The 144,179-nt window shown below is 27.6% G+C and overlaps 13 protein-coding genes and 1 pseudogene across 20 annotated transcripts; 7 read left to right on the top strand and 7 right to left on the bottom strand.

Annotated features, from left to right (window-relative positions):
* Positions 1-38,452: 38,452 nt before the first annotated feature.
* Positions 38,453-40,682, bottom strand: LOC107172010 (MORN repeat-containing protein 4 homolog). The gene is made up of 4 exons (XM_015522278.2): positions 40,529-40,682; positions 39,135-39,321; positions 38,884-38,993; positions 38,453-38,668 (listed from the first exon to the last, which is right to left on the bottom strand). The coding sequence occupies exons 1-4, from the start codon at positions 40,539-40,541 to the stop codon at positions 38,514-38,516; spliced, it is 465 nt and encodes a 154-aa protein (XP_015377764.1). The 5' UTR covers positions 40,542-40,682; the 3' UTR covers positions 38,453-38,513.
* A 17,280-nt stretch (positions 40,683-57,962) lies between these two features.
* px (MAP7 domain-containing protein plexus) lies at positions 57,963-77,613 on the top strand. Of its 2 annotated transcripts, XR_001506051.2 has the most exons (20): positions 57,964-58,202; positions 58,542-58,782; positions 61,941-62,134; positions 62,331-62,491; positions 62,570-62,847; positions 62,953-63,083; positions 63,198-63,306; positions 63,384-63,581; positions 63,668-63,843; positions 64,877-64,999; positions 65,067-65,208; positions 65,273-65,524; positions 65,596-65,838; positions 66,769-66,892; positions 73,953-74,114; positions 74,202-74,296; positions 75,036-75,223; positions 75,286-75,557; positions 75,631-76,022; positions 76,405-77,613. XR_001506051.2 is itself a non-coding variant. In XM_015511930.2 (19 exons), the coding sequence occupies exons 2-19, from the start codon at positions 58,549-58,551 to the stop codon at positions 76,410-76,412; spliced, it is 3,090 nt and encodes a 1,029-aa protein (XP_015367416.1). In that variant the 5' UTR covers positions 57,963-58,202; positions 58,542-58,548; the 3' UTR covers positions 76,413-77,613. The 2 variants fall into 2 exon arrangements, 1 of the variants encoding a protein (XP_015367416.1); XM_015511930.2 differs by lacking the exon at positions 75,631-76,022 and having other exon boundaries at positions 57,963-58,202.
* Positions 77,611-81,353, bottom strand: GAA1 (glycosylphosphatidylinositol anchor attachment 1). The gene is made up of 13 exons (XM_015511911.2): positions 81,106-81,353; positions 80,867-81,040; positions 80,572-80,795; positions 80,291-80,450; positions 80,105-80,212; positions 79,824-80,032; positions 79,642-79,754; positions 79,489-79,569; positions 79,301-79,404; positions 79,056-79,171; positions 78,789-78,988; positions 77,996-78,163; positions 77,611-77,918 (listed from the first exon to the last, which is right to left on the bottom strand). The coding sequence occupies exons 2-13, from the start codon at positions 81,006-81,008 to the stop codon at positions 77,633-77,635; spliced, it is 1,911 nt and encodes a 636-aa protein (XP_015367397.1). The 5' UTR covers positions 81,009-81,040; positions 81,106-81,353; the 3' UTR covers positions 77,611-77,632.
* Positions 81,354-82,943: 1,590 nt separating this feature from the next.
* On the bottom strand, positions 82,944-85,998 carry RpL26 (ribosomal protein L26). Of its 2 annotated transcripts, none has more exons than XM_015511912.2 (4): positions 85,838-85,998; positions 85,467-85,648; positions 83,195-83,335; positions 82,944-83,132 (listed from the first exon to the last, which is right to left on the bottom strand). In XM_015511912.2, exons 2-4 carry the CDS (start codon positions 85,632-85,634, stop codon positions 82,980-82,982), a joined length of 462 nt encoding a protein of 153 aa, XP_015367398.1. In that variant the 5' UTR covers positions 85,635-85,648; positions 85,838-85,998; the 3' UTR covers positions 82,944-82,979. The 2 variants fall into 2 exon arrangements, with proteins under 2 accessions (XP_015367398.1, XP_015367399.1); XM_015511913.2 differs by having other exon boundaries at positions 85,762-85,883.
* Positions 85,999-86,849: 851 nt separating this feature from the next.
* On the bottom strand, positions 86,850-99,433 carry LOC107164189 (heat shock 70 kDa protein 12A-like). Its single transcript, XM_015511920.2, has 13 exons — positions 99,252-99,433; positions 94,239-94,385; positions 93,870-94,011; positions 93,074-93,405; positions 90,965-91,143; positions 90,674-90,895; positions 90,382-90,553; positions 90,102-90,233; positions 89,313-89,524; positions 89,078-89,203; positions 88,671-88,938; positions 87,775-87,950; positions 86,850-87,624 (listed from the first exon to the last, which is right to left on the bottom strand). Exons 1-13 carry the CDS (start codon positions 99,331-99,333, stop codon positions 87,439-87,441), a joined length of 2,376 nt encoding a protein of 791 aa, XP_015367406.2. The 5' UTR covers positions 99,334-99,433; the 3' UTR covers positions 86,850-87,438.
* Positions 99,434-104,777: 5,344 nt separating this feature from the next.
* Positions 104,778-107,072, top strand: LOC149058325 (uncharacterized). The gene has a single exon (XM_089220450.1). The coding sequence runs from the start codon at positions 104,868-104,870 to the stop codon at positions 106,497-106,499; it is 1,632 nt and encodes a 543-aa protein (XP_089076576.1). The 5' UTR covers positions 104,778-104,867; the 3' UTR covers positions 106,500-107,072.
* A 2,845-nt stretch (positions 107,073-109,917) lies between these two features.
* On the top strand, positions 109,918-111,796 carry LOC149058324 (uncharacterized; annotated as a pseudogene).
* A 3,024-nt stretch (positions 111,797-114,820) lies between these two features.
* On the bottom strand, positions 114,821-126,462 carry IntS10 (integrator complex subunit 10). 3 transcript variants are annotated; one of them, XR_016190422.1, is made up of 16 exons: positions 126,030-126,462; positions 125,897-125,964; positions 125,707-125,840; positions 124,701-124,816; positions 123,854-123,935; positions 123,590-123,714; positions 123,417-123,529; positions 123,185-123,336; positions 122,789-123,001; positions 122,548-122,723; positions 122,291-122,464; positions 121,909-122,165; positions 121,644-121,824; positions 116,305-116,602; positions 116,000-116,214; positions 114,821-115,052 (listed from the first exon to the last, which is right to left on the bottom strand). XR_016190422.1 is itself a non-coding variant. In XM_015509180.2 (14 exons), exons 1-13 carry the CDS (start codon positions 126,168-126,170, stop codon positions 121,644-121,646), a joined length of 1,932 nt encoding a protein of 643 aa, XP_015364666.1. In that variant the 5' UTR covers positions 126,171-126,460; the 3' UTR covers positions 114,821-115,052. The 3 variants fall into 3 exon arrangements, 1 of the variants encoding a protein (XP_015364666.1); XR_016190421.1 differs by having other exon boundaries at positions 116,000-116,602; XM_015509180.2 differs by lacking the exons at positions 116,000-116,214; positions 116,305-116,602 and having other exon boundaries at positions 126,030-126,460.
* LOC107162334 (uncharacterized) lies at positions 116,115-116,784 on the top strand. Its single transcript, XM_015509181.2, has 2 exons — positions 116,115-116,479; positions 116,542-116,784. The coding sequence occupies exons 1-2, from the start codon at positions 116,115-116,117 to the stop codon at positions 116,675-116,677; spliced, it is 501 nt and encodes a 166-aa protein (XP_015364667.2). The 3' UTR covers positions 116,678-116,784.
* LOC107162335 (uncharacterized) lies at positions 119,367-120,823 on the top strand. The gene is made up of 3 exons (XM_015509182.2): positions 119,367-119,616; positions 119,698-119,851; positions 119,926-120,823. Exons 1-3 carry the CDS (start codon positions 119,421-119,423, stop codon positions 120,032-120,034), a joined length of 459 nt encoding a protein of 152 aa, XP_015364668.2. The 5' UTR covers positions 119,367-119,420; the 3' UTR covers positions 120,035-120,823.
* A 135-nt stretch (positions 126,463-126,597) lies between the features above and the next one.
* On the top strand, positions 126,598-128,238 carry LOC107162319 (coiled-coil-helix-coiled-coil-helix domain-containing protein 7). The gene is made up of 3 exons (XM_015509157.2): positions 126,598-126,891; positions 127,764-127,862; positions 128,017-128,238. Exons 1-3 carry the CDS (start codon positions 126,850-126,852, stop codon positions 128,116-128,118), a joined length of 243 nt encoding a protein of 80 aa, XP_015364643.1. The 5' UTR covers positions 126,598-126,849; the 3' UTR covers positions 128,119-128,238.
* Positions 128,129-135,837, bottom strand: AP-1-2beta (adaptor protein complex 1/2, beta subunit). 4 transcript variants are annotated; one of them, XM_015509187.2, is made up of 15 exons: positions 135,677-135,837; positions 135,389-135,467; positions 135,176-135,301; positions 134,384-134,554; positions 134,073-134,318; positions 133,806-133,999; positions 133,131-133,305; positions 132,856-133,043; positions 132,089-132,793; positions 131,666-131,998; positions 131,503-131,589; positions 129,378-129,507; positions 129,134-129,305; positions 128,795-128,949; positions 128,129-128,708 (listed from the first exon to the last, which is right to left on the bottom strand). In XM_015509187.2, exons 3-15 carry the CDS (start codon positions 135,281-135,283, stop codon positions 128,634-128,636), a joined length of 2,739 nt encoding a protein of 912 aa, XP_015364673.2. In that variant the 5' UTR covers positions 135,284-135,301; positions 135,389-135,467; positions 135,677-135,837; the 3' UTR covers positions 128,129-128,633. The 4 variants fall into 4 exon arrangements, with proteins under 4 accessions (XP_015364673.2, XP_015364675.2, XP_015364677.2 ...); XM_015509189.2 differs by having other exon boundaries at positions 135,682-135,837; XM_015509191.2 differs by having other exon boundaries at positions 135,700-135,833.
* Positions 135,838-138,884: 3,047 nt separating this feature from the next.
* Positions 138,885-139,909, top strand: p24-1 (transmembrane emp24 domain-containing protein). Its single transcript, XM_015509155.2, has 3 exons — positions 138,885-139,201; positions 139,278-139,523; positions 139,604-139,909. Exons 1-3 carry the CDS (start codon positions 139,040-139,042, stop codon positions 139,844-139,846), a joined length of 651 nt encoding a protein of 216 aa, XP_015364641.2. The 5' UTR covers positions 138,885-139,039; the 3' UTR covers positions 139,847-139,909.
* Positions 139,910-141,785: 1,876 nt separating this feature from the next.
* LOC149058323 (SCAN domain-containing protein 3-like) lies at positions 141,786-142,912 on the bottom strand. Its single transcript, XM_089218358.1, has 3 exons — positions 142,673-142,912; positions 142,486-142,630; positions 141,786-142,423 (listed from the first exon to the last, which is right to left on the bottom strand). The coding sequence occupies exons 1-3, from the start codon at positions 142,910-142,912 to the stop codon at positions 142,149-142,151; spliced, it is 660 nt and encodes a 219-aa protein (XP_089074484.1). The 3' UTR covers positions 141,786-142,148.
* Positions 142,913-144,179: the final 1,267 nt, after the last annotated feature.

Here is a 144,179-nt window from a genome sequence, read left to right as displayed (position 1 = left end):
CTTTCCGTGTATTTGAAGTATTGAAATATAATTCTTGAGGTACTCTGAATAAATATTAATAATAGGTACATACACATATACTGCAGTTAATAATGTTCAAAAAAGTAAATTATTTATAAATTTACGAATGCAAACATACAATCTATTTTTTTTTTTATTAATGATTAAGAGGTAGAGTTCAAGATTATTTTTAGTTATATTGAAAATAATATAATGTTAGTGTTAACACTGAATCATTTATAGATTTCATGATAATAAATAAATAATAAATATAAAAATGGTATCGAAATTTAAACTTAAATATAATTGCATGGATTATTAATATCCTTAGAAATTTTCTTAAGAAATAAGAAAATATTAACAAAAATTACTTTTCTAGTGTATTATATGTATTTCACTTTCCAATAGATAAAAAGGGCTTATACAGTTATCAGTTGTACACTATTTTTGAATTACTTTCACTCCTTTAAAAATCGTGTTTTCCATGAGTAAAAAAAAAACATTTTATTGCTTCGCTCAGAATCTAAAATATATGACTAAATATTTCTTAAGTGACTAAGTATCTGAGAAGAGTCTTTTATATAAATGTATTGGTCATAAATAAATTAAGTATTTTAATTTTTACATAATCATTGCTGGTATATAATAGTAGTACATACTTCACATTTGGTTATAAAGAACTAAAGAAGGTATTAATTAGTTTTTATTAGACACATTATTCATTATTAAACGTTAAACGTATAAAATAAATTAAAATCATAATACTATATAGTTTTATAATTTTTATTTTTAAATAACCTTATTATTTTTTAAGTAATACAAAATTACACAAATTCATAATTTAAATAAACAAAATCAACCGTTGGTTACCTGTGTTAGTTTTAACAATTCAGTATAACAAGATAATATGCTTATATGGCCATTATATTAATGCTTATATAGCAAGATATGCTTATAAAACTTATAAAAATATAATCACACATCAATCATAGAGCAGTAAAATAAAAAAAATAGTTATTTACTTATAACTCTAATATGCATACATTTAAACTTCGACAACAAAGATAAATCTATTGTTTACATAAAGAATATTATGTTTCGTTTTTATAGTAATTTAAATTTGACAAGTACCTGTATGAATGCATTTATTGACGATCTTTTATGTATAGCAACTATTACTAATTCTTTAATATTTATCGTGTTTATTAATCTATTGTTCATTAACATTTTCCATTAACTCTAGTGCGTCACCTAATTATGTCGAATATAGTTTTTACCTATAAAAAACAGTTGTTTAATTATTAAATTTTCAGATTTTTATAGTGTATATACATTATTTTTAATTTCTATTTTTCCATATTATGATTGTGTGTAAAAACCTTTTATCCTAATAAAAGCCCATCTGTAATCCGTAAAAGAAACATGTGGTTGACCTTCGAAAAATACTAGTTCCAGGATTCCAGGAGTAAAAAAATCGACACAGCTCGTTCGCTTGTTCTCGACTAGACCGACTAGGAGTAAATAAGCTGTATAGATTATAGCTCCCCCTCCCTAAAATAAACGGATGAGTTATATGTATTCCAGTACGTTATATTCAGTTTTATTTTCTCTGCCTATATAAGTATATACATATACAATATACGTGTACTTTAAGGATTTAGATTAATGGCGGCCACCGCGCCTGTTTACCTATGTATACGTATCTACCTGTTGTGCTCGGGTTGACGTCCTCCAACACACGTGGCCCCGGGTCGGCCTGCGGACGCACGTGTGCTTACTGGACACGTGAACGCGTGCGCATAAGGGGGATAATTGATGATTCAATAGAAATTTGTCAACGTTATCAAAATATTCAAAATTATTAATATAAAATATTAACTATTAACTTTTCTGATAACGATATTATATTCTGAATTAAGTTTAATAACATTGTCATTATGTAAAGAAAAATATAATAAACCTAGACACCTAGTATATAGTATTATAGTAAACTATGACGTCAGACTCATAAATAACTACCTATTATAATTTATATTTCTTAAATGATATAATAACATAATTAATTAAACTTATAAAATAATACTAATAACTTGTATAAAAAACGCGTAAAATATGATTTTCATCAATTTTTTTGTAATAATTTTTATTAAATTTAAATCACAATTTATTAATTTGTTTAGTGTTATCTATTTTTTTTCATATTACCTATAAAGTTTAATATTGATAAATTTAGGTACTTAAATATTTTATAAAATACTTAATTTTGATCTAAATAATAAATAATTTTTAAATTACGGTACTTTCTTTTCTTTGCCGGAGTATGCAGCTTTAATTCGTAGACAGATTGTGGTTCAGAGATTTAGTGCATCTTTAAGTTTTAAAAATTCTAATTGATTTTTAGACATTAAAACCATAATTATTGAAGTTAATTGAGTCAATTTATAAAATGTATACAGTATACATTCGTACACTATGCAATAAACAGATATTAAAATATAATCCTATCATCGTTTTAATAGACGCCGTTAGTTTAAATTTTAAACGTTTTAATGGCATCATAAAAATAAAAAAAGTTAAACTAGATCATTGCTTGTTTAATTTTATCAAATTTTTAGAACTGTTAGGATTATAATATACATTATATTAAAGTTCTCAACCATATATTATGATCACTAAATATATTATTTTCTGCATTGATAAATGCATAAGAATTTTGTTATGTTTATATTTTATATAAAATTAAAAAAATCGTTTCAAAATTATAACCAAAATTGTTGTCAAAAAACAGCTTATAGTCAAATAAATACCTCCTAATCAACCCAATACTTTATTAATTTCCTAAAATATTGATGGTTTTCAATATGTATTATATTTATCAAAATTAAAAAATATTATGATTATTTTAATTATCATAGTAAACTAGACAATTATTGCTAAATTCTTATTACAACCATTGAAATAAATGTGCCTATAAATTAGGTACTTACATAGGTTCTATATTGTATAAAAATAAAATACTAAATATATTTCATGTTTTTATTCCTACATGGCTACATTAAACATGATATTTAATTATATTTAAATGGTTTATTTAACAATGCAAACTGATTTTTTTTCTACACAGAAAATGTTTACAACAGAAATTCAACTGTATTATTACAGGAATTTTATAAACATTCGTGTTTGACGCTTTTAAATACATTTTTAAATAAATATATTGTCATAATATAATTTTTTAGTTGCGTTTTACTGGTTAATCTTATGAGCGTTGCCTGTTGACTGTTAGTTTCAATAATATTTTAGTTAAATTAATTATAAAATTTGTATCTAAAGATTAAATCGTCGTAAGTAATGTCACAGAATTACATTATAAATAAAACATATCTCTATACATTTTTACCCACATACATAATATTATTATGTATACCTACTATTAAAAATCTTTATATTTTATCATATGTTTAAATCAAGATTATGTAAGAAACATGGCTTCTTATCAAAATGTATTTTTTAATTTAAAACGTTGCCTACTTTTTTTGAATAATATTATTAATAATATTGAATTTTAGGAAATCAAATGCACTACGAGTTTTTCTACGAGTTGCGAGAAAATAAGAGTAAAAGTAATTTTTAGATAATATCATGACAGGTATTCTTTGAGTATAAAATATTACTATATTCACTAGCTAGGTTTAGGTATTTTGTTATCTCTTATTTGCATTTTATATTTTATTAGTTGTCCGTAACAATTAACAATTTTAAAATACTCCAGAGTAGATACAAAAACTTAGTGGTGGATAGGTACTTCGTTGACTCTGTTCGTTGACCTCTGCGGAGTTTATTTCGTATTATACATTTGAAAGCATTATAATATTATATCATCTTATCTAAGAGACGATTTTGAACAAAACTACAAATTAAAATTATACTTACTTACATAACTTCTTTAATATCTCTGGGTAGGTATTTTCCTTAAGCTTGAAAAAATACTAAGTGAATAAAAACCTTAATTCAAAAGTTATACTATTTTAAAATTAAATACTATTATTTACAATTCAGATTTAATGATATATTATTTGAACACTTTGTGTAGGTAATGTATATTCAATATCAGTTATACTAATATGCCTATCCTTAGATATTATGTATAAATATAAGTGTATATTATAACATTTTTAGAAACTTGTCATTTTTTTTTTTCATTATATGAGTAATAAATAATATTATTCTCAATTATAGAAACAAGTAATATTATATTACCAACTAATTTTTAAGGGGAAATAAATTATGTGATTGTGAATAAAATATTATCTTTTTGTGTTTTAAATAATTTATGTATCTACATTATTCTAATTGAAACATTTATTGTACCTATACCACACGGAATTTTAAAAATAAATGTTTCATAACAAAACTGATGCTAACTCTCAAAATTCTAAGTTATCAAGTATTTAAAACATCTTATATACCAACCTCAATATATTAAGGTAGATACATTTTCTCAATTAAATCATATCAATAGCCATACATTTAATAATTTACTGATCGATGTAGATATAGGTGTATAGTCTAAACATACCAAATAAATTGATCATATTTAAGTTAACATACAGATTTATTAATTTTATCAAAACTTGTAAGCATCTAAAATTTATATTACTTTTGAATTTAACTATCTTTTACATTCTAAGTAGAGTGTAATTATATTATGTGTTTGAAATTCAAATTTTTGCAGAATCCGTCAAAATCACAAAAATGTGTAAATTATTGTATGGGTAATTACCTAATGTTTAAAAATTGAATACATGGTTTCCGCTAAAAATGATTTATCATTGAATTTAAAAGTAACTACACATCCATTGAGATATATTCGACAACGATAGATTCACTCAAAACAATAGTATCAGCGAAGTGACTTCCACGGTTTATTATTATTATTATTTTAATGTAAAATACATATAACAACCTGTATAAATATGTGGTACAATAAATAATTATATGATGATAAATTGTAAGAGATGTGAGTGAGTGGCGTGAAGAGGAAGTTACCCATTGGTAATTTTTCATTTAATTGTTTATTTATTATAGTATAATGAATCGCAATTATAATTGATTTTGCCTTTAAGTGTGAGGAATTTTATCAGAAATAGTGTGATAGAGTTGTAGATTAATTTGAAATGAAAACTTTCATTTTTGATAATTTATATATTCTTCTTTACATTTACCTATATCTTATGACTTATGGTAATTGTTGAGATATAATAATTTTAAGATAAAATCTCAATAAAAAAAATAAAACTAAGTACCTATACTCCTATCATTACCTATGTGATTAATGAATAGTGTTTAGAGCCTTCCATATGGATTTATGTAACATTATTTTGATAAAAAAAAAAGTAAACTATAAACGTCATAAGAAAAACATTTAAAATTGTAAAATTTATAATTTATAACTTGAAAATTTGTTTAATATATTAAATATGTTTAATAAACATTTATCCTTTTTTTTTTTTACTGTTTACAAATTACAATACATTAGGTACAATACGCATCATTGTATCATGGATAATAAATAATAAACACATATTTTAATGTTTATTAAATGTATTACCTATACAATATGAACAGTTAAAGCCAAAATTTAAAATCGTAATTATAGAATAATAAATATGGTTATCAAATAATCAACATTCTCGGATTCGCTAGAATTATTGTTTTTATTTTTATATAGTCCTTACATATACCTACTGGCATATGCGTTTTGGCAGTAGTTCAGTAAATATTTTTTAAATAATATAAATATAAATTCAGTAAATAATATAAAATTAAGAATGAATAATAAACGTTTGAAAAGTTAGATCAGAAGTTAAAGGTGAACTCGTTCGAGAGTTAAATTTTAGTGATTTAAGCTTCATACTGATATGCGATAACAATAAATACTTAGAAGCTATATAAACCAACTAGTAAAATAACATTTAAATTATTATTCTAGATAAATTAATTAATTTACCCTAATCTCAATGTATAAAATAATTTTATTTTTGTTGTGTAATTAAAAAATCTTTATGATTAATACAATATTGCTAATTACGTGAATATAATTTAAAGTTTGATTTCTTTATATGATATTCTTATATGAGTAAACTGCAAACAAAATTATAAGTTGTTTCCTTGTTTCATACTTATTTTATAAGTAACCAACCAAAAATGTCATTGTAGTTTTACACAGAAAATCTTTTGAACATACATTTTTGGTTCACTGCAGACGTTTATCGTACAGTATATATTATATATGGTTAATGATGCATAATATAGTGCATACTAGATATTATAATCATATTAAATCACAATCACAAGGCTATAAATATATTATAGTTATGATGTCTTATATTCGTTTCAAACTTATATAATAACGCATAAGACATAGGTATAGGTGTATAAATTGTAAATAGGTATACTATAGATATATCATAACATACGGACAATAATTTTCTGTCTATTGTTGTTGCCAACGGATAACATTGTTAAATAATATTATAATGTTTTATCGTGTATTGAAATCGTTAAAAACAATATCGGTGATTTAAATCTGACAATACGTATAGGTAGGTACCTACTATTTTATACCACAATAGCATTACGCATTATGTTGTCCGTCGCGTCATGTTTGTATGACTTCGCGTCGATATCGCTGGATTGGATGCGTTATTTTTAAGACGAATTGACCGTGAAAATGTGCCGCAAAAAACAAAAAAAAAAACCGAACCGATGGACGTGTATCCTCCGTGGGGGTCTGCAATGAAATAACGTTATATAACCACCGTGTTTAAACCAGCGTGGTCAACCGTTAACGTAACAGCTAGGTATGAGCTGGGGCAGCGCAAATTCGGGAGCGGGTACATAATACGCGCTTCTTAGTGTCGTTCACGCACGATCACACGCTCTCAGGCGACAGGAATGTGGGTCATGCTCGATGAAAGTGAAATCTAGGTTAGCCGCGTGCGTGCAAGACGAAAGACTCACTTTCACTTTTATTCCGCCAAGTCGGTCCGTGTTCGCACCGCGAAGGTACGCCTACGACTGGGTGGGCGCGCGTTTCCTTAACAAAACCTCCTGTTTGACGATCCTGTGAATCGGATTTCTGCTGTATGCACGCTATTATCGTTTGCAACGAGTCCGTCCCGCGTGTATACGTAACACGTAATTCTTATACACATCATTATCGTATATAATATAATAATATATAATATGAACATTAAGTATGGGCTGTGACCTGCAGTCGCTACGACCAATGCCGCCGTTTTTATAATATATTTTTTTTAATATTATATCATTAAGATTTTATACGAGTGTCTATACCACAGTGCAGGGAACGAGCGCTGCGGCTTCCGCAAATATAACGCTGGTAATACCTATACGAAAAATTCGTCGCCCGAAGCTATCGTCTCCCCCCATGATAGATCATCGACAAGACATGAGTAAATAGCATACACAATAATTATAAGCACCCAAATTCTCGTCCAGTTTCTTCGGGATACCGCATATAAATATCATATCCCACTTACTATAACGCCAGATCAAAAGCAAACATAAACACCTCCTCACTCAAAGACGCACTCGGACCAGGACAAGAAAAAAACATTGTAAACTTCATCAAGATGGCCGACCTTACAACCAACATATAAGACAAGAATCAAAGACAGCACATCACAACTATCAAATCTCCATTATATTATAAATTAAACATGTAAACCATTGTAGGCTAATAAACATTTGTATTTGAAGTATTTGAGTTATAACTCATTATCCTATCACTATATTATGGTATTATATTGTTATTGAATGCTTTGATCTGGAACCCGTCCAAAAGTCTAATACACTCGTCATATGGAATATTTTTTTTTAATTTTGCAATTTGAAGAGGGACTCTCACAGAGATTTGTTGGTTCACAAAAATCGAATAATTTTTCCATTAGTCATATAAAATAAAATAGTTATTATAATAAATTGTTGAATTACTTGAATCATGTTCAGGTGGTTCAGTAGAATTTTTCTTTGCTTGTTTGTCTTCTATCTACTCAAAAACTAACTACCTACTGGACTGTTTTCAATAAAAGTTCAGATTAATGAATATATTCCTTGAGACTCGGAGAGTGTTAAATGTTAATAGTTTATAGCTATGATAAATTCAGTACTATAAAAGTTAGTAGTGTTACAACAGGATGGACCATAAAATAATTTAGTCTTGATTCACGAAATTCGAAATTTTGTTTTTCGATACCTATAGGAATACTATTGGTTAGGTACAGAAAATAAATGGTTATTATTACTTATTATTATAATCGCAGTAATAATATTTCAGACCTGCGTTATATGCTTGGTCAAAACCACCCAAATCGCTGTATTAAAAACATGTGTTGGTACTTTATCTAAATTTAACGGAGTTTTAGACGGGATAAATCCATTGGCATTTTTTAATTTGTCACGGGCAGCAATAACGCCGTGCAGGATCAGCTATATTATTATAGGTATAGTGTGTATTATGTAGCATATTATACTTATATTGTGGTGATATTGTACGGTCATTTCATATTAATATACTGTACGGTAGTTCTCGGGCTCCGGTGCGAATTATTGTTATTATGTATACGTGTTGGTCATGGTACGGCGAATCTCGTGTATATATAATATGTACTCGCGCGCGTGTATGTCGTAATACTCGGGGCCACTGGAGCAAAGCGACAGCAGCTATCGCGCGTTCCAATATTTTGTTATTCCGCCAATTACCGGTGAACCGAATAATAAATGTTAAGTATATATAATAATAATATAATAAACACACTGCTGCAGTCTTCCAGTCCGTGGCTCGTGGCCTGGAAAACAAAAAAATCTGTGAACACGAATCGGTAATACACTATATATTAATAAAAAAAGAGCACCTAACTGCCTATTTGTGTATATACCTATACAGACTGATAGAGTGATTCACCAAAAATACTTACTCCCTATTTTTATCTTTTATTCAGCAATGCAGTTATTTAAAATCATACTTTTGGAATTTTTAAATATACCTACTCAAAGACCATATTTTCAAGTTCTTGAGATTTTTGTACTAGTTTTGGAGTGCTCTGTGAATATACACCTCAAGAAAGAAACCCTCCCTTTTCTACAGAAAATTATTTAGCAGATAATTTTTCTGAAAATGCTTACGTATCAGAATCAAAATTCAAACAAGTAGTTTTTGAGTTATTTAGCATATTGGATTTTATGGGAAAATAAATCTAAAATAATGGGTTTGGATTTTTGAAAATATGAGGTCTAAAGTGATGCGAAAATTTTAGTGATTAATATTATATATATCATATTATTATAAATTATATTAATCTACCAATAATAATTATGATAATAAAAATGGTCTAATAATAATAAATATACTACACTACTGCTTTCTTATGCTTTAATGAAACCATTTTTAAGGACCACCCTCCTTAGAACAAACATTTTTGTAATTAACTACTAATTCAAGTTTTAAATTAGGTACATCAACATTTTCAAAAAATTACCCACTGAATATTTTACAGTAAAAAAGGGCGGCTCTCAAGTGAAAAAAATTTTTTTTGCATCACGCTTTAAGTAGGTAAGTATAACATGTAAATTCAATAATTTCGATTTTATCATTCTCAAGGAGGAACCATCCTGTATCTTGCAAGTGTAACATATAAAAATTTAAAAAATCATAATTTATTGTAATATTAATATTATTATTTAATAAATTATTATTAAAGGAATAATTGAGGTGTGCATGATAATAATGATTCTGTATAATATGTGCATAGTTATGCATGAAATATTTTATAGTCTAAGTATAAAGTATAATAAATAAATATATATATATATATGATATATCTGAGCAAAATTTTTTATTTACTGATTGGTGTTTTTTTTTTTTTTGGCTCTTTTGAAACAATATATTAAACGTTTTGTATTAACCACGAAATGATCAGATGCAACGGTTAGTTGTAACATCATACCGCATACCTATATAATATAGAATTATAGTTCATCGATAAATTTTTTATCGTTTTGAAATAAGTATAAAATAATCGATTCTAAAAATTAGTTGTAATTTGTTCACGTCTTTGAAGACTTTTTGAGAAATTATTATTTATTTACTTTTTTTTTTTTTGAAACTGGTAAATGTTCATATAATTGTAAATATAGTAAATACATGAAAGTTAATTATGTATATAGGTAGGAGAAAATGTTTACGTAAAAGAATATTTCATTATATAATTTTAGTCTTTAAATATTTTATAGTATACCTATTATATTTTATTCACTTGACAAAGTGTTATTTTTTAATGATTCTTACAATATGTCGTCTTAAAAAGATGAATACCCACGGAAATATTTATTGCTGCATGTAATTTTTTTTTAAAGCCTAATAGGTAGGGACAATAGGGTTTATATGAAAAATGAATAACGATAGTAGAATAATCATAGTACTAAGGCCGTATAAAATAACGAATTCATTTGGATTGTATAACAGATAATTTGAATTTCGCATAAATAAATAGATCAACATTACCAAACGCGTAATTTTTTACTCTTACCGAATATATTTGATACAGTTGCAGACATATAAAAAGATACTTCGAGTTTTGCTGTCAAATAAATTTCAAAGTTCAGTTTAGTACTTATATTATATTCGTTTAACAATAACCTACCTACCTACTTCATACCTGCAGTGTCGTATTTATGTATTATGTATTAGAATATAATGAAGGAATCGATTTTGTTATAACCTCTGCTCAAGTCGCACCTAAAAAATGTCTAGTGCCCCATGGTCGTCAGCACACAGTGTAATTTATCTAGTGCGATAGGTGTATGCAAATCTTCAGTGATCTGGATCAGTCAAGTAGCGTCAGAATTTAAATAAGCCGAAGAGCGCGGCAGCTGTTTGATTGTTCCTTTATAAAAAAGGGCAGTACACTGTTAAATCTCTTTATACGATTATTATATATTTCTCATTGTGATGCAGAAAGGGAATCGCGGGACTTCTCCACGACTTTCCTTCTTCCGTTCGTCGTGGCCAGGCTAAGGGGGGCACCGCCTCTTTCGACCCACCGTATCCTTGAGTCTTTTGTCATACGCACACACGAGCACATATACACCGGAAGGGTCCAGATGTTTCTCTCCTAAAAAGAGGCCCCAATGTTTGCCGTCAAACCAGAAGGGAAGTGTAGATTATGTACAGAGCAGGTTTTCCACCAACACCGATAAAACATCTACAACAAAATGTTTTGTTACGCAACAATAATAATTTGTACGGAGAAAACCAAGTGTTTATTGATGCATATTTATTTATTTTTGATTTTAAAACTTTTTATGTTCCATTACAGTGTACTTTGAACTATTTTAAAATAGCAGAGGTTTTATAAATTCAAAAATTCAGCACTATACCCCATTATTGTCTGCATGGTTTCAAACTTACGGTTCGATTACATAAGCCACAAACTATTTTTATATTCAATACCACTACTGTATTGTTTATGATAAATAACTACTATATTTTTTATTTTTTCAAAATGTTAATTATTTAAGTTTATAGAAACTAATAGATATAGACATGTATAATAGAAAGAATGTTGTGTACATATTGTTTCTGTTTCTATAGGGCTTTTCTTATTTCTACGAACAAGGTACGTATTTATTTTGGAACATTCACGCCATTCACGGTTATTTAAAATTATTTAATTGTTTAATCAATGTCGTACAACTTATACGGTATTGACAATATTGGTTTTTCTAATCGGTTAATAAATATTAAAAAATTTAAATATAGTATATAAGTACTATTTATTGTACCATATGTAAGTACAATAGGTACACATAAAAATTTTTTTTTTAAATTAACACATTATTTATTTTGGCAATTTTTAGTACCTATATTATGTTAAACGATGCTATACTACATACCTACTTGAAATAACACTATATAATATATATATATATCAGAAGTACACAATGAAAAGTTATGCAATATGTAATTAAAATTAGTACTTATCTTCTTTACATAACTTCTATCTACAAGTGATACAACGTAAATATTATATATTAATTCAAAGGCAGGTCTTAAATTTATAATGGGTTTAAATAACTTGGGACTTAACACCCCTTTTTGTTATTAAACGAGCATTAGGCTATACCAGAGAAAGTGTAATTGTGTGCACCCCATAAACTCGCACTGCTGGTAGCCACGACTTACAAATATCATGGATCAATGACCTCAATTAAAGTATTAATTTCGATAATGTTGTTTATGATAAAATATGTCATAAAAATAAAATAATTAATTGCTTTGATTTTATTATTAAGATAATATGTATTCATTATATTTATAAACGATTTGTGTAAGGTTCTAACTATAATTTTTAGCTCTATTTTATTTACTATGCATTATGTGTTTATAACAATTATTGTTATGTTATTTAAAATTAATAAATTTCATTCTTAAAAAACACGTGTGGTGAACAAAAATTTTACTGAATTAACAAACAAATATTATTATTAACAATTTAAATAATTATGATTTAAATTACGAGTCCAGCTGAATTGAAAACAAACAATAGACTTAAACTTTAATTTATTTATCGTACTTTATATTGTTAAATGGAATACGTCTTCATTTATAGGTAGAAGCGCCCTACATCACCTGCCTATATGTTTTTTTTTTCATATTATAAAACGTAAAAGTATTATGTAGTAAAGAGAGTACTTAAAAACTTTAATTTAATTAAGTTTGTCCTTCAATAAAATAGAAATTACAAATTTTACTATTTTTACTTGTCGTTATTAAAATATTATTATTACAGTAAGAAAAAATAATTCTTATTCATTCATTTACTTACATATAATTACATAGACCTATTTGTATTTATTAATAATAAAAAAATATTTTATAAAATTTAACTGAAAATGTACTATTTCATATAAGGATGTATTTTTAATCCCACTTAAAAATTCTAAGAATTCAATAAAATGTACTATTGTATTACGTTTGAAACAAAGTATACAACATATATATATATATATATATTGAATTCTTAGAATTATATATGTATGTAATTATGTAATTATATATGTATATATTTACATTATACCTATTACCTATATGAGTATGTTTTCCTTATGTGAATACTGAATATCAAGACTAAAAATTTCGCATATTATGATAAAAACATATTTTATAATGTACTTGTATCTTTTTCACAGACAGTAAGTAATTCTTAGTTAGATTCCGTACTTATAGTAATTATATGGTTTTAAATTTGAAAAGCTTCACTTAAAATTTTTCACTGAAATTGTGAAACATTTATTTATTTTAATATATTATAGTCTAGTATTTATATGATTAGTTATTACAACTAGCAATCATTGATATTAAATTATTAATTTATATTTATATACGAATCGCTTCATTCATATTTCATCTAAATATTTCAAGCAAATAAATTTCATGAAGTTCAAAACACTATATACAATAGCAATAAAAGTCTAAAATTCTGCTTTACAATAAATCTTTTCTAAATAATGTTAACCAGTAACCACTAATATTCAAATAAAAATTAATTCATATTAATTTAATAACAGATAGTTAATCATATTGATATTATTCATGGACACATGGTCAATGATGGTCATTCAACTTTTAACTTCGACGATATTTTAAGATTGTATTATGTGCTTATTGATTTATATATTATCACTGTAACAATTTAAATTTTAGTACCCAAATCAAATACATCCAGAAATTATTCACGTGATATGTCTTGTATGCTTTCATAGTTTCAATAGGTTTGATGAAATTAAAATCAAATATTGATTGATAATTTAATTGGCCGAGGAAATTAGAATTATTAATTAGAACATATTAGTACAGCGGTTTTAAGTAACTTCAATAAGTTTTATATCGATGTATATGTTTTATTTTTAAATGTTAAATTATTGTATTGTTTAAAAGTTTTTTGAACTTAGTAGTTTATTTTTTTATTTATTACGGAGTTCGATAAACTGTATTGGAGACCTGATACACGAATCAATTACCTATATTATAGTATTACACAATAAGAAGGTCAATCTTTACGTTTCCCTTTAACACTATTAAATCGGGTTTATTTGATTAAAAAACCTGTTCTTCACTGACCTCATTACTCGTGTTATACCAAATAGTTAATCTTATTCAATGAATTCAATTAAAAATTTCATTTCACTTGTATTTCCCAAATATAACATTAAGTAGAATCATAGTCCATAGATATAAATACAATTCACATAATACTTACAATACAATTTAAAGAAAATCAAATCGAAAATGGTGAATATTAAGTCCTAATTCTCGATAATAATTGAAAAAGTTATTTCTTGATGACCTTTCGGGATTATTAAGATGAGTAGATGGCATAATATGATATTAAGCCAAAGTAAGATTCCATTCAAAAATTTTAATATGGTGGTTATCAATACTTTTGTTAACATTATTATACTACCAATAATTATATCTCAAAAATTACTATTTTGTTGACAAAATCTAAATATTTTAAAATATTAAAAATATCCAATACATTATTACCTATTACTCGTAAATAATCAAAATTAACTTTAAAAAATACAAGACAACTTTTAAAGCAGATTTATTTTCTAAAACAGGGATTTCTATTATGAAAACTTTTATTTATTTTAATTTAAAATTAAATTTCTGTGTACTTATACGTTTTAAAAAAATCTAACATGAAATTAACATGATGTAATATTTTTATATTCAATACTCAATGAAATAAATGATTCAATTCTTTAAATTTCATTAAATGCATTTTACTTATTTAATCATATTACTGAAAGTAAATAAATAATATACAGTAAGTTCTGCTTAATGTAATCATTGATGTACAGAATCAACAGCTGTTTATTATAGAACAAAACAATCTAAAAAAATGCATATGTTAGTAGGTAATGTCAGATTTAACTTATATTCAAATCACTGTCTTCATACACCACTACATCAGATACTTATTTAATAGTATTTATGGCTTCAAAGTTTAAATGGTCAAAATTAATATTTAACAATTATGTTGAGTCAAATAAATGTTTCTCCGAAAGTTTTCAGTTATCTTCTGTCCCATATACTTACAATATTACAATCTACAGCCCTATGTGCCTACACTGTTATTCAATTCCACCATAAAATAAAAACTTCTAGATAATTAATTATTTATTTTTAAGCTAATATGAAAAATAAATAATGCAATGCTCAAGTTCGATCAACGATTATAATTATACCTATGCCCTATAGAGTCAATTCAGTAAAAAATAAACTGATCTATACCAATATCCGACTATCAGAACTGCAGCGGAATTCACTGTATGTATGTACCTATATTATATTGCATCTACTTCCACAAAGACGAGGCATTACTCATTTTTACTTTTATAATAATCGTATCCAATATAAATAAACATGCATCACACACACAACAAAAACTTTTTCAAAGTTGAATCTATTACAGTTTCTAAGAAATATATAATCTGCGGTAGTGGCTATAAATATTCCTCTACCATATTTGTTTCAATAGTTTTCCTCGAATTCCCTTAGTAGCCATTGAAGATACATATACAAGTGCGTAGGATAATATTACTGAAACAAGTTTGTATTGTTTTGAAATGTTATAATTATGACTAAAAACAGCAGAGATGTCAAACAGTATTTTTACCTATACCTACTCATTATGTTTCAATCAGTGATAAAAGTACCACGTGAGCTGTTAAACAGTGGGCAATAATTATGAATCATTTATACTTACATAATACATTTTTCTTTTGTAAAATAATTCCCATACACTATGATACTCATGTAGATTTAATCTATAAAATGCATTTTTTTATTCAAGAAATAACATAAATTGTTAATTCAATCATAATTAGTATAAATATAAACTATTTAGTTATTAAATTTTAATTTTAGTAGAACAATAAATGAATCATTTATTATCTACATGATATAATATATAATATATACCTATACATGACAATTTACTTTCAAAAATTTACGAGGTTTTTGGAAATATGTTTTTACATGATTGTAAGTCATTTTAAAATTTAGTTGTTATTCATCAAAATACTATGAAAAATATGTTGCGAAGTATTAAATAAAAATTGTATGCTGTCTTCCAATAAAAACAAAGAAATTCTTCAATTTTCTTTCAAAAACGTTGCTTGATATAAATTAAATTTATGTGAATAAAATATTTTTTAAAACGTCAATGTGTATTTGTTATAATTAGTGCAGTGCAGTTACTGTTGTAAAAGAATCAATTATGTCATCTTACAAATATATTACAATATACCTACATATAACAGTGACATAATCAAGGGGTAATAAAAAATTTGCCAAGGATGCATTTATTTTATTAAGATAAACGCTAAGAATGACTCAAATACAGAATGATCGGTAGACATATAAAATAATATAACATTACATAATGCAATTTCATTTCATATAGATTTAATCTATAATATAATATAGATAAGTTGTCAACTAATAAAAATGTTGAGGTAGTTTCACATGATAATAACTGATAAGTGATAACACAGCTATGAAGAACATTTCGTAATTTTCGGCACATCAAACAAACTATATGTAGGTACCTACCCCACTTGAAAAATTCTTGAGAAACTATATGGCTTTCAGTATGGAAACAAAATAATAGATTTATAGTGAAATTACAACTTGAATAAAACGTGCACCTAATTCATATAGATACTTTGTGTTTTTTTTGCTTGTATTGTTATCATTATCTTCGTTAAATAATTTAAATTTTTTAATAACACATTTGTGTATTGTTTTAGTATAACATATATTGTATATAGGTAGTCTTAATTACCTACCTTAAATAATTTGATATAGCTAGGTACCTTATACCTGTTCTAATAATACCTATATGCATAGATATTATATTATACAGTGGACGAAGCTAATAAGACTCATTTTGGGACCTGCACAAAGTGATTCTTATAACCGAATGATACTTAAAGGCAAATTGGAAAAAAACACAAAATACTTATACATTTTATTTTATTACATATCTAGCTTTTATTTTAAGCTACTTTAATGCATACATATTACACATTTTACTTATTAGTGAATAAATGAAAAAATTATAACTAAAAAAAAAATACATACACACATTAAAAACCAATAATAATCAACAAAAATATAATATTTTTATAAATAAATTTAGTTCTAAATTTTTACCAAAAATGTTTATTTTCTGCCATTTTTTTTTTACGAAATTCAAGTCTTATTAACGGATTTCTTATGGTGGTTTTGGATACGTTCAGACCGTGTCAGACGCATTTGAGTCTATTAAGCGATTGAACCTTATATCAATGAGTCTTTAAGCGGTGTCCACTGTATTTATTAGTTGTGTCGAAATCGGATGTTTCAAACATAGAAAGGTGATAATATTAGTTATTCCCTCACATATGAATTTAACATAAAGTTGCTTGAATTTAGCTTATTTATAGAGCTATAAATAAAATGCAGGTTAAAGATCAATGTTTTTATTTTTAAACACTAAAACATATTGTATATACATATTATATATTTTATGATAAATAGATTTTTGGTATCCATTATTTATCCAATAGCCTATATACAGAAAACCAAATTTTACTTAGTTAACAATAACATTGTTATCTATTATTAGTTTTTACTGTTTTTAGAAATTTATTTATTCAAAACATCAAACGCATGACATATACATAACACATTTTTTCTACTTGACAGGTGGTGTGACAGAAACGCATAGAATCAACCTTGAACAAACTGCACCTGGACAATTGCATGAATACCAATACGCTACTTGATCATAATATACATATAAGTTATAACAAATAATATATATTAGTTTACTTAATACGTGTAATATTAACTGATGCATACAGCGTGATCTCAGGGTTAATTTAATGAAATATCTGAATATTTAAAAATATGAATATCATATAGACAGGTAGGTAGTATTATATTATTATCCTACAGAAATTTAGACGAGTACAAATAATGTATTTGTGTTTCATGACACGTTTACATAATAAATAATAATAACAGCTATAATATAATATTTTTGAGTATATCACGTTGGCCACCAGACTTGATTTTAAAAATATTATTTTTATTTACGATGAGTATCACCCATGACTCTCAAAAAATATAAGTTTTCTTGGTTATTGAATTCTACATAACTTTAAGAAAACGAAATACCTGAGAGTCACCAGCAACTCACACGATACACACATAATGACGATTTGTGACTTGTGAGTCCCCCGTGACTCTCATGGTACATAACCAGAGACCGTCAAAATTATGTCTATTGTATCATGGTGTGAGACAACCGTGATACTCATGGTAGCCAACGTGATATAATTCAAATCTAAATTTTATCAATTTACCATATTTTACAAAAAACAACCAATCAATAATATAACATAAGTCACAATTTAGTGTTAAGGAAATTATAGAACAAATAAAATTCATTAGGTAGGTATGTACAAATTGAAGGAGTTCAAAAAATGTTAAATTGCTCAGAGACTCCAAAACTTTACTAATTGCTTCAAAATAACTTAAAATATTATGGGATATCATCAATAAATAAAATTAAGCGTCTAAATTCATAATCTTTTTTAATTTTATAAAATTGTGGATTTTCTGAGGGGCGAAAATACATAGGTATAGGAACCCAAATAAGGGCTACCTAAGGTAATTCATTACTTTAGTAGTTCTATAGGTAAAGTCCTTCATAATACATAGACATAATATATAAAAAATACCTTTAAAAATTTAAATTGATTTCCTGTTGATGGAAAAAAAATTTAAATTTAATAATTATTCCTGGTTGAACATTATAATATTGGATATATTATTATATATTATTATTTTTTGTACACATCACTTAATAACAGGGGTGTCATTTCAGGTTTTTTTTCGGGTGTGCGAAGTTTCAAGCAGGCCATTTAAAATTTTACCAGGCCATATAAAAATAGATATACATACGTATATTATGTATAGTATCCTGCATTCAATTATTTCGATACTACATTATAGACCGGTTATTACAATTTGATTTTAATCGTATAAATAATTGTACATTTCGTGGCTCGTGCATTATTTTAGGCTTCAGCAAGGCGCAGGTCAATTGTAACATTCTAAAAGTAAGGGGTGCAACCACACACCCTGACCCCTCCCCCCAATTTACGCCCCTGCTTAATATTATTACCACTGATGAGAAAAAATATCAAAATATATTTAACTAGTCATAGTATGCAATTTTAATCAATATTATCATAAAAATTAAGTTAATACAAATAAAATATATATCTACTTTTTTTAAATAATGTATCTACTTCTTACATAGAACATTATTACTATATTATTAGTATTATGACACATTGACACAGAAAATAACTATAGGTAAATAAACAATATACATATTTTTATAAAATACTATCAATATGGTAATACTATATTATAATTAAATAGCATTATAAAATTAAAAAATTAAAATGTTCATAAAAAATTTGATTTAAGTCAACATTATTAAATTTTGACATTTTTATCAAATGATTATTGAATTAAAAAGTAGAAAAAATTCAAAATTACTTTTTAATAAATATATAAAATGTTCTATCTGTTACCATAAAATATTTTTAAAATAAATTAACTCTTACTTTAATAAAAAATTACAAAAAGTACGAATTTATAAGTCTCTCGTTTAATAATTTTGTTTAAGTGACCTAAATGATATCAATGATTAAAAAAATCGATACCACAATTATATTTTTGGTCGTCGTTGACACTCGTCATCTTCTGGAAAAACAGTTTGTTCTATAATAGTCAAAAATACAGTAATTATAAAAACAATTATAATATAGTATAACATTTTAATATTAGGTACATATTTCCACTTAATATAATTTTAATCTGACAACAACCCTTTATTTTATGCTTGTGCCTCGGGTCATCGAGACCCTCAATTCGGAAATGACTGTTCATACCCCCAAAACTGGGTAATATAAGATTTATTAAAAAATATTTATTAAATTGCCTTTGTATCTAAATCCAAATATTAAAATTGAGAGGCGGGCTATGGACACCAAAATAATTCTGGTACTGGTCGCTAAAAGAATTAAGCCGACCCCATACATCCAAACACAGACCACAGTATATTATTATTATTAACATTAATTTAAGATTTATCATATAATTGATCTAAAAGTTTAAAATATTAAAAAACTAGGATTTCCCGTGTTCAATCATAACGATACAGTACGTATACAACTAATAATTGTATACCTTTTTTAATAACTTAAGTAGGTACCTACCTACTTTATATTCTGTATTATATTTATATATCTTAAAAATTATTATCAATATAAGTTTTCACGATTATTATAATACATAAAATATTATTATTAATCGTATAATTTACTCACATAAAATTAAGTAAAATAATAACTTAGAACAATTTGAAGAGGTTTTTCTCCACTTCTACATAATACAGCCTTGGAAACATTCTGCATCTTAATTTATATATACTTAACGAATTAATTATTTAAATTGACATAAATATATGGTAGAGTATATATCATTATAATATTAAATTTAAATAATATGTACATAGCCAATATATACACATATTTTAATTAAAATCTGAACTAGTAAATTATTATTATAATTATTATAAATTATTTATTATTGAACATTTACGAATCATGAAGTAGAATACACAGTATAAATTTTAATATTTGTAATTTTTTTAGGCATTTAGCAAATATAGGTACGCATATAATTATATAATAAACGTAGGTAGGTAATTGATAAACATTAAAAAAAAAATCTGTTGGGAATGACCGTGGTATTTCACTCAATAATATATAAACTGTCAAAAACATTATAATTTTGAAGGTAAGAATTATTAAAATCTAGTTTGTTTAAAATTGTTAGGTTTTTTCACATTTTAAAATCTCTTTTCCAACTTTTATATACAATTTTGAATTAGTAAGCGTGTGAAAATCGAGAGGTATAATATCTTAATACGTACATTTAGTTAAATGTGTTATCAGTGTTAATTTATTTTTTATACCAGTTGGTATCTACTAATCTATTATGACAAAACATTTCGAAACTATATGAATAAGTGATATTATATATTATTTTATTATTATTATTATAATGATTTGTTGTGTATTTTAAACGTTCACCAATTACAGATGAATTATGAATAATAATTATTAAATAATAATGTATAGAACCACTAACAGCATTATATTCTTAGATAGTCGTTAGGTACTAAAATCATAAAAACTATATCCTTGGTAGAGTTTAAAAAAAGAAAGATATTATTATCTTTCAAGTTTTTTAGTTTCTTTTCAATTCATTTTATGATTCTTAGAAACCACATTAAAAACTCATAGGTATGTCTAAAAAATTTTCTTTCATCCAGTGCCTTATACATATCTCACTTAACTTATATAGTTAACTTATATAATTTAAGTGTTCACATTTGCCAATAACAAATATTTTATGTAATCTTGATTATGTATTATATATTTATATATAACACGTGCAAATGCATATAAGACATAAACCTACTTCTATTTTTTTGTGATTACTTATTTGTCCTTATTAACATTTATTAATTTTTTTTTCTTTTTTAACAATGGCATAACATCATGAAGACCTTGTTATAATATATTTGTAATGTTGAACTATGTTTCTTTGTTAATTTATTTACATTTTACACAAAAAAAATGGTAATTTACAAATAGTAAAAGTTTTTACTACAAATTAATTATTAATTTATTAAATCTTTAAAAAGGGTTGCTTTAAAATCTAAATATTTGCTAATAAATAAAAAATAAAAATAACTGTTTGTCTAGGAATATAGAAAAAATTAAAAATTACATAAAATAAGAGCAAAATGTTATGTTATAGGTACCTGTTACAAGTTTCTAATTGTTATTTAAAATTATTGATTAGGTATAGTGACGTTTTTGTGAAGTTGTAAACTTACAGTGATGACTGATGCTCCTGAAAAATAAAAAAATATATATGTTTATGAGTGATTTAAATTTAAAATTTTACTGAAATAAAAATATTATCATACCTGTTTAAAACGTGTGACTGTGTACAATAGCCATAATATATTATGAAATAAAATATAATATATTTTTATACTTTTATGAATATTGTCAAGTCCTATTAAAAATATTTCATAATTTAAGGATCTACGAAAAACTTTATTTCAATAATAATAAATTAAAAATGTACCTATGTTTAGTATTTCACATTTACGCCTATGTAAAAGTACATAATTCAAACAGATTCGAATAAAAGTAAAACAAAAGGTCAGGGTATACGTTGCAGGGGCTTGAAAGGCATTTGTTCCGGATTAAGGGGTGACGGACAAAACAAAAATAAAATATCTTTCTTTTATTCTTTAAATAATATTTCGTATTAATTTATTTGTATTATCGGGGGCAACAAACTCAGTCACCATTTGCCAACCTGCTTTTACAGTAATTTCTTACATTCCTTTGAAAAGGTCTTCAAACCGCAGTTACAATGCACTGTAGTAGTGAAAGGGGCATATGACATAATTTAATATATTATAATTTAGAAATTTGGTTTGAGTTGTATAGAACGGATTAAAGGTAAATTCAAACAATTAGTAAAAATATATACAGATATAATTGATGAATGTACTGATTCAAATTTAAATGATCATATATTAAACGGAGAATTAAATTTTTGGTACACTAAATATTCAACTTTAACATCTTTCGAACTCAGGAAAAATAAAGATATTTTAGTATACTTCCAAACCAGTCCAGATATTTATCCAATAATAGCTAAACTTCTTCAAATATTCATAACACTTCCAGTGTCTACTGCCACGGGAGAACGATCCTTTTCAACACTTCATCGTTTAAAAACTTATTTGAGAAATTCGTGATTTTAAACTTGGTAACAAATCAAAATGAAAATTGAATTTACATTCATAGTTTTTTTTTTTTTTTAATTGATAAATATTTATATTTTTTAACTTTTATTATCAGCGTTGTAAAATAGTAATACAGTGATTATTGTCTAGTGATTATAGTAAAAATACATAAAATTAAAAAAAAAATTAAATGTTATATTTTTTCTAACCCCCTCCCCCCATAAAAAAAAATTCTGGATACGCCACTGATAGTACATATAGACTATAGTATCTATATTATGTATATGTTGATACTTATACCTCAATGAATATTTTATTAACAACATAAATATATTATATAAAACTATAAATGTTTAATACAAATTAAAATGATTTATTTAATAGTTTTTTATTTTTGTGACTTATCACACACATCTTGAATATACCTACAATTTTCAAAATAATATATTATATGTAGTAACTAGTGCCAGTTTAATATACTTTCAGTTTTGTGTATACCTAGGTATTTTAAATAAACCTATATAGAAGTCAGTCAGTTAAGTTTTAATTTAAAACTTACCTTAAAAAAAAAGTGTATAATATAATATAAATATAATATATAATTCCTCGTTAACAAAAAAGAATTCTATTCAACTGAAATACACTCGTGATTTAAAAATGATAAAATCATTTACATTTCCCTACTCGCTTTCATTTCCAAAATTCCACTATAAAATTCAAGGTCGTCCAGTTCTATACACGAATACAGTATTCTGTGTCATCGTTATTCTATGATATTATATTATTTTATTATACACTCTCGTATATGCACGCGGTGTTCTTTTGACGCAGGTAAACCATACACATGAACACAAACACACTAAGAAGCGCGCGTATATACACAATGCACTTAAATTATGACGTGCTGGTCTCTCGATTATTGTTTTTCAATTTTATTGTTCCACTGTGCCGCCGAATAAAAGGGCATTCCTGCAAAGGGGGGAAACGGTATATGTGCACAACGGGAAAACGAAAGAGAAATATTATGAAAAACTCAAACGACCAACCCCGGGCTTCCTTGTCAATCTGCGAAACGATCCCGACGGGTACATGGGTATATCTAAATACAAGCCACAAGGTTGGGTATTAACTAGTTAAAAAGTTAATTTTTTTGAACTTTTAAACTTAATTAAGTAGCGTTATAGTCGATATTCTTATGAATTTAAGAACTTAGCTAGTTCAAATGACTGTTGAAATAATTATACCTCAGCTTTTTTCAGTTGAATTGACAATAATTTATTTTGTTAAAATTAAAAGTATAATATAATACTATATTCATTATAATACTAATATAAATAATATGTACCCGATAGTTACTATAATTATTTCGGTTGAGTTCTTTGATAAAATAATATTAGATATCCTGTAAACATAAATACTAGATAGGCACGACATACTGTTGATGTGGTCCACATGGGTAGTAAATCTAGTAATTTAGAAAAAATAGAATAGGTAAATAACATGTTTTAAAATGAGTTGAGTAAATTGTTTTTCCGTGTTAACTTTAAACTTATTATTTGTCAACGATTAACTTCTAATTTGGCAATTGGACTCTGTTTTCGCTTAACTTGACTTGAATCAATTATTATAATTAACAAGTCCAACTTTGCGACTATACCAACATAATATACATATGCATTTTTGATGCATATATTATGTATATAGTCGTAAAGGTACTAATAATAAGTGATTAAACTGAAACTTGGCCGATATAGAGCTTTGTGCGATGTGCCGTAGCATAGCATGTACCGCGTGCATTGTGAGTGTCGGAGGGAGGGGGGGAGTCGTCAGTATAATATACTTCAGTTTAACATGCAACTGTGTAGTTTACCACTACAATAATACAACTGCAACGCCGCGACCGCGAATGCATTGTGCATTGCGAGCGCGGGTGGGCGGCGTTGTGCATGTGCAGATTGCAGTGCAAAACACGAACACACACACACACACACACAATATATATATTATGCATGTGCGTGTGTAATAAAGTCGTAATAGAACACGTCCAGCGGTGGCGGTGGCGGCAGAGCGGTCCAGCATCTGCTGCAACGGCCAAGGCCGTCCGCCTCCGATATCTCGGGCGCACCCTTCCGCCCGCCCGCCAGCGAATGTTTCTTTGTTTCCGGCAACACGACATACGATTTTCCGTTCGTGCGCGTGCGTGAGTGTGGGATATAATGATAATGACATTAATAGTTTATAGGCAGAATAGCGCACTGCAGTCGTGTTACGCATGTGACAATAATAATATAATACAGGTAAATATAGGTATAATATTATATATTATTATAACAATATTATAGTAACAACAATGCGTAATATTTGTTCTATATAGCCATATAGGTACCGCCTACGTATGAAAAAGACACGATGCCGGGACGCTACCAAGTCCTGTTTTCGCTCACACACGTTGGATATCACGCTAAATGATAACAATATATTTTTAGTGATAGGTGAAACTTCGTTTTTCCGGACTCTAACTCAACTTTTCACGAACCGTCCGAGTTCGAAGTATTCGATTTACATTATTTACATGTGTAATAATTTCCAACGAACAACCGTTCGAATTTTTCGAAGTTCAGAGTGTTCGAGAGTTTGACGAGTTCGAGACAAGTTCCTAATTTCAATGGACTATAATACCATGTAGGGCCCATCGGTCATCATTGAATGTTGAATATGTATTAAGCTTTTATTAAATATATGTATTTTAAGAACTCTCTCCATCTATACCTAATACGTATTGTATATTATACCTACATCAAGAGTAGTTGTAAGAATTTAAGACCACCGGTTTATTTTGCCACGAGCATTGTAAATCCTAGCTGTACCACTGATCATTTGAATAATAATTGTTTGTTTTCTTTACAAGGGTTGCGTTTCCAAACTAGGGTAGATACCTGTTATTTATTGGCCTAGTGAACCACTACTCAAATAAGTGCACGATCATTCCCTGTATATAATCACCAGCACCGATCAGTTCAGCTGCTTCAGTGAACAGAACATAATAATACATTTTATGATATTATTTGACACATTTGCAATCCCGATAATCAAGTGCACAGCTCACGATAAAACATGAAATGTACATCGCCTTAATCTTGATTTTCAATAAAATTTTATGACATAAAGAGATGGGGGAACTTTACACACAAATCGAATACCTCATACCTCCCCTATAACAGCCCCTACTTAAGACGAAAACCTCAGATTTTTTCTGATATTAGTCAAAATTATGGCGTGTAGATAAAATTATGATGTGCAAAAAATATTTGGTACATATTAACGTGTTTGTATTCATTAATAATTTGTTATAGGTACAACTTGTAATTATTAGTAACTTGTTACTTGCCATGCATTTTTTAAATTCACATATACATGATTCGCATTTTCAGAGTCACTATAATATAAAAGCTTTATAATATTATATATAGTGTTGACTGTTGACTGTTAAGTAGTATAGCGAAGAAATAGATCGTTTATCGTTATAATACATAAAATTGGTTCGGCGATTTGCACTTATCATTGTCACATTGTCGTTGTCGCATTATGATTTACGATTAACCGAGGTGAATAAAACGGTAAAATAAAAAAGAGAGTAAGTAAGTGGATGTTGCTCTGCTGTACAGTAGGTTACAAATAGGTTACTGTAAAGGATGGTATTAAATTTGAATTCAATGATATAATATCATTGTATGCGAAAAACGATTCTGAGTGGAGACAGTTTGTCAGTTTAGAATAATATGTTATACTATATTAATTATACTGTTATAATTTAGTAGAAAAAAAATGAAAATGTCTATAAAATAAATTCCAAATTAATCAAATCAAACTCATCTGATTCAACACGACTCACTCAGTCATTCATAGTAGATGTATACAATTTATTATTAAATAGGTATTGATGATATAAGTCATTAGCGATATTAACTATTAATATTAAAATATAAAGTATACTCTAGAAATTTAAGTAGGTACCTACGAATAATATTTTTAAATTACAACAATATGACTAAAATTGTTATTCTTGATTATTTAATATGTAATATCATCCAAAGTTAAACTTAAAATAACTATTTTAAAAAACTTTGTTAGTATAGTTTATAGATTTTTTTCTCAGCAGAATTAACTACTTGCGTGGAACCTTGTTTTAATATATATAAGGAGCTATTTGTATTAAATTTTGAAACTTTTTTATCTAACGAATAAAATTGTAAGGTCATTATTATCAACAAAAAAACTAAAAAGATTGAAAATTTAAAATGTCTATAATTAATTTTAAAAGGTTTGAAATATTTTATCAAGTATAGAAAATGTCAGTATAAACATTTAGTGAAAATTGCATATGTCCACGATAATTTGTTTTAGAGTTAGATTAATATCTAAAATCGATTTTCTCAAAAATTCTCGTTTTTTCTTAATTTTTTTTTCCTGGTGCTTTTGAAAACTACTTGGAATTTCAAAATTTAACCTTCTCAAAGTACCATGCAGATTCACTTTCCAACCAGAAAAGCTACCAAAGTTGAAAATCTAAATGCTATTTTGACAACTTATTGTGAACGCAGACACAAAAAAAAACACATCATTGTAAAATCAATACATTCATCGCTCCGCTCAGAATCTAAAATATCGATGTCTATATACTCTATAGTCTATATCGGAATGATAGTAATAATATTATTATAGTCACGCGTGTGCCATTCGCCACGCTACGGTTTTAATTGTTTGTTATGATTGTTATTTGTTTTTTGCCTCTATGTTTGATATTCGTTTTACTTTTCCTAATATTATTCAACGCGTATACATGTCGTAGTAAATTGTATAATAATGTCGCATAAACGTTTAAATAATATGCATAGCTAATTCATAAGTGACTATCGATTGTCGTATCGATATATATGTGTGTGTGTGTAATTAATATATAATATATATAATACGACATAAATTGAGATGCATGGAGACCTAATGCATGCATATAATAGAGAAGAGTGGAAGAATTTGGGAGTAAAGGGCCTAAATTGCTAAAAAAATAAAAATAAAAATAATAAGACATAAATTATAAATCGAGTCAGGCATACTTAGAAATTTTCATCGGAGGGAGTTCTCAAATTTCAGGAAAATTTAAAAATACTTTCAGTATTCTATGTATAATAATTTATTACCTTTCCCTATAAATACTATATCTCATAAATCCAGATTACACCATTGAATTTTAGGTTCTAATGTTCTAGCATATATTATCAGACACAAGAATTGTATAATACATACTTTTAACAATAAATTATTATTGGAGCTAGTGTAGGTACTTATAATGATTTAACTATACATTATTTTGAATACATTTCAAATATTGCATATACGTTGGTATAATATATATTTATATACATATTACATATACACATATGTAATATGTTTAGGGCCACAAAGGTATTAAATATATATTATTATAAAAATAAATACTTATTTATACTAAATACCTATGCATTTGGTATCTTTTTACCAATAAAAAACTTTTTTATAAATTATAACATAAATAATCAGTTCATTATGAAGTAAAATATACTTGCATGAGGATAATTTAATATTACCCCTCTTCGAAACAAATTTTTAGTTAAAACAATAATAAATTCAAGTATTTACAATTACAAGTTGATTATTGTTTAAGACATATTATATAATTATCAAATAAATATAATTTCGAATTAGGCTATAACTGTATTACCTAACAATACATATTACTACTATATACAGTATAGTGTATATAATATATAGTAATAATAGGGGCGGTATCCATTAGATACCTACTACATGAAAATGTAAATAATACTGTTGAATTTAATTTTTTTTTTTATTACATCTCACTTAAATAATATGATATTTTGACTTACGCTTTTTTTTAATATTGACATGATTTGATAATTTAACACGTACACAGCAATAACTATTCGTTTTCATATGCGTACAGTATATTAATATTACGGAAAACGATATTAAACTGTCCTCTACCGTGGTTAAAAATATACAAACCCAATCATTATTATATTTACTACTTATTTAATGCGTAATGTACTGTTTAGAAAAATTCGAAACGCGTAATAACAAACCACCAGATCGGATTATTCAAATAAATCGCTTATGTATATTTTCGGCTTGAACTCTGTAATACTTATGGACTAACGTATTTGCATAGGTAGTTCCATTATTATATTCCTATGTAAAATTTTGTTTCAAGAAAAAACACATTAGACCCGTGCGACGACCGTGTATTATTATGGACTGTGTATAAATAACAAATAATCGTGTTAGCAGTGTAAAATATGTAAACTTATAACGTGAAATGGTTTTTATATGGAGACGACGAGACGGCCAGACGTTAATAAATTATAACCTTAATTTTATACCAATGTACAGGTATAGATCACTATAGCACACATAACTCCTTAAAAAATAATTTACTACAGTTTTCGTCTGAAAATTTTTACCTAAAATATTACCTAGGTCGACAATCGGTAGACAAAAATAATGAGTCAGTACTAATAATACACTTATTATCATTTTGGAATTCATTCATACATAACTGCAATAACTGAGAAGCCGGTATTGTTTTGAAAACAATAATAATATATACACATAATTTACATAAAAATTTATTGTAATTTTTAATATGGCATCTACATAGGTTGTTGATAATATTATGTATGATGAAGAAAACAATATTTATACAGATCATAAATAATTTTATCGTAAAAAATCTGTTCCGATAGCGAACATCTAGTAAACTATATAGTATTATATTGCAAAGGTCTTGGTCACTTATCAAGGTTAAATAAATTGCTAATATATAAACTATCACAATGGAAACACGTCAAAAATTATTATAAAGTAGAATAATGTGCATTAACAGTAACTATGCCTATAATCATAATAATATATTGTATACAATTTTACTAAATTTCAGCTCAAACCAGTAAATTATTACAAAAACTTCGTGGACAGTGATTTTATTTTATAATGTTTAATGTATTGATCTATTCAAACATACAATTGGTGGTTTTATTTTTTCAACAAATGTCCAAAAACAAATTATACATCTGCAATTCAATAAAAGATTATATTATAACGCTTATCATAAATGAATCTTAAGTCGACCGACCCAGTGGCCCGATAGCAAAAACTATTGGCAACGTAGCATTATGCACTTGGCAGTTTATAAAAGTTGGCAAAGATTGTCGTTCGAAAGGAAGGCCAAGGTCAGCAGAATGCAGCGATAATAATAGTCAAAGTGCACTGTACAAATATAAAAAACAAAACCTATGATCATACAGAGTGCATTATAAGTATACCTATGTAATACCATTATCAACGCGCAGTACGCAAGCTGTTTTTAAGTATTTAGAAAATAAATAAACATTGAAAAATATAATTTCTATTTGTAATAATATATTTAATCGTTTTATAATGAATCCACATTTTGTCACTTACATAGAAAAGCCACAGCAACGTTTATAATATTCAAGTCACATTACTAATTGTAGATATTATCCTAAAATTAAAAATTCTTAGTCAACCATCTTTATAATATAATATTATTATCACCGAGTCTTTATTCGGATTTATAGTTACTATTTATTTACATAAGCTGAATCACGGATGCATTTGGCAGTTATCCTATTGGCACTGCATCGAATTATATTTATAACGTAAAAAACACTATTTAAAATAGATATTATATTGAACAGATCACCTACTATTTTTTTAAAATTATTATTCATCCCATTACCAATTATAATGCACAATATCAAAGTGATTATATATGTATCTATTTTCCCCTAGTTTTTCTAGGTTTTGCTTTGTTATATAACAATACCTTTACTCGAAGTTTAAATTACGTAGTTGCATTATAGGTACCTAATATTATATTGGTATCGATTTAATCACTCATAAATGTGGAATAGATTAATGTTCTGCTGTCCCTCAATATTGACCGTATTAAAAAATAATGATAACGTGTAATCATTAAAATATCACAAATGACAATCGTTTGTATTTCCTCTATGCAGCGGGCCCCCTCCACTCCCTTCCGCTATATTGTATACCTACTCAATTGAATGCATTTTTGTCCTTGACCAAGAACGATTTTTATCAATGCGCATACAAAGCGTTTTGCAGTGTGCATATTCCGTTTCATACGATCTCCTGTGCTCACGCCCCCTCCCATCCCCGTACCTAGTTAACCATACACGGAATGGATCGGCAAACAAGCGGAAAGGGCCTCTATAATAATAATTGCCTCGCAATGCATTTTCAACTGCATTCACTTCCTGGTGCAAATTGACCTTGATATAGTACAATGCTAAAATGCATGTGACGTGGGGGGAGAATCTTAAATTTTTTATCCGGCCGCCCATACGGTTTACAGAACGCTAATCAGCAACTATATTATTATGTAGGACGTAGATATATTAATGCGTATATACTATACATAATATAGGTACATATGCATTTATATGTACATAGATTTAATGCGTCAGGCGTCTATAGAGAATTAATTATTATGTAGATTGTAGATGATGAGTATCAGATATCATCTTAATATGTGTACGGCAAAAATATTAATATGATACGCACTAATATCTATGACACGGCAAATTGTGGTCGGGGTACATTGTCAGCGTGTCTTTCTTTACATCGAATGCATCATATTATTCATATTCATACATTTTTTTGATTAAAAAATGTGCTGCTGAGTAATATTAAACTATAAAAAGCGGTCACAGTGGCGGCTCTGCAAATATATGCATCATAGATAGTTGGGTATAGGTATCTACAGAACATACAAAACGTAATTCATAACAAATGGTTTTTCGTTCATTTGCAAGCACGTGATAAATATACAATAATCAGCTGTTTCTGATTAGTCAGGACTAGGTCAAGGTGACCTTGATATTTGATATATAACATATTATATATAATATTATATGCGTTTGCAGTGCTTGTATGTGCATTACGTACAGTTCAACTGCAGTACATGACGTGTATTTAACCAGCAGTATATAACTAATTACGACATATTATAACATGTTCTTGTATATAATGTTGATATAGAGGTGCATAATGAATTATTGTTTTTTTTTTTTTTTTAGACTTATTATTATTGTTTATTTAATTATTATTAATTAATCGATATATTGATGCGATTCGGATGGAAACAATAATATAGCCATATAGGTATAAAGATGTTAGCAGATGCTTGCAAAAAAAAAATTCAAATATCCTATAGGTACCTATTATACATATAAATGGTACAACTGATAGCTTACCCCGTGTATAATACACAACAACAGAATTACAATTTAATTAATGTTTGATTCTCATACATTCAATACATTATGTATATGAACTGTTTTTATTTGATAAAATATATGTAGCTTGTTTTGAACTCATTGTTCGGTAACGAGTTTTAAATAATATCTGATTCTACCATATACTATAATAAGTCACAATATTATGATATAGTTAAATATATAATAATAATCATTAAATAGCTTGCTGGTATTCATATTATGTAGCAACATCTTCTTGTAGATGTTATAGAACTATTCAACTATATAATATATTAATATGCATACATGTCTGTTGGCGTATCTATGTTTTTAAATCATTATCAAGGTGATACTTAACAATATTTGTTTAAATAATTTATTTATTATTAAACATGGAAATATAACATTAAAAATGTTGAGCTGCGTATTTATAGTTTTATAGATTTTATACATTATTTTTTCTTACAATCTATTTCATTTATATAATCATATCGTTAATATAATATGTATTTCACTGACGTAAAATAATTACTTACAAAGAGCAAATAATTTATTGATTAAAATGTATACAATAAAATGTGTATCACTTATATTATCATGTCTTAATATTCGCATTGTAATAGATAAACATCTAATTTTATCATGATAATATTTTGTCCAATAATACACTTTTTTGACTTTTTAATATCATCATCATATTATAAATTAAAAATGTATTAAACTATTAAGCAAAACTGTAGTTGATTTTTTTAGTTTGTATTAAATGATTTAAATGGTATAAACTGTAATATACTAATATCTAATTTGAATTTGTACTACAAGCTACAACAGAGGTATATATTATTTATTACACACAATTTTGCCGACACCCAATTTGCATTCATTGACAATGAAAAAATGCCACTTAAAAATATAATTTTTTTTTATTGTTTTAATTTTTTATAAATTACGTTATATTTAATTCAAAATTAATTACATACACTTAAAAATTATTTTTTTAAATAAAATAAATAAAATTTTTATAAATCACGAACATTGTTCAAGTCAACTATCAAATATAGTCTATAGCTTATCCTTAAGTGCTTCTGTTTTCTAAATGAAAATGAAATATTATGGTGTCCAAGTATTCCAAAATAGAAATCGTACCATTTTGTAGCCTAAAATTATATTGTATAACGACATTAAAATCTTGGGCATATCACATATAAACAAAAAGGAAATCACTCAATTTAAAACTTCACAAAATGAAACACCTTCTTAAATAAAATCTCCTTCTCAACACAAAACTCTTAATCTATAAACAAATTCTCCGCCCTCCAATGACTTACAGAATACAAATATGGGGTATATCCAAGATTCAAAAATTCCAATCCTTCCAATCAATTTGCCTTCGTCTCCTCACCAACGCACCTTGGTACGTCAGCAACCTCACACTCCATTCTTGTTTTTATATTTAAAAAAAATTACGTTTGTCAGCGAATTGGCACTTTTTCCATTTGTACCAGAGACCGTTTCCCGCGTTGGCGAATCGAGCCTGAATCATTTATTATTATTATAGTAAATGATACTTACCTATACAGCTATTATTCATTGAATATATAAAAAAATATGCAAGTGCTTGTTTTTTAATTACATTATAATACAAAGTACAGATGATATACGAGAGTTAACATTCTGAATTTTCAACTTATTAAAAGGTAGGCATTTTCTGAATAAGATAAATTGTATTTTGGAACTTTGCCAACAAAGATCATAGAAATAATAAACACAAATGTATGGATTAATTTTCATAAACATTGTTTTTTCTTCTATCTATTAACATAAATTGTATAAATATCTGTATGAACTTGAATTACAAAAAGTTTAATTAACTATAATTTCAATCAATTTGATGTTCTTCCGATATTATTTTTATTTTATTTCATCAAAACTATATTATTATAACACAACGTCAATAGGTATAAAACTTGCGGTATAGGTATACCGCAGTATTATAAAATGTTTCTATAAGTCAATAACTTTTTATAATTTTATACAGCCTATTTATAATTGATGTAATTGATATGAATTATTTATAACTTTAATTTATTAACATTTAACTCATTATATTAAAAAAATTATTTTTTTATAATGTACAAATCTAAGCATGGCCTAATATTATATAACGGTATTTAAATAGTTTAAAAAATGACTCACAATGCATTTTCTATGAAAATAAATTCTAGTAAAATAGTAAAATAATTATGTACTCATCTAAACTGTATTAAAGTTTAGTCGGCAATAGCCAGTAGGTGGGCACCGGAGTAGGTATAAATATACACTATTATAGTATAGATGGGCGGGAATGAACCTTAGTACGAGGACAAACACTATAGGTACTTATGACTACACAATTAACATTGGACACCCCATAGCTGTAATACTTTATACCTAGTAGTAGGTATAAAAGCAGAATATAGTTTACTTGCAGCTAAGCCTACGCCCTGGCCCTAGACAACTATTATACGAATTTTCGAGTTGAGTGTAAAATATAAAATTAGATGTAATTGAAATATAGAATTTATTATTATTATTTGTTGGTAACTACGTCGTTATTATTAAAATCTTAATTTTAATGTAAAAAAAATATCCATACTTATAAAATAATCAGAGATGGTAAAACGGGGGGCGTGGGAATAGATCTCCGCTTGACCATTTTTCCATCTTTTAAGATCTGATAACCATAAATCTTATTTTTAATAATTAAATGGTGCGCATTAAAAATCAGTTGTGTCCTCCTCCTATGCCAAAATCATTTAACTGCCATTGATATACTTATAGATGAAAAGTAAATTAATAATCACACCTACATAATAAAACAACATAATATATAAAATATGTATTATGTTAAATTGTTAAATATATTTCTCATATTCTTGACCATAATATGTACATTATAATATAGAATGTATTAACTATAATTTATTCATTGCATTGAAATCTGTAACTTTCTATTAAAGCGAACATCTATATAATATAGGAAGTAGGAACCACAAAAAGTGTCTGCGGTTTAGAATAATATAAAACATAATAGTTTTTTTTTTACAATGTTTTATTGAATTATGTACAGCATTGTTTTATTTATTTAAAATTTGCATACTTATATATAATACCAACTGACTCCAGTGCACTTCGTCATGTATAACATGTTTAGCCAGAAAATGCCTAACAACTTAAGTGTATTCAATTAATTTTTATCTTATAAATATTCACTATTCACCTTAGATTTTATAAGCTCTCCGATATGTTTTAACTAAAATGATTTAATATTTCAATATAGTCATATTAGCATATTAAATAGTTTTTTTCGGTTGCCTCGACAGTAAATTAAAATATAAATACAATATAGTTTTAAAAACTTTTTATATAATAGAGAGATCACTATACATAAGTATAATAGGTACACTGTGCATGTTTAATGATCTATATAGTTTCACTACTGGCTACTATTGTTTTAGTTCCAACTACTGTAGTGATTTTACAATGATGTATATTTTTTGGTGTATACAATGTAATCGAAATAATGCTTAAATTTTCAACTTCATTATCTGTTACCATTGGAATGTGAATCTAGTTGGTACTTTTAAGGTCATGATTGAAAATCCAAAGTAGTTTTCAAAAACGTCTGGAAATAATTTTTTTACAAGTAATAAGCAACCTGTATCAATTATACTAGAAACAATAAGAACATGTGATAAAAGTGAACAGTTTATGAAGTTTTGTCGAAAGAAGCCACCAAACACTTATTATTAGTAACACTTTTTATTAGATTGATAACAAATTCAATTTAATTTTGGTGTTGCTCAAAATTGAATGACCGTAGATACTACAAATACTAGTTAGTAGTTACTTTTTAAATATTTACCAAAAGTTTATTTAATAATTTTATATACTTACGTGATAAGATTTTAAGCATTTAAAGTTTAAGTGAATTTTGACAAAACTAGGTGTTCTAACGGAAAAAAATTTTAGTTATTTTGATATAATTTAAAAATATTATTTGGGGCAGTGAACCAACGTTTTGCGGGGTATTGGACTAACCGCATTCCACTCCACTTATATAAACTTTAATTACTTATACATAAACTAATTGTCCAAAAAATATTTTGTATTCGAAAATTAAATGAAAACTGTATGTTGTCATCCAAAATTAAAAAAATAAATTATTTATAAGGATGAAAATATTTTAAAAATATTAATTTTTTTAAAACGTTGTTTACTAACAACTTAAAACCATTTCAAAAACCAAGTTTAAAAACATTAATGCTTTTTAGAATAATGAGTGATGGTTAAAAATAAAAACAAAATACCCTTTATTTGATTATTTCATACACACAATGATATTTTCAAATGCAATGTTTTCAGCAAACATTTATTTAACGTACCTACTAAATTACTAAAATAGTAAAATAAACAACTTTAGTAGCAATAATTTCATAATATATACTTATTAATATAGGTTGATAGGTCTTATCCGCTCAGAATCGTTTTTCGTTTTCAATAATATAATATCATTAAATTTAAATTTGAAACATCCATTAGTCATTAGTTCATTACAGTGACACACAGGACATCAAAATTTACAGCATAGCGATACCCATCTACCTTTTCATATTTATGTCCAATACTTGAAACTAAAATTTTATAACAGTGATAAGTCCAAAAAAAAAAGAAACTGTGGTTTACTTGTAGCATTCCAGTATTTAAAACTTTAGAAGTTTCTACTATAGAAATGATTTTACTTCTCCTAAATCTAAAAAGAATAAAAAAACAAAATTTATATTCGATAAAATGCTTTTCTCAAAAAAAAACTTCTAAAAGTCAGAAAATATACAACTGATTGGTATAATTTTAAAATAGATTATGAATAAATATAAATTTTACTTAATTATAGTTCTTGGGTGTAGTTACCTACATTATATTTCATAAATATTAATAAATGTAAATATAATAATTAAAATTAAAACTCTATTCAGTGGTATAAATTCAAAACGATATGTTTACATTATAGATTATATATTATTGTGTTTAATATTTATATAATATCATGTTAATAATTAATATTACTTATTATCACATATATACATGCGTATTACATAGGTATGGAAGTACATGTTTATGTGTAGTCTGTATACAACTATTTATCACTTGTTGTACTAATGCAAGGTCAAGTTCACTAGGTTAGAAATGTACAATTCAAAATACTATTATAACTACCCAGTGTAATAAAATATTATGAAGTTCATATCTACTTTAATATATTATACTTATAAATTATAATAATATATATACCTCTGAAAATAATTTACAGTATAATATTAGCACATTTCAAACAAATTAGAAATGTAATTATACTAAATCCATCATTATTATGTATGTAGAATGTAGATACTAGATAGATAAACTTTATTCAATGTATTAAATTCCACTCTTGTTTAATTTACAAAAACACAATAACTATTCTAATATTATATAATATATTAAGTGTTAACTCTGTCTTAGTTTTAACAAATACAAAATAAAAATAAATAAGTAAGCCAACTAAAAAATCAATCAATCTGCGAGTGTCATATTGATAGTCGATGGATGACTATATTTTTCCTATCAGTAAGATTATAATGCATATTGGAGGCTTTTATTGATATTTTAATTTTGAAGCTAATTTCGATGACCATTTTAAGAGTTATATAAAAATTATAGATTTAAAATGCTTACAATTTACTTTGTAATTAAAATATCAATAAAATCCACAGAGATGCTCAAGATGGCAATCTAACCTTTATATTTTTTTAAAGGTTTAGATAGCTTAATTCACTCTAATTTGAAATATTATTAAAAATAACAGGGTACAATAATTATTGTGGACGTAAAATTTGGTATGTTGTATACGTTTTATTTCGAAGACAACCCATGTACATATGGCGTCATTTTAACATTACAACTATTAAGAATTACAAAATCATTCGAGATAAAAAAAAAAATCCCATTTCTATTAAATTATTTATCAAGAATTATATATATATTTTTTTTATTCTTTACACTAAATTGTATTAAAAAATTATGTTTGTTCAGTTTGTATTCTTGCCATCAATGCTGCTCGTTGTGCATCTGTAACGACTGACGGACATTTTTTCTTTTGTACAAATTTGCAATCTTTGAAAAATCCTTCGTGTCTCGGAAGTCCGTGGGATCCGTCCTTAAATGTTACTAATCCTATACAAGTTTAAAAACGATATTTCATGTTTTATGGAACGATTTATTATTATTTGATTTAATATATAAGTAGTAAGTACTATATATTATATAATATGTACGCATACGCATGTATAAGAATTTATTATATACCAAATATATGTTTTAGGACTTAGCTCTCGAGTCGGTGTGATTGAATAGTTTTATTTGTGCGTAATTACTGTAATCCATATTACCTAATCCCCAGATACGACCACCTCGAAATTGCCCTTCGTACTTCATGCCATCAGCCCTCCAAAACATGCCGTGACCATGAAACCATCCTTCCATGAATTCTCCTTCGTACCTGCAGTGCATTCATATTTCATAAATATAAAAAGTGCATGAATAAGTTACTATAGGTATATCTATTAACGTTTTATACTTGAATAATAATAATATTATTTTGTTGCTAATTGCTAATATGATTTTTTTTTTAAATACCTACCTCGCTCCATCCGGATACTGGAGAACTCCAAGACCCGAGCAAAGTCCATTACTGAATCCTCCTTCATATCGTGTATTGTCTTTAAACTGGACGTGGCCCAAGCCGTGTTTTCGACCTCGATCGTTCCAGTCTCCAATGTATTTTGTTCCATCCTCATACACATAAGCTCCAAATTTAGTAACCCTTGCTGAAAAAAATACATAAATATGTATATGTAACAATATTAATATAAATCGTTGGTACAACAGAAGCTTTTAGATACAGTTTACTTAGTAGGAATAGTTATTTTTTTTTTTTACTAATAAATCTGTCATTAACCATGATAGTAAATTAAGTATTAGGTACAGTTTCTACTAGCTTACCAATCAAGTATTTGGTATATCTATAAAAAGGTATCTATAAAAATTAAAAATTAACTATTCTAAACAGTTTAAATCAGTGTAAAAAAAGATATAAATAAAAAAAATAAAAAAGAGATACAATAAATAATAAAATAATTGTTATTTAAAAAAAGACCATCGTACATAGTACACAACACTATAATTATATATATCAGGCCATTTTTCAAGGATGTTTTTGTGTATAAATGGACACATAGTAAAATCCAACCGACACCCAGCGGAGTAAGATTTTGCTAACTTTGTGTTCACGAGAATAAATAGTAGTACCTAACTAATAAATATTATACATTTATAGAATTATAATTTTTTAGGTTCTTCGTCTTATATTATATTTTAAGTAAATATCCAACGCTCCGTCGCGTTGCTTCGATTATAAAAGGAAGTAACTGGAGAGAGAAGTCGCTAAGTTAAGGGAAAGGGGGTTTTCTACTAGTGAAATTTATTTATAAGAAAGGAAGAGAAGACACGAAGCGAATATTCACTAAAAATAACCTAATGTATATATATATACACATATTTAGTTAGTTGTATATATCTACCAAATTAACTAATTCAACTAGGTAGGTGTGTATTTTTGTATACACCAAATAATTATTACTAAAACATAAAAATATCAGAAGTTAAATTTTTCGTCAACAAATTGTATATAAATTATAAATATATATTTTATACTTCAAATATTAATATTATCATAGTACATCCATTGGCCTGATTATCAATTATTTACACCTACCTATGTGTATATTATACAAATATTAATCTTTATTCTAAAATGTCTATAGTTCAATGCCTTCTTAATGTTTGTTCTTCCATTAATTTTTACGTAGATAGGTAGGTATTAGGTACCTACTAAATTACTATATGTTTTCTACTCCAACTTGGCATCGTTTATCAATTAATTATTAAAACTACATATAGGCAACGTTGACAATTTACATTATATACTTGTATTAGTCATTTCAATACAATTTAGTACATAAATTATTATCTTACCTGGTTGCATCATTATGTTCCAAAATGTTCACGATATGTATAAACTATAAAATGATAGATTCCAACGTTATTGGATGTAATAAGAGGTAAGAATGTTTTATCCTTATAGGGTTTCATTATCTGCTATCGATTGGCGTTCATAATATATTTAATTTAATTAAACGTAGGTTGTAGGTATCTATGTTTGCCAGTATTGTGTTAGCTGTTAGGTGACAGTAGGTAAAGTATCTATGTATAGGGGCTAAGCAATGTGAAAACAGTACGGTCCTCATGTAGTGATTTTCACCTGAAAAAAAAGGTATCTATGTATAAAGTACGTATCATAACTTTGTACTCCAATTTTATATGCGATCATAATCGCAACAAGTAATTTTTATTATTGATAAAATTATTTGTATAGATTGTATTATATTATTATCATATTCACCGCTCAAAAGGCACAATACAAATATGCAATACATAAATACAAAAATGACGGTGAATTGATTGATATAATATAGTGTGACGCTAAATATTTTATTTATGTCTTTAACCGTTTATAAGAGATCACAATAAACTATAATAACAATAGTTATTTCACAATCATTTTTAATGTTTTTAAATACAGGTACAATATATAATATATATAATATACAATGTATACAATACGTCTATTTTTAAAGGCGAAAGATTTTTTCGATTTGAAGAGGAACCGGAGTTATACAATACGTCTATTAAAAAAAAAATTAAATGCATTATCTCAAATATTTTACAAGGCATAAAAATAAATATTATTAATCATTATATATCTAATGGTTACATAAATTCACATATTTAAAGCTAAGTAGTCTTTTGGTTCTCATGAGATGTGACTATGGTATATGATCAATATAATACCCATCGACACAATCTGGGGAAGGGCTTAGCACCATGAATTTTGAGTTCAGCACCCGAAAATTGTTTCTTGATTATTAACATTTTAATAGTGATTATGATGTAAAAACAATGTTGTCAATGTCAGCCAATGACCACCGCTGCTGAGGCTTATTTCTAATAAAAAAAAATAAAAAATAAATAGTGATTATGCTAACATAGTTGTGAAAAAAATATAGTAACATAATCTCCAGTTTTTTCATTTAAATTGCGCCCTTGATTAGACCTAAGTATATTATTATTTTATCAATTGGAAGGAAGAGATTGGAATATTATACAGAATGTATGCGGATAATGAACATGACTTTAATGATTAAAGTTTAATCTATCGCCAGAAAATCCACTGCACCAGTACAATAATTCATGGTAAATAGGATTTTTAAACGAGTTGGTTTTTATTTTAGATTTGTCCCAGATCGTACATTTTTGGTATTTTTGTAAAAATCGTATTTATAGGTATTAGGTATCTTTCTCTGATTAGTAATAACTAATAAGTTATAACAGTGAAATGTATAATCAACATCGTAACTGAGTTCCAGTCGTATTTTTATGACATAATTAAATTATTTAATATATATACATGGTAAATAATTCGATTTTTGTACTACTCTTTAGTTAATTGACTTATAGGCGTTTACTTGAAAAAACAATTATAGTTGACTTGGACAAAGCTGCTATATATGAATGCTCTTTAAAAATAGTTTTCAGTGTTCTTAAAAATCATAACTCATGTAAGATTTTTTATTTTACACAGTCTGTTTAGAGACATGTTCAAATGTCTACAAGGCTTCAACAATGGTACAGCTTAATTTGCTATTCGATAAAATTTGAATGATGAGTGACGACTGCCCTTAGTTTTGTACTCATAAATAATACTGATCAAGCTTTTATCGGTTTAAAAGTTATAGGTTACTAATTATTTTTACAAAGAAATCAAGACATTTTAAAGAAAATATTCCAAAATCAAATAATTCTGTCGAGGGTTGACAGGGATTCCACTACATCAAATATCACTATCATCCTAGTGTAAATACATATGTATTTAATAATTTAAAAATAAATGTCATTAAAAGATTAGAAATTGAATGCAATATACCGTGTGTCCCAAAAAACAGGGGCCACTTTACCACTCATTACCATGAAAATATTTTTCAATTCTGTTTGCGGGACATTAAACTAGACTAATGGATCATAAATTTCTAAGACTTACAATTTTTTTAACTCATGTATCTTGCGCATGCGCAATAAAACTTACATTTTTTTTAATGGCAACCTGTAATTTGAATATCATATTCGGGTTTATCGATTTTTTTCAAGCGATTTTGATGTATCAACTTGTGTCTTAAACCCAAAATTGACTAAACTAGAGCTATGGAGAATTAAAAAAATTAAAAAATTAAATTAATTAAATTTTTTTTCTAACTGTAGTACGTACTTATTTTTTTTTTTAACACTATGCAACAAACAATCAAAATTATTATTATTAAATTAATTAACTATTTACTATTTATGAATTATTATCTTATTTTATTATTACACATTATGAAATTGCATATGGTCTTAATTGGCCGAGACCAAAAAAGAAGAAGAAGTGTATTTTTGTTTCCATCAGAATTACCTATAATTAAGTATCTATTAAAATAATAATGAGCATTGGTATTTCTATTTTTGTTATTTACCTACCTATACCTATTAAAAATAATGTGGAACTTTTATAAATTTAATTTTTTAAATTCTCCATAGCTCTAGTTTAGTCAATTTTGGGTTTAGGACACAAGTTGATACATCAAAATGGCTTGAAAAAAATCGATAAACCCGAATATGATATTCAAATTACAGGTTGCCATTAAAAAAAATGTAAGTTTTATTGCGCATGCGCAAGATACATGAGTTAAAAAAATTGTAAGTCATAGAAATTTATGATCCATTAGTCTAGTTTAATTTCCCGCAAAGAATTGAAAAATATTTTCATGGTAATGAGTGGTAAAGTGGCCCCTGTTTTTTGGGACACACGGTATATCAGAACATTCCATCAAAATTAAAAGGAAGTATAAAGACTTTTCAGAATGGTTGTGGTCGAAAAGTATGGTTAAATATATCATTACGAATTGATATAATATAATCTGATCAACGAAAAACTCAGTTACCAAGATATTTGTAGAGGTTAGTTGGCAAGAGTCATAAAATGGTTGGTATTTGGTACCTATTGAAGAGGGTTGGCGAGAGAATGTCGCACCCTATACGGTGCGGAGAAACCCGATTTAGCACGGTCATTTTTTTTCAATAAACCGACTGAACAGAGTCAAAATAATGCAACGTTGTATAATTTTCTGTCCTTGTAAAACCAACCATCACCACATGTGGATCGTCTTATGAAACACTCATATATACTACATAACGTCCACGTGTACAATTTTTATTAGGTATTTTCATATATACTTTATTCTATTTTTGTGATTTTCGATATTGAATCAGGTCTCAATGAATTGTTAACCAAGAACACTTGTTAGTTTGTAAGACGTAACTCGTTATTCCGTTTTAATTTAGAACAAAAATATTATAGTATAAGTAAACCAACACTTTTTATAAACGCAATGGAAAATTATGAAATTGATGTTATTTTATCGTTAAAAGTAAAAGAATTGGAACATTTTGGAGCGAATTTTATGTGAAAAGTTATTCATGATTTGCCTAATTATATTGCTGATGGTATTTATAAACAATTTTATGTAATTTTTAAGCACAAAATACGACAATATTATATTGAAATGTATGATAATTAAGAAATAAGTACGTATAAATTAAGTTAGTAAGTTAGGTAATAAAAAAAGACAACGTTGTGCGTAGGTATTTCTGTGCTCAATACTCTTTTTTTTGGATTCCTATTGTTTGATTTAATCTCTGCTCAATGGTGTCGTGAAAAAGGTATAAACTATCTGGTTGCAACCCTGCAGTGCGACGCCACTACCCTTGTTAAAACCAGCACACAGGTAATACGTGTGATAGGTATCAACTATTTGGGAGGTATGCCCAAATAAGAAGAACCGTGATACCTAACTATAGTCAGAGGTTAAAGTGGGAAAAAATTCCAGAGGGGACTAATGTTTCCAAAAAGTTTTAAGCGTTCCATATTTAATTTTATGTATAATGTCTAATGTATAAAATCCTAATTTGTTAAAGGGGACGCTTTTTAACCGCCGTCAGAGGTAAGGGGACTGAGTCCTCCTGCGTCCCCCCCACTTTAACCCCTGACTATAGTTAAAAATTAATACGTTTAAATTCGAAAACGCAATGGAATTTAACATTGATAACTATTTTTAATTTATTTAACGCCGTAACTACTATTACTGCAAAATCCAAATAAAAAAAAATGTATAATACCTATGATATTCTTACCTATTTTACAATAAACATTACATACAAATATTATGTATTATGTATAAGTAACCAAATGCATTTATATAAAATCATAATATTAGCCATTATTATTGTGAATATGAATAGAAATGAATAGATATATGTATAGAAAACTTAATACCTACAATATAATAGGTGGTTAACCAGTTTTCTTTATAAAAACTCATACGCAACAATATTTCAATAACAACAATAACTTTTATATAGATATTTTATATTCAAATTATCTATGTACATTCAATAGACCTAAACCACAATAAAGTGTAAAGTTCTTATTTGTAATCCCTATCATAAAGTCATTGTAATATTTTAAATACCTAATCAAAAGTCACACAAGTCACAAAGTACCAATATTTTCATATCAAAGATTCTCGTAAATAACTGTCTATATTATTTTATATCAATATATATATGCGTTTCCACCTCCCCTAAATATAATTCTACATCAATGCCCTTGGTTGATGCCAAAAGTTGTTCTTAACAATTTTCCTCTGACGTATAACACAAGGTTAAACTAATACAATTATTTATACTAAATGTAAGTAGGTACTATAATACAGAAAGGATACTTAAAGTGTTATTCTTGAGATGTATTTTCCATTACATTATTATAATTTGTAACTAAGTACTGCCGATACTAACTATAGTAGGTTTTTATTTCTACGAATAATTTATAAATCATGAACATTAAATGTTATAAAAAAAGGTTAGGTTGAATTATTCGGTATCCATTAAAATATTATTAACACTTGTATTTCAAATTGGTAGAAAACTCAAATCTTGTATGTGAAGCGATTGAACTATTTATGATCGAAACATTCGAAACTAAACAGTGTATATTTTATGAAAGTAATTTGATTTCTATGAATCACGATACAATGCTTCAATACCTAATACATTAATAATCAATTGGAATGTAAAATTGAATATTTTGTTTTTCAATGGAAATTTATTATTTCAACTACTCAAAACTCTTAACAATGTTTAAAAATCATATGTATTTTACAAACTAGATATTAATTATATTTTGAACGTTTTAATATTTTAAATAACTTATTAAAGTATTTATTAATATTTAATATATAATAATATATTCTAAAAAATCGTTATTATTTTCAACTCAAATGTACATAATAGAGTATTGTAATCTTTATTTTATTAAATTACTGGTCATAATGTTTAACAACAACTGCAATTTAATATGTCATTCATTCGTCATTATCAAAATCAGCACAATATCCGATAATAATGAGTACATGAATTATTTTTAATTTGTAGAGAAATGTAAATATTTAATACAGCTCAATCTAGTGGATTATTTTTATAAGACATTTTCTATGGAGTATCCGTTAGATTACGTCACATACACAGTCAACTTGATTATGAGGCATACGATTTATATTATTTTATAATATGTAGCCAGAGTAAAGTTCATACAGCTCCGTTCACTTCTACAGGTCAAATATAATTAAATTGTACGATTGTGTATTTTATACTCACTTCCCATTTTTATATGTAATTTATATGCATAGTTTTATTTCACTGTTGACGGTTAGTTCTGTTGGTAGGATAACATAATAATTGTATTACTATTTTTTACACTTTTACTAGTAAAAACATGCATATATTATATAGGTAGAGGGGCTATAATTTTAATTGACCACACTAAAACACATCTTTGGTGATTTATTTTCAAGTATTAGTTTCGTATACATGTGCAATTTTCATTCGTATACTCAATGCCTATAATTATAAGTATAACTTGGTATAACTGTTTCAGGAAGCAAGCGATTTTTTTGAAAAATGAAGTTAAAATCATTTAAAATCTACTCACTAAATCTAAAATATTCGAGACAGAGATAGAAAGAGTGAGATGACGATTAATAAATTAACATACATAAAAGGTACGTTACAGCCCTCGTAAGAGCATACCGCCTATACAACAAATTACATTGTTACAGTTTTAGAATAAAAAGGCAAGAAATAATAATCTTTTTTTTTTTTAAAACGACCACTTTTTGTCGATTCGTGTTGAGAAAACAAATGTTTCGGACGGCAACACGAGTACCTGTGTTAGTGGTGGGACGAAATTCCCAGGTATAGGTATACCTACCTAAGATAAAATGTCTTCAAGCCACATAATTTCAACGAAACGCGTCGCCCGTGGCCCGTTTCCTGTGGATTAACGAACCATATACGGTACAAATTCGTGCACAATAGACGCACACCGTGTTAGTATGTCACGCTGTCACAATGTCATTATCCACTGGTTCCTGGTAAGGATAAACTGCAGTAAATTCATACGTTTTGACTTAGCTTATTGATGTGAATGAACGAATTTTTTTTCGTCGACATTACAAAGCTCCATTTTTATCCTCTACATATTTTAGCCGATTCGTATGGATAAATACGGAACCTAACCTTCCGCCGATAACACCTTACGGTCAGTGGTGTGGCCGGTGAGGGTGGTTGAGAATTATTGATTGTCGGAAAATTGGTACGGTTGTTTTGAACGTGGAATATTGGTACGGTCGTTAAAAACCAGGGTTTCTTAAACTATGAAATACAAATATGAATCAACAAGATGAATCTATGATGCGAATTGAAAGTATACGGCATGAACAACTTAATAATTTAAAATGTCGAAAAAAAGATAAAAAATATGCTTCACTTCAATATAAACTTCATGAAACTATTACCAGTTACGTAAATAATGAAATTACAATGGACATTTTTTTAAATACCATAGGGAAACTATTGTGAATTTTTATTCAATTTTGAACTATTATAAACTATTGTGAATTATTGTGAACTATTATGAATTTATATTTAATTTTGAATTATTATGAATTATTTAATTTCGGACACATTTTTTGACTATCATATTACTATTAATTGTGAACATATATTTATTTTAATTTAATTTTTTGAACCACTGAAAATAAAATATTTTATAGTACCAATATTCCGCCTATTTCATTTATTTTGTTCAAAACACAATAACCGTACCAATTTTCCGTTTACCTTGAGAATTAACCCCCTCTCCCGGCTTGCTTGAAAATTGAGCCCTTGCCACACAATGTGCCATTTTTCTAAACATTTTAAATAAAATCAACGAAAATTATTGAAAATTTTGTTTTTGTGGTGGATATTAGGTATGTAGGTATAAACGGTATTTACTATTTTACTATTAGGTTACAGTAATGATAGGTGATACACAAAAACAGACAGGCAGGCAGGGTCAAAGTTATGTGATCTGTCATGCACCGACTATGGAATATTTTACCATAGATGATAGATAATATAATGGTGAGTAATTACGCGTGTTTATTAGCTACTTCAAAAGTCTGTTTACGCAATGTAGGCATATAAAATTTATATTGAATCCGAATATTGTGTAAACTCGGTATGGCTAGTGGCTAGGCGCCGCGTTTTTTTCAATCAATATTAATATGATCTAATAAATTTAAGTTGTTTACGTCTAAATGATGATTGCCGTGAACGATAAATTTAGTATAAATATGCTGAACTGCATACAATGTAATAGGTATCTACTGTATCTAGTATCTACTGACCGTCAATGTCTGCATTCTATACGTGCGATGCCATTCCGTCGCCGAAATCAGCCGTAGAAAATGTATTATCCACAATAAACCACGCATCGCTTACTCGTTACTGTAGGCCACGACCCACGAACCACGAACAGCGGATTCAAAATACTAACTGTGCTGTCATACTGGTCATAGCATTTTGCACCACGCTGTCTCATTAATTATTATATTTGTTTAGATTTCGTCCGGTCACATCAGGACCCGTATGGCCGTGTGGGACCACAACTCATTGCAGACTATACACAGTAGAGTTTAGAAATCTTAATCTTAAATCGAAGACAAACGATGGAAACTCTGACGACCATTGAACTGACTCCCAATTTTGGGTAAATATTAAGTAAAACCTTGAGTTTTGAGGAGATAAATGTATTAAAATAGGTATTACGATGTAAAATATATGAACGTGATACGGCTAATCGCGTGTTAAAAGTAAGAATCATACTAAACTTATTTGGTTGTATTGAGTGTAATAAATTGACGTCAAATACTCTTCTCTCTAGAGGACATAATGTCAATATTAAATTATTAACATTTTGGTAATCAATAATATATTTTTGAAGAAAAAAAGGTAATTACCTAGGTAACTCAACATGGTAAATTCTCGGGAGTCCATCATTCAAAGATACTTGATAAGGGTAAAATACTGACTACCTGTATTTGGGAGCCAATTAAATTGCACCGACTAAAAGGCTCACACTTTATATGTTTCCTTAAGTCAATAAGATAAAGATATTTCAAAATATTTATGCATAGGAGACTCGAAATGATAAATGTGACACTCAGTGTATAACAATTTCACCGATTTTATATCGACCAGCAAGCAATATTTATTCTACCAAGCTCCAAATGTGATATAATATACATAAAGGTACGCTATACCAATATACCTTTTTATATATTTAGTATAAAATAATATACAATAAAAGTATAATTGTTGGTACATATAGTGAATCCCGGAATAAAAATCCCCGGAAAAAAATAATAATGATAATAAAAAATTCCCAAAGCAACTAATTAGTATTTAAATTATAATAATAAAAATAATAATATTATCTTATATTATATCTTTATACCTATATTATTAATTAATATATATATATCATTGAAATATGCAACAAATATGCATTTACAAAATTTATATTTAAAAATTCAAAGTTGTACTAAGTATGAAAAAAATATAAAATAATAAAATATAAATGTATAAATAAGAACACGTATAAATAAATACATAAATATGACTGTTACCGACCAAAATACATTTATAAAATTTATATTTAAAATTGTCTAACATTATACGAAAACGAACTGACTGAACCGAATTTGACTATAATTTTTATTATACCTAATTATATATCTATTTTTTTTTTTATTGATTAACTAACTAATATACATACTCTAATAGTCTAATATACTAATTAGGTATATTATTATAATTATGTAATTTTTTAAATAGTTGTTTTGGGGATTTTTTTCTGGGGATTTTTTTTCTGGGGATTTTATTTACCGGAGATTTTTTTACGGGGATTTTTTTACGGGGATTTTTTTCCCGGGGATTTTTTTTCCACGGATTTTTTTTCCGATTACCCTTATAGTACTTATAGTTACAGTGGCGCTAATGCAGGTTAGCAATTAATGGAACTACGTGTGTTCTCGAAGGAGGTAGGTGTATATTACTGCAGGTGTCACAGCTCACAGGGAAATTTATAAATTTATAACATAAATTAAAGTCTATAATAATTTATTTCCTTAAAGTACAGTGATTAATAAGACAAACATTTATTATAAATAAAACATGAAGTGGGTGGTTGACTAATTTTTTTAACTGTATGTGCTCTTAAAATACCTGCCTGCCTAAAGCCTAGTTGGTTCGTTATATCATGTAACCCGTTAATTTAAACTAGGTATAATATATAATATATATAGTAGTATATTCATTTTTATAAATCATATGAGTACCAACCTATACCAAATATACTTTAAATTTGTTGTAGGTAAAACACTATGATTTTTAATGTTTCAATATATAGGTATCATATAAATCATGATAAAAATGGTATTTTAAATAAATTATACCTTATACACACCTACCTACCTAATATAGTAAATTGATGAATTTACCATTAAAACTCCCGTTGTAAATTATTTTCAAAAAAAAATTCAGTAAAATATGAATAAACTTGAATGGTTGTGTTTATAAATTTAAAATACGACGGAATCAATAGGTATAAAATAGTGTGGACTGACTGGACTGGACTTATACTGCAGTAACCACGCGAAGACGATTGTACCTACTTTTTACAGAACCGGATGTTCCTGCAGAGTCAATAAATTCATGTGACAGTAATAGGTACCTATCTAATGTATAATGCCTATAAACATATATTTTACGATTTACTTTCATTATGTAAACATAAGATTATCAAGTGATTATTATAAACCAACGTTTCTCAAACTTTTCCACCAACGGCGAACCTAATCAGACAATTTCAAAAATACAGTATGCTAGTACTATTATTTTTTATTTAGACGATCTTTTAAATATATGAAATGTCCGGTCATCCAGGGGGAAATTGTCTGAAATTCCTTCGATGGACCCCTTAGAGATATGAAAAATAAATACTTAAATACAAATATCTAGTTTGAGAAACGTTGGTTTATAATTATTGCTTGATAATTTTAATATTGGTATTGTATTTCAATTTTAAAATAATATGATTTCAAACACCAGTCTAGTTAGATAATTATAAATATAGGTAAATAAATTTTAAAAAATAAATGTGAATTTATAAGTAATAATTTTAAGCATAAAGATGAGTTCATGGAACTCCTTAGATATACAGGGTGATTCTTTTATCAAACAACACTTATATGGTGTTTGTATGTAAATACCACCTAACATACATCTATAACACACAAACACCACCCAAAACCACCCAACTTTGGGAGGCTATATCTTGTAAACGGATTAATGAAAAATGAAAATTTAAACGTGAAAATTCATTGAAAAAATAGCCTTTTTAGTTTATGAAATTTTAAGTATACGTTGTCATTTGAAAATCAAAAGTTGATAATGGTTAACCTGATAAATATAAGGGTGAAAATATTTAAAAAAAATATATAGTTCTGGAACAGGATGGTTCTAAAATTCTGAAAAAAAAAATTTGAAAAAAGTCAATAGTTTTTGAAATAATGAGTGTTGTTTGATAAAAGAATCACCCTGTATACCTACTCGCAGACCGCATCAATATAAATGAAAAGCTATACCTATATAATATACAATATACAGGAATAATTATGTTACTAACTATTTTATAGAAACTATAAAATATTACAACAAATTATAATAAGTTAAGTATTGCATAATTTATAATATCATGATGATGCAATATTGTAATATTGACATATTATAACTCTACGAAATCCTTAATAAACTTAACAAGACAAAAGGGAAGAAATTCCCAGTTTTATTTATATTGCTATCGCTACAGACAACTAAGTTCTTAACCATAACGTATTTGAATATTTCATTAAACTTATACGAGGTGTTTAGAACTAAGACTGGTATCAAGATTAAATTAGGTAGTTGTTTATTTTTCTTATATAATATATGTAAAGGAAAGCATTTCATAGAAGAAAACTATGATGACGACACTCTTTTTAACGGAAAAAATAAACTAATCAATAATATGTGTAGGTATATAGTAGGTACCTATGTAGTATGCAGTTACTAACCTACCTAATATTAAAGTAAGTAGTAACGTGTTACTCATAGTGTTATATACTTTTGCAGTAGATGACTCATTCAGCACACCCACTGTGATGATATGAATATATGATGAATTATGGTATTTGATTATATAGTCATAGATCTACCAGCTATAGGTAAACCAGCTAGTTAATCTATTACAATTGTGACCTATAATTGTAGTCAGCAGTGGAATAGTAATACATATTATAGAAATTTTATAAATACAGTTTTTTTTTATTTCAAACAAAAGTTAAAATGATATATTGTTTTATTATAAGTACCTAGGTACCTAATATATAATATGTATAGGTAATGTATTTAACTTATAAATCTGACCCTGTAGATTATACGAATTACTAAAATGTTTAATGTATGTGTAGGTACCTACCTCACGCATGTCCTATATAGCTATATACAATATACCTACTGTATAAACTGCAGTCATAACACTCATAACCAACTGAGTCTTGTTTAGGCCGTTTAGAATCAATAGCAAACTGCGCATTAATAAAATATGTCGGCAAATAAGCCAGTATATCGCACGTCTGGATGAAATATAATATTTAAACATAATTTTTTTTAAATCTAGAATCAATACATGTATAATACATCATGTTGTACACGTATATAATATATTAATATCTACACGGCCAAATAATATAGTATTAATATAGATCTACAATTAATTTGTACAGGTAACGTTACCTAGTGATGCCTACTTTAATTTTATGATTATTTTTAATTTATTAACAAATAATGAAATAAGTGATACAAAGCAAATTATATAATCATAATTGTATGAACTATTTTATTCTAAAAGTTAATGCAATATATTAAGATAACATGGTTTCATATGGCACTGTGGCTTTTGTTGTTTCGAGCCTCAGCTATTAACTCTATATTGTAAATGTCAAGACTAAACATATTAAAACGACTCGTTTTACTAGCATGGGTACCATAATTGAATAAATAAACACACACAAGTAGTATGTTTTGGTCGGTTCTGGGCCCCCCGCAAATCCGGTGAATCCGGCTACCCCGCCCAGCCTATAGTTATATGCTATCGCAACCGTGCTCGGCCGTGCCCCCTCCCCTCTCATTCATCACATGCCATACCGGCCCTTCCCCCTCCCATCTATACCTATCACATACATTGCGAGTCAATGCCACGCGCTGCCATTCCCCTCCATGCCATGTCATGCCTTTCTCCAACACGTAACGTGCTATCGCAAACGTGCCTGGCCTTACCCCCCCCATTAATGTCTACCCCCTAAAAATGGTATATCACAAAAATATAATATACATTAAATAATTCAAATAATTTAATTTAATATTATACTAGTATTTAAAACAATATATTATTATTGTTCTAACAACCTAGCTAGTTGTTTATTAATACATTATTTATACATTATATAAACACAGTTTGTGATAAGTTAGCGACTTATAATAATAAACATAAAATTATTAATGATTTCCCAATACCATACATCTAAGTGAGAGTGTAAATGTGTAGTATACATATCGCTACCCAATATGACATTATCAAAACACAGTTCACACATAGTAAAGTTAACGAGTCGTTTATATACATAAAACATTGTATACTTCACACTTATGGTGAAATATTTTAGTATGATGTATATGGTCGCACACGTACACGATAGTAGGTACCTGGATGGGCTAGGTTGATTAAGAGCTAGTACTCTATAACCTAACCTATGGAGTGTTATGGTGTGGTATATGTTAGACATTGATTGAGGGGATGGGGGTTGGTAAGCATTAGGTATTGATGGGAGGGGAAGGGTGTGGTATGACATGATGTGTATGGTCGCGCACAGTATTGACTCTCATAGACTAGGGAGTAGGGAGTAGTGAGTGTTTGAACTAATAAACACTTTAAAAATAAATTTCGTTATAAATATTAAAGGTAAAACGATAAATGTTTGTGTACTGAAGTATACGACTGGGAACATACCTACTGACTGGTTATTAACATTTGTAGGACTAGATACCTTTCGATTTCTAATATATTTAGGTAATGGTAACATTTTAAGCCATGGATTGGTAAAATATTTATATAAACGACTCGTTAACTTTACTATGTGTGAACTGTGTTTTGATAATGTCATATTGGGTAGCGATATGTATACTACACATTTACACTCTCACTTAGATGTATGGTATTGGGAAATCATTAATAATTTTATGTTTATTATTATAAGTCGCTAACTTATCATAAACTGTGTTTATATAATGTATAAATAATGTATTAATAAACAACTAGCTAGGTTGTTAGAACAATAATAATATATTGTTTTAAATACTAGTATAATATTAAATTAAATTATTTGAATTATTTAATGTATATTATATTTTTGTGATATACCATTTTTAGGGGGTAGACATTAATGGGGGGGGGGGGGTAAGGCCAGGCACGTTTGCGATAGCACGTTACGTGTTGGAGAAAGGCATGACATGGCATGGAGGGGAATGGCAGCGCGTGGCATTGACTCGCAATGTATGTGATAGGTATAGATGGGAGGGGGAAGGGCCGGTATGGCATGTGATGAATGAGAGGGGAGGGGGCACGGCCGAGCACGGTTGCGATACCATATAACTATAGGCTGGGCGGGGTAGCCGGATTCACCGGATTTGCGGGGGGCCCAGAACCGACCAAAACATACTACTCACACATAATTAGTATATACATACTTGGTATGGTATATCTGCTTTGGTAATCGGAAAAAAAACCCCCGTAAAAAAATCCCCGGAAAAAAAATCCCCAAAGCAACTATTTAAAAAATTACATAATTATAATAATATTCTAATTAGTATATTAGACTATTAGAATATGTATATTAGTTGGTAAAAAAAAAAATAATAAATAATAATAATGATACATTAATATACATATACAGCATAAAACATTTAATTTCTATACAATTATACAATTACATTTAAAACATTAAAAATTTTTAATAAATATGAATTTTTAATTTGTACCAACATATTATTTTATAAGAAATGCACTATAAAATGCATTTAAATTATATTTATTATATTATATATGTACGAGTAATTTAAAAATTGGAAAAAAATTGTATATATTGTTTTTATTTTTATAGTGTATATAATAATAGTATAATATTAGTTAGTTAATTTTATATTTTTTTCATACTTAGTACCACTTTGAATTTTTAAATATAAATTTTGTAAATGAATATTTGTTGCATATATTAATTAATAATATAGGTATAAAGATATAATATAAGATAATATTATTATTTTTATTATTATAATTTAAATACTAATTAGTTGCTTTGGGGATTTTTTATTATCATTATTATTTTATTCCGGGGATTTTATTTACCCGGGATTTTTTTACGGGGATTTTTTTTCCGGGGATTTTTATTCCGGGATTCATCAGCTTTTTAGTCCATAATATGCATAGGATAAGGTGAAGTCACATACATTTAACAGTACCGTGTGACATGTGAACATGTGTACAATAATTAATACTATTAATTAATATTAAAATGCATGTACTCTAATTAACAATATAAATATACATATAATATTTAAATATATAGCTATATATATATAACTGATATAAGTATTATCTTTTTTTATTACTTTAAATGTTATTTAATTCTAAAATTAAAACCACCTACCTACTTCTGCTATGCAAAATAAAATTTTGAATTTATTTCTTTTTAAATTATTTTGTATAAACACTACCTATTCGACTTATTGAAGTTGGCGCGTTTTACACAATACATATTATTTACAAACCATATTGTATAGTAATCAATGAACAATTATTAATGTACCTATCTTTGCCGTATCCGAGTTATCCGACAATGTTATGCGTTACTCAGGGGTTAAAGTGGAGGGGGACGCAGGAGGACTCAGTCCCCTTACCTCTGACGGCGGTTAAAAAGCGTCCCCTTTAACAAATTAGGATTTTATACATTAGACATCAGTGGCGTACCCAGGGGGGGGGGGCTTAGGGGGCTTCAGCCCCTCTCATTGGCCATGTTTTGGAATACATTTTATATTAAAAAAGACAAAGTACAAACCATGATATTTCTAAAAAACGGTATTGAATACAACGTATTATCTTTAGTAACAATGACCTAGTATAAGCAAAGCATAAACGTTGTGTTTATTATGGTACCGAATACCGATATAGATTTAGCCCCCCCCCCCATTCGAAAATCCTGGGTACGCCACTGTTAGACATTATACCTAAAATTATATATGGAACCCTTAAAACTTTATGGAGACATCAGTCCCCTCTGGAATTTTTCCCCACTTTAACCTCTGGCGTTACTTCTTACATGTTTGATAGTTTAAATATTTCTTAGAACATAATTAAATAATCGTGTAGCGATGATACTGCAGAGTGCAGATTGATGGTACCTAATACAAGTTTTCTGCTGGAAATATTTATTTTAATATATTATTTAATCGCTAAACTGTAACAGTTTATTTATATATTTGAAAATACGAGAATGATAGAAACAATGATTGTTTGTCTATAAAATAAGACATGGTATCATGATATACGTACTATAGTACTGTCTTCTATAATTTAAGATCTTTAAATATTTGTATCGGTAATTTTTTTTTAGAGATTTTTTCCCGATTACCTACTCAAGGGGCCTTCCATCTATATACGCCTTTGATACTTGGGCTTTTTACCTTAGGTAGGTATATTTCAAGTTTTCATTGGTATAATGAACATTTTAAATTATAATTTGTTATGTTTCACTTTCACATGGGTCAATATAATAAAATCAAATGAAAATGAAACAACAATTTAAAAAAAAAAAAAAAAAATGACGTGCAATGTGTAAACATAAATAATATTTTGCGAACTTTAAACCCAATTCAGATTAATATTAAAGCCAACAGTGTAAGATGTGTACTGCTGAATGCAAAATATGTGTTAATGCGTTATGACGCTATGTAGTGCGTGATTCAGAGAGAGAAAAAAATATTAGACAGACACCCTCTTAATCAATGTTACACTTTTTAATAACATTTATAAATAGCTTACAAGTTACAGATAACCACAATATGTCTAATTATTAACATCAGCTGTGTGATTACAGTTAAGTTTTAATGATGTTGACAAAAAAAGATACTTTCAATAAAACAAAATCAATGTTTCAACTTCAAGTTAGTAAGTTATAGGTAAACTATATTTTAAAAATTATTTCCATGTGAGAATATACACGATTTTAATAAATTATTAAATTGTTATAGACATCTTTGTGGAGGTGGGGGGGGGGGGTTTAAATAAGTAATGGAAGAGTTATGACTAGGCGTTAAGGAGGCCATCCCGTTATACATGAAACAATATGCAAGACAATAGACAACATAGGTAATTGAATAGATATTAAATAATTTATAAAAAAAATAAAATATATCCAATGGAATACATAATAAACATATCGAGTAACGACTAGTGACCCAATGGCCACCTCATCCATTTAAAGCTATTATACCTATATTGTGTTCAACGTTCACCTTTCGACGAATACCTATATAGTAATGTATAATTAATGACAAATGTGTGTTCTGTAAATTATAATTATTGCTTTTTTTATTCGATTTTTTTTCGACATTAACAGTTATGGAACAAGATACCGTATTAACCAATAGACAATGGTGAAAAAAAGTGATAGCTCATGGAAGAAATAAGTTTGTATTTTTTTCCCCTTGCAAAGTCTCGTATTTAAAATATACTCTGCAAGGTAAAAGCAACTTGTCATTTCCCCGAAAGTTGCGACACGACGGTCAAATCTCTTTAATTATTTTCCCAAGCGGTGTCAATGGACCCGGCCCAGTGATGGACGTGAACCCGAACTACGATAAAATACGTTCGTCCGTCGTGATAACCGCAGTCGACGATCGTATGATAACCGGATTGCGAGAGACGACGTCCCTTTGAATTCTGTGCATCACACTTTCACACGTAAGTACTTAAATTTTTCTATCGACTTGCTTCGGATCGACGTGTAATATGGTCCGCCGACTGTATCTCGATCCGCCGCTGCCGCTTTGTCGTTGTGTTAACGTAGATGTAGTGCCCAACAGTGTACGCCCTATTTTTCCTTTTATGTAATCCCACAGCAGCAGCTGTGTGTGTGTGCGCCAGTGAAAAAATGTATGTGCCACACATCAGCTGGTAACATCTGTCGATATACTATTTATCCTTTGAGTACTGCTCAAAATATTAACCCAGTCCAATACACGTTGGGTAATTTCTTCGCATACCCTGAAATAAATTATATAATTTTCATGTTGTGTTTAGTGGTGTGATGGCACAAGAAACTCGTACCGATGATGGCATGTACATAAAGCAAGAGACCTCAAGTGTGATACATAATGTGTGTTTTGTTTGTGGAAATTCTGGACACTCCGAACAGTATTGGTTACGTGTACGACCGCCATCCGCTGGACCATCTGATGGCACGCCACATTTTCCATTTTTGGAAATGCACGAACCTCCACAAGGTTATAGACAACCATTGAATGCCAAGCAGGATAGTGCAGTAAGTAATTGTATGAATTATATTTAATATACGATGCTCATTATAAAGAAAATTGTCTATTCATAGCAAATAAAAAAGAATAATATTATTTTATAGAAAAATACTATCCCAGCTAAAAGTGTCAAAATCACTTAATTTTTTTATGAAATATTTTAATTTAAAAATATCTCACCTACTTACTTATTTAATCAATGGTTTATATTAATAACAATACAATGGTTTTCAGTTTATTGAGTTTAATATTTTATGTAGGTACCTATCTCGTATTTTATAGTGATATTTATGTTTATAACCCATACTCTATGTATTCAATTGTTTAATTAAAAGTGCCATTATAAAGAAAATAATTTTTTTTTAATTCTCGAATTAATTTGTATAATCTTCCTATTGTTTTAACATGGATATAAGCTAGACTTATATTTTTTCTATTAAAATAATATTAGTTATTCAATTAAAATATCTAAACTCTGTTTCAAAATAAAATCCTACTTTATGCACATTTCAATTAAATGTTATGACAGCTCTGAGATCTTATATCCTTTACCTTGCTTGAAGTGCAAACTAACATTTCTTGAAGACAACGGTACAAACTTTTCTAACTTATTATCACAGCTAGGCGTCACCGTTTGACTGGTGTGAGATGGAATCAGTACACTTTCCCGACATTTAATTGTCTGACACCATTTGCTCGACAATATATTCAAAAATATATTATTATTATTATATTATATTATATTATATATTATTAGGTATATATTCAAAAATGCATACATTTGTCCGACAGGCGGCAATATCAAGTTGTATTATACATAAATGAGTGTCAAAAATTATTCAAAATTATATAAATAATCCTACAGTCGTTAATATAATTCTACTGTCTATCTATCACCTATCTATTTGGGAAAGAATAATATTTTATCGTAAATAACAGTTCATACAAGTCTACTCACTGTCTGTCTATCACCTATCGGTTAATTGGGAAAAAAAATCTTATCGTAAATAGCAGTTTAGTATATCGACCACATTATTACTTTATGTAGTTTTACTTACCTACTTTAATACTTTAACGCAGAACAATATTATTGTCTGTTTAAAAAGCTATAATAATAAAATAATGAAAATAAAAAAAGATACCACCTATAGGTACTAATATTATGTACTTACAGTAAAAAAATGCAAAATGTAATGTCAAGCAAATGTATTGTTTGGAAAATGCATTGTTGGGCAAATGTGTTGTCGGGCAAATGCATTGTCGGGCAAATGCATTGTCGGGTAAAAGTAGTGGCGGGCACTTGAGGTGTCGGGCCTTTGAGTGTCGGGCAAACATATCAGACCCGTGTGAGATGTGCAGTATTGGAATAAGATATGATTGTATCCTCTTTTTCAATAGAGTATAGATTACACATGATACATTATAGTGCCTACCATAGAATTAAAAATATAAATATATGGAGATATATTATGATATTAATCATTAATTCTATATCCATATGAGTACTTCACAACAATAAGATAAAAATAATCAAAGTAATACTCTTCTTACTTATGTTATTTACTCAAATTGGTTTTTAAAGTTTGTAGTTTGTGAAGTATAATTGTCTTTCAAAAAAAGTCTGTCTTTTGAAAAATATATTAAGAGAACAAAACACTGGCATTTAATATCTCCATCTTACTAGTATGTTACATGGCAAATTTACGCTCAACAGATCATGTGCAGCTTCGCTAGTTTAAAAATTATAGTGAATCAAACTTTTATGAAACTTGGTGGATTATCTTTGTATGTAAGTTTTTTTACAATAGTTTAGTTTTTTAAGTGAGTTATTAGCATTTTTAATTTATGCTATATTATAAACGCAAAACTTGCTAAGAAAATATATTATCATAAAAAAAACCACATATAAACACAGATAATATTCATACCATCATGTTTCATAATAAGTCAGTTCACTCTGTTTTTTAAACTAACCAAGCTACACGTAACCTACAGAACGTAAATTTTCTGTTACTCATTTTCAAGGCAACAAATTTCTGTATAATGTCCTCTTAAAATATTTTTCAAAAGATAATGAGACTTGTAGTTTTTCTTGTAAAATAATTATATTACATGTATTACAAACATTTTAACCAAATGTTACTTTTCTCATTTCTGTTATCTTAACAACCACCCAAGAATACCAAGTCGATAATAATTTTTTTAAATTTTATGTTTTGTTAGACCGTAAAAATTATGTTAATTTAGACAAATAGATTTTAAAAATGTATGGAAGTATGTTTTTAAACAGAATAAATGATGCTGGAAGGGTATATTAATAGTAACTAAATATCAGTAGTATTTATTGTGAAACTCATTATACATTTTATAATTGAACATCTATGGTAATTGAGACACATAGTCGTTGAAATAGAATTGTATTGATCTAGTAGTTTAAACATCATGTAGAAATTAAGATAACTTAAATGTACCAATCAAACAAGAATAATCACAATCGTTTTAAAATAATTGTATAGCTACCTAAAAATGTATTAAAATTTAGGTACTTGTGTATAATTTTTTAAATACAAATAACTGTTTATCTATTACAATAAATATTGGTGAATGTGTTTAATTATTGATAAACCATTTGTATTTAACAGAATTAATATATATTTTATAAATAAAAAATGTTCATTTTTTTTTTATTATCATCAATGTATAATATTGATATACTTTTGAAATTCGTGAATAAAATGAAAACATAAATTTAATCTATTATTTATGTTCATTAATTTCCTATAAACTAAATACTTAAACTCAACAAATTATCACATAAAATACTCAAATTCATTAACTAAGTATAGTATTAAAATTGTATGTAGGGAAGAAATGTTAATTTATAAAAAATATATCTATGATAGGTAATTGTATTTAATATAAGTTGATCAAATAATTAATCATAAATTATAAATTAGTTGTGTCTTTTGTAGTAAAATAAATTGATAGTAACAATAATTACTATTAATAAATAATATTTAAACTTGTGGAATGGATCTATGAAAGTACTATCAATAAAGTCTTCACAGTATTTAAAAAAAAAATACTTCTTTAACAATATTATTTTAAGAATAGAATATTGATATTTAAAAACATATATTTTAATAATTAATTATTTTTTATTTAGATAACAAGTTGTTACTTATGTTATTCACTGTTAATTGGTCAATGGGATCGATACGAAAGAGAAAATGTCCCAGCTAGGCAACGTGTCTACTGGTTAAAACGCTGTGATAATGGTCCATTTACTGGTGCTGATCTTTCAACACAAGGGGAATATGCATGCCAACTATTGGGACTCAGTGTTGACTACACTAATAGGTTATTAAAATTCTATTACTAATTTATTATATTATTTTTTTTTTTTTCGTATGGTTGCTATGTCCGGGAGTAGGCCCGAAGGCCTAGTTCGGACGCCTGTTTGGCAGAATTTCTATTGGGGCACCCGTAGGTTTCTGCCATGCCCCTATTATATTATATACATTTCTTTTACAATTTTATGGATGTTTTATTCTAGTCATAAGGATACAATCATGTCATCTGCGATGTCTCAAATTACTGGAGAGGATAGTCGAGGTGCTAGAATACCACTTACATCAATTTCTACATCATCTGATCACATACCACAACTAAATGGTTCAAATCCAATTAATACAAATACACCTCATTCTAATCCAGGTGAATAATTTTTTAATAAATACTAAATTCTAAATATCAACTATTATTAATTTTTGTTATCATCTATCTTTTTAATAGGAAGTTATAGTAGTAGTAGTGGTACAGATATTTTAGATCTATCTATGCCTGATAAAAATTCTTCTACTGAAGTTTGCTATGTATGCGGAGAAGAATTTCGACGAGGTTCCTTATCTCATGTATCAGCTAAACCGCCAGCTACTGTTAATCAAACTGAGCAACCTTTTTTTCCTAGCCTTATGCTTCATCCTAGACCTCCTCGTTCTAGGCCAATGGATAGTACAGGGCGTGTACAAACATGTACTGCTTGTCATGCTCACCTATTAAATCAGTGGCAGGTATGGTACCGGTAACTTAATGACTTAATATATTAATTATTTTAATGAAGTTTAAATAAGACATTTAAATTTTGTTATTTCCATGGAAATGATTTATTTTTGCAGGTCTATACGTCAAAAGGCATTCCTCACGGTGAAAGGAATTATATTTTACGTAAGCGATTAATACCATCAATAGATACATCTACGTTTATTTGTTTTACCTGTTCACTCGAATACCCTTCGTCTTCTATGAGGTGAAATATTTACTATTAACAATAAACACATGTTCATTGTTTTAATTTTTTATTATATATATATATATAATATAAATATTTTTATTAACTAAAATTATCTATGTTTATTTATAGGTCATTATATTGTTATCCAAATAATATCCGTGAACCTTATTATCCATCATTGACGAAAATAAAAACTCCACCTGGTGCACTTCCTATATCTTCACAAGGCACAGTCCAAGTATGCATTTATAGTGTTAATATCATCCTATAAGCTTTATTGAAATTGTTGCTAAAATCAAAATAATTTTTGTATAGGTTTGTGCAGTTTGTTTTAAATCTGTACCACAAAAACACCAAGTTACTATGTTAATGGATTTACCTGTTGTTCCATCGCCTTCTCCATCTCTTCAATCAATTAAATCACCAGATATTCGTTTTCGGCCTTATGATATAACAAAACCAAATAAATCACAAACACCAACACCATCTGAAGCACATCGTAGTACACATACGGTTAGTAGTTTTTATTTTTCATTATAATCTATCTAAGACTGTTTTTTAAATTATAATAATAACACATTTTTTAATACAATTTATAGGTTAGTTCTGATGTATCTGGTAATGGAGGTCCAGTTCGTATCATGAGTGGTAATAACTTTCGTTGTTATGTATGCTATGAAATGCAACATCGTTCACAGTTGGAATGGTTATGTACAAATGCAGAAGGAATGAATTCGCATGCTATGCATTTTCCATGTCTTACTCAATTATCAAGGTAAAATTGTAATTATTAACTAACACTAATTTACAATCATAAACTTAATCTAGAATTATATTTATATATTGAAGTAAAAATAATTTATTAGGTAAAACATTAAATTTAAAAAGTATGTTTTTTTGATGGAAATATTTCAATAGTATTGAGAAGTACTTTTTTTCTAGTTTTCAAAAAAATTATTTTTTTTTATTATTCGTTGAAAATATGTAAAATCTGTGTTTGACAGAACAATAAGTAAATTTGATAATTTAGAATTCAAAATTTAACATACATTTTATTTATTTACCATGTGTTAATAAAACCTATTTAATTTTTTTTTAAATATTTATTGGATACCTATATATGTTATGAGTTTATGACTATTCTTATACATATAAGTAATATTAGTTATCGTAATAACATTACAAATTATACCTATATTTGTTTCTGTTCTGTCTTACACATTTATAACATGTGAAATGCAAATTTGTGTGACATTGAACTAATGTTGTGTTAGTTTTTTATATTTGAATGAACTAACATGATCAAACTTAATAGTTAGAATACATTATCTGTGGATATGTCCGCTTATTACTACATTTTAACTATATTAGTTAAAATCATTTAAAAACCAATCTAAAGATTTAGATAATGTTCTTGCCTTTAAATTTGATAATTGGTCTAATGTTAAAGATGACTTTTTTGCTAAATTCTAAATTTTTTAAACAGACAAGACATGCAAGTGTAACATGCTCTTAAGAAGAAATTATACAATTTTATTGAGTTGATATACAACAAAACACAGTACATTTATTTATAATATCCTAAATGCAAATGTCTACCAAAAAAAATATAATCAACTAAATATATAATACTTAAATGTTTTATTTCTACATTTTATAATATTAAGTAACATTTGATATTAAAAATGTAATCATGGTATAATATATTTAAAAAAAAAAAATGATTGTTTTAAATGTGTTTAAAATAATTAATTTTATTATATTATAAAATAAATAATTTTTATATTGTATTAAAAATTTTAATTTAGATCATCAGAAAATTATTGCGTTGAATCCCAAGGTAGAGTATTAGCCTGTTCTAAGTGTGTTTCACAGCTATCTGCCCAATGGAATTCTATGGAAGCCAACAGGGTCCCTTTAGAACATAGGAGGTATGATAAAAACAAAATAGTTATTCATATGACATATTTATTTAATTTTAATTTTAAACTATTTTAGGTATAACGTTTCTGGTTTGAATGCTAATGGTTATAATACTCAACAAATATCTAGTCGAAATGATGTTTCGTCCATTTATTGTTTCTTATGCAACCACCACTCAGATTTAACTTATGCCAGAGTTTTATACAGCCGTCCACAAGTAATTTATCTTCTACAATTTATAATAACTTTCATTATTGATTTTTAATGTAACATGGTTTTAGGGTCGAAATGCACCATATTTCCCATATCTTTTAAAACACGAAACTACACAAGGTGCAGAACAATTGCGTGAAGATGGATCTGCATTAGTTTGTACATTTTGTTACCATGCTTATGTTGCTCAGTGGCGAGATTATGAATCAAGTTCCATACCAATTCCTCAGCATGAAAGAAGTTATAACCATAAGGAATATGTATGTTACGTTTGTACACAAAGAGGTGGACGTCGGCATATTCGATCACTTGCAGTTAATGTAATATTTGATTTAACTTTTTATAAGTATTTGATATATTTGGTTAAAATAACTTACATTTTATTTTTTAGGACTATCCCTTTCTACGCTATCATCGTCAAATTGACCAAGCATTATTACTAGAAAATGGAGAGTTTGCAGTTGTTTGTGTTGAATGTTATGAAACTATACATATACAAGCTATTGAATATGAACGGTTTGGTATGCCATTAGATAAACAAAGTCTTCAAAATACTAATACAGTTAAAATGGTGAAGCAAGAAGACAATTATAGTCAACGAGTACCACAAAATATGACAGTTGAAAAAGCACAGGTATAAACACTTTTGATAATGAACAGTATATAAAATACCCTACTCCCCACTCATCATTACAATCAGATCCCTTCTTCACACGCTCACCGAATTAGAGTTTGATGTACAGTTTCTCTGGGTCCCTGGCCACATAGGGATCTCCAGTAACAAGACTGCAGACACACTGGCTAAATCGACAGCCTCCTTATGCTGTCCCCCAACCAGCATAATACCCTGATCTGACCTTGCCCAATGCTAAAAAAATAGCGTTGATAAATTATGGTTCAGATACTGGGAAGGTCTTCCCACTCATTTTGCCACTTGGTACAGAGACATTGCACCATCCATTTCTCCTCTCCCTTGATTTGATAAATCTAAAGTACCTCACAAGAATATTTCCTCTTTCTTTCGCCTCCGCTTCGAACACACCTTACTACCTTCGCACTCTAAATGATTCCCCCCTCTGCACCCGCCACTTGCAATATCACTCACATCCTTTTTAACTGCCCATATATCTTCTCCCAGTTCTCCCAACGCAAAAGCTATTTGACGCATAGATAATAAAGATATGGATAGGCCACGATTATGTTAAAAATATTTAAGGCCTTGTTCCTGGAGAGGAAGGTAATTGAAGCCTTTTATATCAATGCTTTTATATTGATAGTCGATACTCAATTTTAATATACTTATTTGGCCCCATTATACCCCTTAATTACCACTGATAAAACCGGTATGTCCTAGCCATATCTTAATTATCTATGGTTTGATGTGTACTCTTTATTTTTGTGTATGTATTCTTATATATTATTACTATTAACTAAATTTAATATAAGTTTTTATAATTAAGTTGCTTGGAAAAATGTTTAAATGCAAAGTAAACTTTTATTCTAATTGTATTAAATTTATAATTTCAATATTTATATAACTATTTAAATGTTTTTTTTTTTTTAGGTAAATCAGACTAATAAAGTTCAGCGAAAAAATGTTAAACAACAACAACAACAACAAACTGCTGTTGAAAGTACAAAACGTTCAATGTTAAATTCTAATCATTACAGCTCCAAAACAGATTCAGGTATGTCAATAATTATTAATTACTATATTTTGGTTCATACGAGCTGTATAATTTGACTTCGCTCAGAATGAAAAAATATAGTGCTATCTCGGTTTTAATATACCTCCATTTATGAACAAATCGGGATATATGAAGACTGTGAATTAATTCGACCAAAGTGGAATGTATAGTACTATAGATTTTCAAATGTGGTTCAAGCTTTACCCTAAACTTAACTTATATTTTTAATAACCATATGGAATTTTTGTAAAAATAGTTTAAGTAGTATTAACTATTGAGTATAAGCTACAAAAATACAATATGCTATATTTAAACATAAAATAATTGATTTTTATGAAAAATACAATATTTATTTCTGAGCCTGAACCACTTTAAGTCACTTATAGAGGTCTAATAGCAATGCTATGAATACTCCAGTCTCAAGTAAAATGTCTACAAAAATTCATACTAATTACTTCAGTAGTTTCAAATTCGATAAGCCTCAAATGTGCATTGATTTTTATGGATCATATATAGTTTAGAACTAGCTACTTGTTAAATAATTTTAAAATAAAATATTTTATTTGATACATCAAGGGATCAAGATTAAGAAATTTCTTTAACAAGTTTAAATGCTGTACAATGAGTGTTGGGTGTTGGATTTAGGGCACTTCAGTTCTGTTGGACATTTAACTATATATTTTTGTCATAGACAAATTATGTTGGAGTAATTTTGTTGATTTGTTAAATGTTTTGTAAAAAAAGGTATGTCAGTTTGTTACAATGTTTTATTAAATCATATCTGGTGAGCTCTGTGGGTCATAAATCATAGTTTATAAATATACAAGACAGTTGATTTAGGTTGCACATTGTCGTTTGTTGTCATGTCTTTCAAACATATAACATGGCAAATTTTTTTTTGCTATTAGAGAAAACCCGTGGCAACATAGACCATTGGGCGTGGGGTAGTACAGTAGGAGTTATTTTTGTATATTTTTAAAGTTTGTAGGATTGTATCACATGCTTGTGTATGTGTGGCAAGAATATTTTGCTGAAAATCCTGGGTGGTCATCTATCCAAGAGCTAGCAACTGTGGCCAGTCTACCCTCAATACATTTCTGCAGATTGAGCGTAAAATCGCCCCTTACCAAACCACACATAAGACATTTTAAATTCACAATACTACATTTTACTCTGTAATTTCTCAATTTAAAGTGAATTTACATCTTATAAAATTTTAAAGCAAGATATCTTTGGTATCTTGTAGGAGTTTATTGATATTATAATTTTTAAACAAGTTATGACCATTTTTAAACTGTAAATTGTTTGTCCATTTTAATATTATCATAACTTACTTACTTAAGTAAGATAATAATATCAATAAAATCCTAAAAAATCCTAAAAAATCCTAAAAAATACTCTAGATAATATTCTTGTCATTAAATTTCAATACAAGTAATTCGTTCTATATTTAAAAATTGCTGAATAAAATATATTATTGTGACTGTAAAATTTGCTATGTTGTAATTTTTTTAGATGGAGATAAATGCTCATGTGGTGTTAAAAGTTAAAAGGAACTTTTATCAATTAAAACTATTATTTTTTTTATAAAGTACAAGTTTCCTCATAATGGGCTTATATTTTTCTACTTACATTTTGAAAAATAAAAAGTGGAAGGTTTATTATTAGTAAAAACGTCTTTATTATTAATTATTAATATTAAGATTCAGATGTTAAAGATATAAAAATATTTGAAATAATCCGTAAAAATATATTTGTTGGCAAGTTTAAAAACCTTGACGTACACCATTAATTGTATTAAATCAGTTAATCACAACATATATTTTTAAACTAATATTCAAGAGAAGACTGAAGAACATTATATTTTAATCTATAAATATCTAATTTTATACAAGAAGTCTATTAGTTATAACTTAAACTTATAAATATTTAAATGTTTGGTAGGCGAACTAATTGATGAATATTTCAATTGAGAATACTTAAAGAAGATATCAGCGCACTATTTGTTTTCGCTCTCTGGCCCATGCTCGACACAGACAAAACGCATTTAAGCAGAATCATTTTTTCTGTGTTTTTAAGTAATCTTAGGGTAAAATCACCCGTTACAAAAAAGAAAAAGAATAATATTTTTTAGGGAATGACGTATTGATGTTATAATAATTTGTTGTTATTTGATTTTGTATTCAACTTTCAAAATAAACTAAAAAATTCTGTAAATTTAAATTATGTTTAAATTGTTTTGAGATAATATTTCAATATAGCATAGGGATGATAATATGTCATTCCCTCAAAAATGTTTATCTCTATATTTTTTTGTAATGGGTGATATTACCCTTAAATTACTTAAAAACATAGGAAAAATGCCTCTGCGTAAATGCATTTTGTCTATGTTGCGCGTGAACCAGAGAGAGAAAACAAATAGCACACTGGCATCGTCTTAACACATGTTATAATAATTTATGAGCTATTCATTTAAAATTTGATTTATATGTATCAAAGTTTTCCCAAAAATATCATGTTTTGGAATAAGGAATCAAAAACTAAAAAAATAATAAATGATAACAGTAAACAATATCTTAAAACATTTATAGCATGGTTTTAATATTTTTTATATGTATATGTTAGTATTGTGTTTGGATTTGATATACGAAAATTCTATCTTTTTGTAGTACTTTACCTGAATAAACTGGTTTGTAGTTATTGAATAACCAGTTGACCACTGTCCAGTTATATGGCCTTTAACCTTTAAAAGGTGAACTTATTCTATTATTTATTTTCTGGAATATCCAGTTTTTAAGAGATCCCCCCTTTTCTATTGAACCCATAGGTCGTGTTTTTTTATATTTAAAATATATTTTGTGGAGCCGAAATATTACTGATCGTTTTTGAAGTTTGCACTGGTATTTTTAAGGAAGTAAATTATTATTTATATATGATACCTACAATACCTACATGATATAATATATTTGGTGGATAGAAGAAGTTATTTTTTGAAACTATTTTTATACATTAATTCATTAATTATAGAAGTATTCCTATATTATATTACTATTAAGTATTAATAGTAATAGTAATTAAGACGATACATATCATATAGATTATGATAAATTATAAAAATGCTTTTATCTTAAATGTAGGTTACTCAACTACGTATGATAATGACAAAATAACTATCGTTAAGTTTGACATAATTTTTTTAATTATCATATATATTATATTATAATACTATAATAGTAAACCAAGTTTAGCTCAGAAATTTTTATTCGTATTGATTTTCTCAGAATTTGTAATTTTTGGTTTACTTTAAAAAAATGAAACTTTTAAATAATCCAATGAAGGTTTTAACTAATAATCATTAATCAACAAACTTCCGTTGATATAATTAAATTGAAATGCAGAATTAAAACTATCAAATACACGCTGCAGTAGCGAATTCAGAATGTAAGCGACCTTCCCTAAAATTTCAAGAAAATTAAAATATTTAATCAGTGTTCTGTTGATCGTGGATGTATTTAAGTAAGACAACCATGAATTAAAATCGTAATTTTTTTAAAGAGTGCTTTAAAAGTCGAATATGTTCTATACCCACGGCATCCACATGCCAAACTTACGAAGGATCCTAAAGCTTCTCAAATATAACAAATTCTCAGCCCTCGACCTGCAAAGAAAAACCATGTTTACGCAATTGAATACATGAGTTATTTTGTTTATATTTTAATACTATAAAATAATTTATTTAATTATTAAATTGTATTTTCAAATCATTAACATCCAATCACGTATCTTAAAATAACATATTTCCTATTAGTAAATTTGTGTAGGCATGGAAATTATTTAAAAAAATTTTTTTATGATTTAGCTTTTGTATACCGTCCCCCTTTTCAGTTTGTTTAGAGATCTGTGGTGTTTAAGGGTGCTTATTGGATATTCATCCCCTATTGCTAACCAGTGTTGTTTTTTTTTTGTTCTCGTACGTTCGCTGCTCTACATGTATTATTTTCATCATTGTGTGCGGCTTGTATGCGCCGCCAGTCACCGTTCGCCAGTTAACGCAGTATCCGCAACCTAACCACACGTGTAATGCTATTCCATACTAAATAGTGAACTAATAAAAAAATATAACAGTGACACTTAAAGTTTTTCTTTACCGTTAAACTTCTGAAACGTTCGTTCTATTCATAAATAATTATCATTACACGGAGCCGTAATTATAATGCGTTTTAATCACGATACAAATAATGTCCCTTCGGACCACTTTATTCAAGATAATATAAACAATATTCCTATGGCTGGTTATGGAGCGTCTGGTTCGGTGCCTCAATCTTCGAGTATTGTAAATAATATGATGTATTACCAAGGTATTTATCATCTTATTTAGTGACTAAACTTGCATCGCAAATCATATAAAAATCTTGAAAATTAAACCATAATTTTTTTCATCTCGTATTTGAAAAAAATCATAAATATTACTATTATTTAGAAATTTGTATTATACTAAGGTCAATTGGGTCCTTCGAGAGTGACGCGTTAGTATATTGCGTTGGTAATATGTCAAGCATGAGGGAAAAACTACGGGTGCATTGAAAAATCTAATAGTGTATACTGCATTGTTATACCCATTTTAAAGCCGATGATTTCGGTTGTACTAATTAAAAAAATAATAATCTAATAAACCTAAAATGTTCAGCAATGTTTTGACACTTTTAAACTTTTAAACAAGTACAAATCTATTTCTTTTCTTTTTGGAAAAATAGAATTTTTAAATTCAATAGATATACATTTTTTCTTCGATTTTATTGCTCAGCCTGAAAGTTTTATTGATATGAAGTTTTCTAAATTTTATTATTATTATTCGTTTTATAAAAAAAATATACGATCTGTATCATTATTAATATGTCACAATGATAATAAAGGCTAAAATTTAGACGCTAAAAAAATGTAAATAATAATTGTATAATATTTTATGAAATAAAAACCTTCTGGTTATTGAATATACTTTCCACGTTATTAATAGTTCTAACTATATGAATCCTAAAAATTAAATTAATTCTAACTACATGAATCTAAAACATCGTCGAATGTGCTTTGTGATATATTAATATTTATGTACTATATAGTATAAAACATAGTTTATAGGATTTTATAGTGATTTAAAAATTATAGTGTATATGTTTATAAACAATTACATTTCCGTTCAAAACTGTGCATGGGCTAAACTGTGTAATTTAACTTGTAATATAATAAACTAATAATATTACGTGAATATTATGGCGTTCTGAATTTCTGATGTGTTTTGTCAGGAAGTTGGCGGTCTCGTTTACACTTGTATTAAAGGGGGTGGTAAAGCCCAGATGTTACATTGCCAAACACAAACAACTATATCGCCCTTTAAGTGATAATCGTCATATTCCTCGTCCCTTCTATTTATAAAGAGGGTTCTCGAATTTATAGTGTGATATGACTCATCATTCATATACACGGTACACCGTCATAACATTTTTTTATATTGTCTTATAGTAACAAAAAAAATCACGATTTTAAGTTAGTCTTAGGAACATGATTAGGTGTCTGCCTGTTGGCAGAGTTGTCTGTCCTGCTAACTAGAATTTCGCTAGTTACACAAAAATAAAACGGTTAATATTTAATTTTATTATCACAACAGTTCACTTTTAAAAAAAAAATGTAACTCTGCCCTAAACATTAAATTACTGTGAGGACGTTTCGACGTCGTTTTAGCACAGAATAATTGTCTATGATCTAAGTGCGTATTAATAAATAGATGCCCTACGTTCTACGGCGCTTTAGTTTTAGATTCTGAGCGGAGTGATGAATGTAATGATTTTACCATGATGTGTGTGTTTTTTTTTTGTGTCTGTCATCACGTTTTGGGGCAGTAAAAATGCTTCGATTTTTGACTTCAGTACCTCGTTCGATCAGAAAGTGAATCTAGTTGGTACTTTGGGGGGTCAAAAGTAAAAAATTTTTAATACTTTTCTAAATAATTGAGAAAAACAAACTAAAAATTAAGGGTAAAACGGGAAATTTTACGCACACTCATTTTTCGACAAAATCGATTTTGGTTTTTGATGTAACTTTAAAACAAATGACCATAGATACATGAAATTTTTACCTAATGTTTATATAAGTATATTCTATCCACCATGCAATTTTAAAAAAATTTCGACTTAAGTTGAACTATTCATAGGCATTTCAAATTTTCGATCATTATTAGTTTTTTTTAAATTAATATCGATAAAAATTTATTTGTTAGGCAGAAAAGCTTGAAAATTTAATACAAGGCTCTTAACATATTGTATAATCGTAGATTTTATTCCTATTATATAGTTGTAAATTGTTGATTCAATAAGATAGTAATAACTTAAAATCTTGTTTTCAAAATCCGCCCATATGTACAGAAATTTACATATTATATACAATATAAGTTTCGTTTTTACTCTCCTCCAAATCTGTTCAATGAATTCAAATGGGTTTTCACTGTTGGATAGCTCAGTTCTTTGTCAAGCTTCAAACTTCAAAGCATAATTGTATTGACTACTATTATATGGTCATTTTACTTGCTGCACAAAGTCAACATTTTTTGTTACATGTATTTATTATTTTCTAGCCAATGTTCTAGCCTATGACCATTGTATATTTTAAAGATTTGTAAACTTGTTAGTTGTGCTCTTAATTTATTAGTTATTTATCTGATAGGTATTTATTAATTACTTTTTTAAATCAGACATACATCTCTTTTAACTGATTTGTTACTCTATTGTGTGTTGTATTATATTATTAGATTATATCACATGAAAATATCTCCTTTCAGTCGTAATAAATTGTATGTTACATTTTTAAAAATATACACTTCAAAAAATGACAAACGCTTCAGTTTTTTTTTTCAAATTCTGTTTAAACGTACATGCATAAAATTAATGACTAATAATATATTGATTGCTTAGTAAATAAGTAATATTAAATGTATACATTTGTATTTATTGTTAATAATGTAGATATATTATAGGATATACCTATTTTAATGTGAATTTTTTTTTTTTAGGTTTAGTTAAACCTCAACCAACAAGTTCAGGTTCAAAACGTACTTTAATACCAAATCTTATTGGACAAGCTCCACCGCCACCATCTCCTGGTGGTAGATCATTTGCTGCCGCTCTTAGAAATTTAGCTAAACAAGCCGGACCCCCTTCTACTCATTCTAATGGTAAGATATTAAATAATACAGTACCTACAATATATAAATGAATATTATAAAAATTCTTCAATTTATTTTAAACATTTAAATAAATAGATAAAGAAGGAATCGAGTCCCAAGAGAAACACCAGCAAGAATCTTTAAAAGGACGAATTACTCTTCCAGGCTGTAATAAATCACAACCAGATAATGTAAGTCTCATAAAAAAATAAAATTGAGATATGTCAGTTATAAAGATTATGAGGCATCATCTTTTTACACTAATTCAATCATTACGTTTACCATCAGTATCATAATATGTATTTTTTTTAATTAATGAATTCTCTATTAATTATAAACTTGAAAAAAATAGGAAATATAATAAATAATTTTAAATTTTTGATTATGTCGTGTGTTCATTAAAACACAAATGATGAATAACTAAAAATTGTGCTTGCAGTGAAAGTTAATACATTTTTGATAATGCACAGCACAATAATATAATGAATATTCTAGTTACCAAAATTATTATGAAATCAAATTTAAAAAAAAAATTATATTATATCAACAACTTTCCTTGATTTATAAATGAGGGGTTATTAAATCTGAAAATTAAAAATTTGTTTAGCATAAAATGGAAATATAGATATAAATATAAAGATAATTTGATTTTGTTGAGAAAGTGAATCATCCGTTAAAAATTAAATTATTCTCTTAATGTTACTAAACATAATATGTCTACTATACATTGTCAGATTAACTATTTATCAATTATTTTTAAATGAATGTAGGTTGTTAAAGGAAATGTAAAAATATACTAAGTTGAAAATTAGTCTTGACATATTTTAGTGAAGGTATATTGTCAGTATTTCTTGCGTAAAAAAATAGAGATTCACTATTATTTATTCTAAAAGTTAAAAACCGTTTTAAATTGTATATTTTTATCTCAAGGAATCAAGATCAACTTGCCTAAATACTGAGCCTCGTAGTGGTTTTCAACCTTATAAGCCTGATGAACAAAGAACTATGATACCTACATCAGCATCTGCACCTCCTCCTCATTTTTCCGTTGACCCTGCCTCATACTCACCTTACCATCCTGCAAATCTTTATTCTCCACATTTTCAACATGCTTTTCGGTAAGTTATTATTTGCATCAATTAAGTTTTATTTATTTATTTACTTTTATGTGTTATTTTAGGATTGAAGAACAAATGTACCTTGAAAGATGTGGAGTACCTTTGTTTCCTACTTCACCGTATCACCCTCATAATAGTCCTCATCCCTCAGCTTTATATGGACTTCATCATTTACAGTCACCATTAGTCATGTCCCCAAGTATCGTAGATAGAATGAAAATGGAAGAAGACAGGCTACAAAGAGATAGAGACATGCAAGAGCGAGAAAAAAGAGACAAGGCAAAGCAACAACAGCGAGTTAAAAATGTTCATACTATGGCAGCTGACCTTTCTGGTAAAAATTAAATTAGACTAAAAATTTTGATATACTTGAAGTATTAAAAATGACTATTAATTGTTATACCTAGGAAGGCGTCATTGATGTCCATTATTAGTCATACAACTAAACCTCAATTTATATGTCTTTCGTGAACATCATAATGTCAAATTCATCAAAAATAACAAAGTTACAGTTACCAAAATCAAACCACCTATGTAATCAAGTGATACCCAGTCAAAATAACAAAAAATCAACAAGCTTCAAAACTCTTATTATGTGTTTCTTATACTCCTGAGGTCCAAACTTCTAATTCTTCTAAATACTATATGGCAATTATTTCAACCTACTTTACATTCAACAAGTACTGAATTAGAATATATTTGATAATAAACTACAATCAACAGCAATGGGAAATAAAAAAATTATAATTCTTTTTTTCTCAATATGCCAGAAACGACATCTATATATCAACAGCACAAGGTACTTATCCTTTAATTATGAGATAAATGTAGCATTTAATTTCTGTTTCTAGTCTAAATACTTACAGTTTCATTTTATTAGGTTGGAAAGTATGTCTGTTATTTACAATTTATCCACTAATTCAACAGTTTTTTGAATAATAAGTTGTAAAAATTTAGTTAAATTATTTTAAGACCATTTTTGTAATGATTAAAAACAAAAAACTCGTTTGAAATTTCACTGTAATGAATGATAATGAGAGAAATAAAATTAATTTCAATGTCCTAAAAGAATGATATTTTTGAACAATAAAATCCACGTTGCTACTTTAATTTAATAAACACATTATATATAATTCATGAAAATTAATAAATTCTAAATAATTTTGGTTTTAACATTTCAGATTGCTAGCTGATTAAATGTACGGTCTTTGTAATTGGTAGAGAAAATCGAGAAAATAATGTTTGATGTTTAGTTAAATATTTTTTTCAATCATGTCACAAATTCTACCTGATTATTCCCAATTGCTCAAAAGGAACTCTTTGTTTTTTCTATGTATTTGGCATTTGAGCAAATCGAATGACATAATCACATCACCCCTATTGATTACATTTTGTTTTACCATTTTTTTTTTTTATATATATATATTTAATTTAGAGAATATTTTTTTTTTTTTGATACTAATTATAGTAGGTATTTTTACAAATTGACTACTTATTTAGAAATTTAAGTAATATTATTTATATCTGTACCAATTATATACTATTTATATATGCATAGTTATGTATTATTGTGTTATGATTTTACTAGGTACAATAATATTACATAACATCCAAGTTACAAAGTACCGTGTAACAATAATAATAATTTTTTCTGTACGATGTCATGCATTATATGATCATTAAGTGAGATCTACAATATTGTTATGTGATATATACTAACTTAAGATATTATTTTCTTGTATAATTGGTTGCTAGCTATTTAAGAGTCATTGTTCAATGATAACGAGCTGATAATTAATAGCTGGCATCTCAATGGCCCCTTTCCCTCACCACTTTTATTTTATTTTTTTATTATATTATTATATGTATTTTTTTTTTTTATAATTATACATAATATGTAATATCTGATACAATATTGGGAACAACCAATTATGTCCTGTGATTTTTTAAGCCTGGTATACTAATCCTTTAATTTTCCCAAATAATAAATAGTTCAATACTTTTAATTTAAATTATGTTCTTCTAATTAATAGTTCCTACCTACCCAAATTTAAGCTATGTTTTTTATAATAATGCTTAAAGTGTCCTGTTTCAGTATTATATTATTTTTTCTACTATAACTTATTCATGAACAAACTTTATTTTCTAAATGAATTTTGTTACCTTATTACTATGTAAAATCATGATGTTCATTGATTTTCATATTATGACTGAAAGCCAAGGCACATAATAAATATATACATATTATATAATAATACCCGCACTCACTCCTACTAGAATAATATAATGATTTTAGTTAATATAACATAAATGGTTTATATATTGATCTTTTTTATTGCTTAAAAATTATTTTGTAAATAAATTATTGAATAAAAAAAAGATTAAAATAACACGTTGTATTTTCTTTATTCATTCTGTCTTCAATTTTTGTGAGACATTAGTAGGAAGGAACATAAGACACCAAAATGACGTCCAAACAGGCAACAATAACAATACACCGACCGAAAACGCCCAATTGCCATAAATCATGTTGTCGACTGTTGACAATACCATCCATTGGCCTGATGCCTCTAGAACTTTAGTCAAAAAATCCACAAACGGCAGTTCAGGATAAGCAGCGTAAGTGATGTATGCAGTAATCCAAAATAATGAGCACATGGGGTGCACAAGTAACCAAAGTAGTTTTACTATTAAACTGAAACAGAAATTAAATAATATTAAAACATTGAGAAATAAGTTCAATTGTATTAATTATGTATGTATATTGTATACTTGTTATGGCTAGATTTAGTGCAAACTGCAGGTAGAACATACACGAGAGCTGTTAAATATCCGAGCGAAAAATTATGCATTGAAACACATAATAAACCAACTCCAAGTTCTAGTAAACAAATTACGTGTAACAGCACCCAATTTGAAGATTTGAAAGAATTTAGACATCTATAAACATTAATATTTACTTATTTAATTGTACAAACAAATAAAATGGTTATAGATGTTAAAAATTTCCTTGTTTAGGTTTACAAAAATAAGTAAATATTAATGAAAATTATTATTATAAACCAAAACAGAGATTTTTTAACACCTATTATAATCATATTTTTGTTTATACAATTAAAAGTGTACACAAAATTCTATTTTTATCATAATGATTTTTTTATGACTTAAGAGACCATTAATAAGTTCCAATTTCATATAATTTAGAAAATATCTTTACATCATGACTAAATAAATATGTATGATCACAACTTTGAGATACACATACCACCCTTGACCTATCCCGAAGTTCTCTGCTTCTGTTATATTCCATTAACATTGCCAACAAATGAATGTGGAGAAACACGAGCAATGGTTTTGTAAATAGGATAGTCGGGATATGCCCAAACCAGATGAAAACTGTTTTTTTGCAATCATACATAATATTTATTTAGTCATACTTTACATGAAGTTAAAACCAATAAGTAATCTTAAAATCAAATAAGGTTATCAGTGTCGATTGTTAAAAATAACTTCCTATAGTTTATTAAATTCAAATAAATTATTTCTAAATACAACTTTTACATACTTTTTCATTATTATTGGTAGAAATAAAACTATGGTTATAGATACTGAACCATAACCTAGTAATAATGCACGATGTGTTGGTATACGGTTCCAAAAATTTGTAAAATATGCTGGTGCCAAATTTGGTAATAATATCAAGCCAACGACATGAGAACCTAATAAAATTCCACTGACCACTCCAACATTCAAATGTTCAGGAATCTATAAATAAATACAATTTTCCAATAATTAATTATATAAATCATCTATATATAAATGGTGTAAATACAGTAGCTTCTGCTGACGAGTCACTCGATTTATGTTCGGAAGAATGTTGAATCCAAGTCGAGAAAGCTTTTAAAAACAAAGCCCCGACGAGCAATACCAAACAAGGCATATATAAACCTAATAAAACAATTCACCTTTTAAAAAATTTGTAGTATCAATAAATTCAAGAATAAAATTGTTATATATATATATTGTATTTTATCATAATATTATATTACAGTATGATATAACTAATATTGTAATTACCAATTGAAACGTATCTATCCGTAGAAGGTAGCAGATAAAAAAAAAATGACTGATGAAATCTTTCAAGCAGATTATTCAAGCTACGGAACATGCCTTCAATAACCCTTAAAATAAAGGAGTACATTTAAAGAATAAAATAATATTAATAATTTAAGTTATATAATTGACACATGCATCATATGCAATACCTTCCAACTTGGAATACACTGGAGTAAATGCCTCGTCCTTCTTTTTCATATCCTTCCAAAGTTATTGCTTCAATACCAAATCTATAAAAAAAAAAAACAAAATAGTGTACACGTCAATTAAAGTAAATAATAAAATATCTGGTTAAATTTCACCTATGAAAAAGCCCGTGGTTACCATCAGGCACTCCAGTAGCTTGAGTCATTACCATGGACATCATTGTACTCAAGTTTGTGTAATACGAGTTGACTTTACTACGACCTATAGCCTATAAAAAAAAAATTAATTAAAACTAAAAAAAATGTATTGTTTTAGAGTTTAAACACTAAATACATACTCCTCCGTCAACATTGTTAAATGTATGTCGAACAGATTCTTTGTTGCATAATCGATGAGCCAAATTCACCAAATCTAAGTTTGGCAATTGGCCATTTAATCCAGACAATTTAATGTCAATGTGATCAATTTTGTCAGAGTGAATTTCTAAATTAATAGCAGCTTGAATAGCACCTGCACGACCACTTAACTTTCCAGAGTCTAATACACCTATATTTTGAATTATATTTGATTATAATTTGTAAGCCTAACACTACTAATTTAACCAAACAATTTAGTTACCAGGTGAACCACAGGAAGTTCCATGATATGCCTCTAACCAAGCTTGCATCCCCAGTTGCTCATGTTCAGTAACCAAAAATATAATATCCTTTGCCCAATAAATTTGTTCTGTTGAAAAATCACATTATACTAGAAATTCAATTAAAAGTAATATAATATTTAATATAGTTAAAGAAATATACATACGGCGAAAGAACTGAGCAATTTGAAACAGAACAGCAAGGCCGGGCAGAGTACTGGGAAAAACACTTGACGGTGCTCGGTACGGTACACTTAACACTATTGATTCTATACTAGCACTTCTTGGCGCTCGCAGAATTCCATATACATTGCGTCCAGTATATTTCTGTAAAAAGATTTTTTCTAATATATTTTGTCAACACATAACACTATATTTAATTGTAGTAATCATAATAATAGTTATAATTATGTAATACATGATTACATGTTTGATTTATTGGACTTACAGTGTTTTTTTTTAAAGGATAATTTAATGTAAAATTATGAGAGTAAGTTTCTAGCCGTAAATTTTTGAATTTTGAGATCAAGTATGCATGAGGTGTTTCAGTTTCATAATCTTGTGCTTCAGCATTGAGTTCTCTAAAATGATCTCTAAACGAAGATCCAGTGTTGTCATTCAACTGGCCTTTTACCAACCCGGGAAGAAGAGCGTTTTCAGAGAAATAAGTTTCTGAAAATATCAAGTATCAACATCAGTTATTTATTATTAGTTTAAAAAATAAAAATGTATATAAAACTTACGTGAGCTTAGACTGTAGTGTGCTAGCATACAGAATAGTACCACAGATATGGTATACATTAATAAACAAAAACGATTGTGATGTCGAACAAATATACTTGTAAGAGCACCATGACCGACCGACGGATCAGTCAACAGACCCATTTTGGGATATTCACTGGTGACGCCTAGTTACTCTAAAAAAAATATTATAATTTATCGAATAATCTAGTTTTCGTAATAAATCACCAATTATACATACCGATAATTTGAAAATATTCTCAAACGACATTAAACTCCAAAATAAAAATAGGAAGGTACGTTCACTTCAACCTTCATAATTTAGATGTGAAAATCCAGAGTATACTAATAAAAAGTGTGAAGAGTATAATCAATTAATGAAATCAAAAACTGTTACACGAAACTTCATAAAAACTAGTGTAGCTCAAGTAAAAATAATATTCAGTCGCTAAGGAGTGTCAATTTAATAATTTAAACTGATATTTTGATCACTTCAGTACTTTAATTTGTTGTTATCGATTGTGATAAAAGATAAAGCCGGTTGAGATAAGAATTGTTTTCAGTTTTCATCAAAATGCCAACCATAATATAGACCTTAATAATTTATATATACTTATATAGTATGAAATATTATACAGCCTAGATGAGTAAAAGGTCTAAGGCATAGAGTAATATTACTCTATGGTCTAAGGTGCCACCATTATAAAATATATTGTCATGGGCGCCACTAAAGTATCACGTTTTTCATCACGGGCTTAGAAGATTCTTCAAAGACCGAGGTTTTCATATTGTATTTATCACCTCGGAACATCATGATAATGATGTATCCATGTTATATGTTAATATATTATTAATTGTTATGTTGTATAAGTATAATATACTTTAGTTCATGGTATCTATATTAAAAAATATTTATTATAAACCACTAAAAAAAAATCGCTTAATTTCTTTTTTAGTACCTACTTAACAAATTTTTATTAAAATTAAAAATTAGATATATTAACAAGTTCCCGTTACCAATTTTTATTTATTATAGAACATATTATATTGAGTTCGTAATAATTATCCTCGCTTTATCCACTTACCAAAATCCTACCTATACCAAACTGAAAAAGTAAATCCAAGATTATTCTTACACCAATTAAAAACAAAAATATTGTCATCAAATACTCAGTGTTTGGTTTAATTTTATTACAGACCTATGTTTGAAGTTCAAAAGTTAACCCAATTCACCAGAATCATGGTACCTATATTGTAGTTTTGTGTTTAGTAGTTTAGTAGTTCATAACAATTAAGTATAAAACCATAGAATTTTTTTAGATAGTTCAAATATTAACTCTTGGCAAACTATAAAATAATGATATATCCTAAACCAATTTTGTTAATTTGCTCATTGTTTCAACTTAAACAATTTTACCCACAGAAGATAGAACTTTAAACTTTGAAACATCCTACTGACCACTATCACTTTCCATCACTTAAAAATATAAATATTTTAACTTGTTTACTATATTTATAAAAATGTTATACTTGGTCAAATCTTGAAGTAAAACAAGAATAATAATTATATTTAATACATCAATTTAGATATAACATTAGCAGTCAGGCTCCCCGCGTCAAATTTAGGACCCCGCACTGTAGGTTTTTACAGGCCCTATTAAATAATATTTAATAAGAGTATCCCTGTCAAAATTATAATTCATTTCAATGAGTTCTCGTGGAGCCCTATAAGTAGAAATTGAGCACAACACAAACACACTTTTTATATTCCTTCAACTTCAAATTTTAACAAAATAATTAAAATGTTAATTTCTTTCATTTTTTTAAAGGCTTGAAAATATAATCTTGAGTTCTCTATAGGTTTTCTTATCTAAAAATTACATTTCATGCAACTTTTTTTTATACACCTTTCATTTTTAATATTTCTTAGCTATCATATTAATTGAATATTGATAATTTTAAGACTGAAATATAATGAACACCTTACCATTAGGAGCTTAAAACACAATTTTATTATAAAAGAAGTACCTCAAGTTGGTACTAAATTAAGGGTATTAAAAAACAAATACAGAAACAATATTTGTTTTATGTTTTTTATTGAAAAAGTCATAACTATTACGATGATGATGTTTCCATCGCGGCTGCTGCTGCAGATTCTTCGGTGTATTTTCCTTTTCCTTTAAGAGCCAATGCTTGAGCTCTTCCTTTGCCTCTCCTGTCGAGGATCTTCTTACGGTCTTTGTCCAACTTCAGTTTAACAATGACACACTACAGAATGGTATGAAAATATATAGAATATTTAACAAGCAAATAACAAGTTCTAATAATACCTTTGAAGGATGGATTCCAACATAAACAGTTGCACCATTAGCTTTCTCACGTTGAATCCTTTCAATGTAAATGACATATTTCTTTCTGTACACTTGGACAATTTTGCCAACTTGTTGACCTCTGAAATGTCCTCTTACAACCTAAAAATATGAAAATATAGATTTAATAATAGTGTAAGCTATAATAGAACTATAAATAGTTTAAAGTAAATGATTTAATTTTATTATTTAATCAGAGCCTTAGAATTATCATTTCACAGATAAAACTCCTACAATCATTCATTCGGCTACAAGAACTGTAATCGAAAAACAATTGTATTTGTTATTTGTCCGTTTCAAAGAATGGTTTTGCTTCATCACATAAATCAAAGGAATTATAATATATAAAGCAAATAGTTATATGTACTATTTAACATTAAAATAATACACTTTGTAAAACATTGAAGTATTTAATCAGAGCCTTAATAATAGCATTTAACAGATAAAACTCATACAATCAATTATTGTGCTACAAAAACTGTAACACAAGATTGTTTGTATTTGTTATTCGTCCGTTTCAAAGAATGGTTTTGCTTCATCAGTTTAAGTACTTATAAAAATAGATAGTTTAGAGAAAAAGTTTTTATACATATTATTAGGTATAGAAATTATAAATAGTAAAACCTAAGTTTACATGTAAGCTAATTACTTCAAACAGTATTTAATCAGAGCCTTAATAATATCATTTAACAGATAAAACTCCTACGATCAAAAATTCCGCTACAAAAACTGTAACAAAAAATTAATTGTACTTGTTATTCGTCTGTTTCAAAGAATGGTTTTGCTTCATCAGTTTAAATACATCTGATGATTAAAAAGTACATTAATTCAGACAATTAAATAAGTTTGTTTTAAGAAATATCAAATAATCAAAGCCTTTAAAATAGCATTATAACAGAAAAAACTTTTATAGTTATAATAATTGTGTTACAAAAACTTTAACACAAAAATGCTTAAACTTATTATTCTTCCTGTTTCAAAGGATAGTTTTGCAGCATAAATTTGAGTATAACTAAGGAATATACTATACAGAGTGATTCTTTTAAGTGGGTACACTAATTATCTCGAAAAGTATTGACTTTTTTCAAAATATTTTTTATATGGTTTCAAGTTCTTGAAAACCCAACGTTTTTATTAAAAAATTATATTTTTATCCTTATCATTTTTTTAAGTTTTTTACTTTTTTGAATGACAACAGAGTTTTAATTTAATATTCCAAAGCAGAATATTTTTCTAAGTATTTTTATATATAAAAATCGAATTTGGAGCTAGTAGTTTATGAGTTATAGGTATTTAAAGTTTAGATTGGCAGAGTGGAGTGGTACGGGGTTACCCCGCAAAATATTTGTCCACTACTCCGCTTGTCTAAACTTTAAATACTTATAACAGTTATAACTCATAAACTACTAGCCCCAAATTCGATTTCTATGTATCAAAATACTTAGAAAAATATTCTGCTTTGGAATATGAAATTAAAACTCTATGTTGTCATTCAAAAGAGTAAAAAACTTAAAAAATGATAAGGATAAAAAATATTTAAAAATATAATTTTTTTAATAAAAACGTTGGTTTTTTAACAACTTAAAACCATGTAAAAAATATTTTGAAAAAATTAAACACTTTTCGAGATAAATAGTGTACCCACTCATAAGAATAACCCTGTATAGTTAAGAGCAAGTCTATTTTTAAATGTAACAACACTTGTAATATTGTATACGAATGGTATGTAACACATTTGAGTATTTAAAATGATATTCGACTAGTGTCCTTATAATAATATTAAACACAAAACTCTCACAATTAAACAATATGTTACAAAAACTGTAATATGAAAGTGGTTGTACTTATTATTTTGTTTCAAACAAATGGAACAACCTCAACTACTATATAAGGTATTTAAATATTTTACATAAAGTTTGTCCTATATATATTGCCTTCAAAAAGTCAAATTTAGTACTTCCCAAAAGAAATGCACAGAATGAAAGATTAATTTTTAATTGTCAGCAACCAATACCATCACATAAATAATTGAGTCTTGATATTAATCAATGAAATCTTACAAAATATTAAAGTTATAAAATATTGAATGACAACAAATGAAAATACATTCTAAGAATATGATACGATTCAACGGTTTAATATCTAAAAAAAAATAAATCTGTTTCATGAAGAATAATTGTAAACTCGGCGAACACAAAATAAGTCTTTAAATCTAAGTTATAAGTTCACAGACCTGGACTTCGTCGTCTTTGCGGACGGGCATAGACTTAACGTTGTACTTGCTCTTCAGCTCTTTGGACAAAGGCGCCGACATGATGCGACGTCTGATGTGCGACGGAGCTGTGAAGTGTAATTTGCGGGACTTGCGTCTCGAAGACGTTTTGTAAATGTTGAACTTCATGTTTGGGCAGGTATCTGAAACGAAACGAATGTGGTAGATGAGTACGATAAGTCACGGTTTTCGTATCGTGAAAATAAATTTGACGTTCGGGTAGATCGGTGAAATCGAAACCCACTACGATACTAACGAAGCGGTGACGAGAGTTTCCTACGCCAAAAGCTTGCAAGTATCACGATCAGAACGGATGAAAATTTCGTACTTACCAAACTCTGCAGCGACGCTCAAAATCACGTTCGAGCGAAAAGTAGTGTAATCAGATGTTACGTTTACGGACTACACCGAGAGTGTTGTATTTAAGGTTGTAAACACAACGCATAAGACTGATGTTAGGAACGGCCAACGCGATAACCGTGGTCGCCGGCTATCATCATTCATTCATCGGATGTTGGCTCGCCAAAGACGTTCGAAAAATAGGAACAAGATTTTTTTTAGACTCTTTGCTACACTCTGGCTTTTAAATTTTAATAAGTCTTACCCTGGTTCTCTGAGTCTAAATTTCCTTCCATCGGCAAGTATACTAGGTGACAAAAATAGAAACTGCAAATTAATTTAATCCAAAATACTTACCTACATCATCGCTGTTCGTAATATAATATTAATACTAATATATTCGTCTATATATATATATATATATATATATACTGGTAGTTGTGTAATTTAAAATAAAATAAAATAAAAACGGAAACGGCAGGTGGAATAATGATGATGATGATGGTTTATGGTATACCAACCACAAAAATTAAACTAATTAAAAAACCGGTTAATTTGCATAAATATAAAATTATACAACCACCTCTAGAAATATTCGTTTTTGATTAACACATTTTTAAATACAAGTGGACAGTGATCTTTTACAAAATACAGTGAAATTTGATTTCCTGATTTTCGAAAATCTCATGAAATAATAAAATACATTTTTTTACAAAAAAAAGGTATAAATTAACGTGTATGGATTTGAGTGATTTGACGATATTGATATAAAAGGTGAATACCTATGTAATTATGTGAAACTGAGTACACTGAGCACAGGCCACTAAATGCGTACCTACTATATAGGTAGTTTGTGTTGATTTATTGGTAAAAAATCAACAAAAGTTTCAAAAACATTTTAAACTTTTCAGTGACACACCAATATTAGTTTTAAATTATTTTCTGGTAATAAATTACTATGAATAGGAACATTTTTAGGTATGTATTAAAATTAATCATAGCCAGTACATATAAAATAATATTTTATTGTATAACAAAATCATATTCTTATAGTTGTTCGTTTTTTAATCTTAACAAATAACAGGTAATTATAGAAGTACCTGCTAACTATTTAATGACTAACAAATAATAATTGTAATATTATATAAAATTTGGTTGTTACTTTGTTAGGTATTAGCATTGATTAAATATATTAAGTATATTTAATCAATGGTATTAGGTAGGTACAAGGTACATTGTTGATTTCAGATATGCAGATATTAGTTATCTCAAATATCGATATTACATAAATTATTCTAAGTCTTTACTAAAGACTCTTTACCTAGTACGTATAAATTATAATCAGTATAATATTAAATACCCACATCATGTTAAGAAATAAGAATAATATTTTAAGTTTAAAACAGTAATATAGTTGTAAAATATACAATTTATTATTTAAATAGCCAATAATAGAGATTTAGTCGATTTAGATACATATTTCATTGAGCCTGAATTTTAAACACAACAATATATTTATAATTTATATACAATATACCTAAGGACTTAATTATATTTTAAAACAAAATCTCAATAGGTACAAGACTATATTCTTTCAACAATCGGTTTCAGCGATCTGAGCATCCACTCGAGTACCACTCGCTAAATCTAAAGCGGTCGCGACCACTTCTCCTTGACCACAAAATCCTATTTGTACCAACAGTTCTTTAGACAGTTGAACGTCTTCGTTTCTCGTCAGTTTTAACGAACCACACTTTAACACTCCGTCGTCCGTAACGAACTGAAAATAAAAAAATGAATAATAATGATAATAATCATGAAATAATCATCGAATAACATAAAATAATTGAAATTCAAACTTTAGTCTCGATTTCATATTTCTAAAAGTATCATATAATATTATAATATATAACACGCTATACGTGCATACCTTGGCTGATAGATTATGTACTAGGTATATATTGATTACGATCGAATCCTGTGAAGAGTTCGCAGGTGTGTATTTTTTTATGACCGTCTCATTATCTCTTATACAATCGTTTTCTTCGATTAGGTAATCCAACAAGTCTGTACACCAACGCTTACCATCTTTTATGACGAGTTTTTCTGAAATTACATCATAGGTATACAATATTATTAACAATCAGTGTATCTATAAGGCAAGGTGTCCCTGCACTGGGGCTTTGTAAAATTTGTCCCGACCAGGAATTTTTTGACAAAATAATATTTTATTTTTCAAATTTAATTTTTAAAAATTATTACCGTTTTAGATCGTCAAGTGTGTTATAATTCATTAGATTATTTGGTAATTTTAAACTTATGAATATAGAGGTACCTATGTATTTTAATTTATTAACAATGTGGCTCACTTCGAAATGGCTTCATAAATTTGCGGCTCCCAAAATTAAGGTAAGTTATCGTTTGAAAAAAGTCTATACCACCATGGCATAATCCTTAAATGGTAAAGTAGTTGGTTCTAAGGATTTTAAAATGTGTATTCCTTAAGCATAATTAAAAATTCCAAAAATCAGTATTTTTAAACGATATTAATTACTATTATTATTTAGTTATTACCTATTATTAGTTATTTATGTACTTTTGGCTACGATCGTATAAAAATAAAAAAGTAATTAAATAAATTACTAAAAGAAAAATGGAGGTGAGCATATTTTGTGAGTCATCTTGTACATTACAAATTTCAATGGACGGGAGTTAGGGTATGTATATGTGGACAACCACACTACCACAGTAAGATATTCATGGCTGCAGTGTGTATTGTACGTATCTAATAATATATTCAAAATATAATTTCATATATATTCTTACCTATTGGATGAGTGTTGTCGACGAATGGTTTGATTATGCCCACAGCGTAACTGTGTTTGGCTCTATACGCAGGCGTATCCGACCTATTCAAATCGTACATGACAGCCCCGCGTAGTACGCTGACATAACCCATGTCGGGTAAGATTATTTTCAAGCGGTCGCTAAAACGCTCGGAGATCTTTTCTTGGAGCCACAGTGACTGAGAGTAACCTCCAACCAAAAACATGTGGGTGACTTTTTGGTTGTCGTTTACTATGTTGTTGATTTGCTATATACATAATATTTATATATTATATTTTACAGTAATAATTAATAGGTCAATATTAAGTTTGGAATAAAAAACGATGGGTGTGATGCACGATTACCACAGTCTCTAAATGTTGAGCAATACCAAAAAGTGTCCTTACTTCCGAAATGCATGCAAAGCTTGGCAGAAAAAGTGGCTCGATGGCCATATAGTGTAAAATGAAAACACCGTCCAGTTCATTCCACACGATCGCGTCGGATCCGTAATCTCTCACGGCGTCCGATACCTTTAAACAAACATACGCATTTGCATTCATAATAATATGACCGCCGTGGAGGCGTGGACATTTACTTAAATGCCATATTATAATATATATATTTATGTTATTTACGAACGTCTTTGTCTGAATACTTCAAGTAGTGTTCGATAAACGCGTACGGTGGCCTTATAACTATAGGCGCTCTCACTTTGCTGGAGACAAACTTTTTAGCTTCTTCAAATCTCTGAAGGAGTTCCATATAAGCCGCAGGTCGTTGAAGTTTAAAATCTGACATGAATCCAAAACCGAATAAAGCACACAGGAGCTTAACAAATTCAATATCTACACCTACAATACAACAACAATTAAACAACGTTTACTCAAATACTCAATTATATAATGTATTTTATATATATGTAGCAATACAGATTTGGTACTTAATAACTAAAGAAAATAATACATAGAGGGCTGTTTTTTAAATGTATAATAGTATAATACTTAATAGCTCTTAATAAGAGTCTCCTCTTATAGGTATAAACAGGCCCCCACATCATATTTTTGGCTCTGGTATAGTTGGTACAGAACAAAATCCGGACCCCTCTTAATTACCAATTAATTTTTAAATATTTCTTCTAATATATATTGAAGAAATTATTTATAAGAACGCTGGGTCCCTTGAAAGTCCAGGCCCCAGTATCGTGGGTCCTTCAGCCCCCCTTTGTGCGGGCCTTAAGTATAAATACTCTAGTACCTATATATATTATATAGTAGGTACCACGTTTGAAATAGTGTTTAAACTACAAGATTTTGGTATTGCTTATTTACCATAATAATGTATCTTTTTAAAAGCAAGATAGGTTTATTTAAATAATAGAATCGATAACAAAAATAGACGAAATAAGTTTTATTTTTGTCTATATATTACTTAGAGATCCACAGACGCCTGCTGAAGGTTTATGAAGTTTACTGATCGGAAGTCGGTTGGCAGTACGGCACACTTGATGAATTGTTACGTCTACTGTACCACCGCCACAATTAACAACTAAATAGTTACATCCTGAAGTTGAGCAAAAACAAAACAAAATTTCAGTTATTAACTTGAATTTATTATATTATTTAATCAGTTTGAAATCAATGTAATTCTAAGCTAATAAACAATTCAAACATTTTAAACAAATTTATTAAGTATTCAGTAATTTTATTACCTTCGCCTATTTCGTTCAAAACACAATAATCAGTTTCGTAAGTATCCTGAAAACTAATTTTAGAAAGAACTTTGGTATTTTTTAGCCGTGCACTGCGACAATGTACAGCTGCTGCTTCAGGCTCCAAAACTATAGTCACAGCTTCTGGATTTTCCAAACTACCCAACCCGGCCTGAAAAAAATAATATTATTATACTGTAAGTATTGTTGAATAAAATGCATTTATTAGTATTAAATAGTTGACTATTATCACTAATAAATGGTTACTAAAATAATTTGTGTTCTTGCAAACCTCGATTGCAATTTCTTTCATCAAGTGCCTGGTACTTTTATTCCAAATAGCAGGCACGGCAAGTATCCACGAAATTGAATCCAGGCTCAAAGCTTCGGAACACCGTTCAGTGAGTTCTTCTAAAATTAAATATCTAAGGTGTCGTAAAGCTTCAGTCAATATGCGAGTGGCTGGGAGGGACACACTGTTGGCGGCCATTATATGTGTTTCTTTAGAGATTACCTGAAAATAATTTCAATTTTATACTAAATACGCTTCAGTAGGGTACCTAAACAATACGATTTCACTCACGTCTTTATTGTATAAAAACATCTTGAACTTATCAAAGTAGTACCACTTGTGTGCTTCCTCCGGGTGCATATCATGAAAATAATCACGGGCCGCAGTTCCAAACGAATGGAAATTAAAATCTGGCGATAACAGTAGAGCTGTGGGTATTTTTTGACCATCGACTATCGTATCGCATTCGTCTAAATATAAGAACAACGCGTCAATATACCGTTTAACTTAAACATATACATTTAATACAATATTAATATTGTTTATTATGCGTACATCACGGTAACATCCATCTATAACACTTTATGTAGTCCATTATGGTCATCATAAAATAATAAATCCGTAAATATTTAAAATATTATGCATACACAAGTAAAATACTAAGAAAAAGAAGGACAACAACGGAAAACATATTATTATTTTTAATCATTGAATGCAATATTTAAAATTTAAATATGCCACAAAATTATTTTATTTTCACTTTTTGTGCAATGATTTTATTTTGTTTTAATAAAATATATAGTATGGGTAGGTATAATATGTAAATAAATTGTAAATAATTAAATAATTAAATAAAATGTAAAAATTTGAAAAATAAATGGTTCTACTGCAAATCCCCTATGAAAACGTTTTCAAATACTTTCATTCATTATATTTATTTGTGTAAATGTATTTGAATGAAAGCAATTTCGTCTGCCGACAGTCATTAAAGTGTTAGTGTGTTACAATATTGTTTTTCTTAATCTAGTATTCTAGTGTTAACTTTAACTACAAAGTATACAAGGGCAGTAATTATTTTACTTGAAGTATATTCTTTAAAATATACAATTAGTTGTTCTGGAATACTTAAATTACTATACTATTTTGAAAACTCCCCTTTTCTGATAATATAACATTATGTTTCAAAAGTTTAATATATACCGTGTGTCCGCGGAAACAGGGTACACTTTACCACTCATTACCCTGTACATATTTTTCAATTCTGTTTTCGGGACATTAAATTAGACTATTGGATCTTTAATTTCGATGACTTACAATTTTTTTTACTCGCGTATTTTTATACTACGCATGCGCAACACAACTTCACTTTTTTTAAATGGCAACCCCTATTTTGAATATCATTTTCGGATTAATGGTTTTTTTAAAGTAATTTTGATCTAACAACTACTACTCTCAATCCAATATTGACCGAATGAGCGTTTTAAATAATGGAGGGACTTTCGATCAATTTATCGAGTAACTTATGTTAGTGATTTTTGTAAATTGAATTGTAAATAAAAAATGTGTAGTAGAGTTTAAAATAATAAAATTAAAATTAAAAAATAAATGTTAACAAAATAATTTTTTTAAATTTTAAATCACTCTCATTCGGTCAATATTGGATATAGACTATAGAGAGTAGTACCTAGTTAGTAGTTAGATCAAAATTATTTAAAAAAAATCCATTAATCCGAAAATGATATTCAAAATAGGGGTTGCCATTTAAAAAAGTAAAGTTGTGTTGCGCCTTGCGCATGCGTAAAATACGTGAGTAAAAAAATTTGTAAGTCATCGAAATTAAAGATTCAATAGACTAATTTAATGTCCCGAAAACAGAATTAAAAAATATGTACAGGGTAATGATAGTGGTAAAGTGTACCCCGTTTCCGCGGACACACGGTATATAATTGTTCATTTTTATTTTTTTCCGGGATTTCTCAATAGTTTATATATATTATGTAGTTATTATAAGTTATACAGGCGAAAGCTGCCGTGAATCGGACAAGAGTACCCTTTATACCAATATATAGCTAAATAGCTATGACCACATTACCTACGTATATAAAAACAAATAATAATAATAATATATTATGATGTATACTGTGTCTGATTAGCTGAATTTTTAACGCCATAATATCTTATATGGCTATATCCATCCTCCAAGAGTTCGAAAAAATTCCGATGTTCACAATTATCTATACGAATTGTCTAAATGCCTCCAATACATAATTTAATAAGTAGTTATTTGTGGTTCACTTATAAATATAACAACCATTTCTATTACAGCGTACAATATAAAGTTTACCTACAATAGTTATATTATGATAAGTTCTATAAAAAGGTTTACTATAATATAGTTACAGTCGGGTTTCTTCATGATGGTAATCCTGCCAGACCGTCTGAACGAGTACGCGTAACCCGTGTACGTCGTACCGATGTCGATCGCCACCACGATACCGTCTTCGGGCGATTCGTCCAGCACCTGGAGCTCGGTCGTGTGACATTGATCTCGGTTGACGTATACTTCTTCGACCAGGTTATAAGTCTCGTTCAATGGCACAGGACTACAGCAGTTGTTGTTGGACTTGACGGTAACCGGTGCGGCTGCGGCGGTGAAACTGCTCATCGCGGTCGTACACTCATCCCCATCCGGTTGCCGGAAACACTGCTGTTCTAGCGACAACGAAATCAACCTGCAGCGTCGTCAGACGATATTAAACATAATGCAGCTGGTAGATGACCACTGCGAGTGCAATTTGAGTTTTAATTTTTTTAATAGAGATACTAAAATTTAAGTAAACCATTTTTTTCATCATCAACTCGTCAAGTCAAGCCAATTTTTCTCCTTTGAACTAACCATTTACACATTTATAATAGAGACATGCCTATTACCTACTACCTATAACTATTTAATTATTTGATTCCGAATATTAATATTATTGTTTCTAAAATTAAGAATGTAAAACAAATTTAGTCATCGAAATTATGCTAAAACTATAACGTAAAACCTATAGTTGTTAAATGTATATATTTTTTTTTGATTGACTTATTTCAAATTTAAATTTCTCAACGATGTTCTTTATTAGCCCTATTCTTGGCCTTCTTGAACCAATCCACAGAATTACAATAAATTAAGTATAATAAAGTGGTTTCGTACCTGTTCAGAGTTGTGTTTATTGAGTTGGCAACTTCATCCTCGTCATACTCAATCGGGATCCCAGAATCGAGCGAATTGTAGCGCAGAGCGCATTCGATGTCGTCCAGCCTGTATTCCGGTTCCTCTTCCACGCAACCTAAGACTGATATAATGATATTATACCACCACGGCTTTAGCCCACTGTGCGTTTATCGAGTAAAGATCGCGATAAATGATTCGCGCGCGAACATATATAAACGAAAAACGACATACACACGTAACACGTGCTAGTAGGAGTGCACTCAGCACAGGTAAAGTCACTGTACGCGCGTGTATATTATATTAAAATAAAACGCGATCTCTAAATATACATATAGTATATAAATATACCTTGTTGAAATTTCTGGATGTTGTTGTGTCTGAACAGCAGTATCTCTTGTTCAAGACTAGATAGCGGATCGTCAACGAACACTCGTCCCCTCCTGCGTTCGTGGTACGACGTGTCGCCTGCTGCAAAGTTCATCATGGCTGGTGGCTCTGCGGCGGGCGGAATAACAAAACAAATCACATAAAATCAATTGAATGGGAAGAAAGTGTGCCGGGTGTGTAATTACATCGCGGTCGTGACCAACCACGCGGAACGATGCTGCCGCAGCAGTTAACAACAATACAATAATATACTTATCAAAAGAAAAACTAACTGCGGCGAAAGAAAAATTACGGATGCATAATGAGAATTTGAAATCGTTAACGATATTTTAACTATTCTTATGATAGATAATAGCCATATAGAAATAGGTGTTTTCTGCGTGTTCCGCGTGGGCGGAGTACCATGCCGTTATAATTGTTGTATATACTATATGCGTCTACCTAATATCGTGATAGGGACATATATAATATATATATATATATATATATATATATATATATATATATTTATACCTAGGTACAGCCGTACTAGTAGAATAATATAATAACATGACACGACAATGGCAACAGTCGACAGTAAATAACGACACATATTATAGGTATATATAGGTACCTACTACAAACTATACAATATATATGTATATGTGTGTGTGTATATTATATATATATATATATATATATAAATTAGTAAATATTTTATAGGTAGTCATTATAATAGCATTAGAAGAATAATATGTATTATTGTATATAACATGGTATACAGTCATACAGAACTCCAGAAGTCGTGATTTGGTACTTTCAGTTTACATTATCAACACTTCACGATCATGAAGACAATAAACCAACTGCATTATGTGCACAGGGCCGTAAAGTAAAAGCAAATAAACTATTTATGATGCACGCGGTTTTGTGTATAATGGGTACTTATATATTATAATTTATAGTTATATAAAATGTTTTAGGTTAAAACAGGAAGTCTCGATAATCGTCAATAAATATTAAATAGAACTTGAGCGTTACTATTTTTAAATTATAACTACATGACACCGTAGTGACCAGTGGCGTGGTATTAAACATAATTAATAATTATATAAATTAAACATTTGTAAAAATCAACTATAATTTATAAATCACAATCTACAATTTTTTGTAATTTGTTATGACATAATAATTATATCATACATGTACTAATGTATATATTATCTAATATTATATTAACCTACACCTGATGTGTAAACTGTATTTATTTTAAACGCTAACAAGTAACAGCTTTACAAGGATTGTTAAAAAAAAATCACTCTAGGTCTAATTGTTAGTGAAGTATATAGGTACTTTCAAAGAATGATAACAATTATTACTTTCCAAATATTATTTTTAATGAACATTTCGTTTCTCGATACTAAATATCATGTCAAAATATATTAATGAAAAAAAATAATAGCGAGGAAAGCGTCACAATTAATTAAAAGCAATTGTTTCGAATTAAAAACTTTTTTTTATTGCACAATTTATCTGTCCATAAATTATAAACATACCTATTAAGAATTAAGCAAGTTTTATGATGTATTGAAGTGCATGAAAAAAGACAGAATGGAGAAGTTAATATGATACCTCAGATATCTAAGATCTTAAAGGAGGAAGTGAAGAACGTATATTGTATATTAATTTAAAATATTAATAATTACCTATTAACTATCAAGTATCAATTATAAGTAATTATTTTTCCACTAGATATAATAGTAAGTACATACCTATTATATTTATATAACATCTAACACCATAATAACTGATAAAAATTAGGAAGTAGTATAGGAACTAAGTATTTAAAATAATAGGTACCTACATGCTTTTGTTATGTAAGTACCTAAATTAAACTCACATCATTGTAGATGTACTACTCATTGTGTATAGAATGCAATACTATTATACCTAATTAGGTAATATTATAAACTCAAATTAATCAAATTATTATACTAATGTTTGCATAGTTGCATTAGATAAGTAGTTATCTACCTACTTTCTGATATTAATACCCATATGATACCAATAAATTAAAAAGTTAGATTGAATCATGTATAAGGCCATTATTGGTACATAAAGCCCGTATAGGTAAGAACTCTACCTAGCAATAGCTGTAGATAATACATTTTAATATGTACAATATGATATATGAAGTAGGTACCATGTATTCGATAACACAATATATATTATTTAGTAAGATAATATTTTATTATAAATATATTATAAATAAATAAAGTATTAGGTGCCTAATAACTAATAATTTAATTGTTATATAGGTAATTAGTACTAATTAAATATTAAATTAAATTTCAAATACATGAGATAGCAGGTAAGTACGAATATCAAATTAATAAAATAAAATCGCAAATGATGAAAAGCTTGAAATTTATACATTATCTCTTTAAAGTATAATTTTATACAATAATTATATTATAGGTAATCTATTGAATTTGCATTGTCGACCTACATATTATAATTATTATAGACCAATAGGTCAAAAGTCTATGTGATTTTTTTTCAAGAGTTTTTTCGTTTAAAAATAATTATGACAAGGCACGAAGGCACTAAGTATAAGTAGTAGGTAATTAAGGAACAATAACAATAGATTCGCTCCACTCTGTCTGGGATCTTTAATAGGAAATCGATTCGTTATAAACAGTTTGCGTAAGTATGACTATCGTTAGATTGTTTAAAAATGTTTAGATAGGTACTTAGAGGTTATATATATATTACTATCTCCTATATAGTTATAATTAGAATGATATAAGATTATAATTATGATTATCATAATAACTATAATAAGACATATTCGTGAATTATGATGATCAACAGCTCCGGATTGGGTAGTTTCGATCCTTCGATAAATATTTTTCAATCGACCCTTGATTTGCTAAAGTAGTCCACATTGGACGAATTTTAATATTAATAAATACTAATGACCTTATCATGTTTATTGACTGTATAATACTGTACACTACTACACTATTATATACCTTTCATTAAAATCGTTACGTGGGCATTGTGACAAATTTATCGTACAAGTCAGTCTAAAATATTAGTGGCCCTCGAGATTTTCTCGATGCTTGACTGACCGATCCGGGCTTGTGATCAAACTATAAATGTAACAAAAAGTAATTTTCTTCAGACTTATCAAGAAATTTCTAACATAAATTCATGTGATTACTAATTAGATACTGCCCAGTAACTGGATAGTTGATATTGTTGATATGTAAAGACAAAAAAACAAAAGAAGATAAAGGTTATTATTTTGTTAAGTATGACAAGTGTGTATGTAGTAGTAGTAGTAGTAGTAGTAGTAGTAGTATATTTATATAATTGTCGTATGAAAATATTTCAAAAATAATATTATGTACATGTCTATTCGCCATTCGGTTAACCGTCTTAATGCCTGCAGTCTCGATAGTGATGGTTTATCAAATTTCTTCTGTATTACAATTTTGTAAGGATAACTAACAAACATTCAAAAAGGTGAAAATGAAGATACTATAAAATTGTATAATAGACAAAAATCCACGCTTTACTCATAAGTCGTAACCCATTATTTGTACTTATAATAAACAATATTAACACATTTACATATATATAATAAATAATATATATCATTCATGTGTAACTTTGATATGGTCGTTAACGTTGCACTTGTTGACAATAGGTCAAAGTCTTCATCGTTCAACACACACGATGCATAAATGAGTCTCAGTCCTTAGACACAGTAATACTGTTATTCTGCAGATTCTATTCAAATTTATTTTCTTTGAATTGTTAGAAAATATTATCTTGCGTACCTATATTTTTACTTTGTTTGTATAGGTGGATTATATTTTTCAATTACGATTTAAGAAAGTTTATAAGTGACTTTAATGCTTTAATTATATAAAACTACAGTCTACAAAATGAATAGGTAGCTAGTACATATATGTATTAGAATTGAGTAAATAAATTATATACTTTATGCTTTAGTCTCTCAAAAATCTTAGAGTTTTGGATTGATAGTTTTGTATTCTAGTGATGTTAGTAAATTTAGCTGACCCCCAGAGCTGTATACCATAGACCAAAATTGGTTTAAGTAGCATTTTGTATATAAGGTGCTTGTTGTATAGATGAATATGTTTAGAGGTCCATAAGTGTCGCAGCCGGAGCTAGGATCATTGAGCGTTAAACGTTTGGAGCGTACCCATATGAGAAGCCCATGTGAGCCAGCGGTCTAGGGCTTTTTTATATATTAAAGTTAAAAAATAGCTCGTTTAGCCCACCATACATTTACCGATCTTAGATTTAGAATTTGTGATATCAAATACCGAATTTTTTCGTAATTTACATATATGTAGGGGCTTGGAGCTGCTTAAGCCCAATAAACTAAATTATGTGAGACGTTTAAGCTGCACTGTATCTAGGGCCTTAAATAGAATTTTAATTTTTAAACAAGTTATGATTCTTTTAGAATTGAAAATTTTAACTGTTACCTATCTATAGTAAAATCATTTCAAATTTGGAAAATTTAAATTAGAAATAGTAAACAACAGTATATAGGTAATGTAAATTGTAAAACCTATTCTTAAATTCCTGAAAAAAAAAACAATTATATAAAAAATGTATAGGTATTCTTAGCGACTGTATATAACTGTATAAGGTACATATATCTATGTGAATGTGAATGTGATAACAGATAATGAATGAATAACAGTAAAAATATATGCCTGTACTTTGTACTATATTACTAGGTATTATAATATCCTAGTGGCATCCTAATTATTCTATTATACCATACCTAAATATTATAATACGCATGTATATACTATATAGTTATTACTTTATAAGTTAGAAAGAAAAAAAGGTCTCAGGGAAAACAATTATGTTACCAAAATATTATGATAACAAAAGGTATACCTACCAATATTATAATGCTATACTGAAAATATGACTTTGACTTACCTCTACGATCGTGTATTTGGTACACCGCAGCTTCCGGTTTGATCGCATAGGCAAATTCGCTCTTTTTGGAGTTCGTAAACATTTATGTATTTATTTGGCACAGACATAAAACAAAGAATATAAAGTGTTCACTATTGTAACGACGTTTTAATACTAACCGAATAACGTATGAATACGTCAGTCATGAAAATCTCTGGACCGTGCCGTAGTGGAGTCTTCACAGTCCAGCAACATGGTAAATGGTAATTATATACAAAATATAGGAGGAAAAAACCTAATTTTTATTTGAATAGAGAAAGAGAAAGGACTATATTATAGCGAACATAATATTATAGAGAATAAGAGAATATATTAGGGTCAAGAAGCTAAACGCTAATTAAATTGCTGCCCTTAATTTGTTTCCAAACAACTCGATCATCTGTTATACGTGTTTTTCAGTATTCGAAGAATTCAGTATTTTATTTTTATATTACCATAAAATCAGTCATCCATGATCCATTACTATTATTATAGTTAATAGTACGCTCTATTGACCCACTGTATACATAATAAAAAATAGGTAATGGTCAGTCGGTTTGCTTTAGATGAATTACGTTTAATAGATGATTGAAATACAGTTTTCAAAATAAAGAATAATATTTTTTTTAACTCGAGTCTTGAGTCACTGAATGATATATATATATATATAATATACCTTCCAATAATCATAAAATATATAAATGCAAGATTCAAATTGAAAAAACGTATTACATTTTACAATAGGTAAGTACCTTTAAGAGCAGCAATATTGTTATAGTCAAATTCGGCATATTTCATATAATTATACTCTTAAGTACGTAAAATAGAAAACTCACAAAAATAACGAATTTTAAATACGTTTTTTGTGTATACCTACAACCTACTAAATAGGTTGAGTACATTGTATAACTATTCTATTGAGGTAACGCAATGATCATACGGCTCGCGGCTCAAAAATAAAAATGATTACTCAATTAACGGAGCATAATATACACACGCTCGAACGAAATGGCAGGCTTGCTGTACAACTGTAAAAAAAAGCATGCTTTATGAGGATACAACAATAATTGTGATATAATATACTCATATGAAGTGATGTCTAATGAGAGTTATATAAAATAGATCAGCAAGATTAAAACAAGTAACTTAAAAAAAATTAAGATATTATATTTTTGTAGTGAGTAATGAATACCCTTAGTATCGAAAGCAATTTCTTTGTCAAAGTTTCAAACCATTGCTTGTAAAAATAAAAATTAGCTCAATTATTACATAAGACATAATATAAAACTTGTAACGAGACCCATTATTATGACAAAAAATAATAATAAGTATAAATCTGTACCTACGTAATAATAGGTACCTATACCATATTTTAGACATTTAGTATTAGTAATTAGTATACTCGATGCGGTGGTATTCTAATACGTTATAACTACGTACCTACATTTGAAATGTTGACCATGCAAATACGTGATGGTTAACGGTATGTACAGTAGCTGGTATACTATTATGGTATGTACGCGGTCGGGTGTAGCTCTTTAGTTACCACTCTTGGTTCGGTCGTTAACCCAGGAGATAATAAAGATACGATCGTACGCGGTCTCGTCAACCAAGAACGCACGGAATATGGTCATCAAAACATAATATACTAATACCAGTAATACCGTCAACAATGTGATTTTTGTGCGTCAAATGTTTTCATGGTGCCCCGATGAAACTTAAGCATAAAACAGGGCAGGCCCGGATAGGCCAGTTAAGCATTTGAGAAAATTTCAAAGGACCGCTAAAATGTTGTACTGATATGAAAAATTTACCGCAATATACCAACGTTACGATTTTAATGACAGCCAGCTGCGTAACTAGCAGCAAGTGTTTGGGGTAGCAAACACTTTTATGCGCTTCACCTTCTCCAATAAGCATAATAGTAGCACTTACGCAAAATTTTCTCCTAAATAATTCTGAAATAATCATTATACTTACAGTTGTTTTATAACACGAAAATTCACAAAAATAACGTATTTTTTCTTGATAACTGTTTAAAGATAAAAAAATAGTAAATACACACTGACGCAGAATTTTTTTTATGAAATTATATAAATAATTTTGTGGTAGCAAAATGATACTTTTGCGACCCCATAAAAAATTTTGTGGTCACGACCGCTACCCCATAGTTACGCCACTGATGACAGCTATATAATGGTATACAGTCAACAAACGTGATAAGGTCATTATTATTTATTAACACTAAAATTCGTCCAATATGGGCTATTCTATGGCAAATTACGGGCCGATTGAAAAATATTTCTCGGAAAGCCGAGACTACCCAATCCGGCCATGAAAAAGGGTCACCATTTCTATATGGCCACGCGTGACAGCGTGACCCACGCAATGGCAATCGGAGAGACGAAGACCATCATGGAGGCGTGGCGCATGGTGGCACCAGAAAGTTCGTGTGCAATTGCATCTGCAACATTTTTTTGGTCGGATTCATTGGTCTGTGGGCATTGCATTGTTGGTGCAAGTCATAGCCGCTTAGTCACCGTCGGCGGTTAGCTGGGATGATTATTTATATAAATACATTAAATGTGAACCTGAACCAATTTTTCCATTAGATAATTACTTTGTATCCGGTTAACAGCAACTATATATAGGCGCACAATCACAAAACATATTATAACGGTCACTGTAGTAACAATAAATAGGCAATAACACAGCAATTTAGATGCAGTGTATCATTTAGGCATCACAGTCGACAATATTGGCTGTTCAAAATGAATTTGGCCGCTTATAAAAAAGTGAGCCGCTTTATGCTGAATCTATGCGATTAAAGTCTACTCACGTAGTCACGTCTATACAGTATTATGCAGTGAACCAATAAAATGAAGGCTCTGAATATGATTTAGACCAACGTGTAATTGAATTCTAACTATTAATTTTATTAACATTACCTTCTGTATCTGATTATTTTCATACACACGTCTGGGAGGGGGTAGTTGGGTTTTAAACCTCCTTTAGTCTTTTTTGCTATACCTATGTATAGATATATCAAAATAAATACAATTTAAAAATTGTTTAGATATAATATGCATATAATTTTCTATAACCTCTATTACCCCTTATTAAAATAACTATGTACCTATGTTTTAAAGTATATATATCAGATAACCTAATTAAAATTAAACTTAGTAATATTATTATTATTATTAATAATTTTTTGTGTACAAACGATAGCAACTAAAATAGGTACCTTGCATTCCACCTGTAGCGTCTAGGTCAACCCCTATTTTTGGCAAAAATTCGTACTACACATCTTTTAATGTACCATAAAATAATACAGAACCATGGGGGGCTAAAAAAATTTTATTTTTTAAAAATGTGTATAATGTATTCTGTACTACCTATTACTATAATCTAGCACAGAGGTATTCAAACTTTTTCAGCACGCGGCTCCTTTGGGTGTTCACAATATGTGAGATATGTTATATGGGTGATAATAACAGTGACTTTAGTACTAGAAATAAAACTTAAAATGTTCGAATCGTAAGGTGTGTCGTTTTCATTTCAATAATGATTGCAGAAAATATTTATAATAATTATACAGGACCTAGGTATGATGTTGGTTTTCGGTGCTTTGACGCGGCTCCCTTTGCAAACTCTCGCGACTCCCCTGGGAGCCGCGACGCACAGTTTGAATACCTCTGATCTAGCAAGTAGTCTTATTTATTAGTATTTAGTATATTTGGTAATCGTAAAAAAAATCCCCGGGAAAAAAAAATCCCCGACCCTAAGAAAAAAAATCCCCAGACTACAATATTACTCACAACCTCATTCACAAATATTTTTTAACGTTAATTGATATCTATATAATTACCACATTTTTAATATTTAATTACAAATACGTATATTATATTATACTATATTATTATATTATATCATTCAATAAATTAATATAGTTGTTAGAAAACAGTTTTTATTAAAAAATGATATTTTTAAATATTTTTTATCCTTAAATTTTAACTAAAAATATCTATAAAAAATACCGAGTACCTATAGTAGTCCCATAGAGTATTTTAGAGTAAAGATGTATAGATATTTTTTTAGATTTTTAGATTTTTTTCAACTACCTACTTATGAGAAACCTTGTTTTAAATTTGCAATACTTAGCTATAGAAATTGAAAATTTTTTGCATTTTTAGAAAATGTTTGTAATTTTTGGTATTAATTATTTTTGTTTTCCGTTATAATTACATTTAAAAATGTCAACAGTTTTTTGTCTAATATATAGTCATAATCATAACGTTTGATTTATAAATATATATATATATAAATAATTAATCTTGTTCATCGCTGATTTACATTTTACTCACTTGTTGTTTTCCTCACTTGGTGGTACTGTGGTGATAACTTAGCTTTTTAGGTACCTACTACTTAGTCATGTAAAAAAAAAAAACAATATTTTTAAAACGAATCGAAAGGAATTAACTCCAAGTATTGTTAATCCATATGGTAAGACACAATTTGTTTTTTAATAAAATTATAATTTATAATTTAGGTAATACCTAGTTAAAAATTTTAATTGGTATATTATCGCCTTTCAGATATGTAACGAGCCCTTCTAGGATTGTCAAGAAGTTGAATGGAATAATCAACACTTGATGTTTTTTGAATAATATTTTATTTATTACAAGTCCAATAATTAATAATATTGAAAAAAATGACTAAGTTCAATTAATTTATTTAATGGTAATAATGAGATGTAACTTCTAGAGTGTTCAGCTTCCAGTCGCTAGTTGTTGGTAAGTTCGTCTGACTATCGTACGGTCTACGAGCTCCTCTTGTAGAGAAATCCCTACTCCCTACTCCAGTGGTCATATCTATGTTACGCAACTCCCATGGTCATATATGGTGCGTGTGATTGTGGCGTGTGGCTACACGCGACACTTAACCGGATGTCCCTTACACAAAACATTATAACACGATCTAAATTTACATAAAACACACAATTCCTGCGTGACCTACTTAAAAGAAAATTTATATGAGTAGTGAGATATATAGTGTCATATGCATTATTACTATTATTACTATTATTAGCACTACGCCGCTGCTCTTCAGCATTATTATTATGATATTACTACCAGGGACTCATAAGTAAATATAGATAAAGTCACAGCTCGTTACACCTCACCGCTAAAAAAAAGGTTTTTGTAGGGCTATAACATCATAGAACTACAAAAAGCTTAAAATTCATTGTTACAATTTCAATAATATAATGAGAATGACTATAGATATCAAACTATCCAGTTTACAAAGTTTACAATTATTGTTGATAATATTATAAAATTACAGATTACATATGTTTATACATATTACATATTACATATTTTTATATATATATAATTTTGTTGATTAATTACAATAAATATTTTGTTAGTATAATAATTATATAATCATATATATTTTATTATAAATAGGAAATAGAATTAACAATTAATTTGAAGCGAATAAATAATAAATTATAATTCATAGTAAGTTGAAAAATTTGAGTAATTAAAATATTTACGTATTAGAAGTATTAATTGAATATGATAAGAAAGATTAATGAATAAAGAAAATAATACATTAGAAGTTAAGGAAACAGATAGTAAAAATTTATTAACGGGAGGATTACAGGAAATTAAGGAACTTGTAAAAACTGAACCCACTAACGTTACAGTTGATAATAAAAACGTAGTAGATATTAAAGATAATAAAAATAACGATAAAGTAAAAATAGTTGAAAGTGAAATATTAATTGATTTAAGTACAGAAGAAGGTTATCAATATTCAGTAGATTTAGATAGGGAAAAATATTTGAAGTCATTAAGGGAAAAAGATTTATTAAATACAAGTATAAGACCAATTTTAGTTAACGAGATAGAATTACGACAAATAGGAACACGTACCAAGAAAGGGTTAATACATACTCAATTAGAACCAACTAAACGTAATACAAGGAAGGTTAATAAAATGGCTACAGTTATTAAAGTTTCTTTAGACAAGGTTACAGGTATGATACCCACATGTACAGGTGAGCGCGATGTACATCAATTTATAAGAGCTTGCGATTTATTATGTTCATTGGTAGACAAGGAGGAATTATCGATACTTACTAAATTTATAAATACGAACTTATTTGATAAAGCATTAGAAGTGTGTAGATATAGGGACGTATCAGAGTGGGAAGGAATAAAATTAATTTTGTTAGACGCTTTTGAACCACAGAGAACAGCATCATCTTTACAGGTAGCATTAAATTCGGTAAGAATGAGAAATAATGAGGACGTTAGTTCTTATGCACATAGGGTAGAACAATTATATTTTAATTTATGTGTAGTTAGTACAAAAGACAAAACGCCTGAGCAATCTACCGTAATAACTGACCAATTAAAAGAACAGACATTAGTAGTATTTTTAAAAGGTCTAATTCCAAGTTTAAGAACGATAGTAAAATCACGTAATCCTCCTACACTTGAATCTGCTATGCAGTTAGCTAAAGAGGAAGAATCCGAACTTACATCCGATTATGACGCGTATCAGTATTATGGGAACAATAACGCGCGAAATGGAAATGATAATGGTGGAAATAATAGGCGAAATAACAATAATTTTGAAACAGTTAATAATAGGTACGGACATAATAATAACAGAAATTTAAATAATAATAACAGACATTTTAACACTAATAATTATCCGCGACAATCTTATAATCAAAGACCGAACAACAATTTTATTAGACCACAATTTAATCAAAACCAAAATTTTAATAGACTAAACAATAATCAGAATCGAAATAATTTTAATAATAATAATAGATTCCCACCACGTAATAATAACTATAATCGCAATAATAATAATTATCCAAATAATAACGTGTTGAGTAATATAAGCTGTTACCAATGCGGAGGAAACCATTACGCACGGGATTGTATGCAAGCGCGAGGTATAAATAATACGCGTAATCCGAATGCACATAATAATTTTACCCGACCAGCAATAAATCATAATACTGGAGTTGTAAAATGTACATATTGTAATATAGTAGGTCATGATATATCGAGATGTTATAAGAAACTAAATTCGGAACAAACTAATAATTTTTCGGGAAACTTAAATCGATCGAACGAGGCAAGTGGCGCTCGCGCGATAAATTTAATAGCCGCTGTCGAGGAACAAGATGCTTATACTTTGTAACTGTTATAAATGATAATCATGTGTCATGCCAAAGTGTTAATATAAAGAAGGAATTTATAGATTTACTTTTAGATACTGGAAGTGATGTTAATTTAATAAAATTTAGTACTTTGATACCAGATACACTAGTACATGAAAATAAAAAAATATATTTAAAAGGAATTAATGACAAAATTGTACCAACTGTAGGTTTAGTAAAAATAATTTTAAGATTTGATGATATTAATATAGAAACTGAGTTTCAAGTAGTTTATGATTCGTTTCCAATACCTAAGGATGGTATTTTAGGACAAAAATTTTTAATAGAGAATAAAGCAATTATAGATATTGCTAAAAATTCGTTAGTTATAGATAATGATAGTAATGATAGTTTAATTAATGAAATAAATAAAAATGAAATGAAATTTGTATTAAAACCACGAACGGAAACCGTTGTGGCAGTGCCTATCGCAGACCCAGCTATGGGAAATAAAAATATTATAATACACAAACAGGAACTGATAAAAGATGTATATTGTGCGAATGTAATAGGGACCGTGGAAACAGGAAGGGTCATGGTTAGTTTATTAAATGTGTCCGAACTTTCACAAGAAATAGATACGAATATTATGAATAAAATATTGTATGAAACCGCAAACAATTATAACATACACGCGATAAAAACCGAAATTAATAATGATAATCGTGTAAATAAAATTTTAAATCTAATACGAAGCGATCATATGAGTGATGAGGAAAGGCAAACGATATTTAAAATATGTGAACGATACGCAGAAATATTCTATTAAGAAGGAGATCGATTAACTTTTACAGATGCAGCCGAGCATGTTATTAATTTAAATATTAACCAACGACCAATTTATCAAAGACCTTATAGGTTACCTTACTCACAACAGACAGAAATAAGAAATCAATTAGATAAAATGGAGCAAGATGATATTCAAGAGAATCCAATTTCGCTACTACTACCTAATTTAATTAAAATTAATAAAACCAAGGTTCATACATCAAGTACATTATCTGTAGTTACGCATGAAATAATGGAGTCGCAAGAAATTGAAGGTATTACCAGCGAAAGAGCAAAGAATAATGAATTAACAAGTGTTGAATGTAGCACGGAAATAGCAAAAAATAATATTGTATATGATACTACTATAAACATAAATGATAATGAAATGAATACAATGGATTTAACTGTAGAGAATAAAATTGAAAATAAAACTAAAAACAATTATGAGGTAAGTTATGTAGTATACGTTGTGTTTGGGATGTTTATGATGACAGTTATGGTTGTGACAGTAGTTACAATATGTGAATATAAGCGTATAACCAGAAATAGGCAATTGACGCATCAATCATATGTATTATCAGATATGGAGGATATAGAGTTGTAAAATTACTGTAACTAGTCATTTATAATATAATAAAATATGGTAAATATAATTAATATGAGTATAAGAGTAGTATAATAAGTGATCAAATATTAATATGAAATAAGTTTTAATGTAATTTAATATGATTAAGTGATTATGGACATAGATACCATTAAAAGTGTATGGAAACAATGAGTTGGAGAATTAGTATATTTTAAATTGTGGGGGCATGTATAGATGACCTATAGTAAACATTATACATGTTACCATAAAGATTTATATTTAATTGTGAATGTCATGTTAAGGGATTGTATTTAATAATAATTATTACAATTATTTGTTGACGTTATTTATGTAGGTTATTCTGTTTGACAATCATTCAAGGACAACCACCATATAATAATGAAGAATTTAAAAACGAAACCAGTATATTCTACGAAAATCAAGGCGAAATGAGAATTATAGGGGCACATTGGGAATTAGTCACATATGTACCTTTAGTTAATTATGATAATAGATATAATCAGTTAAGAAATGAAATTTTGAATATGACAAATCATTGCACAGATAGGTTAAGAGAATTTGAAATATGTTCAAGATTTGATATCTTAAAGACCACGTTTTTGGAAATAGCATCACAAAGGGAACAAATGTATGAATCAATTGGGAGAATTGTTAATGATAATACGGATAAGGATTCGGTAGCTACTATTAGGAGACGTCGAGGATTAATAAATATAGTAGGTACTGCAATGAAAACATTATTTGGTGTATGTGATGATGACTGTACCAAAGAGACCAATGAGATAGTAGAAAAAATTGAGACTAGTAATGTGAATATGTTGCATATATTAAAGAATCAAACCACAGTAGTAAAGTCAGCTGTGCAGGGAATAGGAAGTGCATCATATGAAATTAACAGATTATATATAGAATTGGGTGAGAAACAAAGAACTTTATATGATAAATTAAATGAATTAGCAAATCATACCCATACGATAGAAACACTTGTATTGAGCAATCGCATACATAGTATTTTTACTGCATTGCTTACACAATTTTCATATGAAACAACAACAATAAGTGCAATCATTACAGCCGCAAGAACGGGTGTTCTACATCCAAGTTTAGTTACCCCTAGGGAATTAGTAAGACAATTAACGCAAATTAAATTAAAATTACCACTTAACTTGAATTTACCAATGGGAACTCAATCAAATGAAATTTATGAATTAAGTAAAATAATTAAGATGGCAGTGTATTATAGTGGGAAGCAGATTGTATTTCTTATTAGGATACCATTAATAACCGAAATCGAATTAACTTTATATAAAATTTTACCAATACCTCATAAATATAATCTGCATCATAGCATTGTGCTAAAACCCGAATACCAATATGTAGGGATAACTCAAAATAGAAGGCAATTTACAACATTTACTGAAACTCAACTATTAAATTGTATTGAAACCGAACTATTCAGTATTTGTCCAGAATTTCAACCAATTCAACATGAATCAATGCGACAACCATGCGAGGTGTCATTATTTAAAAATCAGATATATTACCAAATTCTTGTGAGGCAGGTGTAATAATTATAACAAAAAATATTTATCATAAATTAAAATACGGTAATGCATGGATATATTCAACTACTAATGATACATTAACTATAACATGTCAAGGGGAAAAAGAGCCGCACATATTAAAAATTAAAAACCAAGGATTAATAAAATTAAGACAAGATTGTAGAGCCTATGCTACTGATATAGTATTAAATCCTTCAAGGGAGATAAAATCTAAATATTATATAAATTTTATACCAACATTGGGAATAGGAAGTTTAAAAATAAAAATACCGAAACTTAATTCAATAGAAATACCAAAATATAAAAATAAGACAGATTTATTAAGGTTAGATAGAGTTCATGAATTAGCTCATTCTCTTGATGACATAGAACTTATAGTAGATAACGAATTAGAACGCCAGAGAGGTAATCTAAATGAAGATCATCATTATTTAATATATATAATAATAGGGTTATTATTGTTTTCATTAATTCTTATATTGATGTTGTATGTATTGTATCGATGTAATATGAGTGTAACTAAGGCTTATACTAGAGGAATAAGGAAATCGGTAAAACCATATGAGAAATTTAGTTATGAGGTACAAGAATTAAAGGGTAATAGTACATTTTATGATAACAATGTCAGGAAGTCAACTACTAGACAACTTAATTTACATGCCCACGATTTACAAGGACCTATAGTGCAAAGTAAATCGTGTGGAGAAGGTGAAGTAAAAATTGAAAAAGAAACATCAGGTAGAACAAATAACTGATACTCCTGATAGGTTATCTATTACTAATAGTTTTCCACCAATATTAACTAAATAAGAAATGAATTACAACAATTTGATAATACTAGAGTTAAGATTAGAATTGATTGTTTAATGATATATATGTATAAAATTTGTAGAAAGAATACACATAAGTTCGTAATAATGGATTTCGAGTTTTCCATGATACATCGAAGAAGTATGGTTTTAATATCAGGTGCAATTTCAAACAGTTTGGACCGATATAAGATAAGGAAGCTTGAAGGTAGACCGTTGTATTTATCAGTGAATGATGAAGTTAGACCAATGAAAAATTCGGAAATACAAGTGGCACAAAAGGAGATCCGTAGGATTTTTAAGTGTAAAACTGAACTAAGGGATGCTTGCTTGGACCAATTGAATAAAAGTCTGAGAGCAGATGTAAACAGTCTAAATGCAGATTATATAAAAAATTATATTTTAAGGGATAATAAAATAAATATATTAGTTGTGTGGAACGGTAGATCAGATAAGGTTATTTTAAAGAAATTAGGTATCATCGAATTTCCTATGATAAATTTAACGTGTTATGATAAATATTTTAATCAACAATTTGTAATACAGATAGTGAAATCAGATACTAAGCAAATATTATTCGAGGTGGATGTAGGAACTTTCGATAAGAACTATAAGAAGGGAAGATTACTAAACCTAGAAGAAACTCATGGATTAATATGTTCAAAGAACCATAAATTAACTTATGCTCGTGACCCTCGTACAGACGTAATCTTAACTAAATGTATAGGTATTTGATTTCATGGTTAGAAAATATAAATATGAAAACCTCATGTCATTTTTTGTAAAAAAAAAAAAAATAATAATAGTATAAATAAATAAGAATAAACAGATAACATTTAAATAAAATAGTAGGAATCAGTAAATAAATTATAATGGATAGGAACAATCAATTATTGCAGGAAATAAATATAAATTTAGCTATACAAACACACATTAATCCAAACCAAGGAGAATGGTATAATTTTACAACTTGTTTTGATTATCATATAATAACTGCAAATGAATCTATATTAGTACCGTATGAAGATAAAGAAATTTTGGAAATAATAAATTCTATAAAACGATTTTTAGTAGATATGATGATAAATAGAAATTTAAATAATCCTATATGTGTGGAATTAGCCAGATAAAATTATATAATTTTCCTTGACTGCTACTGCTGGGTTTTCGTTTTCACGTAGTCGTGGGAAGATGGCCTGTCTCTCACGGCGATCGGATATGAATTACCTCCGTTAGAAGTAGAAAGAAGAAAAATTTTCGAAAATAATTTCAAAAATATTCTAAGTATTCTTCTTTTTTCCTCTTGAAACAACCCTGTCCACAGCGCCAAATTGTAACGAGCCCTTCTAGGATTGTCAAGAAGTTGAATGGAATAATCAACACTTGATGTTTTTTGAATAATATTTTATTTATTACAAGTCCAATAATTAATAATATTGAAAAAAATGACTAAGTTCAATTAATTTATTTAACGGTAATAACGAGATGTAACTTCTAGTGTGTTCAGCTTCCAGTCGCTAGTTGTTGGTAAGTTCGTCTGACTATCGTACATTCGTACGGTCTACGAGCTCCTCTTGTAGAGAAATCCCTACTCCCTACTCCAGTGGTCATATCGTATGTTACGCAACTCCCATGGTCATATATGGTGCGTGTGATTGTGGCGTGTGGCTACACGCGACACTTAACCGGATGTCCCTTACACAAAACATTATAACACGATCTAAATTTACATAAAACACACAATTCCTGAGTGATCTACTTAAAAGAATATTTATATGAGTAGTGAGATATATAGTGTCATATGCATTATTACTATTATTAGCACTACGCCGCTGCTCTTCAGCATTATTATTATGATATTACTACCAGGGACTCATAAGTAAATATAGATAAAGTCACAGCTCGTTACAGATATTTATAATTTAAGTAGTTCAATATTTAGCCCAGTTAGATACTAAACCACTGGTACAGTTACATGAACTGATGGACCCTAAATATTTGGGAGTTGTATATAAAAATCCTTTAATTAACATAGTTTCACTTATTTAAAAAAAAAATTCACTTAAAATAATATTCAATAATATCTTAATATTTTAATGATTAACCTCAATACTACTTTGTTTATTATTTGTTCTATAATAATATAATAATAAAATATAATATCAATTGACATTTATAATACATTTAATATTTATAATCAATTAATGTAATGTGTTTGGGGGAGTAGAGCATCTAACTTCATTTACCTATAATAAAAATTTTAGGGCTGAAACTCCCCCTAACCTTAGGGTTTAGTTATAAGGATAACTATGATTTTGGGGAGTCAAAAGTAAGAAATTCCATCACATGAGAGTAAAATAATAAAAAATTATTTTTGAGTTGTTTATGAGATTTTTTTTTAGTTTTATTGAATTATTATCGATAAATAATTTTTCATTTTATGAAAAAACTTGAAAATTTGATACAAGGATTCTCAATACTCATAAGTTTTTAATAGTACCTATAAATATAGTAAATCCATGATAGTCTTTTATTATCTGAGATTAAAATGTTGGTAAAATTTATTAAATAGCAAATATTTTCGAATTTTTTAGTTTAAAATGTATAAAATATTAAAATGTTGATTTTTATAGCTAAAGATTGAAAATTTACAACAATGTTTATCAAAAGTATTTCATACTGATATACTGTTACCAACAAATCTAAAATTTTTTTCCAAATATTGTTTTTTTTATAAATATTTTAAGTTACAAAATAGACAAAGTAAATAAAGAATCACAATTTTAGTTTTTTTGTTATGATTTAAAAATATTGTTCATCATGATCACACCTGATGTCTTGATCATAAGTGTGCGCAGATTTTTGGTTCCTGGGGTGCATACTATAAATTAGGGACCACAATAATTTTGAAAGCCATTATAGGTACAGCAAAATATATATGTATATATATAAAATGCACTAAAAATAATTTTTTTTTATTGTATACATTGTAATAAAATAAATATTACATCAAAATATTCTATGAAATTCGACAATATTATCAGTGAACTGAGTAAACCATTTATAACTTATTAAAACTATAACAAATTAACAAAAATGTTATATATGCATATAATTTTATAGAACACATGATTCTATTTGATGGGAATTCTTATTTTTTCATAAAAATAAAAACATATTAATACTGTTTTATAATACTTGGAATGTTCAAGGTTTAAAATTTACCCTTAAATAATAATAATAACTAGGGCTCTTGCTGTTTTGGGTGAAGAGTCCGGGGGTGCCCAGGCACCCCCTGTGCGCACGCCTATGGTCTTGATACCTAGGACTATTGTGTATTCAAAACTGAATTCTTTGAATGCAATGTACGCACCTCACCAACTCTGTTTTGTAAGGTTATCTGATTGCATTTTCCTAATGCTGCAAGTGTCGTATTTATGTTTGCTCATCTTAACATTTTCTTTTAATACGACCCTGTTACCTAACCTGGAGAAAAATATTTATACATAGGTATACATAATATTACAGATTACAATTCATACATTTAAAACCAAATTACTTAATAAACCATACTTTTATTCAACCGTTCTGCAAACAGTTCATTATGGTTATCATATTAGTATATTACTAATTCTGAAACATTGACATGACAAACAAGAAGTGATATGGAATAACGGTTGTAGCTATAGTCATCACTCATCATAAACTTGAAAAGCATAGAAAGAACTATATACCTCAGAAGTGATTTTAACGAATCTATATTTACTACATGGAAGGAAACATGGGACAACTCATTTTTTTAGATATAATATTATTAATATCTAAAATTAGGCTAGAAAATAAAAACAATAGAAACACCCAAAAGTAGATCAATGTAGACAAATTTTTGTTAAATTGCAATTAATATTTGTAATGGTCATCACTAGGGCTCGGAAGTTGATGACCTTAAAAACAATAAAAAATGCCCTAAAAAAATGTTAAAATGACATAAAAATGGCAAAAAATGTCCTAAAAATTACAAATATTAATATTATACATTTTTTTTAAATATTTTACTCTATTTTACTATAAAATTCAAAATATGACATAAAAATGACAAAAATGTCCTTAAAATAGGAAGATAAAAAAATAAAAAATATTTGTTTTATAAATTTATCAAAGCTTACAAATTATTTAAAAATTAAAATCATTGCATTCCACAATTAGAGCGTATTTTAAGTTATCGAAAGTAATTGAACGACGATTATCTGTTAATAAATATTTATAATTGGAAAAAAATTTCTCTCTACGTCTACTGAAGTGATTGGAGCAAATCTGAAATGTACCAAAACCAAATCATCAGTTAAAATGACTAAAAATGTGGGGAAATGACTTAAAAAGTAATAAACACCAAAAAATGCAAAAAAATGCAAAATAAAAATTAGTTATTCAGATTCACATGCTTATGAAACAGATTTGTAGCCAGGAGAGTATCGTCTAAAAAGTTCCAAAAAAAAATGCAAAATGCATCAACTTCCGAGCCCTAGTAATCATAAATAAAATGCATAACATAAAAATAAAATAAACTTTATTACAACTTAATGTTATATGTAGTGAGACTCTAAGGAAAATTGAAGCCAAAACAGCTGCAGTTGTTAGTAGTTAATTTTCTTCTGCTATCAACAGTGGGTACAGACAATTTCCCTTTCAAGTTCAATAGTTGTGATGGTAGACCAGCTCATAAAAGTTTTAGCCGCTTTTATGGATCAAACTATATTACAGCTTCTGGTGGTTCAAGAGCTCCTGTAAGATATTTAATCAATAAAAATGATAATTAATAAAAGATTTGATATAATTATTTTTTTTAAATGTAGTTATATTTTATAATAATAAATGTTTTTAACTTTTTCAACCCTTTATACATCAAAACAAATTTATTATATAGCTTATGTAATATTGGTATAAGATTTATTAATAATAATATTATGAAATTGGTGCAAATCATAATTTATTATTGTTTAGTTTATATTTTAATACTATGTTACTTATTTGCTAATTTAGTTTGATATTATTTTTTCTTTATTGATGGAAAAAAATTAATTTACGAAAAAATTATAGGTACATAAAATGTGTTGTATAAAAAATTAAACTATAGCTGTAATAAATGATAATAAAATTGACTTTTCAGTCTTAGAAACATAATTAATTAAAAAAACTGTCTTGATTTATAGAATTAATTCAAAAATATAATTGTTACAAAAAATAAGGGCAGTTTATAGTGTTATTTAATACCTTTTTTTTTTTATGTATTAAATTGTATTTTTAAGGGTCTTTCAAGGACTTGTAATGGATTGTTAATTGCAATAATAAGACTTTTATTTTCCAATTGTTTAAACTGAATGTAAATTTTTTTTTCATAAGACTAAAGACTTAAATTAGATTTATATGCAGATTCAATGAAAGACACTGTAAACTCTAAATAATTGTATTCACTTCATAAAAGAATAGCAATAGCCAATAAACATTATACCTAATACAAATTTCTATATCACATTGTTATACATTTTTAGTCCGTCTACTCAATTTATTACACATAGTAATTTCTAATTTGAATATTTTAAGCATACTGCATATTATAATATAAAACATTTAACATTTATCTATCAATTTATATGGGCGCTGTGTGATCTAATTATAACTTAAAAACATATAGTAAATTAATAGTTGTTGTTTTCAGTTTCAACACACACCTCCCAATCAAGTAGCCGCCCATGGAAATGTAAAACATAAACATAACATATTAGACCGGAACTATCACTGGTTAGAAAACATTTACCATTATACAGTCTCAGTAGTCTCACAACAATGTCGGTCTATGCTTTAACGTGTTTGCTCTTTATAATTGGTGAATGTTTAGCATATTATAACAGCCAATGGGTGCCAAGTTTTTACTTAGGTTCTTATCCTGAAAGGTTTCATACATTAAGAATGTCACGCGGATCATGTATTGTTTCTTTGAACACTTTTAAAAGCAAACATTATAATGTAGAAATACCTTTAGTCAATGGAACGACACCAGCAGGTTTTTGTGCAATACTGTTAAATAGCGTGGAGAACTCGAGTCTAGCCATATCAATAGAACAAGGATTGACGGATGTAAATAACAGTTTAATGAATCAAAGCATCAGGCTATTTGGAGTTAAAAATGGCAATTTGAAGCTTATCCAAGAGTAAGACGTCATCCATAACAATAATAACTATGTTTATGTTTAATTTAATCATAATGTTTCAGTGTATGTGGATCAACTGATGTTCCTGGTTTAACATTAGCCGAATCAAATACTGCTATACTTCTAATAAAAGCAGACCAAAGTATTAATTTTTCATTAAGCGTGTACACTTATCAGTCTTCAAATATTAACATGTAAATAAACTGTTTATGATGAAAAATATCTTTACAAGCAAAATTATATTTTTTATTTAATAATTGTCGTGCTATATGGATATAATATATTAAAACAATTAATAATATTTAATTTAAAAATTAAGATATAATAATTTTTTCATTTGAATAAAAAACATTTACAATTGAAATCAAAAACGTATTATAATTGATTTTGTATTGTTATAAAATATTTTTTATAATGTAGTTGGTATTGCCTAATTTATGATTTTATTTAAAAATTCAAGAGTCAAAAAAATCTACATTTATTTTTTGATTATTTAGGTTTTTTTTTTAACTGTTTAATGCCAAGTACACATAGTATATTATCAGTAGATATGCATAAAGCAATAGATATAATAATTTCACAAAATTGTTATGATAAACACAATTATAAATACATTCATCACTTCGTTCAGAATCTAATATATTAGATTAATATGCTTGAAATTTAGCATTGACAATTTAGTCTATTTTTTTGTTTTAATCTTTTGTACCACATGAAATTTTTTAGCTTTTTATGGGACCTTTGTTATAAAGTTATAATATCATCCAAATCAGTAGTTTTTATTTGATTATTTTATAAATATAAGAAATGTTGTATATTAAAATAGTAACAATGCAAACTACAAATTACTGTAATGAATTTATTTTTGCAGTAATAATTTAATTTAACACAATTGTAACAAAATTACTTTTTAAAATTAATTACTATGGTGTAACATTTTTTTTTCGTGTTATTAAAATAAGTTATGAATGTAGAATGAATGTAATTTACAAATGTAGAACATTTATACTGCTATATAAATTACAAATAAATTCTCAACAGGACACCTCTAAAATGGGTTCTTAAGACTAAATATTTAAGATTCATATACTTTCCAACTATATCCTTTAGATCCCATATAAATTTTATTTCCTGCAAGACTCTAAGAATTCTAGGATTTATTCAATATCATACTACAGAATTCAACACAATGCCTTGTATAGTCCATTATTAGATCAATAGTTTGGATTCCATTTCTTCAGGTTGAGATAGAACTTTTCAAATGAATTCAAACTCCCTTTTTTAGTCACGCTGGATTTTTGCTAAAAATTGACCACCTTCAGCACAATTACTCACTTTTTATATGAGAATATTAAAACTCTATACAATAAGAACGAGACAGAAGCAAGTAGAACAACTATTTTTGTTTCTTCTACATTATGGAAGGTTGACACATCACACTCCTTGAGCACAGAATTTTATGTCTACAAAGTCTCCCAACCAGATTTCAAGAGCTATTCCTCCTTCTTATTTCAAGGTCTAACTGTTTAAAGAATGATCTAATACTCAGAGCCATGTGTTCATTAAATTATGATAATGTTGAACTATTTTTAAGTAAGTTATGGTTGTTTTAAAGTATACAAAAAAAAAAAAGTTTAAGAATGGTCATAACTATTACTTAAAAATAAAAATATCAGTAAAATCCTCCGAGACGCCCTCGATAATATTTTTATCTTTACATTTTATAAGAAGTAAATTCAATCTATAAAAAAAATAATTTTAGAAATTATATTATATATATTATATTCACGTGTACCATTAAGTCATTAACAATGAACCTACTAATTAGTAATTATTAGTCATTATACAATTGTATTTTTGATTAAAAGAACATAAACATATTGCTTAGAGGTGTATAAGAACTATAAGCAAATAAGATAAACATTTATAATGTGCAAAAAAGAAGAATGTCATATAAGAAGAAATACCATCTAGTGATAGAATCTATTTTAGAAGATATTTTCTCTTATTTAAGTTTAGCAGGTACCTACATTCTGCCATATTTTCTTTTTAGTATGCATGGAGCATTGGAGCCATAGATGATTTATAATATATGGGTTTCATAAAATGTGTGCTATTAACGGATTAGTAAAAGTCATTTAAAGTAAAATTGTTCATAATTTCTCTCGATGAGGACTGAGGAGTATGGAGTTTGTTACATATTATAATGTAGTATTTATCATATTATGGAAAGCAATAAACTAGACAATAATAGACTAGACTGTACAATACAAAGTTAGGATGGTTCTGGACAACCCCAAATTGTAAATATAAGATCCCAATTAGGGCATTGTAAATGTATTTTTTGAATCACTTAAATTTATTTCTACATGGTTGTATCTTGAATAATATTTATATTTGAATATTTGAATTAAAAATATTTTTTCAAACATTAATTATAATAATGATTTATATTATTTTATGAGCCTAAACAAAATGTTCACAGCACACTTTTATTATTTCTACAGCACAACTTCTTAAGAAACAATGTTTTAAAGACATTACACAGAGGAATGCAAATATATTGGTAAGATTTAACACCATAAAAATTAAATATATAGCTTTACATTTAAGTTTTTATGAATAATACAATTTCATAATATCAAAAAGGTTAAAATTTAAAAAAAAAAGTCCAGAGAAAGTGAAAACAGCAATTGAATAAAAAAATGCACCTATATAATCAAACATAATTACATTTACATGTTTATTTAATTAGATATGTTAATTTGCCCTCATATTTTCTAAAGATAGTACTACCCATATAAGTTATATATTTTTTTTTTGTGAGTTGCTGAATACTGATATAAATAATATATTGTTTAACTTTCACTATTCGGTTTCACACCTCGTATCACAGCTTAACATTTAATATCACTAATTTTAGTTTGAAATTGATACAAAAATGATATTCTTATTCAAAAAAATATATTTTATTAAAATCTTAATTATATTTTTTAACTTCTATAGCAATACTATGCAGTTAAATTTCAAATGGCCAGAAAGTCATATACAATTAACTCCTTGTCATTCAACATATACAATATATTCAGGGAATTATGTATTAGACTATGATTCAAAAGTAACTGGGAATTATCATAGTAAGTATTATGTACATTATACAACTAAAAACATATTATAATTAACAGAAACAATAAACAGATTATCTATTTATTTTCTAGACGATTGCACTTTTTTAATAGAAGGTCCACCAGGAACACAAATGCAATTAAATGCAACTATTTCAATATTAAATAAAACAAATAATGATGAATGTATGGACTGGATAAAGTTGTATGACTTTTATAGTAACACAACATTAGTACCTTTAGGAGAGTAAGTGAAATTAGAGCAAATAGAAAATTCAATACTATTTATTAAATTAATGTTGATTATTTGTATTTTAATAGATACTGTGAATCAACAAATCTAACCAATGTCTTAACATTTTCAAACATAATGTATATTGTCATAAATATTTCACCAGATGATTTATTTCAATTAAGTATAAATACTTAAGTTTGGAAAGATTTTAAAAATAATAGAACAACTAAATAATACATAGGCCTGCACACCCTCTTTTTCAGGGTATACAAAAGGTTACCACTGGCATGCCCTGTAAGTTATTTTAAACATGTGCAATTCTAATAATATTTATATATCTACAATGTAGGTATATAAATATTATTAGATATAGGCCGCGGCCCATGGGTTGGGAACCGCTGATCTACACAATTCACAAATATTGAAATACCTTACTATTTAATTTAAAAAATATTGTAACAAATACCATGACATATTACAAAAAGTATGTATTTTGCCAATACTTGGTACCTAGTTGATAATTAATTATTGGTATTTTCAATTTAATAACATCTCGTAATAGGTATGTTTATATGTCGGACTGTAGTTAGCATAGCAATCACCTTAATATGGTTTTAAACACGATTCAAATGTTTTCACTGCTGTTAGTCTGATATCATTTCCCTCATTTTTAATCATTTGTTATCATTATAAATATTTTAATATAGGTACATACTAATTATTTTTCTTGCGCAAAAAAATGTATTTTCTACAATTGATTTTCACTCCACAAGAGTTACAGGATATGCAGCTAGTAGCTACATACCCTGCATACCCCTGTGCACACCTATGAAATAATATTATTTAATTACAATTTAAGTACCTTTTTAATTATTTTTTTTAATGTTACTTTACTAAATTATTGTAAAACAGATCCAAGAACATGTTATTATTAATTTTAACATAATAATTATGTAATACATGCAATGATTAAGTTTCATATAATTCTAATTATTTTAGTATTAATTTTTATGTTACAGTATTATACTATTATACTAACAGTTAATCCCTATATGGTAATACCATAGCACAAAAAAGATCATAACACCATAAACACCAAGTACATTATATTTCTTTTAGTATGATATGGGATTTTCCTATATCATTTTATCAGAGAAATACAATAAAATACAAATATATATGATAAAATACATTTTTATTAAAATATTCTAATACTTTGTTTGATCCTTATTCCTTAGTACTGGTAAAAGTAATAAACACCGGTTTATAAACAAGAATTCAGTATGTTAGAATTCTATTTGATTATATTAAAATATAAAATATAATAATTATAGTACAACCTATATAAATTAATTGTAATAATTTACAAATATGAGTAAGTATATGCAGTATCTTCTAGAAATTTTTTTTCTTAACTGTCAAATTGTTAATTATTTATTTTTAAACTATTTTCTATGATTTATAGAAAATAAACTGTTAAAGATTACATAAAATATTTTTGCTGAGCAATATTTCACACTTATTTAGGTCATACTCAACAGAATTAGCTAGGTTTTAGAATTTTTAATTTGGCTATACCCCATTATTATTTTTTATTTATGACATTTTAGCTAAAAATAGCTGAATAATAATCTACTATTATAATATTATTAAATTAGTAAATTATATTTTCATAGTTGTGATAACTTAAATATTTGATGTGAAAATTGTATGGAAGTGTTGTAACTAAGTTCTAATATTGTGGTAGTCACAATAACCCAAAATTACAAATATGTCTCATAGAACAATAAAAGTGAGTACTCACTTAAAAACTTAAAGATTTTTGCATAAGAGTAGCAGTCTTCATCAAACTTTCTCTTTCATTCTTAAAAAATAATAACATAGTTTCATCCACTGGTTCAGACCATCGTTTTACTTGTTTTTTCAGTGCTGACCGGAACTCTTCTTTTACTCCCTTGCCAGCTCCTCTGGTTGATATTCTTGGACTATGGATATAAATTAATATTTAATTAGCACTAATATATTTGGAATAGAAAATATACATCAATTTATCAGAAATAATTATTTACCTTAACGATGAAGCTACACATGGAAATACATTTAAGACACATTTATCATTTTCTATAAACATAGCCATAAAATTTTCAATAATATCTATGTTAGTAATATAAGTTGAAAATTGAGGATATGTAAACAAAGGTAATTTGCGTATGTGGTTATACATATCTTCGGCAATTGTTTTTCCTTCTGGCCAAACCATTTGTGACAATACTAAAAGATGACCAATCAGAATATCACTAGTTGATGGATAATTGGAAAGTTGATTCTAAATTTAAAAATAATTTATTTTTGTAATTTATATAGGTAGTACTAACTAAATCAAACTAAAATAATAGATAAACAATGTCAACAATATTGAAATAAAACCATTAAAATCTAAATTATACTCACATAAAGTATTTGAACCATTATCTTAACACAATACTGTAAAACGGGCAATTTTGCTATTTGAATATAATAAATTTCTCTTTCTTCAGGTGGATTAGCTATTTCTGTAGATATACTTCCATACAAGCTGAGACTTTCTATTTGATCTATTACCTCGAAAATGTGTTCAGTACATTTCTACAAGAATAATAGAATAAGTATTTTCTAGCTTTTTAAATATTTTATAATATTAACTCTTGATCAAATTACTAATTTTATACCTTGAATTCTTGTATACAATAGTATAAGGTCACTAATGATAATGATTTCCTAATACTATCATGAACTGGTACAGCTTTGAAAAGATTTTTGTACTTCCCTTGATAAAATTCAATATCATTAAGGAATTGCCCTATGAATGTATCAACTTTAATTTGAGCACTCAATTTCCAATAATCTGCAAATATTTTAAGTATTATAAAATATAGTGAAGAACAAAGTACAAATATTATCTCATTCTACCAGTGCACATTGGTTCTTTATTAGTAAGTAATTCCCAATAGTTGAAAGCCATTTTAAAATGATCAAGAACTTCAGATGAGTCATCAGTAATACCAATCAATGATTCATTTAATTTAGTGGCAATGGAAAGTACAGCTTGTTTTAAAGGAGGTTTATTAATTTGTACTTTTGGACCTTTGATTGCTTTAACCAACAAATATTCTGAACCATTTTCTAAAAACAAAAAAAAAATGTATTAAAATAATATTAATTATATTATATTGAATAGCATCATAATTATTTAATTAATCAAAAGTTAGTTAATACTAAAAGCAAGCAACATTATATCCTAAAAAAATATTTGAGCCTCATTAGTTTTCTTTTGATACCAAATACAAATATTATAAAATTACTAACCAATTTTTAATGATTTATTATAATCAAAAACGTGTCTCACAAATAATATCATCCCACAAAACACTAATTGTTTACTAAGTTCGCTGTTATTTGAAGCAATTACAAACTTTTTTGCAAAACTTGAGACTTTTTTCCAAGCTTTTCGTTTATCACTAAATAGTAATACATGGAAAATTAATAACTTAAATTATAAAAAGTTAAATAGGTAAATTATAAACATTGAAAAAATTACCTTTGACTTAGAACAGATCTTAATTCCCAAGAAAGTTTTTTACCGATACGTTCACATGAAGCAAATAAATCTTCCCACGGTGTTTTTATATAATTTTCAGTATCAGGCAAGTTCTACAAAAAATTTTGGTATAAAAAGTTATGTTAATAATATTGGATATTAAACCATGTTACCTGAATAATAGAATGTCCTCCCATAGCATATGTAATATAAAATTCAGTAGTTTTTGTTAACATTTTATAGAGATTTTTCTGATTTAATGTATTTGTTGACACTAATAAAGGACCAAGATCACACACTACAAAAATGAATATTATTATAATTAAATTTTACTATCATATATTGTATTTTTATTAAAAAATATAGTTTATATAATTTATACTAAAAATTATAATTAATAAATAAATATAAATTAAACATAATCCTCTTTTTATTACCTAAAATCTTTCTGTAACAGTTTATAACATTTGGGCATTGATTGTGCTTTTCTGCAGTTATCATTGTATCCATGAGCTTTAACTAAAACAGTTTTTAATAATAATATTAAACAATTTTTACAATTTTTAGTTATAGATCTAATTTAAATTTTTTTATTATTTAACATATAAACCAATTTTAGAATAGTGCAAATTTCTCGTCACAACTTAAGTTTCTATACTTGCAGCTAAAAAGCTAATTTGTTGTTTAATATTATTTAATCTGATTAATTTCAATATTTAATTAACAATTTAAAGTTAATTGTGGAAAAAAAATATATATGTAAAAAGGATGATAACAGGGTACTGTTTGTTTTCTCTCCCTATTCCACGTGTCATATAGAAAATGTACATTTGGCACACCAATGAGTGTTGCTAACACATAAATTAATCAAACCTAAAGTTAAAAATGTTATTTGTGTTAAATGTTTATACATTGGTTACTTATGATGTTTCAAGTATAAAAGGATGTGATCATTTTTAATTGAAATATTTAGCATAAGCTCTACTTGCATAAAAATGAAATTATTGAAAAAAACAACAAATCAACACACAAACATAGATAATATTTTTAACTTGCTTAATAGGTCATATTACTCTAATAAAAAAAAGCTAATAACACATGGTTGATTCAGAAAATTTGGTATGAAATACTGAAATATTATTAATTTTTCCTCATCTAAAGTTTCTATTTTAATCTCTTATTTGTATTTTTAAAATAATTATAACAATTAATTGCAGTTCTATTAAAAATATGGTTAAATAATACTAATAAAATTAAACTTCATGCTACTACTACTATTCTTACTGCTAATTCAGTTGATGATTGAGGGAAACGATTAAGTAGTAAAAGTACTAGACGACAATGTTCCATCGTGTCTTCACTTCTTTCAGCGCATACTGACAATAATTTTTGTTGAATAGCTATAACATAAAAAATATTTAAATAACATTTTACAAAGCATATTATGTTTCAAAAAATTGTAGTAAAAACTAAATGAATTCACTCTGCTATAAAAAGTTGTAGAGTGCACATCTTTATAGAGTAGATCACTGCAATGGATCTGTTAAATTTAAAATACAGAATAAAAACTATTCTCCAGACTCCAGAGAATTAATTAATAGGTAAATAGTTTACACTTTTAGCAGTTATTACACGGTTCTAGTTGAGGCTCATGAATTTTCAATTTATACAAAGGTAAAAGTAATTGGACCACAAGAGTGCAACATAAGGAATTAAAGAAATATAATTTGTATGCATATCTTAGATCATTATTTTGAAGATGTTTGATTGGTTGATGTTTGTGGATCTGCCCCACTTCTTCATAGACTGTTCCTGTTGACATAGTAAAATGCTCTGCTGTATCTGCAAGTGCAAACTATTCTTATTCTGAATAAAATATAGACCCAATTTAGTATCTGAAACTCCCCTAGAAGTTGAAGATCAACTTATTTTTTTCCTGTATAAAACTATCTCAATAGACAATAATTTCATTGTTTCATTCAGAATTTACAATATATGGCGAGTACTCGCAAATTAAATTAATCAACCATTGTAAAATTGATATTAGATACATTCAATATAATACTTAAGGAAGATTATTAGACAGAGCAAAGTAAATTAGAATTTTTTTTTATTTTTTTTATTTTTATAATAATTATACAATCTATACTTCTTAGCATAATGAGTATAAATGATCTTATACAGAAAAAAAAAGACACATGGTATTTGTGATTAAGAAGTCACCCACTAGAGACTCTTTGCGTGATGGGAAATTAGAATTTCATAATAAAAATTGTATTATTCAACATACTTAGAGGAAGTGCAGAAAACATTTCTCTGAAAAATGTTTGTTCTTCTGATAAACAAGATGTATCCATACATAAGATTGGTATAAAGTTTTCAATCTCTTTCCAAAGAATTGCCTCGTTTGGAAAATCTTCAAGCCTAAACCATAATCAATGATTAAGGAGCTCTTAATAAGAAAAAAAAATTCATCTTACAGACAACTGAAACATCTAGCTGCTCTTTGGACACATCGTAAATTTTTTTCTATTTCGTAACATTCAAACTGAAAAACACATAAAAATAAATATAAAATGCGTAACAGTATTGAATTAAGAAAAGATAACATACGTGTATTCCAAAATTATTCGGAAACATTGATTTAGCAGTAAGTAACCATGATCTACATCTATAGCAATCTGTCTCAAGAAAACTTTTAGCTTTTGTCATCATGTACTCTTCATCAGTGACCGACACTTCCATAGGCTCCATTTTAACTTAACTATAGGTACTTCTTTAGGCTATATTTCCAATCACGAATGGTAAATGGTAATGTTTGTTTGAACAATTTATACAATATACCATAATATGGTAAATTGTTGAGGAGCTTTTAAAATATATAATATAACTGTAACACGTCTGTAACTATTTACTATATTATTATTCAATTATTCATTAACTACACGATTTGAAATAGTATCTTAAACACTAAGTCACAATAGATAATAGATATCTATGCAAAACACCCGGCTGGCCGGCTACAACATAGATAATAAAGATTTTTATCTATTATAGATTATTATCTATGGGCCACAAGCGATAGTTTTATTATGTTTGATAACACTTATTCATAAATCATAAGCATGATTAAAGATATATATATATATAAATAAATATATATATCTTTAATCATGATCATAATTTATTGTATCACAATGTAATGTGGCCGATGACTATTATTTCTACTATTTCTATTTTCTAGTTTTCTACCATTAATATAGGAAATCAAAATATTAAACATATTATTATTTAAAAATTATTATCTATTAAGTTAAAATTTAAAGATCACACTTATCACCTCACGACTAGCGAATATTAAGTATGATTAAATAATACTTGTACGTCTACATCTTGACCTTTAGTAAGATCATTTCGTTGAATTGTAAATAAAATGTCTGAAGCTAAAAATGGAGATTCAAATCCTTGCTTGCAGGTAATGTCATATAATTTCAGTTTTAACTTATTGATATACATTATTATCATGGAAATCTGACAAACAGTTCGTGATACAAATAAAATTTATGATTTATAATACCATATTATAATACACAACTAGAATATTATCTTGTTTATCCACATTTAATAATACAAATCTAACGTGACCATACTCAGGGCTGTCTTTAACCTTTTTGAGGCCTTAGGCAGTGATATTATAATGGGGCCCATACGATGGACTAACGACCTGCGTCGACTGTATTATTATTATTATTATTAACACTATATTAGCAATTATTCTTTGATTTTTCTCGAAATAAGTTTATTTATTGGCAATAAATATTGAATATTGGTTGGCGATTTGGCAGGAGTTAGGGGCCCCAAAGTATCCAATAAGAAAGAGGTGCCTGACCATATTTTCCGCTTTAGGCAGGACAGTCCCACTTTCGAGCTAAATGTTCGTGTCTTGTCGACTTGTGGTAGGTATTTATAAATCACATATCACAATCAAACATTTATACAGTATATATTGTATACCTACATATTTTATAAATACTGTAAAAGTGTAAAACACTAAAACCCATGATCCATAGATTGTTGGGAGTATCTGAATTAAAAAAAGCCATTCTTATAACAATGAGTAACATAAAAAAATCATGTCAAGAGTTGAATTTATACATAAAAACAAACAGACCACTTTATAGCAGCAAAATTATATGGTTTTCTTATTAAAATGTACAAGTGTCCTGCTTTGAAGAAAAATAATTATGGTCACGTTATACAAATCAGTAATAAATTACTAAATTTATTCATTCTGTTGTCAATGTTTAAATTAGAACACTTTACATTTAACTGTATTTTGCTGTACAGGAACAGAAATTATCAATTAAATGCTTACAAGATAGTTTTGGAGATAAATCCCAATGTGAACCGCAAATAGAAAATTACAAAGACTGCAAAACGTTTTGGGTATGTTTTTATACACTCAAAATAAAATCAGTATTACAATAAAATTGCTTTTCTTTTGAACAAATACATTTGAAAAATATGGAAGCATTCTGTAACTAAATAAAAAAGTTGATATATGTATTTTTGTATTTTGTAAATTATATTTTACTTTCAGTACAATATTTATAAAGAACGGAAAACCAACAAAATAAGGCCATACATGCCATCATTAGAAGAACGGATAAAAATTAAGAAGGAATACATGAGTGGTCATTAAAACAAAAAAATATCTTAAAATTAATAATATTTTTACTATAATATATTATTGTTTGCTATAATATTATCTATATATATATTTTTTGTTCATAAATAAATGAACATATGTTATAACTTATAATTATATGTTTTTATTAAATACTTGAATAATGTTTGAATAAGTGTAGTATTGTTTTACTTCAATAAAAATATGTATGACAAAAAATGTTAATATTATTATTATAATTAAATAATATTTGCATGTATAAATAACAAAATACATAATGGAAAAAAAATCAACATAATAATATTGTAATGCTAATATAAAAAAAGTTTAATTTTAAAACAATCATATTTCAATATAATATTTATGTATTGTGAATAAATAATAAATAATAAATAGGTAGCTAACATTTTAATTATAATACTTCAGTATGTATATGATAATGAAAGCTTTATATGACTACCTACTTACAGTTTTACAACTCATACAAATACTTGGAATTAACTTACTTATTAATTATACATCATATATATCTATGAATGAAGGATAGAATCATATGCTTGGAAAACTCCTTGTGCGACTTCCATAGCTAGTAATTTTAAAGATAGCTAAACACAAAATAATTTTAAAATTATAACAAAACAAATAACAATAAGCTTTATATAGCAATATTTTAGATTTATAAACTACTTACAGTTATGTTTGGATTTCCTGGCTGAATTTTAAGCTCATTCAACACCCAATTGCCATTTGTCAACTTTAATGATTGATACAACATATCCTGGCCTTCAACATGTCTTTTAGCAATTGTAAACACGTTATTTTGTGACATCTTTAAGACAATAGCCTCTGAAAAATATTAATATCTATAAGTAACATCTACTAAAGGTAAACAAAATAGAAGAAAATAAAACTTGTCAATTAAACTCCAAACATAAAGACACTATAATTTATGAAACTTAAAGTTACTAAAATATTAACTGAAAGTCGCCAGATATAACTTCATATACAAATTTCAAAATTTATTTTTTACCTGTGTTGCAAAGAACATTTTTTAAAGTGTATTGCACTTCATTCTCTGCAGGTATGTCTTTCCAAGTTTTCAAAAATACTCGCTTATCCATTTGACCATCTTCGATAAAGAATACATTCATTGGTATTATACAAGCAAAATATAAAACATCAATATTATTTTTTATTGCCACCTATAACATAAAAGTACAGTGAATCACACAAATAGTATTTCATAATTTATATTACGGTAAATTAATTTATACTTGAAGATTAGTTATGGGTTCCATTCGTTGAATAAGTCCAGTAGTTGCAAGAGGTAAGCTGGTTTCATAAGATGCCGTAGGCAATAATGGGTTTAATACTTGTAACGGACGAGCTGGTGTCAATCCAAAACTAAAAAGCAAAGTATTTATAACATTTTAATTTTTTTTTTTTATTATCATACAAATATACATAAATGTTAATTATATTTATATAAAAAATTTTTTTATTACAAAAAATATAATGCAAAATTTGTATTACATACAATGTAAAATGTTGAATTGTTGATAGCTGTTAATTGAATAGTTTACTTTATTTTAAAAGTTATTCTATACCAATCCCTTAAACTTTTTAACTTTAAATTAATTTTAAATCCTAAGTAAAATGAAAAATGTGTACTTAGTTGTACGGGGTTTTACAATAAAAACGCTCAATGTTTCATTGTAAAAAAAAACAAGTTGTGTGTGATATCCACTCAATTATTATTTTATTTTAATGAACATTATATGGCAATTATTTATGGAATATAACATTGTTTAAATGTCCGTCACGGCTTTGCTAAGTGGCATGTTTTCTATCACTTTATCGCATAAATTCGGTTGTTATGTTGACTTTGAGAGCAATTGTTTTTGGTTTATTTGCATAGCCATGTGATTCAAGATAGCCCCAAAGAAAAAAGTCTAAAGGTGTTAAATTGCACAATCTTGGAGGCATTGGCGCAAATAGGTGGGGGCTTGGAGGAGACTAAGTCCCCCCATATTTTTGCCAAGTCCCCCCAGTTCAAAAGTCACTAATTAGTACTGAGAATATATAATTTTTAGAAAATATTATGGGAGGGGCTTTAGTCCCCCCCAAAAATAATTTGTCTATTTGCGCCTATGCTTGGAGGCTAGTTTATGTTACCATTGCGTGATATCACCATGCCCTCAAATCGTTCACACAGAATATCTATCATTGCATGCGCTTGTGTGAGGATGTGGCAGACATTTAAGAGGACGCCAAACCCGCATGCGTTGTCTCTGTCGTACAAGTGCGTAGCATAGCAAATTTTGCGCTCAGCAGATCACGTTTATCTCCGTTATTTTAAAATGTAGAGTGAATTGACTTATTATAAAAATTAAAGGCAAGATTATTACCGAGTGCATCTCATAGGCTTTTTATTATATTTTAATTTTAAGCCGAGTTATGAGTATTTTTAGATATAAAAATTATTTACAATTTTAAAATACTCATTACTCAATTTAAAATTAAAATATAATAAAAAGCCTATGAGATGCACTCGGTAATAATCTTGCCTTTAATTTTTATAATAGGTCAATTCACTCTAAATTTTAAAATAACGGAGATAAACGTGATCTGCTGAGCGTAAAATTTTCCATGCTACGCACTTGTACGACAAAGACAACACATGCGGGTGTGGCGTCCTCTTAAACAATGTTATATTCCATACATTATTGCCATATAACGTTCATTAAAATAAAAATAAAAATCTCACAAACAACTTGTTTTTTTCACAATGAACATTGAGCGTCTTTATTGAAATACCCTATATAATAAAAGTTGTTGACATTATCGTATAACCAATTATAATTTTGTAATTTCATATTATTGATATCAAAATTTGTATCATGTGAGAACTAATGGAAATAGGGGAAAATTAGTTTGCATTTAATTAATAAAACATTTAAAAACTCTAGAAATATTTTATCAGATACTAATCTGATATAATAATATTTAATAATAAGATTCTTCACTTATTGAATTTACAATTGAACATTGTAAATTTATTGTAACTAAAGGCTAGTGAAACAGAAGTTCATAATATCAATACAAAATATAATATGATATATTTATTATATTGATACTTCATAAATAAATATTATATTAGTTTTAAATGATAATTATAAAGTTTGGACGATTTAATAAATTCAATAATTTGTATAAATAACAATATTTCAGTTACTAGACAAATCAGTTCAGATAATTATTTTTATTTACCTACCTTCTAATGACTGAGATCATAAAATAAAACAATCAAATTTATTGTTTTGAGAGAGACATAACAAAAATGTCTTCTGCTATAGTACATAATATTTTTGTTTAATTATTTAACAAATAAATACTTACGAATTTTTGTTCAACTGAATAGCAAATCCACTCATTGGTTGCATAGCTTTGTTCTTGAGAGTCATGTCCATACTAATTTGACCATTTCTAAAAAAACAGTAAAATTAAATAATATAAGACCTGTAATTTAAATTAAATTAATATTATTAAATTTAAAACATACTTCCTTGAAAATGTTCCCATAATCTCTAATCCTTTGCCATTTTCACTAGGTAGCCAAAGTTGTTTAGGTGGAGAATAAGATACTGGTGTCGGTGTAAATCCAAAAATGTCACCTAGCAAACCTGTATTTGATGATGAAGTTGCTGGTAAGTCAGATGTAGTTAATAATGAGTCTAATCCAGAAGCCAATAAATCAACAGAAGGTGGTTGAACGGATGTTGGAACAACAGCTGGAGTAGTCAGATCCATACTAAGAAGATCACCAATCAAAGATTCTTGTGGTGCAGGTATAACTGCAGCTTGAGGAACATTACTAGCAGATGCATTTTCATTTCTAAAAGCAATACATGTTAAGTTACTCTATACTATAATAAAATATAGAATACATATGTGTATGTATTATAAATTATAATAATTTTTTTACCTGGCTGGTAAAGATTTTCGTAATCCTGGTCGTCCTTCAACAAATGCATTTGGAGGCTTATGATAAACACTGGCTAGACTAGAAATATGACAAACAAGTTCATCGAGTAAAGTTGGCTCTAAAAGATCTGTTTCCTCAGAAATCAATGGTTTTTCAGCAAGTACAACATCTTTGGCAGCACCCGGATCAGTGGATAGTAATCTCCAATAAATAAAACCACGATCACGTAAATCAGGATTATCTGAATCTTGTGTAGCCAAACTTAAGACTTGTTGAACTAATTCTTGAGTGTCTGTAGGTCTCTTCAAAAATAGTTTAACTATAGCAGTTAATAACTGTAATTGGACTTGAGTGTTTTCATCATGAAAACCTTCCAAAAAGCTTTCTAATAGTTCATCAGCATTATCTATGCGTTCAGCATATTCTCCAATTATCCAAATCATTGATGCTCTTGCTTCCGGTTCATCAAGTGTGTCCAAGTTTTCACACAATAAAGATATAATGCTTTCATACTTGTTAGGGTATTTTCGGAATATATCTTTAATAACAACAATTGCTTCTTGAACTACATAGTTCACTTTTGTCTGTATAAGATCCAGTAGCGTGGATACACAACGTTCAGCAGACTGCTCTACTTTAATTGCACATCGACCAATTGCACGAACTGCTTTTCGTACAAAATCAACATCAACTTCAGTGGCATACCTAAACACATTTAAATATGAAATTGGTTAAAATTACAAAATTAGTTATTAAAAAATAATTACTCTTTCAGTTCTGAAAGAACTTGAGCTATGTTTGCTTGTGATGCTAAACGTATCATAATATCCAGTTTCTCAAGTTTGACATAAATAGGATCATTATATTTAACAAAAAAAACTTTCATTTCATGCTTAAGTATATCAGGCCTCTTTTGTACTATTAAATTAATATTTCTGAGAGCAACATATTGAACCTATGAAATATAAATTCATAATTATTTAGTTGAATTTTAGACAGTTATATTACAATATTATCATTTAATTATAATTGTGTTTATTACTTCTGGTTCTGTAGATAATAAAGTAACAAGTGGTGGAGCAAGTTTTTTAGTCAACGTAGTAACAAAGTCAGAATCAGTTGGCAACATTTCCATTAGTTTCATTAACACTTTAATAGCAGATAAAACAACTGCAGCATTAGCATGAGCCAATCGAGGTGTTATTCGTTCACATATACTAGAATAAGTAAAACCAACAAATAATCCAATCTAATTTTAAATTAATAACATAAACAATGACCATTTATTTATTTATGCGAGATATTAAGTGCTAAATTTTATTAACATACAATTTGTTATGTCTTCAAATTTGTGGTTACATATAGCGCAGATATTTTATTTCATATTTTTGTTTTTATTTTACAGAAACCAAATAAAATAAATATTTACACAAACAAAATGAATAAAAATAAAATGGTTTTAAGAAATTGAATTTTAAAAATAGCAAAATAATAGCAAGACAATATTTTGGAAGATATATTTATGAAATGTCCACGTTTTCTATAGCTAACCATTGCAATGTATGTGTCAATAGTCAATTTTTACTATATTATAGTTTTTCTAATTTAATCTACTTGTTAGTGCAGAACTAGAGCTAAAATGTTTAATTTAACAAATATAAGTAACTTTTTATGTTATATAAAATTTAATAAAATGTCAACTATAATTAATATTCACCTTTGTGCCTCACGATCATCTTTTGGGCTGTAATTAGCCAACGAATCAAGAATAAATACTTGACCCCATTCTGTACATTCATTTAATGCAGTTAAAAGTTTATTAATAGTTTGTGAATTCATTTCAATCAATGGAGAACCAGTGATACTAGCTTCATTCATTTCAGATAAAGCAGCAACAGCATTAGCAACCACCTTTTTGAAAAAAAAAAATAAGAAAAATATTGTTATTTTATTATACAAGATTAACATATAAACGAGTTATTACCATAGGATTAGAGTCTGATAAAAGTTCTTTTAATTGTTCCAAAAATCCTTGATCATCAACTAGTTGTGCATTTATGTCATAAAGTTTAGCAACACAAACTGCCGCTGTCTTGCGTACATATGGATCTTCGTCTCGCAAGCATTTACGCAATGGTTCACATAGATATTCAGTTATTTTCTCAACTCTGATACAACCCATAGTGCGTACTGCCAAAGCACGTATTAGTGGATTTGGATCTTCACAATCCTTTTTAAGAACAGAGATAGTATTAAACTAATTATAATATAGCAATAAATAGTAAGAAATATTACCTTAACAAATGTATTGACAGCCATAATAGCCATATCAGGATTGCTTTTAGCATAATTCATCAAATACAAATAAACAAGTTTCTTCAGTTCTAAGTTATCAGTTTGCATACAATTCACAACATCAGGAAATAAAGCAGACACATCTTTACCAACCGTCATAGACGCAATAACCTATCAAAAATAACAACAAAACTACTAGTATTATAACTTCTAAATAAAAATATAATTTATAATTATTCATTACTTTAATATATTAAAATATTAAGTTACAGTTAAATCTTTTAACTTTAAAACAAAATTTACCAATTAAATTAAATCTGCATATTTAATTCATTCAATGGAATAAACCAGTAGTCCCTAACTTATATTTTGTTTTTAAGGATCTTCTTTAATTATTCATTAGCCAGTTAACTATCGATTTATCGACAACTTTATGATTGTAATTCATGCTGAAGATCTTTAAGGTATTTACTTCAGCTTGACGGCTTATATATAAATTACTACTTTAATAATATACCAGAGCTAAGTTACATTGCATTTGATAATTATAAGACACAAATAAAAATAGAGTAATCTGTACATTTGTTTTGTGCATTGTTGCCCATTGTTACTAGAATATAAAAAGGTTGAAAACCGCTGTATTAGGGGATAGGGCCGATGAAAATTTGAGACCTCGCTTAGCCAAAATTGCTCAATTTAGCCCTGCCAGATAGTCACTATTCTAAACTACCTATGATTAAATTATCTGGTGAAATTTAGTAGTCCCAATAATAATATTTTAAAGTTTTTTACCTTTTTTACAGCTTCTCTCTTTTTTTCCTTTTTATCGCTATTCAATTCAGATTTCAATTCAAATATTTCACCTTTTTTTGTGGTGGTAAAATATTTGCTGTCTGTCATTTTGATATTTTAATTTTTCTGAAAAAAAAAAATATTTTATTGTATTTCAATATTTCAACTATATTTCATATTTCACTAATAAATAATTAGACGCGATCATCTTACTATTAGGTGTTATGAATAATATACAAGTGTTCACAGCAACTTATCTTTTTGAATTAAAGGGGCGTGTGCCAGCAGCAATCTGTTATGGAATTAAAATAAAAACACAATTTTAGTACTAAAATCACTTATATTTGTAAATACTGTAAAAAATATCAAACACCAACAATAGCTAAATCTAGTGATTAGTAGTTAAAAGGACTGAAGATAAGTACAATTATTGAGTAGTGTATTATTAGTGTTATTACTTATAATGTAAGTAAATAATAAGTATGTAATAAAATTATTTACTGTACACTATTTTCTACTCGCACTTGGTATTCGAGAATCGTCACTAGGACCACTAGATGGTCAATTTCAATTTGACAATATTGATTAGCAACTTGGAGAATAAGTTTTACACCAATTTCATAGTCCAATGCTAAAAATTACAATTTATTAACACTGATAAATAGTGAACATTGATAACACGTAGTGTAATTTTAATTTTGTACCGAAATGAAAACACAATATTACAGTCGTGTCATCCCTCCGGGGCAGGTTAGCAGTGTTGCAAATGTCAATAATTATAAGTTGGTATGAACACAAAATAAATAAATGTCATATTTTAGATTCGCTTCTGAAACACCGCTAGTTTCAAATTTGAAACTAAGATAATCTTAGATAATTTTTTCAAATTATAACTTACATCTTATACGGTTTCACCACAGAATATATGAAATTTATTTTTATTTTTTATTTTTATATATTTTTTAATTTATTATATTCTGTGGTTTCACAACACTCTACGGATTTTAGTAAATTAGGTACTGGTTTGAATTTTTATTTTTTCCTTGAAATATCTTTCCTGATCATAATTTTCATGTTTATTATAATTCCTTACAGGGTATTGACTTTTCCTGAGTTAATTATTCCTTCAAATTGTGTTCCTGAGTATACAGCACCTTATTTGTTAGGTATATTTCCTCTGAAAGTGTGAAAACTTAACAGCCCCGCACTCAAGTTTGATATCTTCCATTTTAACCAGTCGCCACCATCCATAATTATAAATATATCGCGTTAATACTCGACAAATCTGGGGAAAAATGTCCCAATACTATAGCTTATACTACATAGTAAATAGTATGGACTATGGGTTGCTTAAAAATCAAATAATCAAACCGATAGTCAATAACCTACGTTTTTGTTTGTCATTATTCAATAAATAGATTTATATTATTAGAATTAATTTAAAAGATTACCTTGCTATTATTATTTATATACTATTACCACACTAAGTGCCCGATTTAAACGACGGGAATTTTAATTTATATTAATCTATCATTATTTATTATAATATGTATTTAATTATATATATATTAGTGATGACTGATGTGTTTATATATTTTTAATATTTTTGTTTATATAACAAACTAGTAGGTACCTACCGCAAAATTACACCAATTTAACTAAATAAAACAAAAGTACAAAAATAATAAAATCTATTCAATACCTACTAATTACAATATTATAATAATAGATATAATATAATAGAAATACTATGTATTTTTATAGAATAAATAATATATGATGTATTTATCGACTTAAATCGTTTAATCGTTTCATTTAACGTTCTATGGACTATGATGGCATACTGGCAAGATGTAGAGTTGTAGAGAACCAGAGAAGATAAAGCTGATCTCTTCATCGTGAATTCGTGCATGATTTTAATGGTGATGGCTGATCAGTAACGATATGATTTTATTATTTTGGTTTGATTTTGTTTCATACCAACTCCATATACAAGGTGTAACAGATAGAACTGATTTTAGGAATGAATTTTCCCCAAATTAATATTTTTTATTTATTTTTTATTCATTAAGTGATTTTAGCGCTACATGTAATATACATGTATAATACATTTTTTTATGTTTATTTTTTAGAACTAAAAGTAAAAAAAATTTTGAATAAATTCAAAATAGCCTATTCATCGTGAATATCTGATTAAAAGAATAATTTTGATGGTAAAAAGATTTATCTAAGTCAAGTAGTTCTTTTTTAGAATATTTTTTAAAATTCAATATTTTTTTGGTTAAATTAATTTGGAACGTAATAACTTAAAAAAAAAAAATTATTTTTGAGAATTTGTTGACATGAGTACATTTCTTAAATTATTTACTTAGGTATCATATTATTATAATATCCAAAAATGTTGTCATAGCGATAGCTAGTACGCTGAATTAGCATAATGTTTTTTTTTTTTTTTTGGTCAGGTCTTTCTGTTACACACTTGTATACATACTTAATGCGCGTGATTGACTTTGGGGGAGACCACGGATAACACAGTTAAAGTTGAGTTTAATTATTGTACGGAAAAGGTAATTTTTTTCAAATCTGGGAGTCTCCTTTCTTTTATTTTTCTGATTTGAGCAATGGTTTTAGTTTGCTTACATTGTCAAATTAATTTTGTTAATTCCATTAAAAAATTGTAAAAATCTATAGGTAATACCTATCGATTTGTCTTGTTTGCAGTTGAGTATTAACACAAAAAACTTTTTTTTTTAATTATTCGACTTTATTAATTATTACATACTTATTAATGGGGTTCGAAACTTCTTACATTTGCATGTTTTTTTTTACTGTGACACAGGGGCGGATCCAGCCAAAAATAACGGAGGGGGGCATTAGTATTTCATAGACGTAAAAGTAGAGGCTATTTCCAAAAATTAATAATTAATATACACAATCAATTTTATATGGATATGAAGTTTTTTAGAGAACGGGGTGGGGGATCGCCCCGATCACCTCCTCCTCTGGATCCGCCGTTGCTGTGACAAATATCATTGAACGAGTAAATACTAATTAGTAATTGTTAACAATTTTAAGTCTTTTTAAAGATTAATAACTAATCAACTTTGTTGCTGTCAATAATAACAGTATATGTTGTATCTAACACATTTTTGTGAACAGAAGTACCTAACTAAAAAGTTTTTATTTTTTTTTAAATTCACGACCATAATATAATAATATTTAGTTTTATTTGGTTTTTGAAAAATTATAAGACAATATTTATAAATTTATATATTTTGTCAATGGATAACGATTTGTCAAAAAACATATTTATAATAATTTAATACTTTATTGTTTCAACACTTCGATAAAGAATAAATATCACTGTATTTCTCTTATATTTTAATAATACCTCAATATTTGGTAAAAATCTAAAGTATGTTGAATTGTTGAAATATAATATACATTTGTAAATATCTATGATTATTTCTCCCGTGATACTAGCTTACTACTAATTTATCTATTCTGTGATACTAGCTCATAACCACGGTCACGAAATCATGGTCCTATATACTATATATAAATATATAATAGTAATAATAATAATAATAATAAAAAATTGTATAATATCACTCTGTATTATCACTCTGTTCTCGCCGCAACGCTACCGCCAATCAAAGAACACGTAAGCAATCAATGACGTCAACGATTCGTTTGCACATTATCAGTAGCGTTACAATTATCTCCCTGAAGGTTTTAATTTCAAAGTTTAAACAGATAAATACATAAAATTAAATAAAAAGTATACAACAAAATTAAACTCGACATCGAGCTGTTAACAGCTTAAATGTTTCATCCTGTAACGAATATACTACAACAGCCAAAATGATACCGTCGAATAAAAATTCAGCGATTGGGCTCTTATTTTTGTCGTACTGCATCTGTTTGGTGAAATCGATCGAGTTGACTTTTGAACTCCAGGACAAAGCAAAGGATTGTTACTACGAAAACATACTAAAAAATACTTCCACTACGCTGGAGTACCAAGTATGCAGTCGACTGGATATAGACAAGTGATACATTCATTTTATAATTAACTTTGTGTGTTGTGTTCCAATTGCAGGTTGTCACTGGTGGCCAGTATGATGTCGACGTGATAATTGAGTCTCCAACCAAAGAAATTCTATACAGACAAGTCAAATCACAATTTGACAGCCATACGTTTGTAGCACCAGCTACTGGACCATATGCCATTTGTTTTAGTAATGAGTTTTCAACATTTTCGCACAAGCTCGTGTACATGGACTTACAAGTTGGCGATGAAGACCCTCTGCCCGGTATAGGAGAACAAGTGACTGTTATGACTCAGGTATATTATCATAATTCTTTATTATCCATAGTAATTAGTATCTTAGTATAGAATATAAATATTCCAATGTGTTGTTTTAGATGGAAGCAACGTCACAAGATATTCATGAATATTTAAACAAAATTATTGACTATCAGACTCATCATAGACTAAAAGAGGCTCAAAGTCGTAAACGTGCTGAAGATCTGAATCACCATGTAGCGTTATGGTCAGCTACAGAAACTATTGCAATATTGTTAGTAGCCATTGTGCAAGTATTTATGTTAAAACGATTCTTCACAGAAAAATCCCCTACGCAAAATCAATATAAGTCAATGTATTAAAACTATTAAGTTGAGATTAATTTATATTCATAATAAAATATGATTTTTAATTACCAATAAAAATGTATTATATTTTTTCTCAACATATTATTGTGTTTACAAGAGACTTATAATTGAAAAATATTTTTTGTGTGTTAATTAATATTCTTTTAGTCCAGGGTTTAACAAAAACTATTTAGATTAATATGTACATATATTGATTATAATTAATCATAGTTGGATGTTAAAATGCAAAGAATTTTTCATCATGCTTTGTACATTAATTTTTATGATATTGTCAAAATCAAATTGTTTACCTACATGATATTAAGCAATTTAGTTATCATTAAATCTTAATACTTTTAAAGTTTTAAACAACCCTATATTAATTATAATATATTATAAGTGTTTGAAGGGTTGTACAAATGTATTACCAATATTTTTTTGTACTATATAATTTATTATTTTGGATTATTAAATTAATGAGTTTGTACATTGACTTGAGTCTTGAAGTGTTAAATTAAATTCTGTATGAAATTTTGGTTAATATAAATAATAACTTATAAGGATATTATATTATAATGCACTGTTTTTATTTATTTTTTTAAATTAACATTTATAGCTTTCACAAGAATTAGGTTCTTAAATACTAACATAATTATTGGCTGATTTTAAAAATAAGTTACTAATGTAAGTATTAAGTGAATATTATGTAATTTAATTGAAAAGGAGATTAATTGATCTAGTTTTGGCCTGTACATGTGTAATATGTATTCACATGATAGAATATATCAGATATCTATGGAAATATGTCAAAATCCATGCATAATTATGTGATTCAGGGTAATATAAACACATTTATTAATATTATAATCCTATGTAACGCCAACAGCCAACAGGTATAAACTATATTGCATAATATTATACTTAAACTATATAGGTAACATACTATTATTGTTACCTTGTGATTATCAGTTAGGTATTTGCATAGATACAGCAAGGCTTGTGTTTGTGGTTGGCCTGTCATGACAGATTAGAGCCACCTACCTTATATAGTATACTATAATATTCTATATAGAGTCTAAATTTAACAATCTGAAATAAAAATGTGTATCCACATATAATCAATTATAAACAGAGAACAATATATAGTAATAAACTAATGAATTAGTAAATTAAGAGTGATCTTTGGGTTTATGTTTAGGGAGTTTGAAGTATGTTTTTCTAACTACTAAGAAAAAAATATCTTATAACACCATAGGTACATACTATAGAGTATTTAATATAAGAAGTAGAATAATTAAAATTTTTGGATTTTCATGATTCTGCTAAAAGAAACTTATGAAGAACTTTGTATTTGATACCTAAGTTACAAAATATTTCACAAATTTTTATCATCCTTTAAAAATTTGAATTTCAACCACAAGAAAAAAATGTGCCTTTGTATTTTTAAATTTGTTAAAAATATGTTATGTGGGACCTTGTCCTAAATTTTAAAGATTTAAAATTATGATTCAGTAAATAGTAAAATGTTACAATTTTTATGATTCATAGTATATAATTAGAAAATAGCTAAAATTGTGGCTGCAACTTGTTTGCGCACAATCTTTACCTGAAAAATTTGAATTTGTTTGTGCACACGAAAATAATTATACTATTTTAATTCAGTTACAGATGAGCATAGAGCATTAATAATCATCGATAAAGAGTATGGAAATGTATACCAAATTAAATATACACAAATAATGGGAAATTGTTATTACGGAAAATAATAGACATGTATATAATCCTAAACGTATATTATTTACCAATCATATTATATTAAAATTAACATACATTTTTAACTTGAACATGTGTTAAATATTATTTATTCACAATTATTAATAAGCAAGTATTAACATGTATTTTTAACCAAATCTATGAATACATTAATAGACAGTCCTAAATCTGTTAAGGGGAAAGGAAAATGTATGGAAGTACTTTAATAATTTACTTATTAATAAACAAATATTAATATGCAAGGTATTTAACTATTAAAGTCTAAAAGGCGTAAAAGGTAACTGTGCGCAAACCGCGTGTATGGTTACGGCACAAAGTGCACAACTGTTCCCAAACGAGTGGTAGCAGTTTTGTGCCATAAGTTGTCTTTTAGATATGTTACAGTAAAAGATGTTAAATTTATATTTACGTTATTAACTAGCAATTAACGTTAATAGATAATAATAAATATTTTACAAGGCTTATAACGTCAATAACTAAGGATTTACGCTAATTCCAAACAATATTAGTTAATCATGTTATTTGTATTTAAATTGTTATATTATTATTTATTTTCACATGACAATGAACTGTGACATTTTGAATTGCATAATTTTCCTACTAATCGACAGGTGCATTTATTTGTTTTACACTTCATTTTACAGTGACATCTTTGATAGCCTTGTGTGCCCAAGAGACTACTACATCCTGCTGCTTCTCGAAGTGTTATCTCTTTTTCTTTAAATGATTCAACCAGAGTTTTGAGATCAAGCAACATTTCTTTGCATGGCACAAGTTGAGATCTCGTATACTTGTGTTTAAGAAAACCATTTTCGGTACCTAATTCAAATATAAATACATAAATACCTATAAATTTAAATTTTTTATTTTATTTTACTTACATAATTTATAAAAGCCGTTGTCAACATTAGCAATAACTGCTAATAAATTGCGTGGGGATCCACGGGCTCTATCAACGTCAGGAATGGAAATACGAACAGTTGTTCCGACTTCCAACTCTTGATATTTTTTATTCTTCCGCACATTCTACTCTTCCGCACGTTTACTCGATAATGCTCTAAGTAATACGAATTTCGTAAGATGGTCTTGGTAATTTAAAATGAAGCGGAATCCATTAATATGTTGTGATTGCATATCAATTAAATCAATTTGAGCTCTTGAATTAAAAGTGGAATGTAAAATAGGTTTTGAAACTAAGCCTTTTTTAGGATTTGATGACTTTTTTTGGCAATGTGTGCATAGATTTAAATATGCCATAATAGTTTCGTTCGTGATGTTGCAATATTTTGATTTTAATTCAGAATCCATTCTACATCTTCCGCCATGGCCAATAGTATAATGAGTCGAATGCAAAATATTGAACAACTCGTCAATTGTAACGTAATATAGTACAGTATCATCGTGTACAGGTTTAATAAGACGCTCTTTATTATTTATTGTTAAAATATCATATTTACGTACCATACGATATATATATTTTGTGCACAAACCAGTACCGCCTAAAATTGTTTAAGGATAAATCGCTAATATATTCATTACTCAATGTTGTTAAAATTTAAACTTGTATCACTTATAAATAAATTATGTGGCTGTATGATGAACTTTTTTTTGTATGTCCGATAATAAAAAAGCTGGTAAGTCGTGGATGTCGCTCTGCTGTACAGTAGGTAAGTAGGTTACTGTAATGGATGAAATTAAATTTGTATCCAATGATATTATATCATTGTATACGAAAAACGATTCTGAGCGGAGACGGTTTATCTGTCTAGGATATATTATAGATTATTAAAAATGTTCAAATCTTAGATTTAAAAAGATAAACTTTTATGAATTTCTATCTAAGATGATTTGAACATTGCTGTAATTTTTACGTATTTAGTCAAAATTTGAACTATAAATGTTTATAAAAATAATCGTGCCAATGTATTTTTAATATTTTCCAACTGCTATTGTAATAATTAGTTAAGAACCTAATTGTATTCAATTTTCAAGCATTTCTAGCCAACAAGTACATTTTTATCGATATTTATAGAAAAAAATTAAATAAAAAAGTCGAAAAATTAAATTGTCAACTAACAGCTCAAAACAAGTCAAAATATTTTGAAAATCTTATCAAATGACAAATATAGAAAATGCCTATATAAACATTTAGTGAAAATTTCAAGTATCTGAGGTCATTTGTCAGAGTTACACCAAAATAAGAAAATCACTAAATGAGAAATCTAGTGAAAATCCAATGTTGTAAAAATTTAAATTTTAAACGCTCATAAAAACTTAATTTGACTTTTTGTTGGAAATTTATTTTTGTGATAAAGATTGACAAACTTGTAAGGAATCTTTTATTAAATTTTCAAATCTTAGATTTAAAAAGAAAATTTTTAATGAATTTCTAGCTAAAAATAATTTGCGAATTGTTGTGATTTGTACGTATTTTGTCAAAATTCAAACTTTGAATGCTTATAAAAAAAATTGTGACTGCATTTCTTTTATTTTTCAACTGCTGTAACAATATGTTAGGAACCTTGTATTAAATTTTCAAGCTTTTCTTCCCAACAAATAAATTTTTATCGATATT

This window comes from Diuraphis noxia, unplaced genomic scaffold (genome assembly GCF_037042655.1).
Source record: "Diuraphis noxia isolate RWA-SAM2 unplaced genomic scaffold, SU_Dnox_SAM2 contig0002, whole genome shotgun sequence".
Taxonomy (NCBI): Eukaryota; Metazoa; Arthropoda; class Insecta; order Hemiptera; family Aphididae; genus Diuraphis; species Diuraphis noxia.
This window is presented reverse-complemented; position numbering and strand designations above follow the sequence as displayed.

Excerpts from the sequence above, each read along its gene's own strand:
- LOC107172010 (XM_015522278.2), bottom strand. Across the intron at positions 38,994-39,134 it reads CAGTATCCGGATGGAGCGAG|GTACGAAGGAGAATTCATGG; the intron begins GTAGGTATTTAA and ends AATGCACTGCAG. Across the intron at positions 38,669-38,883 it reads TGGTCGTATCTGGGGATTAG|GATTAGTAACATTTAAGGAC; the intron begins GTAATATGGATT and ends AAACTTGTATAG.
- px (XM_015511930.2), top strand. The coding sequence starts at position 58,549 with ATGGCACAAGAAACTCGTACCGATGATGGCATGTACATAAAGCAAGAG. Across the intron at positions 63,084-63,197 it reads TACCCTTCGTCTTCTATGAG|GTCATTATATTGTTATCCAA; the intron begins GTGAAATATTTA and ends GTTTATTTATAG. Across the intron at positions 74,297-75,035 it reads ATAAATCACAACCAGATAAT|GAATCAAGATCAACTTGCCT; the intron begins GTAAGTCTCATA and ends TTTTATCTCAAG.
- GAA1 (XM_015511911.2), bottom strand. The coding sequence starts at position 81,008 with ATGGGTCTGTTGACTGATCCGTCGGTCGGTCATGGTGCTCTTACAAGT. Across the intron at positions 79,570-79,641 it reads AACCACGGGCTTTTTCATAG|ATTTGGTATTGAAGCAATAA; the intron begins GTGAAATTTAAC and ends TTTTTTTTATAG. Across the intron at positions 78,164-78,788 it reads CTACCAATAATAATGAAAAA|ATGTCTAAATTCTTTCAAAT; the intron begins GTATGTAAAAGT and ends TAATGTTTATAG.
- RpL26 (XM_015511912.2), bottom strand. The coding sequence starts at position 85,634 with ATGAAGTTCAACATTTACAAAACGTCTTCGAGACGCAAGTCCCGCAAA. Across the intron at positions 83,336-85,466 it reads GCAAAGACGACGAAGTCCAG|GTTGTAAGAGGACATTTCAG; the intron begins GTCTGTGAACTT and ends TCATATTTTTAG. Across the intron at positions 83,133-83,194 it reads TTGGAATCCATCCTTCAAAG|TGTGTCATTGTTAAACTGAA; the intron begins GTATTATTAGAA and ends ACCATTCTGTAG.
- LOC107164189 (XM_015511920.2), bottom strand. The coding sequence starts at position 99,333 with ATGTTTACGAACTCCAAAAAGAGCGAATTTGCCTATGCGATCAAACCG. Across the intron at positions 90,896-90,964 it reads TGTTTTTATACAATAAAGAC|GTAATCTCTAAAGAAACACA; the intron begins GTGAGTGAAATC and ends AATTATTTTCAG. Across the intron at positions 90,234-90,381 it reads TTTGAACGAAATAGGCGAAG|GATGTAACTATTTAGTTGTT; the intron begins GTAATAAAATTA and ends GCTCAACTTCAG.
- LOC149058325 (XM_089220450.1), top strand. The coding sequence starts at position 104,868 with ATGAATAAAGAAAATAATACATTAGAAGTTAAGGAAACAGATAGTAAA.
- LOC107162334 (XM_015509181.2), top strand. The coding sequence starts at position 116,115 with ATGTCGGTCTATGCTTTAACGTGTTTGCTCTTTATAATTGGTGAATGT. Across the intron at positions 116,480-116,541 it reads AATTTGAAGCTTATCCAAGA|TGTATGTGGATCAACTGATG; the intron begins GTAAGACGTCAT and ends ATAATGTTTCAG.
- LOC107162335 (XM_015509182.2), top strand. The coding sequence starts at position 119,421 with ATGATATTCTTATTCAAAAAAATATATTTTATTAAAATCTTAATTATA. Across the intron at positions 119,617-119,697 it reads AGTAACTGGGAATTATCATA|ACGATTGCACTTTTTTAATA; the intron begins GTAAGTATTATG and ends TTTATTTTCTAG. Across the intron at positions 119,852-119,925 it reads ACATTAGTACCTTTAGGAGA|ATACTGTGAATCAACAAATC; the intron begins GTAAGTGAAATT and ends GTATTTTAATAG.
- IntS10 (XM_015509180.2), bottom strand. The coding sequence starts at position 126,170 with ATGGAGCCTATGGAAGTGTCGGTCACTGATGAAGAGTACATGATGACA. Across the intron at positions 125,965-126,029 it reads CGAATAATTTTGGAATACAC|TTTGAATGTTACGAAATAGA; the intron begins GTATGTTATCTT and ends TGTGTTTTTCAG. Across the intron at positions 123,002-123,184 it reads TAATAAATCATTAAAAATTG|AAAATGGTTCAGAATATTTG; the intron begins GTTAGTAATTTT and ends TTTTGTTTTTAG.
- LOC107162319 (XM_015509157.2), top strand. The coding sequence starts at position 126,850 with ATGTCTGAAGCTAAAAATGGAGATTCAAATCCTTGCTTGCAG. Across the intron at positions 126,892-127,763 it reads ATTCAAATCCTTGCTTGCAG|GAACAGAAATTATCAATTAA; the intron begins GTAATGTCATAT and ends TTTGCTGTACAG. Across the intron at positions 127,863-128,016 it reads AAGACTGCAAAACGTTTTGG|TACAATATTTATAAAGAACG; the intron begins GTATGTTTTTAT and ends TTTTACTTTCAG.
- AP-1-2beta (XM_015509187.2), bottom strand. The coding sequence starts at position 135,283 with ATGACAGACAGCAAATATTTTACCACCACAAAAAAAGGTGAAATATTT. Across the intron at positions 133,306-133,805 it reads GATGATCGTGAGGCACAAAG|TATATGTGAACGAATAACAC; the intron begins GTGAATATTAAT and ends TACTTATTCTAG. Across the intron at positions 131,999-132,088 it reads CGAAAATCTTTACCAGCCAG|AAATGAAAATGCATCTGCTA; the intron begins GTAAAAAAATTA and ends TATTGCTTTTAG.
- p24-1 (XM_015509155.2), top strand. The coding sequence starts at position 139,040 with ATGATACCGTCGAATAAAAATTCAGCGATTGGGCTCTTATTTTTGTCG. Across the intron at positions 139,202-139,277 it reads CCACTACGCTGGAGTACCAA|GTTGTCACTGGTGGCCAGTA; the intron begins GTATGCAGTCGA and ends TTCCAATTGCAG. Across the intron at positions 139,524-139,603 it reads AAGTGACTGTTATGACTCAG|ATGGAAGCAACGTCACAAGA; the intron begins GTATATTATCAT and ends GTGTTGTTTTAG.
- LOC149058323 (XM_089218358.1), bottom strand. The coding sequence starts at position 142,912 with ATGGATTCTGAATTAAAATCAAAATATTGCAACATCACGAACGAAACT. Across the intron at positions 142,631-142,672 it reads AAGACCATCTTACGAAATTC|AATGTGCGGAAGAATAAAAA; the intron begins GTATTACTTAGA and ends GCGGAAGAGTAG. Across the intron at positions 142,424-142,485 it reads CAACGGCTTTTATAAATTAT|GTACCGAAAATGGTTTTCTT; the intron begins GTAAGTAAAATA and ends TATTTGAATTAG.